The sequence below is a fragment of the Chenopodium album genome, chromosome 14 (genome assembly GCF_948465745.1).
Source record: "Chenopodium album chromosome 14, dcCheAlbu1.1, whole genome shotgun sequence".
In the NCBI taxonomy this organism is placed as follows: Eukaryota; Viridiplantae; Streptophyta; class Magnoliopsida; order Caryophyllales; family Amaranthaceae; genus Chenopodium; species Chenopodium album.
Genome location: NC_137847.1, coordinates 5196483 through 5338862, shown reverse-complemented (window position 1 = coordinate 5338862; position 142380 = coordinate 5196483). Strand labels below are relative to the sequence as shown.

Below are 142380 nucleotides of genomic sequence, written 5' to 3'. Positions count from 1 at the left end.
CGATCTAAGCCACAACCCACCAAACCCTCCGCAGCAACCCATTGAACCCACCGACCTCAGTAACCAACAAACCCCGACGATTTGGAACACCGACGATATGAAACATCAACATACCCACCTTGAGAATGGGGTTGGAGGAGGAGAGAGAAAAAAATTTGGGGATGAGAGTAATTTAATTAAGGTTGGGGTTTAATTTAATATAATCAAATTTGTAGTTTAATAAGGTTGATTAAAAAAAAAGTAAGGGTAAAATGGTAAATTTAACCCTAAAAACTTACCATAAAAGGAAAGAAAAACAAATGTTGCAAGTAATGTAAACCATCCAAAAATGGCAAAAGTTGCAAGTAACAAAAATCGGAGATAGTAAGTATTTGATAGTATTGATACGGAGTATCTTTTATAATTTAATGCAAGTATTGTATAAATTTAAGAATGTATGACAAAATCATACATATGTCGTTTCAAAAAAAAAAAAAAAATCATACATATGCATATATAATCTAGTTTTAGAATATAATATAAATGAATAAGAGTCTAGGAAAATCAATATTCAACATTTCAACTAACATCCTCAAATAAAGACCACTAATATTTAACCTACCTCTTATTACTGGTTTTAATATTGACTAAAAGCAATTCATTACTTAATTTTCTATATTCCTTGACAAGGGACAAACAACTAGCCTTATGTCATATTTTGGAATGAATTTTTAAAGTCCAATTAATAATTATGGATGTGTTGGGAGATGTACATGGCTTGAATAGAGTAACTATATTATTACGTTGTTTAAGGTGCTACTCACTTAACAAGCTTTTGGAGTTCGAATCTTGTCAAATGAAAATGTTTGAGATGGAAATTCTCTTAGTTTCTCCCTACCCTCAATGTTCTAACAAGTGTTTGACCAATAAATAATGGATTAAAAAACTGTGAAAATATTAAAACTAGATATGGTTATTTAAATACTCGAATAAAGAAAATAATTTTTTTAAAAAAGAATACAACTAAACAAATGAATAGTATAAAACTAAGGTAAAAGAATGAACGAACGAACGGTTGTTTCTAAATATTCAACTCACTTACAATAAACTCCTGAATTGAATTAAAATTTTCCTAATCATAGTATTATACCATATCTATAAAATTACTCAATTTCAATCCTAAATAATAAACTAAATTAAATCCCACACTAAGCCATGTACCTTAACGTACAACAATAATATACATGCACATGCATCATAGCTTAGCAACCAACATGTTATCAATAATATACTTGGTATTGTATACTAAGAACAATAATCAATAAAAATAAAGAATATATATAATAGAGAGGAAGAAAACTAACATCATCACGACGAACAAGACCAGAATTGCTGGGGCAATTTTGGATATATCAACAATGCTTTCACCTGTATGCCTTGAATTTATACACACGAATAAAATCCCCACTAATTTTTGATAAACATTAAGGCCATTTAATCCGTCAAAACCCCATTCCATAGCACAAAATAATATAAATTGCACGCATATAAATCCCAAAACTGACACAACTAAAAGTTTACAGTGCTTGCTAGGAAGCAAGTGATGGAATCCGATATCTTTTGAATTTCTCATCAAATACTTGGCCTCGTCTTTTTTACCAATCTTGCTTAAAACCCAAATCAAAAATCGAAGAAAAGATGGGAATAGAGTGTTTCCAAGGAGAACTTGAGGGATTAGTATCAATAAAAGACCGGTATTTTGGCTAAAAACTTGCATGTTTTCATTTGTAGGAATGAATCCACAACTTGCAAAAGTTGAGACTATAGTAAAAATTGAAAAGGTGAATTTTTTAAGACCTTTTTTCTCAAGAACATTTTTAGCACTTGAAATAACATTGACGTAAATAAGTACCATAGAAATTCCTAGGACATGAACTGTGAGTAAATAAGCCAAAACTATGAAACCTAGAACCCTAACTGACTTGGATTTTATGAGAAAATCTATTTCTGATTTTGTTTTCTCCATAGTTGAAGTTTCTTGAGGTAATGATGGTTGTACAATGACTCCTAACTCAAAACTTTCAGGTGGGAGTGGAAGGCTAGCCACGGAATTGACTCTACTTCTTACATGGGAGGGTGTATATTTGAGCTTGGAGGCCGAAAAATGGAGACCAACCATGGAGGTAAATACTTCACCTCCTATGAACATTAAAATCGTAATAACAATTAGTTGTGAATTCGTAAATACCTCCATTTCCATGGTAGACATACTAGAAACCGTTATGGCTGATACTGAGGTGAAGAACAAATCTAGATCTTCTGTCGTGATAGGGTTGGTTGTTTTGGAGGTAAGACTTTTTAAAATCAAGAACCCAAAACTTGATGCAATAATGAAGTAACTTACCTCTATCAAGAAATGGGTAACATGAGAAATAATAAAATCATAGATTCTTGAGGATATCCAACATATGGATGTAATTAGATAGACAAAACCTAGGTATAGAAAACTATGAAAATGTTTAAATTTTTCCACTATAAAGTTAAATCTCAACATCTTTTAGATATTGATCTAGTAAGAGGATTTTGGTTTTGGAAGAAAATGTATGGTGGTTTTGGAAATCTTGAACATTTAGTGGCCTTTTTATAAAGGACAACTTCCTAGGTACGAATATCTCATTATACAAGCATTATGCCATTATTGTTATTATTTTTTTCGATCATGATGCATGAAGTCCTATCCTTGATTTGTATATAAAAAATATACTTTATGAGTAATGCATGATATGTGCATTAGGGTGCACCCGGTTAATTAAAAAAAAAGGCGGAAAGAACATTCTCTTGTTTAGAAAAGAACATTCAGGTGTGTTTGAAAAAAAACATGTTTATGTTTGACAAAGAACATACATTACTAAAGAATTTCAAGACATTATTTAAAGAACGTGATAAAAACTTTATTAAAATTTCATGAAAAATTACACATAAACTAAAAAGTCTTTAACAAAGATAACATTTTCCCAAAAATAGTTTCTTTCTCTCCAAAAATTCAACTTTCCATAATAATTTTAATTCTCCCTCTAAAATTATTTTCAATTAAAAATAATTCAAGATTTTATTTTTTAAAAATTCAAAATTCAAAATAACATATGTTAAAAGAACATAAGTTATAATGTAAAGAACATATAATTCATATCCAAAGAATACACTATACACTGATCAATCTCAAAGAATATACGGTTATAAAAAATAATAATTAAATTTGATATATGATAAGAAAAAAAACAAATAGAATTTGTCGTGTGCGTCACTCATTACTTCAAAGAACATACGAGCCAAATTCAAACAACATACGTTGTATCATTGAAACCCAAAAAACATGTTTAATCAACATATGTTAAAGAGCATAAGAATAAAAGAACATATTATCAAACATTATATATATATATATATATATATATATATATATATATATATATATATATATATATATGTATATATATATATATATATATATATATATATATATATATATATATATATATATATGTTCTTTATCAAAAATAAGTATGCTATTTGTCAAACACGGTATGTTCTTTGTCAAACAACAATATGTTCGTTCTGCCTTTTGGGTGCACCATGCGCATGGTGCACCCTGGTGTAATATCCTATTATCAAATTATTATTCCACCATGTTGAGTTTTACGCTTTTCAACACATAAATTTAACCATTAATCATCAATCATCAATATATATAATACTAAAACAGACACCAAAATGACACGTGTCATTTCCTAGTGTTGTTTTTTCTCTCCAAAATCCCCTCCCCTATTTTTCCTTTTTTTTTCATTTTTTTTTTGTTAGCCAATGACATTAATTACCTACTATAAGTTATGAACAAAATATTCACCAAATCATATAATACATTTGTGATGATTCATATACTTTTCGTTCTATATTTAATATTTTCCATTCTATGTAGTTTTAGACTACAAATCTAATGTAATCAATAATAACCTTAATACTAAAACAGACACCGGGAGTGACACATGTCACATCCTGGTGCTATTTTTTCCCTCCAAAATTCCCCTTCCCTTTTTAACCTTTTTTTTTTTTTTTTTTTTGATTCTATAATAATATCATTCCAAATCTTTTATATTATCTTTATGACAACTATATATTCCTTTTTATTTGGTGTCATAATTATTCTATATATATACATTTATCTAAATAATTATTTCAACTTCTTTAAAAAAAAAAAAAAACCTCAACTCCTTTTTAACTATATTTTAAATGGAGTATTATTATATTTTGCCAAAAAAGTTATAATAAATTGATTCACATAATAGATGTTAAAGAAATTACTTTAAAACATCACTTAAATTTATTTTTTTTCAAATAGCTTTAGCTAATATTTTATTTCAATTTCAATTTAATATAACTATATATATTGAAATTAATTACAATTTTGTTTATGAAATTTTACTACTATACGTACATATTATCACAAACTGATATACTGCTATAAAATAAATGTTGTGTTTAACAAATGATTTTTTAGATAAAAAGATGATATATTATTTGTAATTTTGTGTATGTTTGCACTTTTGCTAATAATTTTAGTGGAGATCTTAGTTTGTTGTTCGATTGATTTTTGATGTTTATTAAAAATGCATTTATAAATAAGTATTCACTAATATGACCACTAGACCTGATCAAGCCCCGCTTGAAAATTTCTCGAGTTCGGGCAGACTAAAAAAATCCATTTTTTAGATAATTTGTTGCTTTGCTTATATATATATATATATATATATATATATATATATATATATATATATATATATATATATATATATATAATATATATATATATATATTATGACATTATAATTTCTATATATTTGATTTGTATCTTTTATCAAATTTTATTTGTTGGATATAATTAATTTTCTTAAAAAAAAATTAGACTTACCATACATGGCACAGGCCTTAAGCTAGTATATTAAATTTTCGGGATGCATAGCTTATAATAAGAAGTTGATAAATTTTTGTCAAAAAAAAAAAAAAAAAAGTTGATAAATTAAAAGTATAAATCGAGACAAACATGACAATATTCAATAATAAGCCTATTTTTTCCATTAAATAACAAACTTGCTTAGTGGGGAACTCACTTTGTAACTTGGAGATCTCAAATTCAAGCCATACATCTATATTTGCTTAGAAGGAGGATGATTCTCTTAATTCCCACTCTACTCTCAATTGTTGATCTGTGTCACTAAACTTGTTTTCTCTTTGACCGACCAGATTGAAACCTAATTTATCAAAAGGTAAAGAAAATTAAAAATGACCGGAATATTGACTCTTATATGAACAACATAACAAAAATTAATCTTTTTTTTTTTTTTTACACAAACATTAATTATTTAGTATTCCAAAAATAAAAATTATAAATTAGTCCCGAATTGGTTCTATGGGCAATGAGGCATTTCCGTAGATGTATTATTAAGTGGCTATATAATGACAGGAGATCTCTGAATAAGCAGCAAATATAGTTAAAGATTATTTATGAACATGGTGTAGATGTAGAGTATAGACTTGCACAACAACATCCAAGTTTCGATCAAAGAACTTTCGTAGGAAATTGGGCCATCGCGTAGATTACCAATTCATAATAAATTATACGAAGTACTTGATACTTAACATTAAAAAAAAAAAAAATGGTACTCGCACTCATAGCTTAATCTTCTTGGTATTTAGTTATGCTCCACAAACGACAAGTAATAAGAGTCTGTTCTGCTCATCTTATTTTCACTTGTTTCAAATCTAATTAATTTAATGTAGTAAAGTTAATAAATTCATATAAGACAAACACTTCTCACAAAGTTAAGCTAACCTAGCTACGTAGGTCAACGTCTGAGAGGCTGAGAGTAGGGGGGGATTAAGTGAATCCCCCTAACCCCAGTCAAATGTAATTCGTGAAGGTCGAATTTGGGTTATCAACAATTTGATTATATTAGATCGATTGAAATTTAAGTTGAATTTCTAGTTTCGATCATTTAATTAATAATGTGGATTGCTAAATACCGCCAACGTTTTTTATCAAACCGCCAACAAAATTAATTAATGGACAAAATTACCCTCACTCATCCTCACGTTGCTTTCTCTCTCCTAAGTGCAGCAAGCCTCATATCAACTGTCAATCACTACAAAATTAAAGCAACCACCATTGCCACCACCACTCATGCCACCACGGCCACGCCCACCGTCACCCACCATCACTGCCCACAACCACCCACCATCACTACCCACAACCACCAATTAAGAGGTAGCAGATTTTTTTTTTGTGTTGCCGAAATCTCGAAAGAACCAACAACATACAATCAACAACCATCGGAAAAACGACCCACCACCTTCCGGGAAGGTGGTGGTTTTCTTTTAAATCCGACGACTAGCACAACCGGCGCACAAAATCGGTCACTCGGGACAGTATTCGGTTTTCAGCGTCGGTTGACCATGGTAACCGGCGTCCAAAACCGGTTACCGTCCCGGATGACCGGTTTTTCACGCCGATTGTCCACGGTTGACCGGTGTCCAAAACCGGTTATCGTGATGTTCAATCGGTTTTCCGTTCCGGTGATTTATGCCGGAAATTATTGAAAAAAAAATCGAATCGAGGTGACGAACTGGTTTTCCCGACCATCGTGATGCCGGTTCATCACCTCCATTCCTCTTCGCCGCTGTACTCCGCCGCCAACTTACGACCGCCGCTTCTCTTTGCCTCCGGTTGGCTGCTGTGGTTGATGGTGGTTGGGAAGTGGTGGTTATGGCCCTTATGTGTGAAGAGAGAGAAAAAATTAAAAGAGAAAGAGGAAGATGTGGTGGGGGTAGGTATAGTAAGGGTATTGATGTCCCTTCATCTTAAATGTTGGCGATTTTGATAAAAATTGTTGGCGGTATTTAACACCCCCTTAATAATTCCTTATTCCATCTCTTCTAGAATTTTGTGGTTAATGATTATTTTAATGCTCAAATGATCACCTAGAGAATTTTAAATGTATATATGTTGCCCTAATTTTTGGGGAATTAGCCAATGATTTCTTTTCTAATTAATTTGTTAATTATTAGCCAAATTAAACAACCGAAAGGACAGAAAAAAAATGTAAAAGAAAAAAAGCGGCTAAATTAGTTCAAGGCAGGGCATATGCACATTCACATACCGTGTTCAATTCGTGTATATAGGTGGATAGGAACATGGGATTTGAAGTCAAGCAATTATTTATTAACTTATACTTCAATTATTTTCATTTTTATAAAATTTAGTATGGGATAATTTAACGTGATAGGTTGATATATTTTTTCAAATATAATTTGTGGATTGATTGAGCAATCATAAATTTTATTATATGCTTTGATTTTAAGGCTTAGTTGAAGATTCTCCGGACACGCAAGTACAATTCTATTTTTTAGGTGGACTAGCATTTAAACAAAAGGAGAGGTAGGGGGTATTTTTGTTATAGCTGTGTTAGTGTTTGAAAATTTTATGACTGTATTTAGTACCGTACTATGTTAGATCTCGTGTCATCTACGGTTTTTCACTCTTTATTATGGTGTATTAAAAAATTATATTTAAATATAATAAATAATTTGGTCCAAAATAAATTTCTTATTTTATAATCAAATAACTTAAAATACGGAGTATTATTTTTTTTATCCTTTATGACTGCCTATTGTATTTTATATTCAAGCTTTCTTATATTTGTACCCTAATGACATATTATTTTTTATTCTATGTGTGAAAATTTTTCATTTACTAATTATATTAGCTTGAAAGATATATATTCATGATATTTTACTATAAATAATCACTATACATTTAAAAGTAATTATTTATAAATGAATTTATATAAAGATATTGTTAGATATCTAAGTTGGTAAATATATTATTTTATGATTATTTTTTCTTAATTTTGGAAGTAAATATTTGCATATATTCTCTATCAGTTATTTCAAATTTTTTTTTTAAAAAAAATATTACAGACACACCAGAAGATGACACGTGTCATTGCTGGTGTGTCTTTTAGTATATAGTTTTTGAGTTATTGATGATTACTAGTTTTATGCTCCGTGCGATGCCCGGGTTGTTTATTGAATTTTAAGATAAATTTTAATCTATATATCAAATTTTAAAATAATATATCATTGATACAAAATTAGTTAGGAATTGATGTGTTTTTTATTACGATTTGCTATCTAGTAGGCATGTAATGACTAATAATAATGTTGGTAGAAATGTTCGATTTAATTTAATACAATTAAAAAAAATAAAAAATTAGCAAAAAATAAATTAAATAAAGGAAATTTTAGATTTTAACGCCTCACAAAAACCCGAAAATGGTTTTTAACACCCCCATAAAAAAAATTTATTTTAACACCAAACAAATTTCCAAAAAATGGGTATTACCACCACTTAACTGATTCCGTTTAGGAATCCGTTAAGTGGGCCCATAAAGCCCCGTGCCGCTTTATTATTGGCCAAAAACAGAAAAATTAAAAAAATAAAACATAAAAAACCTAAAACTACTCCAGCCACCCCAGCTCCACCACCGCCTTCCCCCCAACCCACCACTGTCTTCCCCGAAGCCACCACCGGCGACGCGTCTTCTCCCCCTCCCTCCCCCAACCCACATGAACCCCCTTTCCTTTTCCCGCAACCACAATCGGCCCCAAAAACAACCAAGCCCACACCCCTCAATGGCCACGAATCCCTCAAAACAGCCACGATTCCGGCTACAAATGGCCGAAATCGGCCGGTTAAGGCCACTCAGCCTCAAAACCGGCCGATTTCGGCCATTTGTGGCCGGATTCGTGGCCGTTTTGGGGAAGGAGGTTTTTGAGTTTGGTGGTTTTTGGGGGCGACACGGTTGCGGGAAAGGGAGGGGGGGTTCAGGTGTGTTGGGAATGTTGGTGCGCCGCCGGTGGTGAGTTCGGGGAGGGCAGTGGTGAGTTGGGGGGAGGGCGGTGGTGGAGCGGTGGTGGCGCTGTGGTGGTGGCTGGGGTGGTTTTAGGTTTTCTATTTTTTTTAAAAAAAATTTCTTTTTTTTTAATAAATAAAATGGTGACACGTGTCACCGTGGACCACACTTAACGGAATTCCTGAACAGAATCCGTTAAGAGGTGGTAATACCAATTTTTTTTATTTTTTTTTTATTTTTTTATTTTTTATTTTTATGGGGGTGTTAAAAACCATTTTCGGGTTTTTGTGAGGTGTTAAAATCTAAAATTTCCTTAAATAAAATAAATGTTCAAAGCCCGTTGGGTTGAACCGAACCCAAAACTTCGGCAAGGCTTGAACATTTCTTGACTCGTAACCTGAAGTGACCCAATCCGAGATGGACTCTTGACCGACCTTAATTGACATGTCTACATAGGATAAAATTCTATTAGATTGTGAAGTATATTATTTTAATCGATTAGTATATATTATAAATGTATGTTTAACGCTTTAAACTATTTCCTTCGCTCCAAAAAATATTATGATATGAAAAATAAATTTATATGATAATTTTTGAGAATTATAATCTTATAATTTTTTTGAATAAAATTATAATTCAATTTGTACATCTGAAATATTGTATTTTATCGAAAATAAAACTCTAAACTAACAATTTTATCCTAAAATTCTATCTAAATAGAATTTTAAACTAACTTTTTTTTATCTTATAAAGTCTATTTAAATCTATCCAACGTGGCACGACACTTGGCGAAAAGCTGGAATGCCAAGTGTCGCTGCCTCGTGACCTGGCTAAAAGTTTAGCTTTATATATTAGTTATATGATTGATTGATTGATTGAATCTAATAAATAAATGCACAACTTTTTTTATTAGAGAAAAAAATATGAATACTTCCTCGAGTAGATTAAAATATATCGCAAATTATGTTTATATTTTCTACTATATCATAAATGTTTGTGTGAAAGGATATATCAAATCTTTTTTATATAAGAAATTATTTTTGTAAAAGATTTTATACTATAATTAATTTTAAAAAAAAAACTAAGGACACACCAGGAGATGACATGTGTTATTGCTGGTGTGTCTTTTAGTATATAGTTATTGATTGATTGATTATTGTAATTCACATAATTTAGTGGGTTTTTTTTTTTTCATAAGAACGAGTCTTTATTAGTTGTTCGTGGTCGTTTTGTTTGTTGGTTATGATGTACTTGATACGTCTATTTTATATAGTATTTTACCGCCGTCCCTTGGTCATAATTAGTAGTGCTTTTGGCTCTTTAGAGCCGCTTTTATTACTAATATGTGTTTTCTAGTGTTTTCGTAGTTTTGGTTGAGTTTTATAGGGAATTGCACTCTTGGAGCATTTTCCCGGGATTTTATGAAGCAACTACGAGCATTGGAGAAGCACGACCATCTTTCGTAGCCCAAGATCGGTTAGAGTCATTGAGCCGGTGATTAAGGGCTCGACTTATGAGAAGATGAGGCATTGGACCGAATGATTAAAGCCCCAAGGAGGATATTTGGTTTGGGCCGAGTTACAAGCCTAAACAAGGAGTCCAAGTAGCCCGAAGTGTCATTCGCCTAGTGCAAGGGTCTCCGCCCGAAGGCGCGCTCAATCGGGCGGTGCCTCGCCCGATCGGTCGCGAGAAGAGAAGCTCACGAAGAAAAAAAGGTGGGCCCGATCGGGCAGTGCCTCGCCCGATCGGGCGCGTGTTTCTGAGGAGAAGTTTAAGCGTCGTTTAAGTTGTTTTAACTTAGGATTTTCGAGCTTAGTTTATATACGCTTTTGTTAAGCGAGTTTAGTATTCTTTTCTCCCTTCCCTTACTCTCTCTCTCTTTCTCTCTCTAACTTTTCTCTCTCTCTTTCCTCTTAAACTCTAGTATTATTTTCTCTCTCTACAACTCTTTATTTAATTCCATCTCTTGTTTCCTTCAACTTTGGTAACGATTTCTTCTCCTTTAATCTGAGTTATTTATTCTCTCTCTTTCATCATGACTTGTTTAATTTCTTTGTTTAGTTTATATTTAATTATGTGTGAGTAGTTTTCTTTCTAGGGTTGTGGGAATCCATAAATAATATAAAGGGGTAATTTATTATTGTTAATTGTCAATGCTTGATTAATTTCCTATTGATTGATTTAATGCTATGCGGTTAGATTTGGCCAGATTTAATTCGTATGAGTTTAACAATATTGATTCGAGATTCGAGAGATGAGAATTGATGTTTAGGCTTAGTTTCAATAGGCATACTAATTTATAAATGGTTAGGTCGAGATTCGAGAGATGAGATTTAATACCGGCAAATTAACTCTGTGATTGTAATACGTAGCGAAAGCCCTTTATGACCTGATTAATTGATGAATTGATGATTGATTGTTATGTTTTACTCTAGAATATTATTTATTGGTGAACCTATGCCCTAGGTCTTTTATTATTTGATTTCTCCCTACTCATATTCTTCGTAGTATAGTTCCTTTAAATAACAACTTTAGGTTACTTAATAATTTAGATTATAATAATTAATTAGGAATAGAAAGACTTGTTTCCCTGTGGATTCAACCCTACTTCCCTATCTATTATTAGTTAGTGGTTTTAGGAATTACTTTTGATTAGGTGATACGACTTTAGCCTGTCAGTACTCCGTATTTGACTAAAAATTAAGGATTGATTTATTTATCTAATAATTGAAGAAAAAGAGGTTAATGAAGTATTTGTCGAATTTATTGCCGAATTTTGGTGATTTAGCTAATGATCTATGATCTATTAGTTGTGCGTGCTTGTTGTAGGTTACAATGTACTTCGTATTTGTTTGACAAATTAAGAACTGATTTTTTTTAATCCAATATTAAAAGAAAAAAAGTATGATTAAGTTTTTTTTTTTTTGAAAGAAGTCCCAAACACACTAAATTTCATTGATTAAAGTCATACGACATCTACAATTGATGATTAACGACAAAGAAAGTAGATTTAACAAAATCAAACAAGAATTAACTGGGAAGGACTAAGTACTCAAATACATAGATATAACAATTCGGCACATTCTCGATTCGTTGTCTCATACAACTTTTTGAGTGGATCCGTCGTCACTTCGTAATTTTTGGAGGAAGAAAATTCTTGTGATAATTTTGTACATTGAATCAGAGTAACCAATATCAACCGTAGCTCCGCACAACCTGATACTATTCCAAGTGCAGAGAACACCTTGCCTTTCGAAAGAGTTCGAAAACCTTGTCTTTCGAATGAGATCGCAAAAACCTTATCTTTCGAAGAAGAAAAACCTTTTCTTTCGAGGGAGACAAGTTCCTCTCGAATGGAGGAACCATTATTATAAACTAAAGACAAACAAAAAGCAGAAAAAACTTAGATTGGGGCTTTCCACCGGCAAGATCCGATGGAAGCCCCACAAAAATTAACAATGGAGGCTAGGGTTGAAGAGAGAGGAGAGAGGTTAGAGGAATGAACCCCAAATTTAACCTAAATTAATGACCCAAAATTGTTGGAAATAAAGAAAGGGAATTCAAAGGTCAGATATGGGCGCTCGATCGGGCTGGCATCGCCCAAACGAGCGTGAGAAGAGTCGTAAAATTCTGGAGTTCCGTCGCCCGATCGGGGGCGAGTTTGTCCATTGGACTCCAACGGTTCCCTTGGATTCCTTTTCCAGGTTAATTTCTTGTAACCCCCCATTTAAGAGGTTGATTATGGTGTTTTAATCACCATCATTATTCTGATTTTATTTTCTTATTGATTAAAAAGATTCCTCCTTGATCTTCCATCTTTTTTAATCTTTATTATAAATTGGAGGTTAACTTTTCTGATTATACCCACCAAGAAATACATATAAAACACAAGCTAAACATAGACTCTATATTGAGCATAAGTTACTTGGCTCCAACCTTCCACCCAAAGTGCCTTTGAGTGGAAGTGGTGTGTTAACCTTGGGGAACATGCCGACGAATACAATTGAGCACCCCGGTTGCGTCGGAATTTCGTTTTCAAGTCAGTGAATTTGCTTCACGACACACCGCACTCTTCCTATTTTGTAGGATCATCTTTTCAATCTTACTTGTTACTTTTTATACTATTTGTTCTAGATTTCTCATTTATTTACAACAATTTGAAAACGAAATTATGTCTATTGCTAATAGTATTGTGAAGTCTCTTCCCGACCTCTCTAAGTTGGAACCTCTTGACGGAAACAAGTATAGGAGATGGTCACAAAAGTTACTAATCTTTTTTGAACAAGTGGAAATAAATAATGTTTTGAATGAAGATGTCATTGAGATATTGGAGAAGGTAGAAGAAGCTACCAAAACCGCAACGGATCCTATCCGGCGGCCATCACGGAAGCATTGAAGAAAAAGGAAAAGGATAATAAGCTTATTCGTGGTCATCTCCTCAACCATATGAACAATACTTTGTTTGATTTGTTTGTCAATTTTAGGTCAGAATTCAACATCTCTAGGGAACCAAAATATTCTAGAATCTTTTATAAGTAAGGTTATTTGGGACTCTTTGGAGAAAAAGTATGGAGCGGATGATGCCGGGAAAAAGAAGTACGTGGTGGGAAAGTGGATTAATTTCAAGATGGATGATGAGAAGCCTATCATGTCTCAAGTCCTTGAATATGAGAACATGGTGACCGAAATTCTTGGTGAAGGCATGAAGATGTGTGAGACACTTCAAGCCAATGTCCTCTTGGAGAAATTCTCTCCCTCTTGAAATGACTACCGAAATTCTTTGAAGCACAAGAAGAAATACATGACTCTCCAAGAGCTCATTAGTCACATGAGAACTGAAGAGGCTAATCACCTTAAGGATAAGTTTGAAAATTTATCTCTTAATTCTTCTAAAGCTAATCTTGTTGAGTCTTCTTTGAATGTGTCTAAAAACAGGAAAAATTCTAAGAAGAAGGGAAACAACAAGTCCAAAAGCAACTTCCCTCCAAATAACAAAATCCAAAAGCCAAAAGGTGCTTGTTATGTGTGTGGGATCATTGGACACAAAGCATACCAATGCAAACGAAGGCATGGAGCAAAGAAAGATGGCAACACTTCCCAAGCCAATGTTGTTGAAAAGGAAGAAATCATTACGGCGGTGGTAGTGGAAGCCAACTTGGTTGAGAACAAAGTGGAGTGGATTTTGGACACCGGAGCATCTAGGCACTTTTGTGCTAATAAGACCTTGATGACCGAGTTTGAAGATGTTACCGACGGTGATCATGTCTACATGGGCAATAGTAGCACTGCCGGAGTCCTTGGCAAAGGAAAGGTTCATCTCAAACTTACCTCCGGAAAAATTTTATTTTTAAATAATGTGTTGTATGTCCCTTCTCTTAGGAGAAATATTGTTTCGGGAGCCCTTCTCAACAAAGCCGGCCTAAAACTTGTCGTTGAGCCCGGCAAGATTGTAATGACTAAAAATGGAGACTTTGTTGGAAAAGGTTACCTTAATAATGACTTGTTTGTTTTGAATGTTATGAATGAGAATGGAAGTACTTATTTTTCTTATATTGTTGAGTCTTTGGATGTTTGGTACAACCGTTTGGGTCACTTGAATTCTTCTTATTTGAAAAAATTAGAGGACATGAATTTGATTAACTTTGCAATCACTAGTAGAAAAAATGCTATTTGTAACACCCTATTAATAACTGGGGTATGTTATGCTAGTTATGAAAGCATCAATAATAACCGACTAAGGTAATGCTAGTTACAAATTTCATGACATTAGTAACCTACGTAGTAAATGTCAGTTACTAATACGTGGTTTATCATTGTTGGAAGTTTATTAGTAACTTACTAAATAAATGCCAGTTATAAATATTAAGTCAAAGAAAATTTGACTAAATATTTTGTAACTAGCTTATCAACGCCAGTTACAAATATTAAGTCAAAGAAACTTTTACCAAAGCGTTTGTAACCAGCTTACAAACGCCAGTTACAAATATTAAGTCAAAGAAACTTTGACCAAAAATTTGTAACTAGCTTACAAACGTTAGTTACAAATATTAAGGAAATAATTTTTTTTTTAATTTTTTTAAAAGAAAGGAAACAATTTCTCGTTGAAATACAAACAAAAGACTTAAACTTTTTTTCTTCGTTACCCATAACGCATACTTCCTCTTACCTTCACTCTTAATTTTTTTTCACACGTAAAACCACTCCTTTCCTCCTCTTCTCGAGTTCTCGATCTCTCTCCCTTACTCTCTGAGCTTTCTTCTCCATTGAAACAGCTTCTCTGAGCTTTCTCCTCCAATTGAAGTAGCTCCTCCATAAAATCAGTTTATCAGGTAGTATTTCTTAAATTATCGAATATATCAATTTCAAAATCTAGGGTTTACCACTAGTTAATTTATTCGAATTTTTGTTGTTATTGGAATATAAACTGTTGTTAGGACTCGAAATTTGTTGCATATCATGCGAAATTTATGGAGTTAAGTTTTCGATTGTCGTGATTGCAGCGAGTTCTGAGATTTCTCCTCCATTGAAGTAGCCTCTGAGCTTTTTCCTCTATTGAAGCACCTTCTTAGGTAATGTGTTAAATTATCAAATTTCAATTTCACAATCTAGGATTTACTGCTAATTAATTGTCTCATTATATTTAATTTAGGGTTTGAAGCACAATTAGTTTGGTTCGCTGCTCAAATTCCTTAGTCGAGTCACTAAATTCTGGTATTATTTGAATAATTTGTTGTTTTTTTAATTAATTGTTTATTTTTTTCATTGTACATTTCTATAATCTAAGATTTGTTCAGCTGCATTATTTTTTTTTTATAATTGTGAATCTGCTTTTATACAACAAATTGGTTATGAATGACCAATTTTCTATCAGTTTGGTTGAGTTTAACAATTTAAATTTTAAGCAGCATATTTCTTGTTAATATTGGTCTTGGAATTTGAAAATTGATGTGTGTAAATTGCAATTTCTGGATTGGCTTATTGAGCCAGACCTGTCAAGCATTTGTGGAATATATTTCTCCTCTCTAAAATTTCCATGTGCATCATCAGGACTATGAAGAATTAATGAAGGAAGTTCAAGAGGCTAGACGCAACAAAATGCTCCATCAGCCTAGCAAAGTAAGCATTTTTGTTTCTATGTGTGCCTATAAATTTGCAGTTCTATATCCCGATCTATCTTATTATATATTTATGGGTAAATTCTATCAATTGTCGTCTTTCCAGGTGATGGACATGGAATACGTACTTCGAGCATTAAGGACTCAGCTCGTTGAGAAGTCTAAGCATTCCATTCTACTTCAGAAGGAGGTATTATAGTTTATTGATTTGAGAGGAGTAACATGTAATTTAGAATGCAGCTATTGATCTTAGGGTTTTGGGCTCTGTCTCTGGTATCTGTTTTGCTGTATAGAGATTATAGGCAATATTGCTTTCAAGTTGGCTTCTGTTATTTACTCCATTGCTATACATTGAGCTTCCGGCTGAATCCATACAAGATATGTTAGAGCTTTTGGCTTTCAATTATCTCTAGAGACTTTTTCATGAATAGCTATAAGCCTTTGATATTGTTCAGGATCTAAGTATATAGGGTCACTAGTGATGGTCCTGTTTATGCTCTCTACAAATTGGAATTTTATATTGTAGGTGATGGCAAGAATACCTCTGAATAAAATTTTCTAATTGGGATGAAAGGAAAGAAAATATATGAAAAAATAATGTCAGAGTGTAATTTAATTTTCTTAGTTGTATTACAATTGAATGTCCTGGAATTTGTTGTGTTTCTATTGGGTTGCTCCCTTTATTATTTCTATCATATTTGTACTTACTTGGACTTTGTGCCCTTTATCTAAACCTATTATTCTTAAAATGTATTTTAATAAGGTAGAAAAGAAGACCTTGACACACATTATATACTTTGTATTATACAATTATGAAATGCAGAGTTTGGTCTTTTTCATGCTGATGTACTACAAATGACCCACAAACTTACATGTTTGTTCTTAAATTTGTAGTCTTACCATTGTTCAATAGCCACTTATTTTGAGCTCTTATAGCTATCAAAGTATCAAGCCTTGCAGAATACTTTTTATTAAATAATATCAGTAAAATTTGTAAATACTACCATGACTCTTACATTATTACTTACATTTCTTAAAGGACAACATGTTATAGGCTTTCTTATGGGCACTATAATGTTATAGGCTTTCAGTAAAAATTCTCTTAGAAATATAACTCTTTAAAAAATCATCAAGGATTATCTTATCAATATTATAGTCACTGTCAATCTTTCAATTGGTTCATTACTATAATTTGTAAATTCTCATTTTCAGGATCTGAAATGTCAAATCGAGCTCAAGGGGCTAGTTGATCAAGCTGGTGCATGACTTCTAGTAAGTTTCCGATCAGCTCTGATTTTTCGCGTACTTGAAAATTCATACAGAGAGACAAGTCAAATTTGTGAAGTAGATGGAGACAAAATCGTCAAAATTGAAGGTTGACCATTGTATCATATAGCTAACTAGCTTTTTTTTTAGATATAGAGTATTATTTATTGTGAATTGTGAGATATGTTTGTAATTTACAAGTACATCAATTTAGTATTATTGTAGAGTTGATGATGTATATGTAGATGTCGCTTAAATTTGGCCTTATATTGGTTAGATTGATAATTATTGTATTTTATAAAAGTTTATTAATAATTTATGGTCTTAACTTTTAAAAAAAAATATAGTGTACGGGTGGTGGTAGTAGAGGAATTTGCTACTGCTTTCATTTTATTATTTTTTTTACAAAAAAAAAACACTATTTGTAACTGGTGTTAGGTTATGCTAGTTACAAATAATACTCTATTTGTAACCGGCGTAATTTAATGCCAGTTACGAATAATATGCTTTCTAACTAGGAAAATAGACTATTTGTAACTGGTGTTAAGTTAAGCCAGTTACGAATAGTATATTATTTGTAACTAACATTAGTCGGTTACAAATAATTTTCACTAGTTGTAACGGTGGAATTCGCAACCAACAATGCCAGTTACAAAAGGTCAATTTCGTCAGTTACAAATAGCATTTTTTTCTACTAGTGAATGGATGACAAACTTGACAAATGTCATATTTGTGTTGAGGCCAAACATACTCAGCCATTAGAAGTCCCAGTTTGGACTATAGACTCTGAAGCCATGGCTGCCTTCAAGGCAGCTTCTCCCTTCGTCCTAGCAAACCTAATTATTGATTGCTCCAAACCAATCAAAGAATGTTACCAATAATTTCCAGTAGCATAACTTAAGCAAGTGGTCTCAAGAAGTACAAAATTGCTTGAATTAATTCATTCGGATTTAGCAGACTTTAAAAAATGCAATAGTAGGGGTGGAAAAAACTATTATATTACTTTTTTTTGGTGATTTTTCTCGTTATACCAAGGTGTATTTACTAAAAACAAAAGATGAAGCCGAAAGCGCATTTTTAAAGTATAAAGCCGAAATTGAAAATCAATTGGACCTAAAGATCAAAGAGTTAGAACCGATAGAGGTGGTGAATATGATAAAGATTCTTTTAAAAAAATTTGTGAAGCCAATGGAATCATATATGAAACAAGTCCACCTTACACACCCCAATCTAATGGTATTGCCGAAAGGAAAAATAAATCTTTGAAAGAAACTATGAATGTCATGCTTCTTAGTTCCGGTTTATCCGATAACTTGTGGGGAGAGGCGGCTCTTTCCGCTTGTTATGTACTCAATAGAGTGTCCCATAAGAAATTAAATAAAACCCCCTATGAACTTTAGAAGGGTTATAGTCCAAATTTAAAAATTTTGAAAGTGTGGGGGTGTTTGGCTAAGGTGGCTCTTCTGGATTTTAAAAAATCCACTATCGGGTCTAAAACTTTTGATTGTGTGTTCATTGGATATGCTCATAATAGTGCAGCCTATAGGTTCATGTTATTAAGTGATAGAACGATTTGTGAAGTTAGAAATGCGGTATTTTTTAAACATATTTTTCCTTTGAACAAATCCGGTCTTCTAATGTTGATATGCATGCTAGTGAGTCAAGTGTGAATGTTCCCCCTTGTTGATTCTATGCCTAGTTCTAGTCTCCCCTCTTCTTCCACCAAAGTGGTAGAAGTTGAATTTAGGAGAAGTAAGAGATCTAGAGTAGAGTCTTCCTTTGGACAAGATTTCTTGACTTCTTTTTTTGTAGAAGACTTTGATGTGAATTCTTTGAATGAGCATGTTGTGTCTTTGTTTCTTTTAGAAGAAGACCCTAAAGACTTATGATGAGGCAATGAGGTCCATAGATATAGTTTTTGGAAAGAGGCCATTAAGAGTGAACTAGATTCTATCATGTCCAATCACACTTGGGATCTTTGTGACTTGCCTAAGGGTTTTAAACCTATAAGTTGTAAGTGGATTTTCAAGAAGAAACTTAGACCGGATGGGACCATAGAAAAGTTCAAAGCTAGACTTATCATTAGAGGTTTCACCCAAAAAGAAGGTATAGATTTCTTTGACACATATTCTCCCATGACTAAAATTTCCTCCATTAGAACCTTAGTAGCCCTTGAGGCGATTCATGACTTAGTGGTTCGCCAAATGAATGTTAAAACGGCCTTTCTTAATGGAGACCTTGATGAAAAAATTTATATGACTCAACCGGAGGGTTTTGTGGTGAAGAGACAAGAACACAAAGTGTGTAAGTTTAGAAATCTCTTTATGGTATTAAGCAAGATCCTAAGCAATGGTTTGAAAAGTTTGATAACACCCTTAGGAGTTGTGAAATTCTTCGTATTATTGTTTATACTCTAAGGAGTTTGAATCATCTTGTGTTATAATATGTTTATATGTTGATGATATGTTTATTGTTGGTACTAACCTTAATGTGGTGAATAATGCTAAGGCTATGCTTTCTACTAAGTTTGAAATGAAGGACATGGGAGAAGCCAATGTAATCCTTGGAATTCGTCTAAGGAAAACAAGTAGTGGTTTTTTCATGAGCCAATCTCACTATGTGGAAAAAAATCTCAAGAAATTTGATTCTTTTGATGTGGTGCCTTGCAATACCCCATATGATCCCAACATGAAGCTAGCTTGAGAAAAACAAGAGTCCTAGTGTATCTCAAGAGCTCTATGCAATGTAATGGTAATTGGTAGTGTGATGTTTTTAATGAATTGCTCACGACCCAACATTGCCTATGCGGTAAGTAGACTTAGTAGATATACTCACAATCCAAGTCAAAGCCATTGGGTTGCACTTTTCCGGTTACTAAGGTACCTTAAAGGTACTATGAATGAGTGTTTGCATTTTTATCGCTTTCCTAATGTTTTAGAAGGATATTGTGATGCAAATTGAGTAACCGATAATGATGAAATTTCCTCAACTAGTGGCTACGTTTTTATTTTGGGAGGAGGTGCTATATCATGGAAGTCCTCAAAACAACCATTTTTAGCTCGCTCCACCATAGAATCTGAACTTATTGCTCTTGAGTTGGCAGGTCATGAAACGGAATGGCTTAGGAACCTCCTAGCCGACATTCCATTATGGGGGAAGAGTTCATCACCGGTGTCTATACATTGTGACTCTCATAGTAACTACAATGGCAAGAAGAGTTATATTCGTATGAAACATAAGGTGTTGAGGCAATTTCTCAAAAATGGAATGATTGCTTTGGATTATGTGAGGTCCGAAAAGAACTTGACGGATCCTTTGACGAAAGGATTGGCAAGAAAAGAAGTTGGTGAATCATCGAGGGGAATAGGACTTAAGCTATTTGATACATTACATTTGTCCTAATTCCTATGGTGATAGTGTTTGTAATGTTTGATTTTGTTTGTGAGGTTGAGTTTTTTAACTCTTAATGGGTCCTTGTGCTATTGAGATGCACACTAAAAGACTCACCTATGTGGTTGTGAAGACTAGCCATCTTGTATGAAAACTTTGGCTGGTTTTCTAGAGCCTCCACTAGATATAAGGTGAATGTGCTTGGCTATAAATAAGTACATCTCTTCGCGAAGTTCAAGTATATTTTGGAGTGATGTATGTGATGTGGGGGTCTAGGATTAAATTTTAGAGTTTCAAGGTCCGTCCACTCTTTGATCAAGGTTTGTCCACCCTTATACTTGTAATTCATTGCCTCATCTCACTAAACACTAGATTTCAAGTTACTTATGTAATATCTAAGAGTTATGTATTGATCTCCTCTTATGCCTAATATGTTGCTTATCCTCATCTTTTGTTAGCTTTTTTTTTCCCCTTCCTTTAGTGGGGGATTGTTGGAAATAAAGAAAGGGAATTCAAAGGTCAGATATGGGCGCCCGATCGGGTGCGAGAAGAGTCGTAAAATTCTAGAGTTCCGTCGCCTGATCGGGCGCGAGTTTGTCCGTTGGACTCCAACGGTTCCCTTGGATTCCTTTTCTTGGTTAATTTCTTGTAACCCCCCATTTAAGAGGTTGATTATGGTGTTTTATCACCATGAATATTATGATTTTATTTTCTTATTGGTTAAAAAGATTTCTCCTTAATCTTCCATCTTCTTTAATCTTCATTATAAATTGGAGGTTAATTTTTCTGATTATACACACCAAGAAATACATATCAAACACAAGCTAAACATATACTCTATATTTTGGGCATAAGTTATTTAGCTCCAACCTTCCACCCAAAAGTGCCTTTGAGTGAAAGTAGTGTGTTAGCCTTAGAGAACGTGCTGACGAATACAATTGAGCACCCGGTTGTGTCGAAATTTCATTTTCAAGTCAGTGAATTTACTTCACGACACACCGTACTCTTCCTATTTTGTAGGATCATCTTTTCGATCTTACTTGTTACTTTTTATACTATTTGCTCTAGACTTCTCATTTATTTACAACAAAAATCATTGATCCAAGTATGATTAAGTTTGTTATGAAGATTCAAATTGTGAAAATAGTCAATAAAAACAAGAAATAATCAAACTCAAACAATCAATTTCCCTTTAGATTTATGATAAAGGAATTGTGTAGGAAAAAAAAAACTAATGTATTTATTTTTCTTAAAAATTTTAAACAGATCGATTTTGAAAAAAAGCATCCAAGATGTAGAGATATATAGACCTAGTAGCAAATCTTTCCAGACGTTCATATATGAAATGAATATTTCTTTTCATGGTATATAATAATATTGAAGTAGAATTAATAGTAGATTTTTTTTTTAAAAGGAATTAATAGTAGAATTAATAGACTTATTCAGTAATTCACTAATTCCTTCCAAAATTACTTGTCCAATGGTTTATTGACAAGCTTATTTGACAAGGGAAAATGACATTGAGGAAAAAATAGAAGTGATGATAAATGAAGTCATATAAAATGTCCATTTTATAAGCGAGTCATTACATCAGTGTGGACTCCGTATCAATTTAATAAAACACAGCCTTCTTTAATTCAATTTAGTTTTTTGTTTTGTTTTGTTTGTTTTGTTCTTTTCATTTGTGAGAGTCTGTCCCAATTTTCTTGGTTTTTCCCAATTTTCTGGGATTTTAATTCTCATTCATGGATGGGAATTTTATTTTTAGGGTTCTTATAATAATTGGGAAGGTGATTTGGATTCCTATGGGTGTGAGATTTGTCATCAACTGGTCGATCAAAACATTAGCGTGGATTGCGGAGGTCTCAACTTGGAAAGATGCAAAGACATTGAAAATCATTGCTCGCGTCACGGTTGAAGCAGTGGAGTATGAGCAGTGCCAAATATGCAAATTAGTTATGATTTTGATTATAAAAGTTATAACATTTTCTCTAAATTTGTGGTTTACAGATCTTTATTATTATAGATGCCGTATAACTTTTATTTAATGATATTATTACTTCCCGTTTAAAAAAAAAAAAATACACATCAGTGTGGTAATTTCCTTACCTATTTCCTAATCCCACGGGATTCAACTTACTAGGAAAGAATTGACCCGCGAAAATCATTTTACTCACCTTGCGTTAATAAAATACTACATAAATCAAGACAACCCTCCCTAAGGCCTAACCTCTTGCCAAATTTAAAATTTATCGACAGCATGTTACATCCAGCCACATAGCATAAAAATGAGCTACTTTCTCTTTATTTGTTATGTTTCTACGGTAGTTAATTAATCTTTTATTAAATGATTATAGTAATACACTATTATTTAAAAAATAAATAAATAAATAAATAAATAACTATATCATGTGGATATTGTTAAACTTTTATTGGAATGAATTTTCAAATATCTTTTTTGATTCAATTTCAAATTGAACAAATTTGTGCCAAAGATGTGTATTAGATACTGTAAAAGTCAAAATGTAAAGAGAGTATTTTATCAATCATAGTACTATAAGGTTTTTCCCAAGGAAAGGGAAGAAGATTGTGATTCGTTTTTAAAAAAATGATATCATTCAGCTACATATGAATAGATACAATAAACTAATAAATGAATTAAGCTGATTGAGTCAACAAGACTGTAAAGAATGAAGTAGTATGATCAAGTTAAGGGGCAGCAATTACACGAGCACCATCCGCCGATTCACAAATCAATACTGCAGCTTCTTGGTTGATCTTAGTGACCAGTTCGGGTTGAAGCTTGTTGTACTCCCTTTTCACGAACGAAGCAGCTTCCGATGCGAGATCTGCATTGACTAATGCAATGCAGCAGCCTCGGAAACCAGCACCACTGAACCTGGCTCCCAATACACCAGGAGCTCTCAGGAGGACTTCATAAAGGTCTATCAGAGGTTTACACCCTGAGATTATGGGAGAATCATGACAAGAGTGAGTCAGAAATTACTTCAATGCATTATGACGAAATAAACACAATAATTCATATGTATGACCGATGAAAATCTTAGAAAGTTATATTTGGATTATAAACTAAAACACAGCAATTGTTATGGATAGGATAACAGCTTAGAAATTATCATCAGTGACCTTGAAAGAGGAGGAAATAATGATACGATGCATACCACATTCATAATTCTGTATTGAACTTCGACCAGAGGCGGTAATTAATTTTCCAAAATCATCCATCCTACCTGAAGCCCATGCTTCAATTCCTGAATCAAATCATGGTAAACACAGGCTAAATATAATTCAATGCATGGAACAAAACTGGAAAGGAATGAAACAGATGATATAACATAAAGCAAGTTGCGAGTGGAGGATTACCTTTCCTCACACGCATGTTCTCTGAGAAATAATGCTCTGCTCTACGAGCAAGAAGAGGTTCTAGCTTGTCCTATAATCAATTAGAAAAAGATAGAATTAAATATTTTCTGTAATTCATGAAAGATTTGAAATTCTTGTGTTGTAATTTTATGCGCTAGGAATATTAGTGTAATGACTGTAATCCAGAATGTCAAACAACTTAACTCAGTAAATGTTGCAGTGATATGAAAAGTTAGTATATAAATATATAACTACATTATATTTTACCAGGACTAGATAAACAGTATCGTAGTAGATTGGTAGATAAGACTGACTACCTTGTGAGCTTCATAATCTTCCTGTTCAACTGCTCGAGCAAGAGAACCAAGCATTAGAATTACTGATAAGGTCAACAACAAATGTAGTAAAATACTTTAAATCAGCAATATGAACAGATCCTGACCATTGGATAGAACAGCCTCTACTTCATGCTTCCCAGCAGCACTGCAATGGTCAAACAAGTGACGGTTACTTTTGTATTTACAGGCATAACTAACAGTAAGCTTTGTATGGCAAAGTAAGCATCCAATGACATTATAAATTCATCTATTCTCTTATTTTAATAATAACCTGTAAAAAATATGGGTCGATTAATTAATGAAATCTCCAATAACTAGATAAAAAGCACAAACAAACGCTCGCTTTTAAGGAGTACTCATATAATAATGAAAAGGTAGTGAAATGCAAAACAATGAAGGGAAACAAAGAAGAATGACATCATATAAAATTAAATCCTCACTCTAGGAGAACCCTTGCTGCCTCTTGACATTCAGCAACTCGGCAATTATACCCAACACCACTAGTCAAAGCATGCTTCAAGCCAGAACATGCCAACAATATCTTGTATGATTTCTGCACTCCATCTATGTCATTCTCTTTCAAGTTTACAAGCTTGTATTCTTTGGTCTGCAAAAATGAGTATTGAACCCAGGAAAACAGTTTATGAGAAAGATTAATGCATTGATAACAATCCAAAGAAGGATAAGAATCTTTCAGACTTCAGTGACACAAGGAGAGCATGATAGTCCAGTTGCAACAATTATCCAAAATCATTGTTTTCTTTCTTCTCCAGGTAACAATTATGTTCTAATCATGGGCTACAGCTCTATTTTTTTTTTGGGCATCTTCTTTATAGAATACAGCACAAATCTCTGTTATTTTGGAGTTTTTCCAACACATCACCCGTTATCAATCATGTCACACAGTTGTATTTCTATTCAAATTCCCTTGAATGAGTATTGCAAACCTCACAGCAGTGTTTCTTTGGCAACTTGACTAACAACACAATTGAGTGTGTGAATTTGAAAGGGAAAAAAAAAAGGTATTTATATATTACTGCAGACCAAGGATACAAGAGAATATGAAAATTACATGTAAAATATTTTTAAATTGGTGGCTATATGCTAAACTCACACCAGAGAAAAGAGCAAAGTTGTCAAAAGGAAAAACCAGGGTTTAAGCTTGTTGCTCAAACTCAGTGTTTCAAGATCTTAGAAAGCCTAGATAGGATGCTCAACCCTATGACATGCATATAGTAGTAAAGAATATCTCATTTTGGAACTTTTTCCATATGATGGATGAGTCATTCAACATTTACTGACATAAGAATCAAAGTCTGAGTAACATCGGCTCGAAGCATGCAAGTGAACTGCAGCTTATATGTTCTAACATTAGAGAGCAAGCAAACGATGAGAGTACTGAATAATATGGAAGTACCTTGCAGTCCATGAAGGTTAGACAACCCTGTCTTGAAAGTAATATTGCAGATTGATCCAATATGCCATTGTTCAAGCCTAGATATTCATTTTCAATCAGCCTACAAGTGAAGGAATTTGATGTTCAAAGTTTGATTAGGACAAAATGCATAACAATCCACAATATTTTTTTATGAATCAAGAAAAGCCACTCCAGATCCACTTTCACCACCTTACCCCCTACTCAAAAAAAGCTTATAACATCCACTCTATATTAGAGAAACTTTTGTTTGTAAAATAATTCATGAAGCTCATTTTGCTCTCCTGTATTAGCAAAGAAATGCAGGAACAGAGTTTCAAAATTATATATTGTCCTGTAGGACCTACAAGCTACACTTGCTCCTAATCTATTCTGAGAAGCTCTTCTTAGCTTACTGCTACCCAGTAGTCCAAAATTTTGCACAAATTCTGATCCATCTTAATATTCACTACAATAAAGAGAGAATAACATCACTCAAAGGCTTACATCTCATATATACTTAACATAACACTAATCACCAGTAAAAAAGAATATCACTAGCCGCTACCAAAATTAGAATTTAGAATTTTCCAACACAAGAAACTTCCTAACCTAACCATGTAACAGCCGAAGAAGGGGTCAAAATAAATTTGAGTCCTCATGCAACAGTGTTTAACTCATATAAAAGAGTCAGTGACATGCCAAGGTATCACATGAGTATGATCAGAATTTCATACGGAAGTAAAAAGTTTCTTAATTTTTTACAACACAGCGCGTGCACATACACACACACACACACACACATCCTCCTATATAGAGGTGACAGAAAGATAGCACCTCTCCCATAATGACTTAGGCTCTGTTTGGTTCATCTGATTTTGTCTAAAATTATTTTATATGTATGAACTTATTTTATTTTATCTGAGATTTTTTTTTTTTTTTTTTTTTGTCTGAACTTATTTTCTTTGCATTTTCTAAATATTTTTTTGTCTGACTTACATTATCTGAACATAAACTAAACTTATTTTAAATGAAATTATCTGAACTAAGATAAAATAAGTTAAAATAAGATGAAATAAACAAAGCCTTAAGAAAGTGAATGATACAACACAAATTTGATATATAGACCCTTGACTGCATAGAGATTCTCTAGCTTGAGATGACCAATTTCAATTAAATTGATAGAAATAAGTAACAGAATCATATTTGCGACTAAATCTGGTAAAAAGTTATTTTCTCATAATTTTTAATACTATAATCGAATTTGCAACTTATACAAAAAAATTACTCCGTATTAGTCAGTGTCAACATCGACACTTGGAGACAATAAAAATCAATAATCATGATCCTAATTACAGTAGCATTTTTAGTATGTGAGCTTACCGATCGTACTCAATGTTTTCTGTTGGAGATACTGATATATTATTTGCATTTTCCAGAGCCAACAAGTAAGCAACTCCAACCTGAATTCAGCAAGTTGTAATCAATCAATGTAGTAAACAACCCAAAAGCTCGTCTCATTCAAAAAAATCTATACTATATATCAAAAGGTGTTCCTAAAGAAGTTTAGGTGCCACGTGGTGCTCTCCTCATTTAATCCGATTTCTTACAAGATTTGAACCCAGAACCTCAAGTTTAAACTCCAACGTGATAGCCACTAAACTATTACCATATTACATGTCATTCAATAAAAATTAAATATTTTTATCATGGAAATAATGCAGTAACTCGGGGCATCGCTCGGACCTAACACTAGTTAAATAATTAAAACAAGTATCACTAATCAGTGACTGCTGTGCAGATCAAAGAAATGACATTTTACAGCTAGATAAGTGTCTGCATATGCATGTCTGAGTACGCACGAGTCAAAAGAATCCTTCAACACTGTCATTACAACAGCATTTTATCAATTTCCTTCCCACAAGATAATTTTTAGGTAACACTAACTGATGCCAATAACTCCTACAATAACCAAAAAGATCCTTGCTCAAAAGGTCTTAATTTTTCGAGTTTTTTAACTATCTGTCTGCAGCCAAATATCATCAGCCAAACAATTTTTATTTATTTTTGATAAATAAAAAAGGAGCACGATTGTCAAAACGACAAGTTAACTGATATTACACCCATGGACATGGAAGAGAATTAACTGAAATGCCAAGGAATAACATAGACATTATGAGTTACTATAATTGAATCAGATATTTGCACAAGTTCACGAACAATAGGTTGAATAAAGTAACCCTCCTACTGTCCTACATCTCTAGGGATACTACCAGCAACAGGAAAACTAGTTATTGATTACAGAGTAAAAATTCCATAGTCAACCATTTTGTCAATAAGTTTAGCACATAGAACTCAGTAAGCTTTAAACTTACCGCAGCAGAAGAGCTGAGGCCAGAGCTGTCAAGGCCCGAAGAACCGCTGATCAACCCAATAATACCCTGAAACATACACAAACAACCTGGACTAGTCAGTAAGAATTGGTTTCTTGAAAGTATTGTTGATTGACATATATGGATATATGTTAAAGCCTTGAAGCATGGATGTGTTATGTGTGCATGACCAAAGTGAGAAAGAAATGTATATAAAATAATTTGATTGTGTAATACCCCAAAAAGTCACATAGAACAACAAGATGCAAAAAATGGAATTCAGAATTCAGACACATCATAGATTAAAGTGAATCAACGGAGAACATAGCCTCTCTTTCCTATCTCTTGATAGTATAGCGTATAGATATTCATAGTCTACATAGTACCAGGAGTTGATGCTCCAACTCCAGAGGGAAAAGAGTCAAATATATTGAAAAACAGAACTTGTTGGATTTATCACTTTCTTGCATATAGCTAAAAAAGTTATTGTCATAAAATGCATCGTTTTGCCTTGGGCTGGTTTCTGGTATAAACAACTTTATATAGTGCATATCCTTTGGAAATCCCGGATCCTCATTTCACACCTCACGAGTCATGACGGGCAGCACCTCAAGACCCAAACCAAGAAAGAAGACTTATTATGAGAGAGAAAGTAAATTACAGGAAATGGCTTAATGAAGATAGCAGCATACAGAACATGTCAACACATCCAAAAAATGGCTATAAAATTAGAGCAAACACTTGCTAAAGTTAGCTGCTGGCTGCTTTTTTAGATCAGCTTTAGAGAGATGGTCAAAATTTAAGATGATTATGGATATAAAGTGGTCTGAAAGACCAATTCACTTAAAGGTATAAAGTCAGCAATCAAGAAAGAACACCCTCAGGCAGGAGTTTAAAAAGCATGAGGCACATTGAGACCATCAGACATTCTAAAGCCAAGGCCCAGGGCAAGAGGCAAAGGGACACACATTGGTGCAACAAAGCACTTTAAAAAAATATATGTAGAGACTTACAGTCACTTATTATGAAATAAGTTATATTTTTCATAGTACAGCATCCTGTTCCCAGATTATTTCTTAAAAAGTACTCCGTAAAAAAGAATGCTGGTACTTGTGAATTGCATTATTGATTAACATTATGAAGACATTAATTCAATAGGCACATCTCTCATGCCAAGCATTGTTAGGCTATCATCTTCTGAACCTGAGCCTCAGTGCCTTAAGGCCCCTCAGGTGCCATATTTCATATACTGCTGGCACCAGCATTGGTTGATAATTCCAGAACAGGGAAATGTGACCTTTGACTGGAACAAAGCTATGAACATGAACTTTTAAGTTTGGTCCAAAGTTCAAGCATGAGGTGTAACTGAATTATAATCCACATACTCACAAAGTACATCATATGCCACACCTCTAGCCCCCCCTCCAATATAATTGAGTGGTTTTGAACGGTCTATGCATAACTCAAAAATCTTTACCATGAAGAAAGCTAAGTATATGTCCAAAGCTAATCAATCAGAAGCAAATCTTTGGCATTATACCAGCATAGTGAAATTCAGAAAATGAAGATAGTCACCATGACCACATTAACATATTCTCCAAGTATATATCTATATTAACTCATAGTGAAAAACGGTTAATGAATAATGTTATGAACAAGGGCAAAGCCAGGAACGAAGGTTAAAAGAAATTAATATAACTAAATGAGTAGTCAAAAAAACTTACATAAATAAGGGACAAAAATAAGGAAATCTTAACTTCAAAACAAAAATAAGACAAATAAAATCTAAAGGAGCACATGATAATTCAAATCAAAGATCTAAAACACATGAGACCTAAGCTTCATGCAAGGCATTAAAGAAGCATCTCTAACCTGACTGAGAACATTCCCTTTCCTATTTAATGCATAAACAGCCCCTTTTGCGTATCTTCCCCAACAACACTCTTCTTCCAATTTAGTTGAACCATTGGAATTGGTACTTTCATTTGCCTTTGCAGCCTTTTTAGGATGGCGACTTTCATCAACTCTGCAAGAAAATTAGATCTTGGTGAATACTCAAGATTACAAGACAAGTTATGGGAATTAATGGGAAGTAAAGAAAGAAGATAAGGTTTCCGAGAATTAATATTATATGATAGAAGCAAGGGAAAATGGAAAATAACCATGCAGATGATAAAATACAAGGGAATGGCATATGTACGCTTTCTGGGGTTCTTACCTGAACTTTACTTCTCCTCCAAACTGTGCAGAATGCAACACCATCTGCATGAAATGTATCCTCATCGATGAGACAGAGAGCAACATTGCCTATGTCTATACTAATTGATATCAAATGTAGTATTGAAGACTAGCTCACAAACCAATACGAGTCTTCTTAACATCTTCATTCATGCACACCCGGGGAAAATTCTTTGGAGGTCACCCATCTAATAACTATATAAGCATTTAAGTTTATGGGAAAGATGCAGCTTCTTGCTATAAGCCTATAACTAATACCATTAACTTCTAAGCATTCTTTAAGAAATAACAATCACATGGGTGTTATAAAGAGAACAGAGAAATACAGAATTACAGGGAAAACAAGCAAAATTCTCGTGCAACAGCAGAACCTAGAGCATAAAATAAACCACAAGGACAAAGGTTGACAGGTACTTAACATCTTTGAGGTCCAAAGTCTAATACACTGTTGAATGAAGTAAGCAACAGAAGTCAAGGGTGAGAATAATTCTGGTAATTATAGGGCGCACTAGATGCACGCCAGATCCAGCGCATTTTTACTATAAATCCTCAAAAGTACAACATTTTAGCCTCCCCATATAACACACTAGAGGAGAAAAGTGCAAGGCGAACAAAAATTATTCTAAACCTTTGCTTAACATTGTAAAAAACTCAAACACTCTAGGACTACGACCATTTATGATGCTGGCATGATAGGGCATTTACCATTCTCCCTCAGACTTACACTGGAGTAGTGGGGGACCATAGATACATAAATCCTCTTTAGATTCCAACTGTTTCTGGATTCCACCAAAAGTTCCACTGTTCTGAGCCCTTTCAATCATTCATGATACAAAATTGCAAACTACCCAACTGCATTTCTTCAGCTCTTTTCTCTATCCTATCAGCACGTTTTACAATCTCGGTAAATTCTAATCAGATCAATTAAGATCTCTCGGATCTACTTCTCCTCTCCCCTCTGCCCCCCCCCCCCCCCCTCCTTCCCCCAACCCAGTCAAACACAATAGAAGCTCAAATTGGCGAAAATGCTACACTCCAAAATTCCCTCACACAAAATCAAAGAAACGAGCAATATACCTCAGGGTTACCAGAAGGAACAAATGCAAGAACAACTCCCTTGTTTATTGTCATAGCCGAAACAGCTCCACCCTAATAACAATAGATCAGCAAACAGAAGCACTAAAATCATTACATCAAAATAGCAGCAACCACTAACTAATAGTCAGTCATATCAAAGCAACAAGAAACTACTCCAAATCATTTTGGGACTAAGGCTTTGTTGTTGTAGTTGTATCAAAGCAACAAGAAATTAGTAATTAGATCAATGAGTTCTTCCAATATCATACACTCAACTATAGTAATATACAATAGTGTAATGTGATTAGATAGAAGCATGTTACCTATTATTACTAAGAAAACGAAACTGAATTCATTACCTGATGATCAATGTGTGCTCCCAAAGGACAAATCCTGTATGGAGAGACAACCACCCTAACTTCCTCAGTAGTTCTTTTAGCCATCTCAGCTACTTCCTTCTTTAACTCATTCAACTACAGTAAAAACTTTTAAGCTTAATTTACAGATTTACAATAATAGTTTTTTTTTTTAGGGAAATTTACAATAATAGTATACATACACACAAAAATAAATATTATATAATCTATCATCATTTTTCAGCTACATTGAACATTACATGACATGAAAATAAATGTAAAAACAAAAACAAAATCCCAATTCCCAAAATGTAAACCTCAGTAATTGCATTATGAAAATTTAAAACAAGGACTAAATTATCAAAGTGAACACTTAACACCCACTTGAAATCAGATCGTTATAGCTTGGAAAATGAGCAGACATAATTATCAAATTAATGGTTAATGAATGAAATTGTATGTAAAATTAGCAAGAAAATGACAATCCAGTTTTAACATTAATAAAAAGACATAATTTTGGAAATATTAAAACATGGGATTCTTACCTCTGCTTCGGAAGGCCATGAATATCCAACCATTTCTAGAATGCAAAAGGAATAAAATTATAATTGAAAAGAACGAAAAAAACCCAATTTTGATGATTTGGGAGAGTGTATATCAGTTTGGTGAAGCTGGGAAATCAGTTCAGAGGTCAATTTTTCAGTAATCTGTGATCCAACTACTAATTTTGGAGGGCCATTTTTATTTTTATTTTTTTTGGAGGAGAGAAATTAAATGGATTACTAAGCGATTTTTGTTTTCAGTTTGCTCCCTTAATCTTAATCCTAGTTTTATAATGAAAAAAAAAAAAATTAAATCCTAGTTTTATTGATAATGAAATGAATCTAATAAGAACATGTTTAAGTCTAATTTATTACGGAGTACTTTATAAAATTAAAGTGTATGATTAGTGTTAAAAGTCTAAAGGCCGTTATATTTAAAAAAAAAATAATGATATTAGTATTAAGCATGTTTAATTAGGAGGAAGGATTTCCTTAAAAAGAAAAAAGAGAAAAAAAAAAAAAAAAAAAAAAAAAAAAAAAAAAAAGGAAGGAAGGATTGAGGCAAAAAAGAGGTTGATCACTCCAACATCTTAAATGGTAGCTTAGTGTTCTAGAGAAAATCAAAATAGAGATTTATTGGTGAAATGATGTTTAAATTCGTCAAATCTAATTCCTTCACTAAATAAAAAATATTTTGTTACCATAATACCGTACATTTAATCGTTAAACATATTTTATTTTATTTTTTAATCAGTAAGATACAGGGGATCCCCTCCTATAACAGGAGAGGAGGAGGAGTCAAACCCAGGTCTCACCTAGGGGAGATAGAGGGACTAACCATCCCTCCACTCCTCACTCCTCAAGTATTTTGTTACTATAATACCATACATTAATCCTCAAACATATTTTATTTTATCACAGAAGAGGATAATGAAGAGTCAAACCCTAGTCTCGCCTGATGGAGATGGAGGGAGTAACCATCCCTCCACTCCTCGCTCCTCATAATCGTCAGACATATGCCTTACAAGTGTTATAACCTTTTTATTTGCCCAATATTTCACTTAAGGCTTGTCCAATTATTTGTTTTTGGACTTGGTATCCACCATTAGTATGAGTTTTGGACATTTTTTAATCATTAAAACTATCCACTCGGCCTCATTTATTTTCTCACCGTAATAAATCACAATACCTCACCAGTATCCTTCATCAGTTCTCCTTAGGGTCTGTTCTGATTGACTGAACTGGGTTGAACTGAAATGAACTGAACTGAACTGAACTGAATATTTTATGAGAGAAAGAACTTAAGATAAGAACTGAATTGAACTAAACTGAACTTATTAAAGTTGAACTGAACTAAACTAAACTGAAAATAAGCTGAAGAGAACAGGCCCTTACACACATTTTCTGTCTTTTCCTTACCATGTGGCGTACTCCCACTACCACATTTTCTTTCTCCTTTTCCCCATGTCACCTGTTAGAACATATACTCGTATGAAGGGTAAGGAACAAGAGGGATCAGATATTTCTTCTTGGTACGTATCATAGTCGTTTTCCTAATAGTTTATTAATTATTGTCGACCCTTTACGAAGTGACAGGGCCAACAGCCTAACATGATATAACTATTGAGATACATAGAAGTGACAATTAATTTTGATTGTTTATCAAAATCAATCATGGAAGAAGTTTGTAAATTTGCGTTTGTGAAAAACAAAAGAAAATACTCTAGAATATTTCTCTAAAAGGAAGCAAGTTTAATTATTGTTATTATTAATCATCAATCATATGTGTCACATAAACTCCTATTTATAGAGTTTATATGAAGATCAGTTAATGTCCAATGGATATGTCCGTTCACCAAACCAATTTGTTCAACAACTACTGAAATACTGTCAGTTTTGAACTCTGCCCTGGTCAAAAGTGCAAAAAAAATTAGAAAAACTATATAAAATCTAACAACACCTTCACCCGATAGGACAAACAACATCTCACTAGAATCTGAGATAATCAACAAAATTTGACTCGTGCTCGCCCTATAGGATAATGAAATAAGGTGAATAAAACATAATCTAGCTTAGTTTAATTTTTTTTTTTTTTGGAAATTCTACATGGTGGCCTCCAGGCTTAAATTTTTTTACGTGGAAGACAAATTTTTTTCCAACTCTCTCAAGTGGCACTCTGGTTTGCAAAATTAAGTGTACTATCTTTTTTTTTTGGTTTTATGGCTAACTTTTATAATAAAATGGTTAACCTATGGTTTTTTAGTTTAAAAATGAATTAAATTATATTTTAGAATAATAAAATTAAAAAAAAAAGAGCCCCCAACCCACGACCACCCTCCCCGACCACCACCATCCACAACCCCAACCGGAACCCCCACACACCGCCGGCGCCCAGAAACCCTTTTCTCGCGCCGGCGACCCCATCCCCCTACACTTAACCCACCACGGACCACCTAAAAACCTCGTATCCCTAACCCGAAACCCCCAAATCCCCACCCAAACCCCTATAAAAACCCTCCCTCACCACTTTAAACCCCGAATCAGGCCCTCCCACACCCTTGAAACTCCGTCGCCTAGGGTTTCGAGGGTGGGAGAGGGCCGGGTTTGGGGTTTAACGAGGTGGGGGAGGGTTTATTGAGGTTTCGGGTTGGATATTTGGGGGTTTTGAGTGGTGGGTGGGTGGGGGGGGATGGGTCGTTTGGGCGCTGGCGGGATGGGTCATTTGGGCGCTGGCGGGGATGGGGGCGGGCTGGGCTTTTGGAATGGTGAAGGCTGTCGCCTTTCGGGATGGTGATGGTGGCTGGTGGAATTTTATTTTTTTAAAATTTTATTATTTTAAAATATAATTTAATTAATTTTTAAACTAAAAAACCTTAGCTTAACCATTTTAATTACAAAAGTTAGCTATAAAACAAAAAAAGGACACTACACTTAATTTAGCAAAATCATAAAGTCACTTGAGAGAGTTGGAAAAAAATTTATCTTCTACCTAGAAAAATTAAAACCAGAAGGTGGTCATGTAGATTTTTTTTTTTTAACTTGTGATAACACTTTTATAACCTCCATTTTAAAATACAAATTATAGGCCAAAATCCAAAATAAAATAAAATGAAAATTTTAAGGACATAAAAATGCAACTCATGTCTTATTCTTCTTTATATCTTCATTTATTCCCCACTTTTCCTCCTTTATTATTGCCCCCCTTATTTTTTAATAATTTATTTTCTTTTCTTTAATTTCTCACTTTTCCAGCTTTTGACCGTTGCTTTCCTTTTTCCTATCACAACGTCTCTCTCTATCTCTCTCTACTCACACTTTCTCTCTCCTCTCTGTTTTTTGTGTTCACCTCACACTTCACACTTCACACTTCACACTCCTCACCATTGCTGGTACTTCTTCTCTCTACTTAATTACACTTCATTTTTATGCTTTAATTATTATTATTTTTTCATTGTTATAAATTAGTGTGAATCAATATACAATTAGGGATTTTTTATTTATTTATTTTTTTTTTTATAATTTTTTTTGTGAATTTTCTACTGCAAATTTTAGCTTCTCTCGATCATAATTATTACAATATCTGAACTGGGTTTCTGCTGATTAATGTAATTCACATTTTTCTTTTGTTTAATTTATTTATTTTTAATTACTTTTTCTGTAATCTGAACTGGGTTTTCCCTGTACTTGAAACCCTGTACTGAATTTTACTGTTTGTCAATTCTAGAAATCTGAACTGGGTTTTCTCTAATTATCTCATTTTATATAATTAATCTAATTTTCTTGAATTTTTCCCAATTAATTGTATCAATTGAGCTTAAATTTAATTTTCCTTAATCACAATTATTTTTTTTTCAGTGGTTTATTATTGGAGTAATTGAGCTTCTTTTTTTTTCCCCTTTTTTCCAGAATATATTCTGTACACATTGTCACATTCTAAGCATTGAGCAATTATCTGCCTCAAAAAGAGAATAAATAAAGCAAAAAAAAAAAAAAAAAGAAGGGGAAATATTGCGAATGTGTGATTTATGATACTTTCTGGGTTTGAGTCTTTTGATAAATTCATGGTGAGAATGAATATACAGTTTTAGTTTATCCAAATGACTTGAGAAGAAAGAAAAGCATCCAAAAGTTTATGTTAATTTTTCGGTTTTTCAAGCTTTGATTATGGAATTGCTTCTTAATAAGGTGTAATTCTGTCTGTCATTCTAAGCTTTTACTTTACTTGCTCATTCAACAGCCTAGAGAACCTTATGAATTGGGGTAAAGGCATACAAGAATTGTGTTATTCTGGTACCCATTTGGAATCCAGGATCATTAGTCTCGTCGAAAAGATTAGTCGAAAAGGGAGGGATGGGATGTAATTCATCGAAATTGGATGATGAAGAGGCTGTTCAAATATGTAAAGATAGGAAGAAGTTCATCAAGCAAGCTCTTGAGCATAGAACTAAGTTTGCCTCGGGTCATGTTGCATACATTCAGTCCTTAAAACGAGTTTCTAGTGCTCTTCGTGAGTATATAGAAGGCGATGAGCCTCGTGAGTTCTTGTTAGATTCGTTTATTACACCTCCAGGGAAGAAATTGACCCCAAAGTTCATCACCATTTCTCCAAAGTGTTTCTCAGCACCAACTATTCAAGCTGGGGAGAACTCGAATGTGAGGATCAACTACTACAGACCAAGTGGGACTGCATCAGTTTCGGTTGAGGAGAGACCTCAGTCTCCTGATACTTATCGCGTTCAATCATATTCGCCAATGCACCAATATGGTGGGTTTGATGGTTTCTTTACAATGCAGTCTCCACAAAGGAATTCTTCTTACTATCCTCAATCAAACTCGCCGTATAATAGACCTGAGATACCTCCCTCCCCTCAAAATAATTCTCAGTGGGATTTCTTTTGGAACCCCTTTTCATCATTGGATTACTATGGTTATCCTGTGAGGAGTAGCCTCGAACAATCGATAGTTGATGATGATATAGCAGGATTAAGGCAAGTTCGGGAAGAAGAAGGGATACCAGACTTAGAAGAGGTAACCGAACATGAGGAAATCAATGAAGGAAGACATAGACGAGAAGAAATTTCTAAAGGACCGGCACATGTTGCAAGGGAGGAAGTAATTGTTGAAGATGTAGATGAGGATGAAGAAGATGATGATGACGACGACGATGATGAAACAGAAAATGAAGTTGAAAATCAACATGAAGCAAATGGATTACAGGAACAAACTAATGACAGCATACAGCCTTCACAGGTTCCGAATGCTGGACATGTTGAATTCAATCGTCATGAAACAAGGGTTACTGAAAGAGAAAAGAAGGAAGAAGAGGCACCAGGATTCACTGTTTATGTAAACAAAAGACCAACAAGCATGGATGAAGTTATCAAAGATCTAGAGTCTCAGTTCGTGATTGTTTGTGGTGCTGCAAATGAAGTTTCTGCTATGTTAGAAGCTAATCGCGCTCATTGCCTACCAGCATCAAGTGAAGTAACAGGTATGGTACAACTTTTATATTTTCTCTTTCCTCACATATGTATTCTGAGTATAAGACTACATTAGATTAATTTATCATGCATTTGATGTTATTAATCAAATTTGCATTTGAAAGTTTGACATAGATTGATTACAGTTTCAAATTACTCTTTCATTTGTGTTAGAAGTGTGAGATGTGTATTTTTATGTTGTTGATTTCTTATCAACTGTGGTTTCAAACATAGATGAATTGTTGCAAGTTTGACTGCATGTAGTAGTGCTTACTCGTCGTTTATATAAGTTTTAGGAGAAAGCCAAATGCTATGTGAAATAGGATTGTATTCATCTAAAATGCTATGGTGTTTGTTTGCAGCTATAAAAATGTTGAATCCAGCAGCATTGTTCCGATCAGCCTCATCACGCTCCTCATCATCAAGATGTTTGGTCAACTTTTCAGAAGGTTCAAGAGATGAAGGATCTGAAAGCAGCAGTAATGTATCAGATGAATCATCCATGTTTTCTGGCAGCCATCATTCAACACTTGACAGATTATATGCATGGGAGAAGAGATTGTACGAGGAAGTCAGGGTATGCTATAGCTTTATATGGTGGCTTTCACTGTTTCACATGACTTCACACATCATATGTCATTCTCAATATATGTAACTCTTGCTATTTTTTTCTGACAGTCTGGAGAACGAGTTCGATTGGCATACGAGAAGAAGTGTACACAATTGAAGAATCAAGCAGCGAAAGGAGATGAACCTTCAACGCTGGAAAAAACTAGGATAGCTCTTCGAGATTTGCATACCCAAATAAAGGTTTCAATACACTCAATTGAAGCTATTTCAAAGAGGATTGAAACTCTACGGGATGAGGAATTGCAGCCTCAGCTTTTAGAATTGGTACAGGGGTATGTTACATCACTTAATTTTCATATTTTCTTTTGGGATTCTAAACCAAATTTATTGGCTGTCCGAACATATGTTTTGATTTAAAACTGAAACAAAAAAGGAAACATTATTGTTTACAGCGGCATTCATATTGTACATGAACATTGAACAAGATTGCGAGTTGCTTGTGAGACTTGTGACTTTGTGAGTTATAGAATACTGATAGCTTTTACTAATATTGTTTGGTTGGTGTTCTAGAATTATCTTGAATCTCTAGACTAGTCATTACAAACTATGTTTGTGTCCATTTTAAGAACTTATTTTAATTTAGAAGTGATGCATTGCAGGTTAGCAAGAATGTGGAAAGCGATGGCAGAGTGTCACCAAATGCAAAAGCATACTTTGGATGAAGCCAAACTTCTGTTAGCCGGTACACCTTCAAAGCTTAACAGATCAAGACGACATAATCCTACACTTTCTGCAATAGACCCTCAACGACTAGCTCGTTGTGCCCACAGTCTAGAGTCTGAGTTAAGGAACTGGAGAGCTTGCTTTGCATCATGGATCTCTTCTCAGCGATCCTACATACATGCATTGTGTAGCTGGCTCTTAAGATGCATGAGGCGTGAGCCCAACACATCAAACACATCAGATTTACCTTTCTCCCCTCGTCGCTCTGCTGGGGTTCATCCAATCTTTGGAATATGCATCCAGTGGACAAGACTTCTCGATGCAATAGGTGAGACTGCAGTGCTTGATGGGCTGGATTTCTTTGCTGCAGGAATGGGATCAATCTATTCTCAAAGCCAGAGCCTGGCTCAAGGCCAAGCCCAAGCCCACAGTAGTGGTGGGTCGCGGAGATTTGAGGACTCCGGTGGAAGCATGGAAATGGTGGAAGTAGGGAAAGTCGAAGAAGTTATGACACCGGAGAAAATGGCAGAAGTTGCAGTTAGAGTCTTGTGTGCCGGAATGTCAGTTGCTATGAGCTCATTGGCAGAATTTGCTGTTAGTTCAGCTGAAGGATACGCTGAACTGGTAAAACAATGGGAAAATGTTAAGTGGCCACCTAATTCCAATGCTGAAGGAATGTAATCTCTTTTTTTCTTCATTTCTTCTTTGTTTAGGTAGGTTTTCAATATAAATTGGATGTCAATGTAATTACTAAATTATTACAGCTTGGTCATGTAAAGATCGAAGCCGGGCTTCTATTGTACTACTAGTTAGTTAGGAAGATCATTAGCAAGAATGGAATGTGGTAGCTCTCTTGCTGTCTGTTTTTCTGTTGCGTCACAAGAGAGGCTCAAAGGACACTCCCAAAAATGATGTTTGGATCTGGGAAAATTTTGGTATGATTAATATTTATTGTAAAAATTCTTTTCTAAAAGACAACTTAAAAACTTTTTATTATTACAATCTAGTAAAATGTTCTTGAGGCTCCCGTGTATAAAATGTTCGGAATTGAAAATATTTAGCACTGAATTGTACTCATAAAAGTATTCATAACTAAAATATTATGAAATGAACCTATAAGTATTGATTAAATTTTCGATATGTTTAACTATAAATTACGCGTCACCCAATAAAGACCCCAATCCAAACCTTTAAAAAAGACTGTTGATAAAGTAGCCAACAACTAATATAAATCATTGTGTAAGGTCTGTAAGCTTCCCGGACAGCCAGACCTCACATGTGAGTTATGTTGGTAAATCAGATTTATTGAACCTTTGTACAGTACTGATAGATACAGGAAGTTCTTAGAAAACTTCACACAACTTTCCAAATACGGAGTACCTCTTAACTTTCAGCTCATATCTTTGAAAAAAAAAATCAAATTTGATAACACAGGTCTGCTTAAACTCAGTGTACATATTCGTTCTGGACATGATTAGCCGAATAGCCTACTTGTAATTTTGTAAATAATGAATCAACTCTTTTCTTCCAAAAAAAACATTATGGGAACAAATCCCTTCAACTGTGAACCAAAACTCCTGTCTTTTCCATGCAGAAATGGTTGACAAGGGTTGGGGGGTTATTACGTCGACATCTTACAAAAATGATGGCAAAAAACTGGTCAGATGGATTGTGAGTAGCTGAGCCTCATAATCTACACTGAACTTAATTGAGATAATCTACACCGTCATCATCTCCGTCATATTCCACTTCACCAACATCAGAGCCACCGAGAAGTGACAAGAACACGAGGACCGATATTAGCTGAGCTCCTAGAAAGTATTTGGCCCTTAGTCTGAACTTCTTTTCTTCCTCTGACCTTTCCTTTTTAGGTTTAGTTTTTGGCTTTGAACCTATACATTTTCCCTCAACAAGTCAATACAGATAATAACAAAGAAAGAAACAGTGTGCCATTCAGGAAGAGAGTAAATGGACTACAAATTCTGAACGAGAAAAAGATGCAATAATCATCAAAAGGTTTACTGAGGTGGAAGACATGGCGCTCAAACAAAAGAGAAAACTAACAACACAAAATTTATAACAATCGCATACCAAATTTCTGAGCAAAATGTCGCCTTATCAACATGGCTTTATAGCAAATCATTACTGCCTCAATATCCTAATATTATCATAAAGCCTTCCTCTTTCTATCTTCTTTTTTCTCCTCTTTTTTGGGATCTTGACTTCTCTATTGCTCATTGTGTAGAGGCGAATAATAAAACCTCAAAACAGAACATAGAGTCCAGTGACATTAATTGTATAGATCTGCTGATACGCTTCATTCATAAATGGGATATTTTTATACATGGGTACCCTGTGATAAGCCCAAGTGTGTGTTGATAGTCATAATTACACCATTAACCTATGAATCTAACTTTGCTGATGTTAAAAACTAACATCCACAAAGAATCCCTGACTGCTTTAATGTATTAATTTATAATTTCAAACTTATTAAGTTTCACTGACACTGTAAATAACAAGTCTGTACCGAGCCTACAGCTCAATAATTAAATCCAACGGTTCGCCATTTTCAGGAATATCAAGAAGCTATCACCTTTTCACACACCTTCGTCTAAAATATGTTCTTCTGGGTATCACATGCCTACAGACCTTATAAAAGTGGAGAATAACAGATTTGTGGATCATTCGCTAGCTGTCTTGCCTCAACTCTCCAAGAACTCTCCAAGACAAGTTCAAATATCATGCAACCAATCAAAATGAACATGCCTACAACTTAATGAATGTAACAATACCAAAGAGCTAGAAAATGTCATTTTATTCATTAAATCATGAGACATCACATGAGATATAGTATCTTACTCCAGTTAGAAAAGCCTCCTGGCTTTTTTGTAGAAGATGACGGCTGTCCTTCAGATGATGAAACTTTTGACCAAGCTGGAACAGCTGATTCTGGTGAAGAGTCAATGAACTCAGCACTGAGCTTTTCAGTAAATTTCACAAGATTGCTGAAATTCAAAATCTTGCTCTTTAAAACCGATGTCTCCTACAAATTTTAAATTAAAATTTTAAAAAATAAGACCTTGGAAAATCTAACAAAAAGAAAACACAAAAGCTAGTACTGAAAGCTGAAAGAACTTAAAATAAACAGAAATGCATCAACTGTGAATACATAAATCATAGTAACACTTAATGATCACGAATTCACTATATATAACATAACTAAAAAGTTCACTAAACTGACACATACTTAATTGTCAATTCCGAGTGATTTTTCATCTATCATTGTTCTTTTGAGCCTATTGCCTCTATTTTTTCTTGAGATAACAGAGGTTGGCTACAACATTATAACAAATAATCTACTATGTCCTACGACTATTAAGATTGCAAGGTAAGGTTATATACAGTCAATACAGAGTACTATCCACCTTAATTGTTAACCGTTTGGTCACAAATAAATGACACTTTCATTTATGGAGGTTTGACCATACTCAAAATACTCCTTTGGACAATCAAGAAGCTTAAAACTATTCAAAATTCTTCTTTGGAGTTTGGACAATCAAGAAGCTCATTGAGGTCTACACTTTTCAGGACAATGAAGAAGCTAACACCTATTAGCCCACCTACATCTAGCTCAATAAATGAATCCAAAGGCCCCTACTTCATCTGATGGAACATGGCAAAAACCTACATTTGCACAATGTCATGAAAACCCAAATAGCAGAGAATCATTAACATCACTAGATTTCCTCTTTTCTTTTTCTTCTTTTTTATTTTTATTTTTTATTTTTTAAATTATTTTTATTTATTTTTTTGCCCTTTACTAGGCTAGCTTATGCCAAGAAGATAATTTAATAGATTGAAATAAGATAAACTTATGATTTTGCAAGGATATCAAACAGCTCCTCATGAGCATAAGCCAATTTAGGTTTTAAACAAGCAAAATACATAACAAGATACAGATCAACTTGAAACCACATATAAGTTAGTTTACATGCACAAAATACTTTTCATTCAAATAAAATAATAATAATTACTAAGTTTGTTACATTTGCCATATTAGATATGAGTTCTCAATAGAACAACAGTACTTGTCTGGTAACTTACAGGTAAAGCCTGAAGGGCAATCAGCGTGTGACCAAGGAATAAGGCATCCAAACTACTAGGCCTACAATAAAAAAAGGCAAAATCAATCCGGGCTGAATCAGTATTAACATTCATCTTGTTTTCACATACTAATGAAAAAAAAACTAATGTCAACAATTGCAGAGGAACCTGTCTCCATAGAGATAAGAGTCCTCCCCCAACTGAGTTGAAAGAGCTCCATATGCTATACTCGCCCTCCTATAGATCTGTAGAAAAAGAGGGTTACAGATTAGAAAAACACAAACTGAAGAAGCGGGAAAAATTTTAAGCTTCATGGAAGAGGTATAAGGGAATATTTAGACAGGCAAAGCTCACAACAGTGCTTGGTGATTGGAGGGAAAAATTATTCACACAAACTCCAAAAAACAGCATCTGTTGCCACAGAACTTGTAAAAAAGCAAGGAAAGAGATGCAATGACTGATCAAATCAGATCAAATGCTTGTCCATTCACAAATTAGAATAACAAATATCAGAATAAAGTTTGACCTCAGTTTCTATTCTCTCGGCATTTTCGTTGGTGATTCCAAGACGGCTCTTCACAGCATGAATTTGTTTGAAGTAGAGAATAGTTCCAATGGGCCATGCAAGATCAGAATAGTAGATCTTTTGTACAGACTTTTTGTCTGAAGCTATCCATAGCTCATATACAAGGGCATCCACAAGCCAGCTGCTAACCATCGCCTTCATTGATATCCATTCTGGGATAGTGTGATAATCAGAGTCCAAATCAACAATACCATCTTCTCTTAAGCAATTGATGACCCCGCCATTCTCATTATTGTAGGCCACGTAAGAATCAGACTCAACATATGGAATTTGATCTAATAAAAAAAAGAACATAAGCCCATGTCACATAAGTATAATAACTCAGGCATTTCAGGAAGGTTTTTGAAAAGCATATACAATAATTTCTGTAGGTACAAGCTACAACTCATTACTGATTACTGACTACTGTGATTATCTAGCACATTGTAAGGTTAGATGAACATGAAATGAAAAATCCAACAAGGGTAATTAAAGCACACCAATGTTTATTTCAGAGGGGTTGAGATAGACAAGGGGTGAGAGATTAGGAAAAGGGAAGCAGCTAGTTGGATGGAATGATTATGCATAAAATGATTCTATGTAGCTTCAAGTTACGCAGAGTATAAGTTCTGTGTAAATTTAAAATCTGGTCAACTCATGTATTAAAAGTCTTTATATTTCCGATCACTCTGATGTAAAGCTCAAACTGGTTTTAGCTTCTTTTTGCAATTATACTTGCAATATGGAAAGTAGTACATATGGAATTCATTTACATTAATTCACATTTAAATTGGGTTCGATGCCACTAACTAGCACCTGATGAGAACTTTTTTTCTTGATCATGCCAAACGACATTCAAGTATCTCAATATGGGGTGATGAATTTTGAACTGTTGACGAAACAGTGATGGCTAACTATGTGGCCAAGTCGGCTCTTATCATTACAACAGGGAACTTTTGTTACTATTCATTTCTAACTGTGTTTCAAACTTATAATTTATAGGCCTAAATGCACAAAGTCCATAATTGTTCCTTAGATTATCCCTGATGCCGATCTTGACATCTAAGAATAGGTGTAAGAACGTTGAGTAAATTTTTCAATAGATAACAGTTAAACCCGTTTCCTTTGTCGCAAAAATACAATGCAGCAACTTTAGCATTTCCACTGATAGTATACTTAGAAGTATGATAAATTACTGTTCCATTCACAAAAATCTAGTCCATAGTCCATACTTGCAGCAATTCAATGATCCTTCCTCTAAAGTGCCATTCATTAAATTTGGGCTATCGTCCTTGGAACTATGAAATGTAATCCCACAAGATCCTGAGCATAAATCAAGCACTATCTCAGCCAAAAATGCCTACCCAGAAATCATTCATGCCAAATAAGGGTATCTATAATCGCGAAGTCGCCCCCAAAAGATACAAATTAGCTCAAATTCAGCTACAATGAAATATAATTTCCAAACCAAAAACCCAATATAGCATTCTTCATGAATCAACCCAAATTTCCAACACCAAAATCTACCAGACTAACAAGACCCCAACACATTTCCCAAATATAATGCAAAGGGCAATGCACAAACAAAAAATAGCAACAAAAAGAAGGAAAGGAAAAAAAAAAAAAAACATAATTACAATAACAACAAAAACCCACTAAAATTATGTGAGAAATTAACCAAATTTCAGCAAACTAACAAGTACCCAGAAAAATAAAAGACAGAAAAAAAGTGGGAATTCAAAGTTGAAAACAGTACCTGAATCAGGAAAGGTAGAATGGAAGCACAAATCAAAAGGAAGACGAGCAAATTTGAGATAGAAGTAGACAGGCAAGCAATCGGGGCAAGCAGTGGGAAGGCCAAAACAGGGCTTAGTAGTAACAAGGGTCAATCTTGATTCTTCCATTAAATTGAGCTTGCTTCAAAAATAACAAGAAATGAAGATTATTATTATTGGGGTTTGAAGGAGGTGGAAATTTTGAAAGAGGCTTGGGTAAGGGTTTCTCGGTGGGTTTAGATTTTTTTTTTTTTTTTTTTTTCTTTTGCAGCTTTTTGCAATTTTTCAAAATTAAGCTATAATGCAAACTAATTTCTTATGCAAGTCAATATAAAAACTATTTCTCGTAAAACCGTGCATGTATAATCAATTCAAACGAATATTTGATTTTTGTCCGTACAAAACCGCTAGCAATATTAGCGTATTTATATATAGAACCACTAATACCATTAGAGGTTTTATGCATGGAACCACTAACCTCTAATACAATTAGCGGTTTGAAGTTGAAGCTGCCTCGTTTACATTAGCTTTCACTTTTGCCAAATTATACAGAACAACTTAATAGTATTACCAAATTATATAGAATCGCTAATGGTATTAGAGGTTTTATATATAGAATTGCTAATACCATTAGACGTTCTATGTTTGTTAGAACTATCAACAATGTTAGTGGTTTTATACTTGCAAATACTGAACCTTGAACCGAGTCTGTATGATCGGTATTGTGAGAAATAGTTTTTAAACCAATGTATATAGATGTTTCTCAAATGTTGCCGACTCACCCCTCTCTTCCTCCTACCTTTCTTCCTCCCTCCTTCCTTCTTACTTTCTCAATGCAACAATGATGGTTTCTTCACCAAAACCATAAACAATAACCAAACAACACTGCATATACCAACCCAGCCAACACTACATACATGGAGGTATTGCCGCTTCACGGCAGTAAGCCGGCCAACCGAACAAAGAATACATTAGTGGCAAAATATGTAAATTAGGTACATACTAACCCCTTAGGGAAAGATATTTGCTAACCGCCGAGTAGTTAAAGCAGTAAGGCAATGCTATATCATGGGCTTAGAGCAGCAGAGTAGTGGTGGCGTTCAGTGGGGAGTGTTGATGGTGGTGGTCTGGTGGAGTGTAACTAAAGGAGAGAGAAAGAGGGTAGAAGAGAAAAAAATCATAAAAGTACATTGTTATCTCTATTTTATTAGTTGAAAAGACAGCTTTAATCCCTTGAGAAACTTTAGCCTTATGCTATTACTCCCTCCATTTCGTGTTAATCGCAACAATTTTCTTTTACATCAGTTTTATACGGAGTATTAATTGCAACACTTTTATATTTGGAAAAAGACCCACCATTATTTTATACTACCTCCGTTTCATAAAATCTGCAACAAACTCTCTTTCACATTCCCCAAGACAAAATTTCTTAAGCAAAGATTAGTAAAAAAGGGCATGTGATTAATTAGACGAGATAGAAAATAAACACCACCACCACCCACCTTCTAACCCACCCTCCCACCACCACTAAGATGAGAAACCCCACAACCACCACCCAAAACCCACCCAATAAACCCCACCACTACCACCAATCAGCTTGAACCACCACCCAAAACCCCCACAACCAACTCGACCAGCTACCCATCAACTCTCACCACCCCCCAAATGAACCCACCCAACCAACCAACCCGACTAGAACCCACCCAACCAACCAACTCGACCAGCTGACCACCAACAAACCCAACGAACCGAAACAACCACCTTACCACCTCTAACAAACCAAAACCCCAACAAATCACCAATATTTTAGATCTAAAACCCCAACAAACCACCACTAATTTAAATCTCAAACCACAACTTACCACCATTCAATTTTGATTTTGAAAAGGGGTGAACTTTGAAAAGGGGAAAAGAGGCGGTCTCGGTGACTTTGAAAAAGGGGAAAAGAGGGGCGGTGACTTTGAAAAGGGGCAAAGAGGGGCGGCAACTTTGAAAAAGGGAAAAGAGGGGCGGCAGCAGCGGCGAACTTGCGAGGGTGTTAAAAATTGGTGATGTTGGTGGTGAATGTGGTTGTGAGGGAGGAAAGAGAATGTAGGTTAGAGTTTTAAGTGTGGATAAATTAATTTGGGTTAAAAAGTTAATATGTTGTTTATTGAAGTTAAGCAAATATAGTAAGGGTATAACAATAAATTTACACCAAAAAATTACTATATTAGGAAAGTTTTTTTTTGTTGCACATAATGTGTAGCTTGCGTTTTGGGTAATTGTTGCAGATTTTATGAAATGGAGGTAGTAATTTCTATCTCTCATTAACCCCACTTTCACAAATATTTTATTATTTCTCTTTCCTACCAATTCCACCTACACTACTTTTTTATTTTATTATTATTATTATTATTTTTCTCTCTTACCAACAATACTTAAGGCCTCTTCTGATTGACTGAACTGAGCTGAACTGAACTTATTGGAGCTGAACTGAACTAAATATTTTATGAGAGAAGGAAATTAAAAACTGAACTAAACTGAAAATAATCTGAAGAGAACAGACTCTTAATCCTCTTTAAAGCCCACTCTATAAATTTTCTTAAACTTTATCAACACCCTAGTGTTGCTATTGATACAAAATGGAGGGAGTACATTATTACGGGAAATCAATTTATATATATATATATACACACACACACATTTTTTATAGTTAGGTGCATCCAAATGATTTGATATAATGAGTAATGCATGTTGCACTTACATATTAACACATAATTCTATTGAGAAATTATGTTATTTTTATTTCGTGAACACTAATGTATTTTTTTTATCCATAAACTCTAGTGTGTTATTTTCTTAGAGATCATTATTATTGTCTCTCAATCTCCTATAACACTCTTACTTTTTATAAATCTCATATTATTTCTCTCTATAAGCTAGTTTTGCTAAATTGTATGCACATCGACACATTAGTACTCTTGTAAGAGTAAAATAAATTGTGCATTTCCTCTCAATATGAGTATTTCTTTTTATATTTTATTTATATAAATTTTGATGATATCATAAGACTATCCAAATGGTCACAAAATCCAAGATTTGACCTATAGCCCTCCTTGACCAAAACTCCCCAAAAACTATCCAAATCTAGGTACAAAAATAGGACATTTAGCCAATTGACCCTTTAGATTTTGGCACTAATCTAGTATAACAATTGCCAAATAATACAAACAAAATAAAAAAAAAAAAAAATTAAAAAAATAGAGGAAAAGCAGAGGAGTGTGAGAGGAAGTGTGAAAAAGGTACAAGTGTACGTGTCAAATGGAAATATTAATTTGCACTATCCTTTCAACGTTTGATGCCAATTTTCTACGTTAGTTGCCCTTTTACTTTGCCTTGTCTTTTTATGCCAACAACAGCAAAATTGTACCTAAATTTTTTAGATATATCCCTTCATATTTGGATTCCTTTGTCTAGAATTTTTCCCTATTTATGGGGGGACCCTTTATTAGTTTTAAGATAATATTATAAAATATTATTTTAATATAAATATATAAAGTTAATGAAGTTTAATTAATCCCATTTCAAAGACTTGGGTTTTGTCCAATTATTGATTATATTTTCTCTCTCACTCTTTCTCTCTCTTCAGTGGACTTCTTCTCATTTCATCAAACTACAGAGGAAGAGGGGGTCTAGGGTTTTGCTCGAAACTTTGGAAATTTGTGATTTTTTTTACTTGGTGAGTTTTTTCTTATCATTTTAGCTTATTGGTTTTTTTTTTCTTTTCATTATATTGATTGATAATTTGATTTCGTGTTTAGGGTTTTGCTTGCTTATTTTTTAACAGTAATATGCTCTGCTTATGTTGACCTTTGTTTGGGTAAAAGAATTTGTCTTTTTTGTAATATTTGCTTGAAATTGGTTATTGGGTGACTGAAATTTAGTGGGTATCTGGTTGAACTCTGTTTTTCGATTGTTATGCTTGTTGAATGAGCTTAGTGCTCTGTTTGGTTAGTTAGCAACCTGAAATTGTTGAAAAGTTTGTAACTTTAGCTTTAAGATTGAATTTTTTTTGAGCTTGAGGGGTGGAAATTGTACTAGTGTATCTGTTGATTCTGTTGTTTGTAGTTATGATACTCTAACTATTTGTCCGAAATCGCGTATCGAAATGATTCTGGTGATAGTGCCAAATATATGCATTTAGTCTCCTCTAACAATTTTTTTATTTGGTTTCAGTGGCCAAAGAGTTTAATCTTAAGTATATACTAAAACCCTAGTTTAAAAATCAAATCTTCCAAAATATGCGTCTCTACTTAAGTAGAAGCATGTAGTATAAGATAAGGGGAGAAATAGAAATTTCAGCTTGATAGTGGTGATTTTTGTGGTTTGAGGAAGTAATGAATTATGTTCTTATGTTGGGGAAGTGAGTAGTTGTTTGGGCCGCACATGGTTAAATTTTGGACTTGTGAATGGAGGGACTATGGAAAAGCTCTTAATGAATATGTTTTAAGAAATGGGAGTAAAGCCAGAGGATTAGTTGAGCTTACCTAATACTTTTGGGGTACTCGGGCCCTATTTTAGAGCGAAAGAAATGATGCAAAGAAAGTAGTTCATGCTCCATCTTCATCGAACATGTTGTCTGTTTTGCAGGAAGATGAATTTATTCAATAATTGGTGTTCTTGGAGAGAATAAATTATTTGTGTAGGGATGGCAACTGAGAGTCCTATTAGAATGCTTGAGGCACGTGGAAAATGGTCCCCTCACAAGGGTGGTGCAAATTTTTCTTCAACTAAGATGGCTGTGGATGAGGAAGCACTGTATGTTAAGGGTCAAAAGTACCATGGTGGTAGGGGTTCTGTTCCCAATCGAAGTGGCAGTGCACCCCCAAACATGGAAGGTTCTCTTGCAGCCATAGAAAGTCTCATGCAAAATTCAGGTCTTAGTGCTAATTTGGCAAGTCTAAATTATGATGGAGAATTCAGAGGGTCGAAAGGGATGTTAGTTTCTTATTCATCTCCTGGTTCGAATTACCCTTCCAATGTCAGTTTGAATCCCCAGTTTTTTCACTCTCCCAACTCAGGTTTTGATCAACATCTGGGATCCAGTCATGTCAGCAATAAAGTGGGATTGACCCCTTTTAGAGGCAGCAGTGATAACTTCTTGCGTTTATATTGTGGCATCCTCCCAACGCACAAGGAGGAATCTGAGGATGATAAGTCACCACAGAAGTCTTCTGATGAAGTCAGGCCCAGGGACCCTGCTGCGTTATCAGGACAGGGATCATCCTTATCAGTTGGCGAGGCTGGAAATATTGCAGACCTCGTAAAGGTGTATTTCTCTGTTTCTGATTCTTCAGCATTCACTATTTGAGATAAAATGACTTGTGGTCTTACCTTTAATTGAGGTCCTCCATCATGCAAATTTACTCATATCCTTAGCTTTTTAGGTGAAAGTAATTTGAATAGAAGAATTTGAAAGACTATTTGTTGCATGAGCCGCATCTGTGATGTTTGTGTATTCAGTATTCTGTTCATCAGTACTGCTCAATTATCTGATTTATTCTATGGCTTTTGAACTCTTCATTTCATCCCAAGTACTCATATTGGACCCTCGATGCTCTGACATGGCTGCAGATACTTAACACTTCATTTTGGACCAAAAATGTAGAACCTGATTTAGCTTAGTTTAACTCCTGGACACATACTTGTATCTGACACAACTCCCATAAGCGTCTGAGTCCGAGTAACATAGCCTGACTGTTTGTGTATAGATTCTCAGATTTTGAGACCACTTGCTTTTGCAAAAAATTCCTGTTGTATTATACTCATTTCTGTTTACATTTAAAACTAATCTTTTATTATGAATTCTGTACATTTTCAGGAGGAAATTACATGTATGTCGTCACCTGCAAATGGATCAGCAGGTGACGCAGCTGATCACAATAATGTTGATAAGGGCATCGCTGCAGATGATTCGGTAACCACAACCGCTGCATTGAGATCATTATCTTATGATTCTAGACAAGGCTCGTTGCCGTCCATTCAAAATGAAGATCCAAATAGTATAGGCGCACTTACAGAAAAAAAGACTTCAGTTAGTAATGATACAGAAATAACTAGTTTGCAAACAGGGATTAAGACTTTGAGAATATCCAGCTCCCCCAACTTAGAGAACCATGGAGGTCGAGGGGAAAAGAAAAACAACTTCCAAACTAATTTATTGCAACACCCGATGCACCAAGGTGGTAACTTCCAGTTTCAAGATTCTATGCCTCAAATAGTTTCACAAGGCACAAGTAACCCATATGCTGTTCCAAACCAGTTTTTCCATGGTGGAAAGTTTTCCTCAACAGAAGTTCAGCCTGTACTTCACTCAGCAGGTTTCACTCCTCCACTTTATGCTACTGCTGCAGCTACATATTTGCAATCAGCAAATCCATACTATGCTGGTGTCCAACCACCTGGAGTAATATATCCTTCACAGTATGGCATGGGTGGATATCCTTACAATGCAAGCGTTCTTCCTCCTATTATGGCTGGATACCCTTCACATGGTGCTGTCCCTTTAGCCTTCGATGGTGCTTCTGCTGGCTCCGATGTTAATACTCAAGTTTCTGGGTCATGGGGGAGCAGTTCACAAGGAGTCGATTTGCAGCAGTTAAACAAGTTCTATGGACAACTTGGATTTCCACAGCCTTTTGCGGATCCGCGTTTGCAATTTCACCAGTCATTCGGTGATTTATACAATGTTCCTGGTCAAGTTGATCCTTTGGGATTGAGAACGGGTCTGGTGGGGAATCAAGTGAGTGCTTATAATTCCCAGGTTGGGCCTGATTTTTCATCAATTTCACCTGATCATAGACCTCAACTCCAGGGATCTGGTGCGCAGGGTAATGTAAGTCAGAGAAGGGGGCAAATTATGGGTACAGATTATGCTGGAAGCTCACCTAATATGGGCTTCTTCATGCCTATACCAAACTCATCTCTTACCAGTCCTGTTTTGCCGGGATCTCCAATTGGTGGTAGCAGTCTTCCTGGAGGAAGAAGTGATGTGAGTTCACCAAATTCTGGCAGAAGTGGGAGTTTCTATACTGGTTGGCAAGGTCAAAGAGGATTTGATAACTTCAATTATCAGAAGCCTTACTCTTTCCTTGAAGAGCTAAAATCTGGTAAAGGTAGAAGGTTTGAGCTATCTGATATTGTTGGTCATGTGGTTGAATTCAGGCAAGTTCATGCAGTATGTCATCTTCAGTCCAGTATTATTTTAAATCCTTATTTTGAAGTATTAAAGGGATTTTGTACTTGATTTTCAGTGTTGATCAACATGGGAGCCGATTTATTCAGCAGAAACTAGAAAACTGTAGCAGTGAAGACAAGGCATCTGTATTTCAAGAAGTTCTCCCTCATGCTTCCAAATTGATGACTGATGTGTTTGGAAATTATGTTATTCAAAAGGTAGGAATTGCTGAACTATTACCTTGCAATTCCTCTTTGTAAGAAAGAAGTTTGCTTGATTGCATCAGTTATGCTTCATTTAATTCTTTACTTTCAATTTACTGCAGTTTTTTGAGTATGGAACCCCTGATCAGAGAAGGGATCTAGCCAAGGCACTAGGAGGTCAGATTTTGCCATTGAGCATGCAGATGTATGGCTGTCGTGTCATCCAAAAGGTATATATCAAATACTTTCACCACTGACCTGTGAATATTTGATATAATGACTTTACATTAAGATATCTCTGTTCTAAGTCTATTTGTTTTTGTTGCTATACATAAATATTGATTTCTTGTATTAGCATAACTTTCATGTGGGTGAATTGTGTGTGTCAAAGTGACTTGATCATGGCAGACTTGTTGAGCACCTGGTTGGATGTCCTCTTTTCTTCCTTCAGACATCTTATACAGTGATTTGTAGATACCTATTATGTCTTAATAGTAATTGACCAAACCCATATAGATCTCTCTATAGGTTTGTACTGAGTGCCTCTGCTGGAGCAGCTCGTATGTTTTAGCAAATTCTTTTCTCCTTTACCGTGGTAGATCTTTTGGGTCAATATTTGCTTGTGCTCCGGCAAAGGGTTATTTGAGGCTCTGCAATATTGTTATAGAAGTCTCTTTTCTAAAAGATTCATCTCTGATACACATACATTGTTTGTGATCCCATAGGTGGACGGCCGGAAGGGGGTGGGGGATTTACTGTAATTTGATTGGTTTATTATATCCTTATACATGATTGTGTTGAAGTTTCTCTATATTTTTGGTCAATTGTAAAGGGTATGCTAGATGGGCATGAAAAGGAAAACTGTGCAACTGTAGTGTACCTCTAAATTCAAAGGGAAATTCCTATTAGATCATTGGAATGTTTGGTTTTTGGAAGGATCATATATAAAAGATGGGTCTAGCAGAGACGTGTATGCCGAGATGGATTTGTAGGAATAGAGTGTCGTATGAAGATATTTTTCATATTTATTAGAGGGCTGGAGTTGCAAATATTGAGGATAAGACAAGGGAGAACTGCTTTTGTTGGTTTCAGCATGTGAGACGACCAAAAGATGCACCAGTAAGAAAAGGGGAGATTATGAGTATTTTAGAAGCAATGCGATGCCAAAGAATACTTGGATGGAAGGAGTCAAGCGTATGGTGAATTAGTGAAAGTAGGTTCGCATGAGCATATAGCAGTATAGCATTCACTAGAAGTGAATGGAGGAAGAAAATCTGTGTATGAAAAGATCCCCCCTCTCTCTCTCTCTCTGCACTCTTTACCTTTTGGGTCAATCCAACAATTGCTTGTGATCTGACTAAGGATATTGAGGCTCTGTGATATGGAAGTGTTTTATGTACATCAATAAAATCAGAGGGATTACAATTTATGCTCTGTGCGTCATTATGTGATGATTGTCCTTTTGTCATTCTTTATGCTGTAATTTTAATGATCCTAAACTTTTGACTACCTGATGATTGCAGTGAACATTTTATAGTTTATGTTTAGATTTTTGTCAAAGTTTTCCTCTTGGTGCTGTTTTGATTTTTCTTTACTTTGTGTTTGCTTACTCTAGACTATACTTCTTTTTTGTTGTGAGGTAGAATCACTCTGATAGTCTGATTTGCCTCCTTGCATTTGTTTTAATCATAAGGGTAAAGTAGCTCTAGGAGTTTACTAACGAGACAAGATCTAAAAAAGCCTGTTGGACAATTGCTGGTGGTACATGATGTGATACAGAAATATGCTTAGGCTAAATATTGTTTTAAATGTTGATCCAGGCACTTGATGTTATTGAGGTTGATCAGAAGATTGAACTTGTTCGTGAGCTGGATGGACATGTCATGAGATGTGTCCGTGATCAGAACGGAAACCATGTAATCCAAAAGTGTATCGAATGTGTTCCATCGGAAAGAATTAGTTTCATTATTTCTGCTTTCCGTGGTCAAGTTGCTAGCCTATCAATGCATCCTTATGGGTGTCGTGTTATACAGGTGATACATTGTTTCTGGGTAGTAGAGCCTATATAATATTCCTTATTTAATTTTGACATTGCTTATGTTGAATTTTTTCTGATAGAGAGTCCTGGAGCATTGTACAGATGAGTTGCAGAGTCAGTTTATTGTGGATGAGATATTGGAGTCTGTTTGCACTCTTGCTCAAGACCAGTATGGCAATTATGTTACCCAGGTTGGTTCTCCCTCTTTAACCTGCTAATCCCACTGCACCCCCATCCCAATATTTCATATGAATCGTATTTATAATTTATATGATATAGTTATGAGTAATGAGAATACATAGAATTAATTTTATTTGACCAGTGGCAGTATGGCATTACCTCACCTGTTCATATTATAGAGTGAAACAGTGAGCTATCGAGTGTTCATTGGTTAAAAGATCTAAAGCAATTAAAAAACCTTAGTATAGTGTACAAGGAGCTGATTGTCTCAGATCCTGGTTATACATGCTTATGGAGAACTACTTATACAATTAAACTAGGCCTAATCTAATTGCATAGCATTAAATCAATCAATAGGAAATTAATCAAGCATTGACAATTAACAATAATAAATTTCCCCTTCATATTATTTATGGATTCCCACAAACCCTAGATATAAAACTACTCACACATAGTAAAATCTAAACTAATCAAAACAATTAAACAAAACATGATGAATCAAAGCAATTAAATAACTGAAAATAAAAGGGGAAGAAATCGTTACCAAAATTAACGGAAATAATGAATTGTATAAAATCAAGAGTTGTAGAGAGAGAAACAAGAGAGAAGTCTAAGCTTAAAAACTAAGTATGAGAGAATTACAAACAATGTTAAGCAACTATTAATGTTGTAGGGGATGAGTTGTCTACGATAAGGACACTGTATTGGCAGCAATGCAGCATGTATTTCTTTTATATAGACAGGTTATGCTTATATTGTGCTATTTATGCTTTCAGATTGCATGTTATTGTAATCAGTCTCCTTCCTCTTCAGCTCTTCATTAATTTTGATTTTCAAATATATCTTTATCTGCTAGCATTTCTCTTGAGTTTAACTAGAAACTTGTTACCCTTGCTTATGATTTTTCTTCTTGCAGCATGTTCTAGAGAGGGGGAAAACACAAGAGAGGAGCCAAATCGTTAAGAATCTATCTGGGCAAGTTATAAAAATGAGCCAGCATAAGTTTGCATCGAATGTTGTTGAGAAGTGCTTGGAGTATGGTGACCCTGCTTCACGAGAACTCCTGATAGCTGAAGTCATCGGGCAAAATGAGGGAAATGATAACTTGTTGGTAAGCCTATTTAATATTTTCAACTCGCTCCGTGTTTAGTTGCTGCTGTTGCTGATAAGGCAAATTATATAATGACATTATGGTTCTCATTGAATTCAATAATAATGAAATTGGTAGTTATTTATGTCTTAAACAATCATTTTTTTCTTGTTGTAGTTGACTTTCAAAATTATGGTGAGCGGCTGAGCGCCCTAATAGATATGAATGGAAATATAATAAGATGAATAGATTCTCTTCGCAACAAAAAATAAAAAATTTATAGGAAAAAAAAGGAGAGAGAGATGAATATATGGCAGGTGAATACCGTATTCAATGAAAAGCCTTTGATTAGATGAAAGGAAATTCAAGTATATATCCGGTGTTATTATAGAGTATAATGTGATTACTATGGGATACAGGTAATGATGAAGGACCAATATGCTAATTATGTGGTCCAAAAGATTCTTGAGAAGTGTACCGATAATCAACGTGATCTGCTACTGGGTCGTATAAGAGTGCATCTCAATGCTTTGAAGAAATACACTTATGGAAAGCATATCGTGGCTCGTTTTGAGCAGATGTTTGGAGGTTTGTTTCCTTTCCTTGTCAAATATGTATAAGATCTCGTCATTTGCTGTTCATTGCTGAATGCCAAATGCTTAAATACTTTTCCTGTCATTGTCAAAATATGCATATTTGTGCGAGACACTCCTAACATTTGAAAATTATATACTTGTTGAACATTTTATACAGTTTTATTTTATGTTACCTGTCCTATCAGCCCCTTTGTCCTAGTCATGTGGCTGGTAACTTTCTGTAAGGTGTTTGCTGGTGTTGAGGTACACCTTTGAATTCCAACAATTTCCCAAAATCTACAGTAAATCATCAATCCAAAAGTGTTACCACTCACCATTCCAAAGTAGCACGTGTTTTGAAGCCTTGTAGAGTTATAGTGTTGCAATAATAATCCACGAAAGTTCATGTTATCTTTTCTTATTTGACTTTTCTGCTCCCTTCCTTTGGAAATAACAAGTAACATATGCTTGTAATGTGAGAATGGCTATTATCGAGCAGATATTGTTTTATTCATGTGATATCCTACATCATGGATGATTGGCATTTGTATAACCATGCATTGGGATACCGTGTGGGTTTTAAACTTTTTACTCACTTGAGTATCAATAAATTTAAATGTTTATATTGCTAATTTCTGCAAGTTACAGAAATTCAAGCACAAGGATCCTGAATGTTGACGGAACTGTGGAACTGACTAGGATTCAGCAGCTGCAGAACGAATTGACTTCAGAATGTAGATAAAAGATGTCATTTCTTGCATTTGGAGGAGTTGGTGGTCTGACAGCTGATGTTGTACTTCTATCATTCCCTCTGTTAGGGACTTAGATTCTACAGAGAACTTTAGGATTGATGCTGTAAAGTTTAGTAAATTTGTGTATACAACAGAATTTGTGTAGTTACAGCCTTACAGGAGCTGGAAATTATCTGGGCGCGTCATTACAGAAGATTTAATGTACTATTGAAAAGGATCATTTTCTTTGCTGTTTTGTTTTTATTTTTCACCGTTATCTCAGTTGGTCACTTTTGGAAAGTTGCTGTTAAAATCCTGAATGTGCTTTACACAATTGCATACCGGCTTAATTCTGAGAAGTCCGTTGGTAACACCGTAACAAAGTATTACTGTTACTATCCCTAAAGTAAAATCATTTGCTTCTAAAAGAACAATCTGTATTTTGTTTTCAATCTAACACACACACACACACACACACACGAAAAAAAAAAAAAAAATTACGAGTATGTCACAGAATGCATTGATCTTTAAGCGATAGGAATAACAAAATTACAACTATCATTCACTTAGTCCTCTAGATCCCATTGATCTTTCTACAATCTAATCTAATATATATATATAAAGAGGAGTTTTTCCCCGAGTTTTTAGAGAGCCAAATAGGATTTAATTTTTTCAGCGCGCTACGTAGGATAATAAATTTTAGTGGTAGCCAATTAATACGAGATTATTGATTTCTTTTAGAATTAAATAATTTAAATGACACGTAAGCAAAATTGGCGAATGAGATTTCTTAATTTAAATTAATTAAATATAAAATATTATCTTTTGATATTAGGAATTTTATCAAAATATATAACAAATTTTAGCACATATATATATAAAAAATTATTTTAAAAAATTCAAACCTGTGCATCGCACGGGCTTCATCTAGTTTCCTATATTATTGTGTAAAGTGTGATATACATAATACATGGACAAATAATCTTTTGATAGCCAGTTAGCTTAGACGAGTAATATAAATCGACATAAGAAAACTTACAATTGCACAGAAGAAAAGAAGAAAAAAGAGGGGGGTAAGGGATATAGCTCGCTCCCAAATTGTCTCTAATGGCATTTTTTCACAAAATCATGATACTGCACAATGCACTTAATCTGTAGTCTCATTGTATAAAAAATCAGGGAAGATGTGGGTATGCAATGAAAAGTAACAGTCCTTCATAACTGTTCTATTCTTCCACATTTCTTGAATTCTAACAAATATAAAAATACATTAAAAAAAATGCACTAGAAACCTCAATTTATGCTCAGACATGGAAAATAAAAGCTCAGAAACGAGACTTGCGTTTACGAGCAGTGTACTTTGTATCTGCAGGCACTGCAGCACCCTTTCTTCTCATCTGTTCTTTTTTTCGAATAACCCAATCCTTTCCTCTATTCTTCTTGTCCAGCTTCCTCTTTTTTCGAGGCCTATTCCTGTCCGAGACTGTAACCTGTATGTATAGCAACAGAAAACTAGCCATGAGACATTAAATGACAAGTGCTTACAGATCATGAGAAGAGCGCAAAGATCTAGTTTTCCAAACTAACCGTATGATTTTCTTCGTCTCCACTACTTTCATCATCAGAGCAACTCATACCATCTTCACCTTTAGCATTTGGAACAGCAGCACTTAAGGATGGTGGACCACAAGTGAGAACAAGGTATTCTTTTCTACTTTTAGTACTGTCATAAGGCCATAGGTCTTATATTAGCTTCAAATCAATATTTGAATTTGTAATATTTTAAAGTCCAACCTTATTGTTAAACAAACATTGTAAAAAAAACTAAATGCTAAAATGAGCAAAGCAATGTTTATTTTTTAATTTTTCAGAAATTTACTTAACCCAAAAGGAAACATTAAGTCATATAGACTAAATCCTAAAGCTTTGCCGGAAGAGAAGCCACCACAATGCCTTAATTATATAAAGACGAGGGTGAAGATAGTTGGACCAACATCGTTGGAAGGTGGAAGCTCTACTATTAGGCTCCCACTGGATACTCAACAAGGGTATATCACCTTGGAAAGCACAAATATCCAAATAACATTGTAAAGCATATATGAAGTTTATGTAGAGTGATACTGCAATCAGCCATTGATTCAGCATATGCATGGTCAGAGTATTCTCTGTCAAAATAAACTGTTTTCATACATTTCCAGGATTACCCATAATAACTACACACCTACTATAACAAACTGACAACGTTAACAATAAGTTCAATATAAGATAATAAGGGGTATTTAAGATCCATCAGCTGAATTTAAAAGACATATTTTACCTATGGGGATAGTCAACCACAACACCACCAGCAAATCCAGCACGCATTGCGGAACCTAAGATCAGCTCACGCTGAGCTACATTTTGGGGATACACCTGAAGAACGGCTCTAGCTCCTCTTGCTAAGGACCTATACAATGATCCAAAGAATGCCCTGCAACCCATAAATATTTTGGTTACCAAATGTACAACAATAGAGAGGCATGATATATGAAGAAAACTTATAGTCCCTTCCGAATTGGCCGGCCAATAGGTGGGCACACAGATACTATAAACAGAAAACAAAAGCAATGATGACAGTTAAGGAAGGAATAACCCGTACTTCAATCTCAAACGGGGATCATGAGAGGACTTGTCGGCATTGCATAACCACTGCTTGATCAAAACAAAATAACAAAATGATAAGTACTCAAGTGAGGACCTCATATGTTTATATGAGTTAGACAAGTGAAAACAGAAATTATAGTAAACAAAGCTTAAGTTCAAATTAATACTTTTAATTTGACAAAATAATTGTATCAGTCACTGTTTCATGAAACAGTAAAAATCAATTTGTACTTCTTAAATCTGAGCATTAAGACCTTGTTCTTTTTCACCTCAGAAAATAGATTTTAAAAAAGCGTTATTCAGATAAGGGTCAAAACGATTATAAAAGGGTTACCAAGTTCAATTTACAGCTAAAAATAAGTTAATAAGTCCAGTTATAGGCCAATATTTTCAGCAAGAATTTCCCAGGTAAAAAGCCAAACATGCAATCTAGGTGTGTTTCTTTTTTGGTTATCAGAACATCAAAAGGGGCGGCAAGCTGTTATCTGAATTATAAGAACATCATTAAAGGAAGATACTTCGTAGATGGGCATATAGACATGGGAATATGAGCATTATTTGGGTGGGCCACGTACCAAATTAGAAGATCCTGATTCTCTAGTCAACGTTTCTTTTAATTCCGAGTAGGAGGATAAGGTATTTGATCGTAAGGGATGGAGAAGGAAGATTTTTGTGGATGACTATACGGAATAATCACTTTTGGTTCATGTAGCCGATCCCACTTATGGGATAAAGGCTTTGATTGATTGATCGAGCAGGAGTTTTCATAACACCAAAAAATAAAAAATAAAAAAAGGCATGAACCTGGACAGCTGAGATACTAATTGCACCATCAATAACTCCAGGGCGAAATCCTAACCCCTGCAGCAAATTTATAGAAACGGGGTCAGATGGGAAGCACAATTAATAGGTGACATTTTCATCATTACCGCAAAATAGTAGAAGATCATATTTTTGCAACCCAAAATAGAAACAAATATTTGCAAACTTTACATATGCTTCTTTTTACAACTCCCATCAGTATGACTAGTCAATCCAACAATTCAATCTACACTCCTACAATTCCTAGCGCAAAAAACCACACATCACACCATGATTATGAGCACCATCCCAATAATCTGCACAAATGACTAAACTTTTAGTCAGCTTTCTAGAAAGTCATCTGTGAAAGAACAGATTGCTACCATAGATCACCAAATCAAATGATACAAAAGACACCCATTATTCATTCACAAAGTCAAAGATATGAGAGTAGAATTTGTCCAAGAAATGTATGCCTAAATGCCTAATACACATGTTATCAGCAAATCATCAGGCACCAGTTCTAAAGTTCATTACACTTAAACCCACTAATCCACCAAGAGAGGAGGAGGGGCAGGGGGATTCACTAAGGCAAGCTATTGATTTTATAAGTCTCATCTTATACACTCATTCTATCAGATAATACATGAGCAAAAGTAAAAGCCTTCTAAGAGAGAGCGAGAAAGCCGTCTAAGAAACTTCTTAGGCTAAACTTACCTAATAACAATAAACTTTGGAAAATTTTCTCACATTAACACGTTACCCTTCTTTTCACCCAAACAACAAAACAGTTTAAGAAGATACTGTATTAAGGCACACCAGTCCATAATGTTGAATAACCAAAAAAAAAAAAAAATCCTTCTTCCTCTATTGGAAGAAAATTGGCATTGAAATTAAGGATAGCACAAAGTTACCTGACCCATATCTGCATGAAGAAGATCACCATCAACCTCTCGCTCTACTGCTACATCTGGCATAAGCATAAATGCAAGTCAAAGTTAAAAATGGTTGAAGTGGCAATTAGAAGATTAAAATAAAGCAATAAGAAAATCAATTGAGATACCCAGCATTGCCTCTGAAATATCTAAACCAATCCACTGATGCCCACTCTCGGACAGAGTTTCTCCACTCAGCCCTGATCCACAGCCTACGTAGAGAAACAAGTATATGAATAAAACAATGCTAAAGCACTGAATTCAAGCACGTTTGCGTGACATACAAGACGAGAAACTTCATGGATCCGGTTGCCTTGAGATAAATATGGTAGGCGAGGAAAGAATTTGAGTGGAAACCATTATATACATACATCCACACATTGCAGATTGAAGTCTTTCAGTTGAATGTCATTACGTCACTACATACGAAGTAATACTCCCTCCGTTTCGCATTAGTTGCAACAATAGACTTGGCTCATAGTTTAAGAAAATTATAGACTAGGCTTATAGGGTTATAATATAAGGTATTGTTAGTAAGAGATAGAAATAATAAAAAAAGTAGTGTGGGTGGGGTTAGCCGGAAAGAGAAATAATAAAATATTTGTGAAAGTGAGGTTAGTGGGAGAGAGAAATTATAAAATAATGGTGGATCCTTTCCAAATATAATAGTGTTGCAACTAATATGAAACGGCCGAAAATAGAAAGTGTTGCAACTAATGCGAAACGGAGGGAGTATTTTAACACATACCAAATGCAACTATACAGTATATTCACATCTTATCAAGCTTGTTATAAATACAAGAAATGGTAATGCTCATCTGTTGACCTCGATTAGTTTTGGTGATGACAAGCAAACTCGATTTGATAAAAGTGTATTAAGTGTGCAGGTTATTTAGGCAAGTTCTTATAAAGAACAAAGTTCCAGGGTTGGAACAAAGAGAAGTCCTTAATCTATATATGGCATACACAACAATCTGAAGTGAAGAAAGCAAAGAAGGTTTTATGCTTGGATGTTCTATTTGGCAAGATAGAGTTATCAAAGGTCCAATTGGAATATCATAAAAAGCAACGAGTATTACATGAAGACTAAAAAGTATGATTTATTATTTTTAGGCTTTATGTAAGTGTTTGATATTTTATGATTGGTTGGCACACAAGGAATATGAGTGTTAATTGGAATTAAAATTGAAACGATCATTTTTATAAAATTGGTTTTTATCTTATTTTCGATTTTGGTTAAAATCATTAAAAGATATTTCTTTGATATTTTCTTTTTAACAAAATAAATATCTTCTGTAAAAGATTTTAACTGATTCCTTAAATTACTTTCCAAGGAAAAGATTTATTCAAACCTCATCCCACGTTCTATATTGAACGACCTTCCTCACTTCTTCATGTAGCTTGAGTTAGTTCCTATAGTTTAGGAACACTACCTCAAGTAGTGGAGAATGTGGGGAAGGTGGTTGGGTTGATGAAACAGTATAAAAAGGGAGTTGAGTTTCAGTTTTAAGGCATCCTGACAATCTTACAACATTTAAGTGAAAAAATATATTTGTGTCAGTGAGAGTATTCCTTTATTCCAACTATTGTAAGATATCTAAACACATAGAGTTCAAATTACTGAGTTATAATTTGGAAAGGGTTGAGTGATCCTTGTAAAGGCTTAGAGTTAAGTCTTGAGTGTAGGCTTCGGAGTAGAAGCTAGAGTGAGCATTTGGGGTTGGCTTAGGTTCTAATTGGAACTTAAGTTTTGGCGAGTTTCTTATAGGTTGTAATAGAGTAGTTGCCCTATTTAATGAAGTCGTGTTCGAAAATCCCAAGTGGTTGTGGTTTTCTCCTTGTTAGGCGCAAGGAGTTTCCACGTAAAAATCTTTTTGCATCTCTTTATTTCGTTCTACGTTTTTAATTTCCGCAAAATTTGGAAACACAAGTTCCTACACAATTCACCCCTCCTCTTGTGTGTCCATCTAAGGTAACAAGTGGTATCAGAGCGGGTTATTCAAAGAAAGCAGGCAACCCTGTTGAGTTGTGTGATCCAAACAAAATGAACACACACGAGAAACTTGAAGAAGGTTACTCTACTCAAAGTACTCCAATGTTCAACGGCAAATTCTTTTCTTATTGGAAGAAGAACCGCATGGAAATCTTCATCAAAGCAGAAAATTATCAAGTGTGGCGAGTTATTGAAGTGGGCGACTTTGAGGTAACAACTACCAATGACAAAAACGAGGTAATCCCTAAACCAATGTCCGAGTATGACAAAGATGATTTTAATAAAATGGAGGTTAATGCTAGAGCTGTAAAATTGCTCCACTGTGGTCTTGGACCTCATGAACATAATAGAGTCATGGGGTGCAAGAACGCAAAGCAGATTTGGGATTTGTTACAAGCCACACACGACGAAACAAACGAAGTTAAGCGTTCCAAAATAGATCTTTTGATGTCTAAATATGAACGATTTGAAATGAATCCAAAAGAATCTGTTCAAGAAATGTTTACTCGTTTTACTAACATAACTAATGAGTTAGTCTCTCTTGGAAGAACTATACCAATTGATGAACAGGTACGAAAGATCCTTAGGAGCCTTTCACAAGATGAGAGATGGAGAGCCAAGGTTACTGCATTGCAAGAAACAAAGGATTTCACAAAATTCAATATTGAGCAACTGCCCGGATCTCTCATGACTCATGAGCTGCACCTTGGAGCAAGTAACACAGAGAGTTCTAAAAACCGTGGACTTGCACTTAGGGTTGAGGAACAAGAAGATTCAACCTAATAAAGAAGTTGCCATGATGGTTAGAAAGTTTAGGAGATTCTATAAAAATCTTAAAACTGGAAACCAAAAGGGTAAAAATCCAAGCAAGAAAATATCCAATTCTAAACCTGATTCTGGATGCTTGAAGTGTGGAAGTTCAGAACACCTCATTCGTGAGTGTCCTCTTTGGGAAACTGATCAAGGAAAAGCCAAAGGAAAGGAGCAGACAAAAGAAAGATACAAACCAACCTTTGGAAAACCTGACTATCGCAAGGCAATGAGAAGATGATGAGGAGCCACAAAATGAAGAGATTGCCAATCTATGTCTAATGGCCAAAATCAAAGAAAAGAAAGATGTTCCGTCAAATGAGGTATGTTCCAAAACCCTTCGTGTTTTATCTAAAGAAGAATTAATTGAATTGCTGATAGAAACATTGGATGACTTTAAAAAGCTGAGCATAGTAAAGGAACAAAGTGATAAAGCTCTCAAGATTAGTAAGGACCACATCACGTATCTGAATAGTACTAGTACTAGATCAGACGTTCAAAGTAGGTTCTTTGATCTTTTGGATCAGAACACTGTGCTAAAAGAGTCTTTTGAACGTACTAAGCATGAGAATATTACTCTTAAGGTAGAACTTGCTCAATATAAATTGTTTAATGCTAGTCTAGATTCTGCTAGTTCTACTGAGACACATATGCGTATTTTCAATGCTAATTTTGAGAAACTGAATAATGATCTTGTTACTGTTAAGGAACAAAAGGAAAAAATTGAAAAGAAACTTGCTTTAGCTAATGCTAGCAAAAAGGAAGTTCCTAAGATTACTCCTAAATATATCCTTGATGCCCAAGTTCGAAAAAGAGAAGGATTAGGTTTTTCCAAGCAGAGCCCTAAGAAGAATAAATATATAGATTTACGTAGTAACAAGCTCTGCTCCTTTTGTGGTAATAGAGGTCATTTGAAAGAAGCTTGTTCCAAAAGGAATAAGAAAATGCTCAAAAATGAAAATACTGTTAAATTGATGTGGGTTAAGAAAACTAGTGGTGATGAAAAGGAACTCGAGGAAACCCGAGTTCCTGAAACTAACAATTAGTTTTCTTACAGGTCGCAGTAAGGGGGAACAACACTTGGTACCTCGACAGTGGATGTTCCAAACACATGACAGGAGACAAATAAATTTCTCTCACTGGAGACCTATGATGGAGGAATAGTAACTTTTGGAGACAACAAGAAAGGCGAGATAATCGCAATTGGAAAAGTAGGAAAGTTAAGTTCCCATGCAATTGACAATGTATTTTTAGTCGAGGGCCTCAAGCACAACTAATTAAGCATCTCACAATTCTGTGATAAGGCAACTCTGTAAGTTTTACTTCTAACTCCTGTAGAATTTTTAACAATGACAGTGAGGAGGTTATCTCGGAAGGAATTCATAAAGGGAACACATACATTGTGGATCTCAACCAGTTCCTAGGAACAACCTAACTTGCCTCAGTGTCATTGAAGATGACTCACTTCTATGGCATAGACGCCTTGGACATGCTAGTATTCCTCTCATCGACAAGCTTAGGACACAAGAGCTTGTTGCGGGGCTTCCCTCAATAAAGTTTCTAAGTGGAAAAGTTTGCAATGCATGTGTGAGAGGAAATCAAGTAAGATCCTCATTTAAAAGTAAGAAAATGGTAAGTTCCACTAAACCTTTGGAACTCATTCACATGGACTTATGTGGTCCAATGAGGGTACAGAGTAGAAGTGGTAAAAGATATGTTCCGGTAATAGTTGAGGACTTTTCTCGTTTTACATGGGTAATATTTCTTTCTAGCAAAGATGAGACTTTTGATTAATTTACTAATTTTGCTAAAAGAATTCAAAAGACAAGTGGTTATCAACTAATAAGTATGCGCGACCATGGCACTGAGTTTGAAAACTCAAGATTTGATGAGTTTTGCAGGGAACACGGAATGGATCATAATTTCCCGGCTCCAAGAACTCCACAGCAAAATGAAGTCGTAGAAAGGAAAAATAGAAATTTGGAAGATATGGCTAGAATCATGCTTATTGCTAGCAATCTTTCTAGAAACTTTTGGGCCGAGGCAGTAAATACTGCATGTTATATCATCAATAGAGTCATGATCCGACCAATAACTAACAGGACACCCTATGAGTTATTCAAAGGTAGAAAACCAAATATATCTCATTTAAGATCTTTTGGTTGCAAGTGTTTCACGCACAACAATGGTAAAAGAAACATAGGGAAATTCAATGAAAGGAGTGATGAAGCTGTATTCCTTGGCTATGCAAGGAATAACAAAGCTTACAGAGTCTATAATAAAAAGACAATGTGTGTTGAGGAGTCTGTACATATTATTTTTTATGAAACTGACTATTTATCTAGTGTACAAGAACATGAGCTTGAACAGGAACAAAGAGACTTCGAAATTGGTCTGATCCGTTCCACTGACTAGGATGAAGAAGAAGTCCCTTCACCAACAAAGCAGCAAGTCAAAATTGTAGCAGAACCGCAACATAAGCAAGAAAAAACACCTGTTCCAGAAGACAATGGAACACATGATGAAGATTTGGAACAGGTTGTGGATGAAGTAGCAACGGAAGCTACAGAAACAAATGTTGAAGGATCAAATCAAGTAACTTTGCAAAATTTCCCGCCTAAACCTTGGAAACACCAAAGATCACATCCAATTGATAAAATTATAAGTGACCTTGGCAAAGGAACCCAAACAAGATCCCAACTCCGAAATTTTTGTGCCTTTTATGCCTACTTATCCACTATAGAATTAAGAAATCATACTGAAGCCTTAGGTGATGCAGATTGGATCAACGCCATGCAAGAAGAGCTAAATGAATTTGAAAGGAACAAGGTATGGCACCTTGAACCTAAACCAAAGAACCATAAGGTCATTGGACTAAAGTGGGTATTTCGAAACAAATTAGATGAGCATGGAAACATTACAAGAAATAAGGCTCGATTGGTTGTCCAAAGCTACAACCAATAAGAAGGTATTGATTTTGAGGAGACTTTTGCTCCCGTTGCTAGATTAGAAGCTATTCGAATTTTAGTTGCTTTTGCTGCTTTCATGAGTTTTAAATTATATCAAATGGACGTTAATGTGCTTTTCTAAATGGCTATCTTCAAGAAAAAGTCTATGTGGAACAACCCCCGGGTTTTGAAAATCCCAAGTGGTTGTGGTTTTCTCCTTGTTGGCACAAGGAGTTTCCACGTAAAAATCTCTTTGTATCTCTTTATTTCGTTCTACGTTTTTAATTTCCGCAAAATTTGGGAACACTAGTTCCTACACAATTCACCCCACCTCTTGTGTGTTCCATCTAAGTTAACAAACTTTCCTAATCATGTCTTTAAGCTTGACAAAGCTCTTTCCGGGTTAAAGCAAGCACCTAGGGCATGGTACGAAAGACTTTCAAAGTTCCTTTTACAAAATGATTTTAAAAGAGGAAATGTTGATAAAACTTTATTTTTGAAATCAAAAGGAACTCATCTTTTAGTTATACAAATTTATGTAGATGACATTATATTTTGTGCAACTAACCAGTCTTTGTGTAAATATTTTGCTTAGCGGTGAATTTGAAATGAGCATAATGGGGGAACTCAATTTTTTCCTCGGACTACAAATCAAAGAAACTGACATAGGAATAATGATTCACCAATAAAAGTACATCAAGGAGTTATTAAAGAAGTATGAGCTCAACAATTCAAAGACAAATCACACTCCAATGGGAACGGCTACACGTCTAGATGAAGATCCCAAAGGAAAAAGTGTGAATCAAACCAAGTACCGTGGGATGATTGGCTCATTATTATATCACCCCTCCTCTTGTGTGCTCCATCTAAGGTAACATCATCCAATATACTCAAATAACCCTTTGTAATGAAGCAACTTCTTTTGTAGATGTGAAGAATTCCAAGTGAACAAAGAAATAGAAATTGAAATTTAAAGATTTAAGTGAAAAAACATATTTAACGTATCCATGCTCATTTCATTTTACAGAAAGGAAATTACTTCTCCAGAAAATAGATATAAGTTGCACTAGAAAATGATACCAATGTCAAGAAGCAATCTGGGGATTCCATCATCAGGCAACGCGAGTAATTCTAATGCTCTTTCAGACAGCTTTGCCTACAGAAGAGTGTCCAAAACAAAAGGTTATGTGTGAAACAGTGAATCCACATACATAGTTAGTCAAACATCAAATGATATTAAGCCTAAATAAAAACAAAAGTCTCAACTTTCATCTGACATTTTCTTGGTTCCCCCATTGCTGTGGCAACAATCATAATGGTTGAGCTAAATTATCAAATAATCAGGTCCTCTCACAAATGAAGAAGGTCTAAATTCTAAAAATCAGAAAATGCAGGCAAGTCAACAATTGAATTTTCAATTAAAAGGTACAAGATGACAACTGAAACTACAGCTCATCTTCACTTTTGCCTTTTTCTTCCCGATTGATGGTAATCATAAAATTCTTTTCATTCTATATACACGAACAAAGGTTTAGATTTATGAGTAGATGAAGATTCAATAATAATGGGCAGCTAGAATTGAAAATAAAATTTTATAAAAAAAATAAACACACAAAAATGATTTTAATGATTCCATTAATATCAACACCCATATTTAAATGATCCAAACCAACACTAAGCTCGCAATATTCAGAAATATAACTATAGAGGTAAATTTTGCTAGCCTACAATACTACTCCACTCCTAACTAATTACTTTTCTGGATTACACCCTTTCTTTTATATGTAAATGCAGAATATTATATGTGAAGTTTGCTAGCCTACTAAGTTACTACACCCCTCTAGAATTGTTTTTCCATAATAACACCTCACTTACGCTAAATGGGGTCTTTTTATAAACACCCAATTTTTTCCTAAGGATTTGGGTGAAGTTTGCTAGATTACTAAACTACTTCTCCTTCACTAGAGTCTGTAGGAGTTCGATACTTCGATTCGCCAACACCCAGTTTTCCTTAATCAACATAAAGGATCATCACATAGTCAATTAAAGCTTATATTTTGCACCACCAAATACAAAGGATTCACAACAATCTGGCAACTCAAACAACCAACTTAAAAGTACAGTAATCAAATTTCACATAGCATCTAGAATTAACATAAATTGAATCAAAATAAAATCTTAATAAACACATAAATTCAACATTTTATATCAGGGTAATTAATTGAATTACACTAATCAAACCTCAAAATCTTGCAAAAAGATCAAATGGGTATTCAAAAAATGGGAAAAGAATTACTGGGTACAATTCTAAATCTAATTTTGCACCAGAAATTAAGAATATAAATTAAGAAGACATTGAGATTGAAAAGGGGGAAAGGGAGGGTGGAGGAGAGAGAAAAGGGAACCTGAATATCGATAATTCGAGAAGAAGAAGTGTATTTGCGAGCTTCTGATTGGTCGTAGAAAATCTCCGGCGGTGCTAATAGCTCAGGCCTCGCCGCCATGGTTGTGTAGGAGCTGAGGAGAGAGAATGTTGAATGCTGCTGCTGCTTAATGCTTATGCACTTGAATGAAAAGAGGGGTTTTGGGTTTTAGCCTTCTTTTACCAAACGAGTCGTTTTACAACCCTTCTCTCCTTTTATTTTTTATTTTTATTAAAAGGTAAAGGAAGCCGACTAGGCCACTAGGGAACTCCTAATATTAGTAATGTATCATGAAAAAAAAAAAAAAAAAAAAAACCTCTGTCATGTATATGAGCTATAGTTATTATTACTATACTAGTTGAAACAAAGGAGTTAGTAAGGCTCGTAGTTTGTAATACTATTATTTTTATTTAAACCGTTGTTTTTAAAAAAAAAAAAAAAGTTATTAGGAGGGAGTACTACTTAGATTGGATCATTAAAATTAGTATTTGTAATATATGAAACGGAGTATTACTTAGATTGGATCATAATGTTATTTTTATTTAAACCGTTGTTTTTTTAAAAAAAAAGTTATTACAAACACTAATTTTACCAAACTACTATACTCCCTCCGTTTCATAATGTTAGTCTCATATATTATTTTAGGCGTTTCAAAAAAATATACTCATATTGAATATATTCCATTTTTAACTTAGTTTTGATTTCCTATTTTATACATATTAAATTCTAATTGGTTAAACTAATTGATTGTTGATTGATGACATGGCTCTATGGGCCGTACCTGAACCAGTGGCTCACTTTTTCTAAGTAATGGGGAAGAGGACCGAAACATGCCACTGAGAGACTCTACTAAGACAAAACAAAGATGGGTTGTCAAGAACGTAGAGGAGGTAGGATGGGCAGTTGGTCAGATCTAGTATGGATCGTACATGGACAGTAGTTGGAGTCGGCGGCTCTCCTAGGGTTCCCTAATCTTGGATCCTGGGGAAGAGGATCAAGTTGGCCCTTGCGAACAACTTGATGCACTATCTCCCTTCAACCTGTTCACATTTACTTAATTTCACTTCAGTTCAGTTCAGTTCAGCTCCAATCAATTCAGTTCAGTTCACTTCAGTTCCAATCAGTTCAGTTCAGTTCAGCTCCTAATTTCCCTCTCTCATAAAATATTCATTTCAGCTCAGTTCAGTTTAGTTCACCTCCAATCAGTTCAGTTCAGTTCAATTCAATTCAGCTGCAATCAGTTCAGTCCAGCTCGGTTCAATAAATGTGAATAGGCCCTAAGTAAGGAAATCCCACCCATGAATTATGCAATTGTGGCTAATACTTTCCAAAAAAAAATCAAAAAATTTTAAATAAGGCAAAACTAATTATGAGCAGTTTTTGTATTCTAATGTTAGATTCCAAATATTATTCTTTTCTTATTTTATGTGATTGATTCCATATGGAACTGTCATATTGAAACAGAGGGAGTAATAATTTCAATTCTAATATTTAGGGGGTTTTAGCATTTGGTGCATTAATAGAGGTGTAAATGAACCAAGCTGATCAATAAACTACTCGGGTTCAAGCTCGGTTGAAGCTCGTTCATGTTCGTTCATTTGATAAATGAGCCTAGCTTGAAGAAATTTGAAACTCGTTTAATAAATGAGCTTGAACACGAACATAAATATGCTCGTTCAGATAAGTTCATGAACAACTCATTTATTTATGTCTGCGAACTACTCGTTTATTTATATTCATGAATTATTGATTTATTCATAATTGTTAATTTAATTTTTAAGTTTTTTAATAATTAAGATTTAATTGTTAAGGTTTATAATTAGGATTTATTTATTTTGCTATTTTTTAAAATTTTCAAATGTCAAAGTACAAAGCTTATTTATTACTAAACTCATTCATGAAACGCTCGTTTATAAACTCGTTTAATAAACGAGCCGTTCACAAACCGTTCGCGAACATATAGTGTACTAAATGAGCCGAGCTTGAACAGATTTTTGAACTTGTTTGAAAGCTCGATATCGTACTCGGACTCACCTAAATAAAATAAACTTGGACATGAACAAGGTAGTACTCGACTTATTTACACCCCTAGGTGCATAGGAGAGAGTAATTAAATTTAACACTTTGGTATATTTACAGCCTTTATACATAGATTACTTGTTTCTCCTTATTTGATGCAAATTTTTACATCTAGTCATGTGGTGGATAACATTTGATGAGAGTAAATGCCGTAATTTTATTTATTTATTTTTAATCATTTTTATCTTTAACCAAACTAGTTTGAACCTTTAAGTTTTCAAGTGATGCCAATTGTGACCAAAAGCATCCATGCATTCTCATAAATAGTGGAAAGGCATTGTAACAAACTAGCCCTTTATAATCAAGTTGACGAACACTTAACCATTTTTCAGGGAGGTTGAGTTTTTTTTTTTTAAGGTCATCTTCATGACTATTTGACAAATTAGAGAGGATATAGAATAGAATGCCTTAGCTTCTCATTAATCGTAGCACAAAATATATACTAGTTACAATCTTCCTTAACCTAAAATCGAAAGATATCCTAGAATATTAGGAAGTTAACTAGAATACAAACGATTATATTAGGAGATAAATATCTTCCCAAAATATAATATACGATATATCTTATTACTATTTCTTGTAGGTAACACATGCATTACATTTTCAAATTCCGTATCTAGTTACTTGCAAATCACTAGCTGGTGAATAGTCACCATCTATTGTTTGATTTCATATAACTCAATTATTCTCACTACTAGCTTATATTTGAAGTAATAATTCAATAATCAAAATATACAAATTCATATTGTTTCACATTATTATTTTTGCACATACTAATCATATGCCTTACTTTGATCCATTAAAATTGTACATACACTTGCAATCATAAAAGTCAATATTAAATTAAACAACTCGTATATACCCCAAATGCAAGTTAAATTGCGGAATAATATCATTAATTAGGAGTTCAATTCGTACCTAGCATCTGAATTAATCTTCATTTTATTGTCAAAACGAAATACAATTTAATTGCCTACACAATTAATCCAAATCCAAAATAAAAATTTTCAAGGCTTCTTAAGAACTCTGCCAGCAAGTAAAGCAGCTTCCATTACGATTTTAATGACTTCAATAACATCGTTAGCATTGCATGTACTGCCTTTGAAAGTACGTCCTCCTGCTGCCTTAAATCTGTCCATGCAATCTATGAATTTTTTGCTGCATTCTTCACTTAGATAATCATCTGCATTTTTCATCATTTTCAATTCATCTATCAACATTTTTTTTCATGAATTTATTGAACTAACAAAACAAATTTGATGCCACCACATAATATATTATGATATATATACTATGTACGTTACACGACTGTGTGTTGTGTCCAGGGGTGGATCTGGGTATGTGCAGGGTAGTTGATCGCACAAAGCCCTAAGTGAAACTATTATAAAGGGGCCCAATATATGAAATTTATTTATACAAAAGTAAAGAGAAAATTTGTTAATCAATAATCTATTCTTCTATTTTATCATAAAATTTATAATTTAGTAAATATTTTTCCTTAAAGAAATAATTTTAGGGCTCAATTTAACAAAATTACTCCGGGCTATTTTCAGTGTTAGCATTTGTAGTTTCACCTCTGACTGTCATATATATAGACATATAGTGCATGTACGGATGTACCTGACTTAAAATTTTGTTATTCCCTTCTATTGTTTCGAAGTAATCTCTTTTCTTACACTAATTTAATTTTATACTGTCTTCCCTTCAATGTTGAGGATAATATTAACACCTAGAATCGAGTTGTTTGAGCTTATTATTATTTTTAAAAAAAAACTAATTAAAAAATGCACCTTGATCATTATTAATTATTGGAATTGAAGTAATAGTTGCTTAAGACGTTTGATTACATCATGTATGTCAAACTTAACTTGTGTAGGCTAAACATTGACTTATACTCCTTATAAAAAGGTGAGGTCAAACTTAGGGCCTGTTCATATTTACTGAACTGAGTTGAACTGAACTGAACTGATTGGAGTTGAACTGAACTGAACTGATTGGAACTGAACTGAACTGAACTAAGCTGGAATGAATATTTTATGTGAGAGGGAAATTAAGAGCTGAACTGAACTGAACTGAACTGATTGGAACTAAACTGAACTGAACTGATTGGAGCTGAACTGAACTGAACTGAAATTAAGTAAATATGAACAGGCCCTTAATTTGTTGCATGATTTGGGGTTTTAATAATTAAATTAATTAATTCATGGTGATTCACACAAAAGCTAGCTAATTAGCAAAAGAGATTGATTATGAGAAATACAATATGGCGTAGCAAATTTTTGTATGGTAAGGTTTTACCAAGATATTGATTATGATGTGATAAGGGTGACCAAAAGTTGTACTAATTATTAATTACAATATCTAAGGGCCTATTCTGATTGACTGAACTGAGCTGAACTGAACTGAACTTAACTTATTGAAGCTGAACTGAATTAAACTTATTGGAGCTGAACTAAACTGAACTGAATTGAATATTTTATGAGAGAAAGAAATTAAGATAAGAACTGAACTGAATGGAACTTATTTGAGCTGAATTGAATTAAACTGAAAATAAGCCGAAGAGAACAGACCCCAAGTGTTACAACTCTTACAAGAAAGGAATTGAAGAACGTAGGCTAGAAAGATTTTGGAACAAAATCTGTCAAAAAAAATACCCTAAATTAGAATGTAAATTGCACTCTGTAGTTTAATCATTCAAATTAATTATTACTCCGTATTATTTATTTTTTTTATAATTGTGTTGACATGATAATAATTTTTGCAAGTACTGACAAAGTGACAATGTAGATGTGAAAATGCAACAACTAACTACTACTGTAAAAACTAATATACTACTTAATTGTTTAATTAAAGGAGGCCTAGATGTTTACCATACAATCATTTGCACCTTGTAAGGTCCAACTAAGGTTATCATTTCGTCTATTTACTCAATAGGTTTAAGTATATAAATAACGAAATAGTCTTAATTCCGATTGTTCATAGAATGATTTTCTTTTATAATTCGTATAATAAGAAACAAACAAAAAATGAAAAACAGAATTGACTTACTGCCTTTAGCTTGGACACAAATGTCATGGCTCATACAACAACCATCCAACCCATCACATGGCTTCTCTCCTGGACATCCACTGTATAGAAGTCCACAATATTTGCCATACCTCAAAAATGGAGGCACTGTATGTATAATATAATTCAAATTGAATCATTAATTTCTCATCTTACAGATTTAATGCTCACTTTGATACATACAAGGCGTAAATCCCAATTAGCATGTATCAACGTGACAACTAATTCTGAATAGAGTAGAATTCTATATCATAAAATGAAATATAGTAATTGAAATTTAATAAATTTACCTGAACAAAATTCAGATTCACATTTCCTACTGCATTCTTTACTCTGTAGAAACAAAATTAACCAATAAACACATAATATTATTAGCATGTAACTAATTTCTTAAATATATGAAGAAAAAAAAAAAAAACAGAATAAAAAGAGAGATTTATTACCAATTGAAGAGAAGATTGAACACCAATATTAAGAGCATGGACTTGTAAATTAAGAGAAAAAAGGAAAAAATATGGGAGTGCTAAATAAGCTAATTTCAAGGAAATCATTGTAAAAAGCTTTTTGCAGAGGAAAGATTAAGGGAGAAAATAATGAAGGAGTTTAAGAAAAAAAGCTCTAAAATTGAACCAACTGAAAACAGCTTATTTTGAATGGCTCTGATTTATGAGTACTGTGTTAAGTCAGAAAGAGAGAGTTTTGTCTCTGTGTTACTCGTGACATCTTTTTGGGAGTATGTACTAGAATAATAATGAAATTTGTATCATATATTAATATTATAATTATAATGATATAGTAGAGTATAATATAATCTTTTGTAGTTATATAATAGTAATGTGTTTAAGAATAGTTTAATTAGGAGTTTGTATTATTTAAATTAGTGTTAGTTGGACGGTCTTGATTGATTGATTAAGGGTAGCTTCTAAATTAAAACATCTTTGATTGATTGATGGATGATTAAGGTATAATTTCAACAAAAATCGTTCTATATCTTTCTTTTTAAAGATTTTTTTTCTATGTTTATCACATTGATTTGCATGGACATCTAAACTTGATGGATTATATATTGGACTTGTTATACCAAACGTTACAAGCTGGTGGATTTCCAAGACTAGTTCAAACTACAAATCCAGTAGTAGGTAAAGAAATTGAAATAATTAAGATTTGATAGCTAGTTTCTAGTACTGTAATCAATTGATGCTGGTTCACTTGGTTTGTTTGATTTGGTGGTTAGTTACTTCATATAGCATATGCAACCAATTGTTGGTTCACTTGGCCGGTTTATTTGTTTGGTTAGTCATTGATAATAATCGAGATTAGCATAAATTAACAGTTAAACGCTTTTTGTCAATCAATGATAGTATTTTTTTCATAAAATATTTACGTTTCATAATGATGTTAGCAAATTAATATTTTGACACTAATCACAATAATCTTCATTTAGATCAGGCCACTATTTCATTGTTTGTGACTTATAAGTTACGAAGTATATGTAAGGAAAGATAGAGCAGTATGGCGTCTTATAAATTTGTGTTAGTTGAAGGACCATCTCCACCAAAAGTTTAAATTGATGGTTGAATTATATAAAGATCAGTTTACATACTCTATCACGTCCCTTTACATGAGAGTTGAGTCTTTTAGGCTTAAAATGTGGATGCAGCATAGACCCTCCTCATATCCAGCGTGAAATATTCCATTTGAAAGTAGAGAGTGTGTGAGATTTGAATCCGTGACGACCTTTGTATCACGTAGGCTCTGATACCATATTAGAAATAAAACCTCAAAAATCAACATATACAGACTGAGCTTGATAAAAGGGGGGCAATGGGTCGCGTTGTCGGATAACAGTACCGACACCCCGATACGCTGTTGTGAGACCCCGAAACAAGCTGAGTTACAAGGCGATTGTTTGATAACAGAGCACCAACATTTTTCAATTGATCATCTATTTGAGGCACTGACAGTATGCCGAGGCATTCGAAAAATTCTCCATTTAGGTAGTGGAGAAATCAGCCTCAAGAGGTACCACACGGGAATTCTTGTTGTCTTGAAAAATATCGTGTAGCCTATTCCAAGCTTCTATGGCCATAACGTCGGGTTCAATGACGGTGTGCAAAAGATCATCAGAGATGGTAGCATAAATGCAAGAGAGAATTGTAGCATCAAGAGTCGACCATAATTCCTTTTCATCCTCAGTTGAAGGAACCTTTTCTTTGCCCTTGGCAGGAGGAATAATATGGTATAAGATACCTTGTTGAAAAACCATCTCAACCAAAAGCTTAAGATGATGGTTGAAGCTTAGGATCGGTTTATATACTCTATCAATTTGTTATAAGGTTGTCTTAATCTATATTTTCGTAATATCAAATTTTTTTTAATGTTTACAAATAGACCATTAGATATATAATTTTTTTTGGTGTTTATATATATGGTTTTTTGACTTTTACCACCAAAAAAAATCAAAAAATTGTTTTTTACCACCAAAACTTCTAAAACTTTTATATTTACCACCAAATAAAAAATTTAAAATTGTTTTTTACCACTTATCGTCAAAAACCTAACGGAATTTTTTGAATTCTTCAATTTTCGTGTCAAACACATGCTCTTTAAGGTTTTTGGGGGGCATTTTGGCCCTATGGAACCAATTTGAGGTCAGAATTGACAAAAAACTATGAAAAATGCCTCGTTTAGCGTGTTTAAAAATACCTCGATTTGCACAAATCACGCAAAACGAGGCATTTTCGATCATTTTTGTCAAGTCTGAACTCAAATTGGGCCCATAGGGCCAAAATGTCCCCCTAAACCTATGAAGAATGTGTTTTGCGCACGAAATTCGAAGAAATTTTTTTTTAACCGTTAGATTTAACGGTTTTCTTGACGTTAGGTGGTAAAAAATAGTTTTTAGAATTTTTTTTTTGTGGTAAAATAAAAGTTTTAGAAGTCTTGGTGGTAAAAAATAATTTTTTGATTTTTTTTTATGGTAGTAAAATTCAAAATTTTCTTATATATATTAGAGAGCCACAAGAGCGGGTGATGAGCATCGATTGCAAGATTTCCTAAAATCGGGAGGGAATCTCTAACTACTTGAGCTATCCTTCACTCTCACTATTAGATATATAATGATAAAAGGAATTCCAAAAAAAAAAAAGAAAAAAAAGAAAAGAAAAACATGATGTTATATATTCTAATTCAATTCATAATTAAAATAAAATTAAAAAAAATGATAGCATTAGTGTTTAGTGGTTAATATAGGAGGAAAGAAGGAAAAATGAAAGAGCTACCACCAATTATGTAGTAATTTTTTTCTCTATAAGAAAATTGTGTTGTTAGTCAATTTAGTAAAAAAAATTAAGTTTTTATGAAAATGTGTAATTAATTTAGCTTTTCCAAACATTAGCTTTATCTTGAAAGGAAAAAAAAAAAAAAAACTTAAAAAGGATGATGTCACTTATAGTTTTGACGGGAATTATTTTAATAAAAAGCTGACACATAGACAGCGGTGAGATCAGCGGTTTCTACTTTAGTTATAGTTATAAATTGTATATAGGTTTTTTTATAAATTAATAAAGATCCACTATCGTAGAGGCGGTGTAAGTGGAACACCCCCTACACTGGATGTTAGAGGGTGATTTAGGGGTGATTTGGCGAGGTCGTTTCAACACAACGATCGATGGTGGATTAGTGCAGGCAACTTGGCTAGGGGAAGTATCGAACAATAATAGAACATATACGATTATTTGCATGGAAGAATAATATTCATAATATTTTAATAATCATTCCGGAGAAGCCAAACTTGTCTATATGTTTTTCCACTTTTCTAATTTCAATCGGAAGAAGGAATATATACGTACTTTTCAATAAACATGAGAAGAATATACATATTTGAATTAAATAGAAGGACATTTACATGACCGCATTAAATATTTTGATGTGATACTAGATAAGTAGCTAGCAAAAGAAACGTTATATAATCAAAGCTATGTACAAATAATGAAAAAAACCAAAATATTGTTTAAGTATTAAGAAACAGTAGGAATATAATACAACACAAAGTTTTTCACTTTCAATAACAAAACCAATTACTAGTTTACTACCTTGCTACACAATATTCATGATTAGTAGCTTAAATGTTGCTAAGCACGTATCTCAAATTTGTTTTTTTTTATTTTTATTTTTTTTTTATTTTTTTTATTTTTTTTTTTATCTTAACATCAATCCAAAATATGTGTCAATAATTATACACGAACTTATAGATCAGAGTCGTAGAGACAATCTAAAATTTAGTTGATTAAAGACGATGAATTTCGCTAAAGTAGCTAGCTTAGCTTAGGGCTAAAGTTTTAAGGTCTGTCAAGAGCTTTCCCAGCAGCTAAAGCAGGTTTCATGACAACTTTGATGACTTTGATTACCTTCCTTGCATCACATTTGCTACCATTGAAACCACGCCCTTGTGATTTCGCAAATCTATCCATGCAATTTATCAAATTTCTGCTACACTCTTGGCTTAGGTAGTCATCTGCATACATTATATATAGGTCACGATCTTGAGAAAAAACGTTTCTAATTTAATAATACCTAATTAAAAAAAAAGGACAATATCATATGAAGAAAACATTAGATGAAAAATTAAATAATATAGGTAAGCAGATTAATGATACTAAAATAATAAAGTCAAATTATTAAATTATGATAAAGTTGGAAAAATTGACTTACTATTTTTCCTTGAGATACAATTGTCATGTTCCATACAACAAGTATCAAGCCCATCACATGGCTTCTCTCCAGGACACCCACTATACAGAAGTCCGCAGTATTTGCCATACCTCAATAAGGGAGGTGCTGTAAATTTAATGTTTGAATCATGGAGTGATATTATACGTTAGAAATCCACTTTTAAATTTTAATAATACAAGTAATTAGTTAATTAAGAAAATAGCAATATTATTAGTTTTAATTATATAAATCAAGTACTTAATATCACTACAATAAATAGTCAATAATTAAGTTTTGTTCAGTAAAAATAATTAATCTTTATATGTAAAAATCGGTAGCTCCACATCCGAACCACTTAAAAGCTAAGAAACATGGAAAAGGTATAGTAATCACAGTTTTAAAACATAATTTGATTACGTTTAGGTTTGTTTAAATAATAAAGTTTTATTTGATACAATTTGTTATATATTTGTTACATCGATTCATATTTTTTTTTTTATATTTACATTAATAAACTTTATAAAAAAAATAAAATGAAATGGTACAAAATTGATGGAATGATGGAACTATTATATATACGTAGAATTTTAATTATAAAATGAGTTAACAATATATGTCTATGACTATTACTTCCACACCAAAGAAATAATCAAAACAAAATATGAGTAATTACCTTCACAAAATTCAGATTCACACTTTCTACTGCATTTTGTACTCTGCAATCAATGACAAATTATCCATTAAACAGATATAGTAAGATCTCATAATTCATCATCATCATAACACTTTGCAATATAATTTCCTTTTTAAGCCTCTAATTTTCTCAACACGCAACTTTTTATGGATAATGATGTACAGTAGATAAATACGTAGTCTTAATTCTTAAGGGTTAAGAACAACTAGTACAAGCTAACACCGAAAATTAACATTAATAACACTGATCGACAACCCAGTATTTAAATTTGTACATAACTATATATATATTATGCAAAGAAGAGATTGAAGATAGAGAATTACCACAAAAGGGAGATGAATCAGATGACTTGTATGATAAAAATGCTCAACACCAATATTAAGGGCATTCACTGAGATCTCATCAAAGTTGAGAGACAATAAAATGAGAAAATATGAGAGTGATAAAAGATGAACTATTTTCAAGTTTAAACCCATAATTTTTATTTCCTTTGTGTTCAAAAGTTGAAAAAAAAAAAGGAAAAAATCAAGAAACTTGTTGAAGTTGAAGGTTTTTTTTAAAAAAAGAAGAAGAAGCTTTAACTTTTATTTCATTCAACCAACTGAAAACAGCTAGCTTATTAAATAATTGTACTTGAGCATTATTAATAAAGATGAAAAGGACTATATTATTTGAATTATGTTTATTTATTTATTTTTTTCTTTGAAACTGATGAAGGAGACAATACGTGTGTTCTCCATCAATAAGATTGCTGTGTTTATAAGCACATATAGATACCATGATGCGTCCGATTAGGCGGTTAAGAAGGAACCATATCATGTTAATGTTCTCTCTAAATTAATGAAATACCAACCTTATCTTTGCATGAATGTACCCAATAGTTGCCCACCTTAGCCTAATTAATATATCCCGTATTGAATTGGCCGAATTAGGGTGTATTTTATAAACCTGATTGATATTGACTAATTACAATGTCATTGAACTTATTTGAATTGGGCTTGATTATTAAACTTTCTTAGATCTTAGTTTAGTTGTAAAGTAGTTTAGGTTCCGTACAATGCATGGTATTTATTTTTTTTAAAGATTTAAAAAAAGTCTTCTCAATGGGTTAAACCAGGTCAATTATAACAGATTTGAGACTATGTTGAGAAGACTTTCCCAAAGTTTGGCCCATTATAGAATAATAAAAAGGTGGGACGGCTATAATGAAACCGTTTAAAGTTGGGACCATTAAAATCGAAGAAATTTTGTATTTTATCACCTTTAAAAAGCACACTTTTTGATTCATACCACTTACAAAAACGCAAAAATAATACAGTAGAGTTCACCATCACTTACAGTTTATGTTAAGAAAACTGTTAAATTCCATTTTAAATAATCATTCGTGCTGAAAACTTGCTCTATTAAGATTTTAGGTCTTATTGGTTCTTTAAGGTTCGATTTGAGGTTGAAATCGTATAACTGACCTATTTTACATGCTAAGTGATATCTCAATTTGCGTGAATCTACCCCTTTCTCATTTCTGCCCTTTCCTCATTGACCTCTTTCTAAAGTTAGTTTAGGTTCGCTGCATTCGAATTCATAAGTCAAATATTTTGGATCGGTCATTGTAAAGCACTTAATTTTGACAAGTTAATTAACAATTCACATTGAACATTTTGTCAAATACTAAAACTTTAACCTCATTTTTGCCAAATACCAAATTAAAAAAGTAGTAACAAAATTAATTAAGCATAAAATTATAAAAACTTGATATTATCATAATACATGATCGAGTCAAACAAAATTTCGAATGAATTTTTTTGCTTTTTATAAATCTATTAAGAGAGTATTAAATTCCATTATCTCGTACGGGAGTAAGAATTTATAGAGATACAAGCATACAATCAATCATATACTTATATCATCAATTAGCAATGGAGGGAGTATATGCGTTCTAAATATGTGGTGCTTAAAGTTGTGTCATTAGATAATGTAATCTAAATCATAAATTAAAAAGGCTTGCTTACTTTTAGCTTCCTAAATCCTAATCATAAAGCAAAAGTGATTAATTAAAACTGTACCTACACTAGTTTTGCCCAAAATATCAAGAAAATATCTACTAGTTACCATCACGTAAATTTAATTAAGGTATTAATAGCTCTTTAGAAGCTCATGAAACAGGACAATGGTATCACAGTCAATATAACAATGACATCTTTACAAGTTTAAAGTAAAATTTTAATGGATTTCTTCCAACATTGGCTTTATTTATTATTAGATGAAAAATTCTGCGTCCAATATTAATTTGGACGACTAGTATTGCCTTTATTGGTTAATTGGATCTTACATGGACATATATATGACTACGTACCAAGACTATCAAGTCTCAATGTCATATTGTAATCCACTAATCTTCATAAATTAAGGGATAAAATGACATGTGTGATTAAGGAGTGTTAGCCTGGTAGGTGGGAAAAGTGAGGGTATTTTGGTAAACAAAGTGAGCCTCGAGCCTCAGCTAAAAAATATACTACCTCCCTTTTATATTATTTACAATGATTAGACATTTTTCCTTTCTACTTTATGTCAAATCGTTGCAAATAATATGAAACATAGGTAGTAATTTCTTTGGATGTGGTGTTGATGTCATAGTGGTCTACATGATAAAATTATCCGAAATTGAAAATAAAATTTAGTAAAAGTCGGTTTTGATGAATAAAGAAAAGTTTCACTCAATAAAAATTAGTTTAAATCCTTACAGTTTATTTTCCTACACATCGAACGAAGTATATTTTTAATTCAACTATATCTAAACGGAAAATTGAAGTACAAAGTATATTGATAGACAATTGCAATGAAAGACAACGAAACAAATATAATTAATTGAGGGGTATGCGTAGAGCTGGCAATCCTGATCCGACCTGAATGATCCGGCTCGTAATCCGGAATTGACCTAAAAACGTAGACCCGAAGTTGACCCGAACTCAAAGCTGACCTGACCCGACCCATACCCGACCCGAAGTAGAGTTGACCTGACCCGAATTTATCCGACCCGAAGTTGACCTGATACCCGAATTGACCCGACCCGAAATTGACCCGATATTCGAAGTGACCCAACCCGATTTTGACCCGAATTGATTTACCCGAACGGACCCGAAACCCGAAGCGACCTGAATTATACCCAAAATGACCCGATCCAAAATTAACAAATACTTAAAATGACCAAACTGATTTAGGGCTTAATAACTTTACCCAAATAAACACTTATCGAAATTAACCTAAATTGAACAATATATATAGTGTTGTGTGTATAATACTATTGAAATGTGTGTGTGTAATTTAGTGCTCGTAAAAGTCGTACTTCATAAGAGTTCCATTTGATTAAGAACACTAGTTATTGTTATTATTACTATTACTCTTAGCTTCTTCTTTTAAGTGTTACGTTGATTTTTTTTCCACTATTCACTTTATCTAATTTGAATTTTGACCAATTCAATGATAATGATCATACATATGAAACAATACAGTCTTGTGTATATAGTACTGTTGGAATTGTCTAATTAATATATTATTAATATTCAATTGTTATACTTTATACTTATTGATAATTATAACATATTATTGGTCGAATTTCTACATTGACATAGACGAAGATTGACCTAACCCGAACTCAACCCGACCCGAATTTGACCCGACACGAACTTGATCCGATAATTGAACCCGAAGACTAACTCGACCTGAAATGACCCGACCCGAAGTTAACCCAAAGTATTGACCCGATACTCGACCCGAATTACCATTGACCCAAAATCCGAATTGACCCGACCCGAACCAGACCCGAATATTGATTGACCCGAAATTGATCTGACCTGAACTGATCCGACCCGTACCCAACCCGAACGACCCGTTTGCCAGGTCTAGGTGTGTGTGAGACCTTGGTTTTATAGTAAGAGGAAGATAAAATAATAAAATAATAATAAAATAAGAAGAATATGAATGAAATGAAGTAAAAATTCAACTTCAGAGTAATTAAATTAAATGGTGTAAGAGAGAACATCCGAAAAAGAAAAAAAAAAGGAATATAAGATGAAACTCAAATTTTGATAGTAAATAAAAAACAATGTTGATAATACTTTACATCAAAAATAAAGTAATACTCCGTATAATTTATTACTTGGAGAAAAATGTCAATTATAAAGTATAAACTACATAATCATTAAAATATTATGATTGTGATAGTTTAAATGACGACCACTATAAAATTTTCAATCAACTTAATTTGTTTTTATTCCAAGTTTAATTAATATGTGAACCAAATGCTAAAATTACAAACCTTCAAAAGAGAAGTGGATTTAGCTCACAGCATACACTTAGTATTAAAATAAAGAACTATATTAATTCTTGAATTGAACCAATTCAAATTAATCATCAACTTATCCAATACCTCACACCTCAATATAGTCTCATTAGATCGTTAATTACTCCATCTGTTTTTATTTAAGTGTTCTCACTTTGACTGAGCATGTATGTCAATTTTCAATAATCGAAAGTTGATGATGTGAATAATGCAAAAAGGTTAGTAAATATTCGAAAATTATACATTGATATGACTCCAATATATGCTCAAATGATTAAATTTTTTCTTACTCGTATAAATTTAGATACATCAGTCAAAGTTGATGATGTGAATAATGCAAAAAGGTTAGTACGAGACATTTAAATATAAATGGACAAACATTCATTACTCATATACTTAGGGGCTGTTTGGTTTGCACAGGGTAATCGGAATGGAATGTACAAAGGGAATGAAAGAGAATGGAATGAAACCCTTTCCTGGACATATAGTATGTTGTTTGGTTTATAAAAACAAAGAGAATCACCACCACCATACATCCCATCTTTCCTTCTTCTCCAGCCAACTCCACCGCCTAGCCACGACCTCACCAATACTCGTTGCCTGTCGTCAAAACTCCCCCACCCCTCGCCGCCCGTCCTTGCACCTCCCCCACCCCTCGCCGCCCGGTAAAACCTTCCCCCCCCCCCCCCACGTAAAAACCCTAGTAAATGATTCTCCTGCCCTTAAAATCGTTGGCCGTCCCTTCCCCTAGCTGATAGGGTTTTAAGAAAACTCAACCTTATCATACAGATCTTGAGGTTTGGCTTTCTAGGTTTAGTCGAAGCAAATCTCAATGCGAATCAGGGTGGAGGAGAGAGAAAGTGGGCCTAAGCGAAAAAGTGCCGCCGTGAAAAGAAGGAGAGAGATTGATATTCCGATGGTGAAAACCAGTAATAAAGTATAAAATTAGTAATTTATTAGTTAATTCACAAAGTTTAGATTTTTTAATTAATTGGTTCATTCAATTCAAATTTTATTTATTTGATTTCTTTTTTAATCTTATATATACAGGTTTAAGTTTTTATTTTGTTCATTTGTTTTTCTTGCCTTGATTTGATCAATAGGAGAAGTCATTAAATGTCAAATTGGTGTTTCATGAATACATGATGTACTATATATATAGTAACAAACACGCCACTTAATCAAATATCTTTGCATTGTTTCAAATGTGCAATGGTAGTATTCGAATACTTAGGTTGTGAAAAGCACACCTAGTGTGTCTTAATTTACGAACATTGTAGATTTGGAGTACCTCTATGGTATATTGCGCAAAAACGCTACCTTTTTGTATTTTGGATTTCATTTGAATGTATGACATTTTTTAAATTTTTTATTTGATAAATAGAGGGGTTTATTTGGTAGTATGTGTCTAGCAAGTTTTAAAGTAAAAAGTAGTTATTTATCAATTATTTCATTATTTTTAGGGAAATAAAATTCATTTCACTCAGGTCTTTAATTTGCTTGCGGATTTTTTTTTTAAAAAAATTATACCAGTCTATTTCTAATATTTTCAATTACTTTGAAAAATTTATTATACGCTTTATCAAGAATCCAGATGAGTCTTGTGTTTACAAGAAGGTCAGTGGGAGTGACATCGTCTTCCTAGTCTTATATGTCGATGATATATTGCTCATTGGAAATAGCATTCCAATGTTGGAGTCTGTAAAGGCCTGGTTTGGAAAATGTTTTTGAATGAAAGAATTGAGAGAGAGGCTCAGTACATATTGGGGATCAAGATCTACAGGGATAGATTAAGAGGATGATTGGATTGAGCCAGAGTACTTACATTGATAGAGTACTGGCTCGATTCAACATGGAGGAGGCCAAGAGCGGTCACCTACCCATATCACATGGCATAACCCTAAGCAAGAAGTAGTGTCCAAAGACACCTGATGAGTGAGAAATGATCAATCAGATTCCATATGCTTCGCTTATCGGATCGATCATGTTAGGCCAGATGTATCGTATACCTTAAGTGCTATGAGTCGGTACCAATCAGACCCAAGAGAGGCGCATTAGACTGCGGCCAAGAATATCCTAAAGTACCTGAAAAGGAACAAGGATAAATTCTTGTTATATGGTGGCTCAGATGAATTAGTTGTTGAAGGTTACACTGACGCAAGCTTCCAAACAGACAGAGACGATTAAAATCGCAGTCTGGATATGTGTTTTGTCTAAATGGAGGAGCGTTTAGGTGGAAGAGTGCCAAGCAGAGTACAACTGCAGATTCTACAGCTGAAGCCGAATACTTGGCAGCTGCTGAAGCGGATAAGGAGGCAGTTTGGATTCGTAAGTTCGTTGGTGAACTTGATGTTGTACCCTCCATCAAGGGTCTAATCATAGCCCTCTATTGTGATAACAATGGAGCTATTGCTCAGGCCAGAGAGCCAAGGGAACAACAGAAGGTCAAACATGTCAAGCGGCAATTTCACATGATAAGGGAATGGAAGTTAGAGGGTGAAATCAGAATTTGCCAAGTAGGAACGGACGACAATGTAGCCGATCCATTTACTAAACCTCTGCCTTAAGTGAAGCACAACAAGCACATTGGGGCAATGGAAATCAAGCACATTGGTGATTGGCTGTGATTTCCTTGTTTAGAGTTTTAATTAATTTTGAACATTTTAATGTAAGACACTACGATGAACCATTCAAGTTTGGAGTAATTTAATTTCATGCAATTTTATCACTCTATTTCTATTTAATTGTGGTTTAGGTTTAAATATTGAGTCCATTCGATTATGAGAATATTCAAAATAGGGTATCAAGACCAGTCTTGGATAAAGAAACACCTATTAAGTGAACATTGAATATTATAATAAAAAATTATCCCTAATCGAGGTCATTTAAATGATGGACGATTAATGACTACTTGAGATTAGTGTGTAGTTTGATTTATAGCACCGTTTCTTGTGCTACAAGGACATGATTGTCATAAATCATTTATCGTTATCGCTATTACACGTATACCTCACTGTAAAGTCATCACGACGATTCAACTATTAAGTCGATAATCCTTGCTTTTCGAAAACATGTCTAAACCTTTTCTTTATTCTTCTATGGGAAAGTTGGATTCCCCTTCTTTTTTTAATGCAAATCCATCTTTTTTGTTCATTTCTTTTTTAGGGGGGCATGTCGAGATGATCCCTCTCATTGGCAAACTAAAATTCCAAAAGTGGGTTCTAGTGAGGAGAGATGGAGATACAACGAGATTCGGCGAGGAGTAGGGAAGGTGGGACGAGTTCCCGTGAGGAGTGGGGAAAGTGCGGCGAATTCCAGCGAGGTGGCTAGGTGGTGGGGGTAACTCAGTAAGGTAGTGGCTGGGGTGGATATGGTGGTGTAGTGGCTTAGGAAAAGGGAATGCAAAAGCCGGGGGGGGGGGGGAAATTAATATAGAAGGATTTTGGGTAAACTCAAGAATAAAAAAGGGTAAAGGGAATAAAAAAGTGACAATCAAAAACAAGAAAAGAATGAGGCATATTCATTTCTTTTCTTTTTGATTATTAAGTCCAACCAAACGGCCCCTTAATACTTCATATGAATTATAAAAGTTATTTTTTTTTTAATTTTTTTTTAATAAGGTAAGAAAAGTAAATACCAAGAAACCCTTCTCACAAAGGGAATTTCTAATGTATTAGAAAAAAAGAATAGTACAATAGTAAACTAATTAGAGGCCGTTTGATTAGGGGTATTCATCAAAGGGAATGGGAATCAACTGCCCTCATTCCCTTTGTTGTTGTTTGTTAGACTTTTTTTTCCCATTCCCCTTTACATTCTCCATTCCCCCAAATCCTTCCAAATTGATTCCCCACCCCCTAGGTATTTTCATTCCCATTCCTTAGCCACCACCACACCACCATACCACCACCCTCTTACCTATCCAAACCGCCGGAAACACAGCCATCGCACTGTCGCTGCTTCCAGCACCCTTCGCCGGCACTACCCCGTTCCTCGCCGGCCTCTGTACAACTCTTCCCTCCAAGGGTGGGGGAAGGGCGGCCGACGGGTTTTACGGCGAGTGAGAATGAATTCTAGGGTTTTTCGGGGCCGAGGGAGGTTTTTCGGGGGAGGGGAGAGCTCTACGGGGGGGCAAGGGAGGGCGGCGAATGGTGAGGGAGGTGCGACGAGTGGTTTGATGGCTGGAAAAGGTGGAAAGTGAAGGTTTCAGGTGGTTGTGTGGTGGTGGTGGGACTGGTGGGCCTCATTCCCTTTATTTTTAAAACATGCAGCATAGAAAATTTTAGGTATTTTTATCTTGTTCCTTGTCTTTCCCTTTGTTCATTCCATTCCGATTAACCCGTGCGAACCAAACGGCCCCTTAGAGTTATTACAAATTCTATATGATTAGAGTACTATTACATTAACAATTCAATTTGCCATGTGATTTGACGGTACATGTGTTGCGTTAGATACTTCAATTGCGAAACTGAGAAAGGAGAGAACGATGTATAAATAGTGTACGTAAGGCTCTCTAACATTGCATATATAGGGAACTAAACAAAATTCCACCAACTCCATATTCTCATTTTCAACAAAAAATCTCTCCACACACTCCAAGATCATCATACTCTGCACTCCGCTGTTTTCTTCCTCACTCTCAGAACTTGCGCTCTAATGGAGCTTGCTTACCGCACTCCATTTTCTCTCTCTTCCCCTCCCAAATTCTTCAATCCCCAGAAACTTCGTTCCTTAAATCTCACTCGCATTTCCCCTCATTTCATCTCAATTTCATCTGGGTTTCTTCCAAATTCAAGAACTGAGCGATTAATGATGAATGCTAGTGAAACCAGCGCAGAGATTGAGAATGTAGTTGCCGAAAACACTCATGAAACGACGCGTTTTGAAATCTCTGAAGGACTTCCGACGCCGTTTGGGGCAAATGTTCGTGATGGGGGTGTTAATTTTGCTATATTTTCTGGGAATTCTGTTTCTGCTACTCTTTGTTTGATCACTCTCTCTGACTTGCAGCAGGTATAATTTTCTGGGTTGCTCAAATTATTTTCTGGGTTTTCTTTATTTTTCTTGAATTGTTGTTTTTGGTGTTTCTTTTTATGGGTTTTGGTTGTTTAATTTAGCGCCATTTTTATAGATATTATTTGATTGAATTGCTGCAAATGGGTGTTTCTATGGTCTTTCTTGGCTGAAATTTTGTATGAATTAAAAGATAAATTAGTGTATGAATTCAGAAGATTGAAAGAAATTAGACTAATCATTTGAGAAAGTGTGAAAAATTGGCATGGAATCTTGTATTTGGGTGTTGGTAAATCTTTCAGGTTCTTGATTGGTTTTTCTAAAATTTACTGTGTTTTGAAATCAATCCACATTGTTGAGATTATCGTTCATTTAATGGGAAATTTTGAGTTTCAATGACAATCTTTGAGGGAATGAGTAAAGTGGCACTAGCATGTTGAAGAATAAAAGTAGATGGGTCATCCTAAATTGGGAAGAGTAATTTTTCCCCTTTAAAGCTTAGTCATATCTTGAACCTGTTCGCGGTCTGTCAACCGTGGAAATCCTTTATTTCCTTAAGTAGTAAAAGAAAGAATTGAGGCATTCAATCAATTCTTTGGCTTATGTAGCCTCATTGAGTTTTCTTTTCAATAAATTGATTTATTGACTAATCATCTCTTCATGATCCTGTGAACTGTACCCTAAGCAGTTTGATCAAGCTGGATAGAAATATTTGGCACATTTTATTGATTAGAGCTGACATAGAAGCTTTGAGCTATGTAAACCGGAATAGTGTCCAATCTTTCCATCTTCGAGATTACCTTGATCATAGTCCGGTGGACTATTATTTTATTTCATCTGTTTCTGTACTTGGAATATTCTATCATATACCACACAAAAGTGAAATGTTAAGGAATTGAGATGTAATAGTATTAGAATATCAAAGAGACTCATGATGTGATGCAAACATGTGAACCAGTGAAACCTGTGACTTGTCTCAGCGTAGTCTTTTCTTTTGTTAGTCTATATTTGCATATTTGTGCTCACTGGAAAGTGCAATGTTAGATGCTGATTGAATTCTCTATTTGTCATTGGTTTGGATATTCTTTTTTAGCACATTCTGTATCTGATCTAGCTGTTTTTTTTTGTGATGCAGAATAAAATAACTGAGCAAATCTCACTTGATCCACTAGTTAACAGGACTGGAGGTGTATGGCATGTGTTTTTGAAGGGAAACTTTGATGATATGCTATATGGTTACAAATTCGACGGCCCATACTTACCAGAAGAAGGACACTATTATGATTCTTCTCGCATAATATTGGACCCTTATGCAAAAGTTAGTGACTATAGAGTACATCATTATGGCAGTCTTTTGATGCATGAAATTGTATTTTGTTAGGATGGCCTACTATTTCCTCTCATCACGAAAAGCGCTGGGGACTATTTATCTGATGATAATATATTGATATTTTCCTTCAGCTTTCTTACACTATCAACTAACTTTCTCCATTTATTCATCTAGGCTGTTATCAGCAGGGGGGTCTATGGTGAGCTTGCACCTGACCGTAATTGTTGGCCTCAAATGGCTGGCATGATTCCATCTCAGAATGACGAGGTAGCAGCTTTTCTGACATATATGTAATTGATGTTTGATTTGTATTGACATCGTTTCTCATTTCGAATTTTGCACTAAAATGTTGTAGATTAATTCGAGCTGAAATCTTGCAGCCATTTTGATATTATTTTTATTGGACATAAAATACCTTTCTCATACTTGGTTCACCCTTGAGCATGCAGAAAACTACTGAATGCACCTTTTTTTTTCTTTTGGATGTTCATGAATTTTGGCTTGTGCTTTTGATAGTTTCAGTTTGATTGGGAAGGAGATCTACCTCTTAATCACCCACAGAGAGAGCTTATAATATATGAAATGCATGTCCGTGGTTTTACAATGCACGAATCAAGCAGGACCAACTCTCCGGGCACTTATCTTGGCATGATAGAAAAACTTGACCACTTAAAGGTATCTCCTTCGAATATTAGTTAGTTGTCTAAGCTTGATTCTATATTGTCTTTTCAAGATTTGTGCATTGTGTGGATCAGCTTCATAGTTCAATGCAGCTTCTTAATGGTCTTTTCCTTTGCCTCTTTCCACTCTGTGCATCTTTGAAATCGTAATTGAGTTTAAGGATCTCATATTGTACCTTCGTACTAGATGTTTCACTGAAAGCCACTGTTTAGCATGACATCTTGATTATGAGGTCAATATGAAATAAAGGACTTTTGTTCCTACTTAATCTTTCTGTTTCTTCTGTAATATCTTCAACGTTGTAGAAAGGGCTATAAATTGAGAAATGGGCCAATAGTTGGAGCACCAGCTTTTTTGTGAGGTTGCAGGCTTGCTAAGTTGTATCATGCTGCTGTTTTGTGCAGGAACTTGGGATTAATTGCTTAGAGTTAATGCCATGTCATGAGTTCAATGAGCTAGAGTATTACAGCTACAATCCTGCTATGGATGATTACAAGTATAAATCCTCTTCGCTCTCATAGAAAATATTTTCTGTTACAAAATGAGCAATGATGGTTTCATGGATGATATGATAATATAATATTGAATTGCCTATATTCACTGCAATCTAAAATTGTGGCTACTTGATTTTCACAAAAATCCTCAAGTCGTCTTATTCTTGTTTAAGTGTAACTGACTGATTCATGCATGCTCAGTTTTTAAATTTAAATACTGAGAACTTGTGTCATATATGCATCTAGAACTGGGAATATTTATTTTAGTTCAGTTGTTTACCTGCTATATGCCTGCTTGTCCCTGCTGATTTTATCTCCACTTTTTGCTAGTTATTTCCTTGAAGTCTAATTGTCCTATATACCTTATGTATTCCCCTTCATGGAAGTTCTTCATCTGTTTGTATAAAATTTAAATTACCTTGCTTTCCGTGCAGTTCTTTTTTAAGGGTAAATTAGATTACATGGTTAGGACTTAGGACTGATGCTATTTTGGATTGACAAAATTCAATGATATATACAGGATGAACTTTTGGGGTTATTCTACTATCAATTTTTTTTCACCCATGATAAGATATGCATCTTCTGGAATACGCAATTGTGGCCGTGATGCCATAAATGAGTTCAAACTTCTTGTTAGAGAAGCGCATAAAAGGGATATTGAGGTGCAATCTCTAGCCGAGAATCTTGTTTGTTTTTGTTAGATTTTGGCCAGGGTACTTATTCTTTCTACTTTTACAGGTTATCATGGATGTAGTCTTTAATCACACAGCCGAAGGAAATCAGAAAGGTCCAATTTTGTCTTTCAGAGGCATTGACAACTGTGTTTTTTATATGCTTGCACCCAAGGTATGTCTCTGAGCCAGTTACTTAATTTTGGTGCAAAACTAGATGTTAACTTAATTGTACGATGAAGGGAGTATTTTTGTAGGGAAATCAAGGCAATAATTTTTAGTGTGTCCATAGAAAGGAATAAGTATATTTATGTGCCTTTGCATGCAAGTGTGAATTTTATAATTATTTTCTGTACTTGGAAAGACATGCTGTTTTACTGTTGTATCCAACAATGGCGATACTTGTATTATCCATGCACACTCTGAAGTGCAAGATCTGATGAAAGTGAGGCTATGTAATATTCTTCTCATATTTGAGCATAATATTTGGTGATCGTACTTTACCGGTTGATGTTTAAATCTTGATTGCATAAAGCATAATGTGGACTGATCTTGTGTGCAATTTTTGTCATGTAATAATTCACGATACAATGTAGAAAAGTAGAAAACAATTGGTTTGTGAGGAAGTGCTAGTCATATTTTCCTTCCGAACTTGTTTCCCGCATGAAGTTACCTTAAAACATATTTGACATTCTACAGATGTGAGGATGCTCAATATTTGGATCAGTTTCATAAATGCAATATCCATGCTGGTGAATAGTCCTTTATATCTATATGTGTTTGGCAGGGAGAGCTTTTTCCTGTCAGATGCTCCTAACTTTTTCACTTGATTTCATTATATCTTCCCATATACTACTGTATTTCACAGTACATGCACCATTTATTACACTTGCCAATAAAACAATTTTGACTGTAAAACCAGTGGAAAGTATTTCTGGGGTCTTGGTCTCATCTAAAAATTTCTGCTGTATGTAGCTGTCATGCTCTTAAAATTTTCAGTGTATACATTGCAGGGTGACTTTTACAACTATTCAGGTTGTGGAAATACTTTCAATTGCAATCATCCTGTTGTACGTCACTTCATTGTGGACTGCTTAAGGTTATATTTCAATAACTTGCTCTTATTAGTCTTTATTGGATGCAAATTCTTTGCTGGGAAGGACATGAAAGGGAGAATACTTTATATATTGACGATAATTTAAGGGTCTTTGTGTAATAGGTGAAATTACCTTACAATATTCTTATGTTATTGCTCCTTTGATGATTGTTATTTAATCAAATATAGATGACTTATGGGGGAAGCAAAGTTTTGCTCTCCTTTAGTTTAACCTAAAGCAACTGATACCTTTGTGTACCTTAGGCATCTACGGCTTTCATGTTTCCCTTTTCAACCTCCTATTTGTAACTATTAAATGCTCTTTTGACGCTACAGATACTGGGTCACAGAAATGCATGTGGATGGCTTTCGCTTTGATTTGGCTTCTATATTGACTAGGGGTAGCAGGTTGCTTTTTTCTTACATTGACTGCAATTCATGTAATCCTAAAAGTTTCATCTGAATTCCTTTCTCACTTCTGGTTGTCTTTTCTGTTCAAGTCTCTGGGATTCTGCTAATGTTTATGGGAATACAACAGAAGGTGATTTTCTTACAACTGGCACACCATTGAGTAGTCCCCCACTGCTTGATATGATCAGTAATGATCCTGTGCTATGCAGAGTTAAGGTGAATACTGTCCTTATCTTTTTTTTTTATTTCATTTATATTTTCTTGTGCCCATTGTCACACTATCATAAACATGTGATCCTTTTATTTAGTGCTTTCTTTGGTGCAAAAGGATTTGTTTTTTTAGATCCACCTGCAACTAGTACACGATTTACTCTGTTGGGAAGCAAAATCACTGGACTAAAATGCATCCTTTCTCCATACTGGCATGTATATGTTAGGTAATCTAGGAGAATTTAGTTTTAATGCAACAAAATGAGACAGGGATGAGAAAAATGTAATTGTATAGTATATATACGAGTCAACTGTAACAGTTACAAGAAAAAGATAGATTTGAACTTTGAATTATCATTTCCTTGGAAAACTCCAGTCATTGTAAAGTACACACATTGATTCTATATACGCGGGAGTAGTGTTTGCTAATGCTAGTGATTTTGTAACTGCTAGGGGTGTTTACATGAGGAGTTTTCTCTCTTTTTATATATTTATTTTTTGTTTAGTGGGACATACATGGATTAGTTAATTCTAAAGGCAAAAGGCATGTCTTGACTCTCGAGCCCTGTCTGCAGTGTCATTTTTTGTTTACATCATCTTTTGTGGGTGTTATTAAAAGTATCAAGGAATTGTGAAAGCTTAGCTGCATTATTATTGCAGATGAGCCAGTAATGCTCTGCTCTTCACTTACTGTATTCAGGTTGCATCTTTTTGTAATCCAAGGTAGGAGGCCAAATAGTAGTCTTTACCTAGTAATTTTCTCTTTAATTGTGCTGCTCTAATGCCTGTAGCATCTCCCTCGCTTGCAATTTTTCCCGGGAGGTGTGCAAAATTGGGGTCTTTAGGCTTGCACTATTTAGAAGGCTGGTCATGAGATTGATGAACTTTTTAGCTCATTTATGCTTTTTGTTTCTTGCCATCTTGGTTTCCTTAACCTTCATTACATAGACTTTTTTTTTTTTTCCCTGTAGTAGAATCCATGTTCTCCCTCCGTTCTTGAAAGTTTGACTTGCTTATTGTAGACTATTGTTTCTAGGAATGCATGGAAAAAGTGGGTGGGTGTAAGAAAAAAGTGAATAAAGAAAGAGAGATAGGTAAAAAGGTGGGTGGGTGACCCGGGCGTAAGATAAAGCGGGTTAAAGTAGAAGAGTGAGTGTAAAAAGGTGTATGTATTGTGGGGGTAGGAGGGGTAAGATAGTAGGCTAGAAGGGGGTTATTCAAAAACAGAAATGAAGTAAAAGTGAGTCCAACTTTTTGAAACAGATTAAAATGGAAGTGAATTGAACTTCAGGAATGGAGTGAGTATTTAACAACCTTCATCTTCCCCCCAAATATGTTCAATTATTTATTTTGTCTGAATATACTTATATAGATTAGATTTTTTTTTTACTTATATCCAAATTGTCCTGAAACTGATTACCTTTTTGACGGTGCCTTGTTTCAGCTCATTGCGGAAGCATGGGACTGTGGAGGGCTTTACCAAGTTGGTGGTTTTCCTCACTGGGGCATTTGGTCAGAATGGAATGGAAAGGTTAGTTTTTGTCATAATTCTACTAGATTTATTCTGTAAATGATGATTGGGTACTAGTATTATTTATTCTTCTTTCCACTCTCACTTGTTTAAGCTTGTGAACCTAGTTTGTGAACTGCTTTGACCCCTATAATTTTCAGAGTTTCACTACTAGCAAACTTTTAAATACACAACTTCAGTAGGATATGATTTCCCTGTAATCCAGAATGGGGGGCAACTGGTCCAACATTATGGTGACACAGGGGTGGGGTGTAGTTAAATTCTAATTAAATGAACTTGCATTTGATTCAGTATCGTGACATGGTGCGGCTCTTTATCAAAGGAACAGATGGATTTTCTGGTGCTTTTGCTGAATGCCTTTGTGGTAGCCCGAATCTATATAAGGTATTCCTTGTCCTTAAAATACTAGGTGAACATCAAATGCTATATCTGATTCATCTTATCACATCCCTGTCTTCTGCCTATTCTAATATTTTCCATGTCAACTCCCTTTGTCAATAATAATAATCATCTTTTACTTTTCTGTAACTCTGTTTTGGTATGTTTTGAAATCTGAACTCTATTTTGCTTAATACTTAGTATGTAATCTGCTAAGTTTTTTTAGTATATCTATGTGATATGCTACTTCAGAAGATGATTGTCTTGTTAATTGCCTTTTGCTTGCTTTTCAGGAGGGAGGAAGGAGACCATGGCATAGTATCAACTTTGTCTGTGCACATGATGGTTTTACCTTGGCTGACTTAGTGACATACAATGATAAACATAATTTGGCAAATGGGGAAAACAATATGGATGGGGAGAATCACAATAACAGCTGGAACTGTGGGCAGGTATGCTATTATGTGCACAATATTAACATACTATACATTTTCGTGAGCTATGAACCCATTCATTATATTATTTAATTCTAATAGATAGTGAATTAGCTTTTATGAATATTCAGCAAGGGGCTTACTGTGTGGCCACTGGGTCAGTTTGATCACACTTGATAGTTGATATAGGATCCATATTTAGTTTTTCTAGTTGTTCCATTGCCTAGCAGAAATATATTGGGGAAAGTTGCATTGGTTGACAATTTGACAGAAAATAAAGTCTTCAAGGGGCTGGTAGAGGTGCATATGAATCAATAGGGCATCAATAGTAGTTGTTGGTCAGTCAGTATATGGAGGCATTAACTTTGTTTTACACCATGCTGTTTTTCAGGAAGGTGAAATTGCCAGTACTACTGTGAAGAAATTGAGGAAGCGACAGATGCGGAATTTTTTCCTTTGCCTCATGGTTTCACAGGTATATTTGACTATTTAAATCTCTCTATTGTGATAAAAACTTGATGAATGACTTCAATTATCATAGGTATTTTATTTCATAGTTGACCTTGCTAGCTATGCATAGGTAGTGGTGGGATTTTTAGGGCTTGCTTATCATTGTAAAACCAGAGAAAAGAATGGACGAGTGGTATAAACTGTGATATTATATTCAGATTTGAGTTAGTAGATCCTGTTTCTTCAGCAGAGTGAAATTTGTTCTCTTAACTCTACAATTAAGAATTTATGATCGCTGCTCTGTTTAATTTAGTGTATAAATGGAGGTTAATGTAATGTGTAGGTGGTAATGATGAATTGATGACTAAAAATACTTAACCACTGATATTGTTTTTGATGCTTTTGTTAAGAGGAACTTTATAGTTGACTGAGCTTCTTGGGGCATTACCATATGTATTCGTATTATGTGCAATATACATCCAATTATTGGAGCTTCTCAGTATTGATGCCTCAAGATTTATTCCACATGCTTTTTCAATTTTCCTTTGTTTTGGCAGGGTGTTCCTATGATGTACATGGGTGATGAATATGGCCACACAAAAGGTGGAAATAACAACTCATACTGCCATGATAACTATGTAATAGCTGCTCCCTTTTGAATCTAACATGAAGTACACTTGTGAACTCTTTGACTAATATTTTCTAAGATGCAGATCAACTATTTTCGGTGGGATAAGAAGGAGGAGGCTACTAATGATTTCTTCAGATTCTGCCGTCTAATGACCAAATTTCGAAGGTGAGTTGGTATCACAACTTATTGTGAATGCTATTTTCCCACCAGCCACTAATAGATTTTTTTGCATGCTTACTCTATAAGTGAATGCGAGTCACTTGGTTTGAATGAATTTCCAACATCTGAAAGACTGCAATGGCATGGCCACATCCCTGGGCATCCAGATTGGTCCGAGACAAGTCGTTTTGTGGCATTCACTTTGGTGAGTTTATTTTCTCAGTGCTTTTTTCTTTCAATATTTGTAAAAAAAGGTTATGTTTTTGTACTCCACCAAAATTTAAATCATTATTTCGATAGATAAATCACAGATCAACTGAATGCTTGGCTAAAGAATAACTTAAAAGTGCAGTTCTATGGTTCTCAAAGCTGAATATGTGATACATTTTAATAGGCATGAGCTTGTTTCCTGTTGCCATATTAATAAAAATCCACACAAATATCCAATTTGATTTGATGCATGCTCGCAGTCCAAATGAACCCTTAAAGGGCCTTAACTGTCATTACTGAAGCAATCAGCATATCCTTCAGAATATCATCGCCTCTTGGCAGACAGCAAAATGTCTATGCTGTTTCCCTCCTAATAACCCAACTAAGGAACCATTTGTTATTTGATACGTTACCCTCCATTTAGAAATAGTTGTCACATGCCAGTTATAGACTTGTTGTCATTTTTTTTGATACATATTCCTCTCTCAAGTAATTTATAATTGGTGGGTGCAGAAAGACTTGATAAAGGGAGAAATATATGTTGCTTTCAACACCAGTCATAAACCAGTCACCGTGACTTTGCCTGATCGCCCTGGTTACCGATGGGAGCCACTGGTAGACACCAGCAAGCCAACACCATTTGACTTTCTGTCTGATAATGTGTCGGAAAGAGATATAGCAGTTCAGCAGTTTCAGCATTTCCTAGAAGGCAATTTGTACCCAATGCTGAGTTATTCTTCCATCATTCTTTTGCTGAAGCCTAATGTTGATACAAGTTCATAGGTCACACACCCTATTACCAATTTACAATACATAATATGTACATTTTATAGCATGTATAAATAGGTTAGAGCAGTAAATAATGCAATGGATACAAGAGGAGATGATTGATGGATATTTGTTAATGTAGATTTGCTGTGGTTTTAGGCTTAGAAATGATATCTCATGTACAGATATTCAGACCTTATCTCTTTCAATAATAGATCAATAAAAGCTTGATTATGATTTTCCCGAGTTACTTTGAATTATCCTCTTCTGTTTGCAGTTCTCTCCTTTGTATCTTAGATCATCATTTGGCACAGAGCAATTTAGGCAGGCTTTTTTCAGGTGAAAAGTAATTGAATACTCTGTATTACTGAATGTTGGATTTTGGTGACATTTTATTAATGAGATGAGATGATGACACTATCTTGTGAAAGAGACATTATGTTGTCCTTCAAAGAAAAAAAAAAAAAAGACATAATGTTGTTCATGTCCACTTGACTGAGCAGTTCGCAAAAGGTCCACTTGACAGTCTGCCTACAGATACACAGGTTTGTAACCAAGATCAACAGATTCCCTGATTGCATCTAAAACCATCTGAGTTCTTCTGCTAATCTCAGGCCACGTTTTATCAGAGCACTTCTCACAACTCTTGATTCCCTTTACAAGGCGAGCAAATTCCTGGACCATGAGAGCTTCTTGAGGAAGCTGAGACTCCACGACGACTTCCTTTGGTTTGACATTCCATCCAATCTGAAGATTCACACACTTTGCACCTGACGTGAGAAGAAAAGAGGCTGCTTTTTCTTGATAAGGGATCGCTAGATCATTTACGTGAACAGACTCTATCGAACCACACACGGTCAAGTCCATGGACACATGAGAAAGAAATGAGCAATAAAATGTTGCAATTGTCTTGGGTTCTTCCTCCCAGTGAAAGGAGGCAGTACAAGCCAATATGATGCCCTTTGAATTAAGGGTAACTTCAGGTAAAGCCGTTACAAAGTTTGGTAGTTTATAATTAACTGACCATAAGATCAGTCCAATGCAATACCAGCCTAAGTCACCAAGTGCTCCAAGAGCATCACATTCTGGATCTACCCTTATGTTGCTGTTCAGAAAATCTGATCCTGCTCGGAAAGACGATGTACAACTTATCTGAAAGATTCAAGGGAGCAAAATTAAGACATCCTTGTGGCAAAAAATCAAGTACGAAAATTTGACAGTTTAGGATCGTCACTAGACAGGACATACAACAATGGTGGTGCTCATATATTACCTTACGAATATGTCCGAAATTAGCTGAATTAGAGACAATCTGCTTCATTTTAGCTGTCCTAGGGTGATGATACCACATAGTTCCATCCATAAACTGTACCCCATTAACTTGACAAGCTTGTAATATTTGGTCAAGTTGAGCTAAGTTTAAGGCAGTAGGCTTTTCAAGTAACAAATGTTTCTTCTTAGAAGCAGCCAAAACAGCCCATTCAACGTGTAAACTTGTGGGCAAAGGCATATAAATTGCATCCACTTCTTGATCATCTAGCAACTCAATGTAGCTTCCATATGTCTTGATCAACTTCCCTTGCTCGTCTAATAGCTCGTTTTGTGTTGCAAATGCCTCGGCTTTTTCGAGTGTACGGCTAGCAATAGCGTGGAGGGTGGAGTTTGGGGCTAGCTTGATGGCTCTACTTATTTTTCTAGCTATCCTTGCACATCCCATTATGCCAAAACGTACTAGTGTTTGATTTTCTTCCATTTTTTGGTTGGTTTGGTATGTTTGGGAGTTGTTTGTGTAATTGTGTGTGTGTGTTTTCCTTTTAATGATGTGACATGGTGATAAGTGTATGGTTATGAATGAGGATAAGAAAACGTTGTTTAGCTAGTATCCAAACAATTTTGATGGTGCGAGGAGCTCCTAGTTGATGTCTTAGGAAGAGGGGTGTAACGTCCACTTATATATTTATACAGAGTGCCGTGCAGTGGTACGAGGGATAGGGATATATCAATTTCAATAATATATCAATAAAAGTCAAATTATTCATATTTGGGTACTCATATCCGACACGGATACGTGTCCAAGTGTCCGATTCGGCTATTTTATGAAAAGTTTCATTCTATGCTTTTAAACTAAAATGAAGTGTCCAAGTGTCATACTCATGTTTGAGTGTAGATTGTCAAAGATCCGACACGGGTACTTGAGGTAAAACGAAAAGTCCGAGTTACATAGAACAAAAGCTTGATTACGATTTTCTTGAGTTACTTAGAATTATTGTCTTCTGTTTGCAGTTCTTTTTTTGTATCTTAGATCATCATTTGGCATAGAGCAATTAAGGCAGGCCTTTTTTTTTTTCTTTCTTTCTTATTCATCTTTAATTTATAGTAGTTTTACAGAACATAAGTTCAATATGGAAAAGTAAGTTCAAATTAACTTGGGGAAGGATTTTTCAGGTGTATTAAAAAAAAAAAAAAAAGGGGATTTTAATATTTTCAAGTATTTACTGAATACTCTGTATTACTGAATGTTGGATTTTGTTGAATATTTTTTCGCAGAAAGGACCATTATACAATTATTACATTAAGGAGAATATATCTACCTTCAAAAGGCTAAAGTTTGTAATACAGACCCAAAAAAAACTACTCCCTCTATCCCTTTTTGTTTGCACCATATGACTCATAAAGCTCTCACATAAATTGGGCCAGTGGTACAAATAAAAGGGGACAGAGGGAGTATTAGCATAATAAAAGGCAGAAAGCAAAATTTAAAATTAATCAAAAAGCTAAGAAGTTAGCAACAATTATCAAATTAGCAGCAGCATCATGAAGAAGAGCAGCAGCAAAAGATGTTGCACAGTCATCATTTATTATTAGGAATCATCATTTTGCTGGTGCATTTGTAACTACAGATACACAGGTTTGTAACCAAGATCAATAGATTTCCTAACTGCATCTACAACCATCTGAGTTTTTCTGCTTATCTCAGCCCACGTTTTATCACAACTCTAGATTCCCTTCACAAGGAGAGCAAATTCTTGTACCATGAGAGCTTCTTGCGGAAGCTGAGTCTCCACGACAACTTCCTCTGCTTCGACATTCGATCCACTCTGGAGATTCACACACTTTGCCCCGGATGTGAGAAACAAAGAGGCTGCCTTTTCTTGCCATGGGATCGTTAGATCAGTCGCGTGAACATACTCAATCGAGCCACACACGGTCACGTCCATGGACGCATTAGAAAGAAAAGAGCAATGAAATGTTGCAGTTGTCTTGGGTTCTCCCACCCAGTCTAAGGAGGCAGTACAAGCCAAAATGATGCCCTTTGAATTAAGGGTAGCTTCAGGTAAAGCTGTTACAAAGGTTGGCAATTTATAATTAACTGCACATAAGATCTGTCCAATGTTATACCAGCCTAAGTCACCAAGTGCTCCAAGTGCATCAAATTCCGGATCTACCCTTATGTCGCTCTCTAGAAAATCTGAGCCTACTGGGTAACACGATGTACAACTTATCTGAAAATTTGACAATGTAGGATCGTCACTAGACATGATATACAACAAAAGATAACAATCGATCATTTAACGTTCCAAGAAACATATGCAACAATCAGAGATGAATATATCTAAATCCAAGTACATTCTAGTAGAGAAAAAAGTAAAAGTGAGAATAAATTACCTTATTAATGTGTCCGAAATTAGCCGAATTAGAGATAATTTGCTTCATTATAGCTGTCCTAGGGTGATGATACCACATAGTTGCATCCATAAATTGCACCCCATTAACTTGACAAACTTCTAATATTTGGTCAAGTTGAGCTAAGTTCAAGGCAGTAGGCTTTTCAAGTAACAAATGCTTCTTCTTAGAAGCAGCAAACACTGCCCATTCAACGTGCAAACTTGTGGGCAAAGGCATGTAAATTGCATCCACTTCTTGATCGTCTAGTAACTCAATGTAGCTTCCATATGTCTTGATCAACTTCCCTTGCTCGTCTAATAACTCGTTTTGTGTTGCGAATGCCTTGGCTTTTTCGAGTGAACGGCTAGCAATGGCGTGCAGGCTGGAGTTTGGGGCTACCTTGATGGCTCTACTCATTTTTCTAGCTATCGTTGCACATCCCATTATGCCAAAACGTACTAGTGTTGTTTGATTTTCTTCCATTATTTGGATTGGTTCGGTATGTTTTGGAGTTGTTAGTATGTATGTTTTTTTACCTAAGGTGCACTGGGGGGTAATATGGCAATCTCACACTCAAGTACTCCTCGCTTTCCCATCTCCAGCAGCACTAGCTACCAACACCACCACCACCAATGGTGACAACTTCCTCTCGACAATCTCAAAACAAACTTCCTCAGCTACATGACAAATCTGCATAAAGAAGGAGATTGAAGATCAAAGGAAAGAAGAAGAGAAGGAGAGATTTTTCATTTTGCTCACAATAACAAGTTAACCAATAACACCATTATCTAATTTTGAGTTGAATAGATATATCAAATCAATACTATTTTTTTATAAAATGGAATGACTCATTGAAAGCATTATTTTCTATTTGGCATTGGATATCAACAAAAATACACCCCACAACCCACAACCCCCACCCCCACCTACAAATGTTCATTCCAACAAACTAAATATACAAATGAAACTCTGAATATTTTCAGCAGCACCTCATTGATGTGATTCACAAAACTAGAGAAAAAACAAAAGTCCTTTCCACGTACTACCTCCGTTTCATATTATTTGCAACGATTTGACATAAAGCGTGAGCAAAAAAATATCTAATCATTACAAATAATACTACGTAACAAATGTAGTAGTGTAGTACTATATATATGCATAACTACAAACACTAGGAACACAAACAAAACTTTATCCAAAAAAAAACCCAGTAAATCCAAAAACTTACCACAAATCCACAATGCAATAATAGAAGCACACAAACTGACAACAACATGCATGCAGCCAAATTGCATCTTTAATTAACAAAAAAAAAAAAAAAAAAAAAAAAAAAAAAAAAAAAAAAAACCAAAATTATGAAGAACTTAAACAGAAAAATCAAACAACAAAGTAAAATTGCAAAACCCAACAACAGAAATAATACCCAAATTCTAAAAAGCTAGGATTTTGATAAACAACACAACATGTAAGTTCCCATATCTCGTAATTCGACCAAACCTACACATACAATCAATTCATAATCTGAACAGAAATTGAACAAATAAAACAGAACAAAAACAACTTACGAAATTTTTTTTTTTTTTTTTGAAAGGGAACAACTTACGAAATTTGCTAGTGGTGGAGGTGAGAAGAAATCGGCACGTTGTTGTTCTTGAAGGTGGGCGAATTTCACTAATGGAGGACGGTTTTTCGTTGGGAAATTGGCAAATTTGAGAGGGAAGAAATGGTAAATGGTGGAGTAGAGTACTAGAATTTACTATTGAGGGGTTTACTTTTTTTTTTTTTTTTTGAGGGAACACGACGAACAAAATTTATTAATCAAGGATTGAGGGGTTTACTTTAAGGCAAATTTGTCAGTTAAAAAAAAAAAAAAAAAAAAAAAAAAAAAAAACTTTTAAATGCCACATTATGTGAAAAAAAAACCTTTTAAAAGGTTTATGTTAAAAGAAAACCCAAAGTTAAATTTTTTTTTGTTCAAGACAACCTGTGCCTCTAATTCACTAAATTAACTCTAATTTCTTCTAATTATCCTCTAACTCTCACTTAACCATATCATAATTAAATTAATTTATAAAAAAAAAAAAGCAAAAACCACCGCCTCCACCACCAGCCAGCCACCATCGCCCTTTCCCCCTCCCCTGGCTGCAGCCCCCCTCCATCGACTGAGCCGTGCCGCCTTAAATCCCCCCCAACCCCAGCGATTCACCTCTTCCGCCGGCCGAGACGTCCATCAAATGGCGTTTAATTAGCTTCCGTCAACATTTTCTCTCACCTCATTCTTGAGCTCAATGTCATTTCCGACGAAACCATTAACACCGTCGCTAAAATCCTCTCAAACTCCGGCTTCAATTCCATGTCATTCACCCTCCCTTTCATCTCTCAACCCCTCATCTCCGTCGTCACTTCCATCACCCTCTTCACTCCATCCGACTCCTCCTTCTCACCCTCTAATTCCGGCCAAGCAACCCCCTCTCTCCTCCAATTCCATTTTTTACCTTTAATCCCTCTTATGGCGCCCAACTTCGATCCCTGCGCTCCCCTCTCTTACAATTCTCTCTCCATTACTTCTTCCGATTTCCGATGACAATGTCGCCATTAATGGCGTCAAACTCCACAGCTCCCCTGTTTTCGATGATGGGAAAGGGATGAAGGTTGGTCAACAGTGGAGGTGCGTCGCCGGAGTGAGGGTACAAAAGCGGAAGATTAGATGGGGAGGGGGGCTGCTGCCAAGGGATGGGGAAAGGGAAGAGGTGGCTAACGGGTGAAAGGGGTGGTGGTTTTTGGTTTTTTTGATTTTATTTATAAATTAATTTAATTATTAAGGGTTAAGTGAGAGTTAGGAGTTAATTATAAGAAATTAGAGGTTAATTAAGCTAATTAGTGGTATTTGGTTGTTTAAACAAAAAAATTTCACGATAGGGTTTTCTTTTGCCAAAATGATTAAAATCGGGTTTTCTTTTAGCAAAAAGCTTTTAAAAAGTTTTTTTTCGCAAAATGGTGCATTTAAAAGGTTTTTTTTGACAAATTTACCTTACTTTAACGAAATTTTGGATTTTAACATTAGTAAAAAAAACCCCAAAAAAATTGAAAATTTTACGGTAGTCTTTTAAAAAGTGATTATCATAAGCCTTATTATGTGACATAATTTAATTGGATGTACATTGTCACGTGGTTTTGACTTTTCAAAGCATATTTTAATTAAAATTCATTTTTGTAATTTCTGTTTTTTTTTTTTTTTCAAAAATTATACTTCGTATTTTATAATTTCTGAAATTCGTTTTTTAATTTCTTAATTTCATAAAATCAAATTTAAATCAAAAATCAAAAAAAATCAAAAAAAAAAAAAAATCTTCCTTCAGATGAAGTTCTTGACCTCTCAAAACCCAAGCAGAAGAAAAATACCTCCATGGATGAAACCCAGAAAGCTAATATAGGTAACTTACTGAGAAAATTAGTGGAAGCAAAGGTAAGAAGGTGGTTAAGAAAATTGTTTACAAGATTGAGAGGCTTCAACCTGGCAATGATTTGGTTGATACCCAGAAAAATAGGGATAATTCCCAGAGAATTTTGGATGATACCCGCCACCACCATAAAAACCCATATCGCCATCTCCCTCAACGCCGCGAAGAATGAAGAAATCGAAGCTTGTAAACGTGAGGCTGAGAAGGAGCGTGCTCGCCGCGATCGGCTTTACCGTAAAAACCATCTTATTGGTGGAGGACAACATCAACGCCGAAAGCCGCCGTGTTCAAATCATCAATGGAAATCAGAACAATGAATACCAGTTTTTTTAATTTTAATTGTTTTATTATGAATTTTTAATTTTGATTTCTGAAATAATTAAGAAATTAAAAATAAATTTTAATTAAAATATGTTTTGAAAAGTCAAAGATTATATGACAATTTACATCCAATCAAATCATGCCACATAATAAGGATTGTGGTAGTCACATTTCAAAATATTACTGTAAAATCATCAAAAATAGTTTTTAACACCCCTTATAATAAAAAAAAAATTATTGTAATACCAGATAAATTTTACAAAAATGGTTTCTACCACCACTTAACGGTTTCCGTCCAAAAATTCTGTTAAGTGGGGTCCACGGTGACACGTGTCACCATTTTACTTGTTTTTAAAAAATAAAAATAATAATTCCTAAATCTACCCAGCCCCACCATCTCCCCACCCAGCCACCTTCACCCAACGTAGCCGCCGGCCAAACATCGACACATCCCCTCCCCCTCCGTTACCTGATGCACCTAAACCCTCCCCCTCCCTAATCCGCCCCAAAACCACCTAACCACTAATGGCTGAAACCCTAAGTCGCAACCCTCTTTCCCCTAAACGGCCACAAATTCGGCCATTAATGGCTGAAATCGGCCCGGTTTTGGGGCTGAGTGGCCTTAACCGGTCGATTTCATCCATCAATGGCTGAATTCATGGCCGTTCTTGGGGCTGAGTGGCCTTAACCGGTCGATTTCGGCCATCAATGGCCGAATTCATGGCCGTTCTTGGGGAACGACAACTGTAGTTAGATGTTTTTGTGGTGGTTTAGGGCTGCGGGAAAAGGGTGGGGACGGGTTCATGTCAGTCGGTGAGGGAGGGGGAGGTGGTGCGCCGGTGGCTGTGGGTCAAGGTGGAGAAGAAGGTGGCAGTAGTGGGGCTGGGGTGGCTGGGTAGTTTTAGGTTTTTTTTTCTTTTTTTTTGGCCAATAATAAAGTGACACGTGGCTTCATGGCCCCACTTAACGGATTTCTAAACGGGAATCAGTTAAGTGGTGGTAAAATCCATTTTTTAAAAATTTACCTGATGTTAAAATTTATTTATTTTTTTTTATGGGGGTGTTAAAAACCATTTTCGGGTTTTTGTCTAGTATTAAAATCTAAAATTTCTTTACTTAATCCATTTATCCTTTTCTTCTTTTAAAACTTTTATTTTATTTTATTTTGTTCCAGCCGATTCATTTGAGCTTAGCTCCGACTAAATGTGAATCCGACCTGGGTTTCACACCTGGCTTATGTGGGTGAGTCTTCCAACAAGAGCTTTTTGCATTTGGTGAGACTCGAATTTGAGACCTCCCTTAGGCGACATCAAGTTACTTACCACTTGAGCCAACTCTTGTTGGTAAAAAAAACATTTTTTCTTCTTTTAAACCATTTTATACTTTATTAATGTTTGAGTAATGAGGTAAGAATGTAAGATTAGAGACCAGTTTGATTGTTTTGTCTGATTTAGGTCTCTACCGAAGAGATCAATTTTTTTTTAATAAAAGGTCTCTTTTATCTCTTCCTATCGAAATATATTGTGGGACAATAGAATGTTGGAGACCCATTATTTTTATTTTGACGAGTTTCTTAAAAGGGGTCCCTTTGCCACTTTTTGTAATAGTGAGAGAATGCCTCATAAAGGTGGGACCGTGGGATTATTAACTGCGAATCGGCTAAAGGTGAGATTATTATATTATTTTTCTTCCTTTTTTCACAAATTTATATATAGCAGCAATACACGGGGTTACTTCGTTAATATAAGGGATTTTCGATCAATGTTAAAGGGATTATTTCGACAATGTTAGGGTTATAGGGGTTAGTGTTATAAGAGTTACTCAATTAGTATAATAGGAGTTTACTTGTCAGTGTTATAGGGGCTGTTACTATTAGAACTAGGTTGCATGCCTAGATTTTTTATTTTTTTTTATTTTTTTATTTTTTTTAATATGAATTGGACCTAGCCCTTCCATCCGTTTTAAGCTCACTTGAGCCCATATTAGGCTTGTGGGCTAGCAAGTCAAGCTCAGTCCATGGCCCAAAGCCCAAAAAAGCACCACCCTGCCCTTGCCTTTTGTACTTTATATATTCCCTTTTTGTAAACATTCTACTATTTTTTAATTATACATGTTTTCCCATTTGGTCACTAACTCACTAGTGTATATTCATTTTCTTTTTTCTCTGGTCATTCTTTATGTTTCTAAGCTATGTCATTTTTTATTTTGGTTTATTTTGTGTTTTACCTGTAAAATTATTGGTGACAACTAATATGAATGTGTTTTTGGGCTGATAGATTAGCTTAGTAAATAACAAAAAAAAAAAAAAAAAAAAAAAGCCCGCAGGCCAATCCATGGACCAGCCTAACCCTCGAGACCCATGGGCCTGGGTTGTGCTTGGGCATTACTTTCAATAAGTCTTGGCTGCACTCTAGTGCAGCTAGGATAGCTGCAACGGGTCATGTAATATGAACATTTAGTAAGAAAATATAAACACGTAAAAAAATGAACATTTAGTAATAAAATAATGAACACGTAAAATAAAAACGAACATTTAGCATTAAAAAGTGAACATGTTAGATTATTTAGTATATTAAAAGTAAACATGATTATCATATAATCATAAAATTGATGGGTCATGGCCTTAAAGATGAACTAAAAAAAAAAAAATTGAACATATAAAATTAAATGATCATTTAGTAATAAAAAAATAAGCACGTAGAAAAATGAATATTTAGTAATAAAAAATAAACATGTCAAAAAAAATATGAACATTTAGTATAGTAAAAATGAACATTTATCATACAATCATAGAATAGCTGAATCATACCTAATAAAATGATCATTTCATAAAAATATATGCATACATTATATAAAATGAACATTTAATACAAAAAAAAAAAAAACACATAAACAAATGAACACGTTTAAAAAAATTATGAATATTTAGTATATTAAAAATGAACATGATTTTCGTATATTCATATGGGTTTTAAATCATTGTATATAATAATTAACAAAAAATAAAGATAAAATATATCATTAAATTATGCTCATTTTTTATATACTAATGTACATTTTTAGTTTACTAAATATTCATTATTGTACAAAATGTTCAATTTTTAAGTATTGTATGTTCATATATTTTTTTTTTATTTACAAAACACAAATTCGATTGTAATTATTTTAACTCTAAAATTTTGAATATCCACCTTAAATCTAATATTAGTTTATCATAGAGACAATAATTATCGATCTATAACCTAATAGATTAGGAAACACACATGCAAAATTGATAAAAATCAACAATTTTACAACATTCAAAACATTTATAATTAAAAAAAAAAAAACTCAAAATTACCTCAAACTTCACGATCGTGACGAAGATGATGATGATGATGATGATGATGATGAGATTGCTACAATGATGATGAATTGGAGAATATCTAAATTAGAAGGACAAACAAGTATAAAGATCGAAAGAAAGTGAGGTAAAAAAAAAAAATTAACTTTTAAAAAATAGGGGAAAAAAAAGAGGAGAGAGAAAATTTCAGATTGAGTAGAAAATAGAGGAGAGAGAAAATTAATAGAGGTAAGAAAGTAGAAGAGAGAGTTAAGATATAAAGAGGGGAAAAAAACGTATGTTCATTTTTAGATTAATATATGCTCATATATAGATGCAGTGGTGCAGCTACCTTAGCTACACAAGTGTGTAGCTAAGAATTTGCGCATTACTTTCAAAATCTGAGTTCGTTCCAACCCAATCAATGGATGATGGGTTGATCCATGGGTTAGACCTATGCAATCGTAAAGTCATGGGCTTGGATCACACCCCAGCCCAACACAGCCTAAAACCAACTTTTTCCCTATCCTTCTTGCTAAACTCGTTAGGATTATAAACTAGTTTCTTAAACTGATTTAGAATAATTTTCAGATTTTTTTGGAGCTATAGAAAGACATAAAAATATTACACCAAATTAATTAATCAATCCAACTTTGTCAACCCATTAAACAATCTAATCTATAGTTAAAGAACGATTAGGTTAATCAATCATTAGATTATTATGGTGGAACAAAGTCCAAATCATGTTTTTCTTATTCTACTTCACTAAACACTTACTCTTATAAAAGAGAGAAGATAAAATGGCTCTAAAATCAAAATAATTCGATTACAAATCCTTCCTAACTTGAAAATCTATTGACATTGCCTAAAATTCTAAAAGTTTTGCCGCCCAACTTTCCCTTTCAATATTTCAACTTCCCTTTTCTATTCAGCGAAATTTGCTAACTTTCTACAATACCACTATTGACGTACGAAGGGCATGTTCACATTTACTTAATTTCAGTTCAGTTCAGTTCCAATCAGTTCAGTTCAGTTCAGCTCCAATCAGTTCAGTTCAATTCAGTTCAGTTCAATTTCTAATTTCCCTCTCTCATAAAATATTCATTTCAGCTCAGTTCAGTTCAGCTCCAATCAGTTCAGTTCAATTCAGTTCAGCTCAATTCAGTAAATGTGAACAGGCCCGAAGTACTAATTTCTTTTGTACACTAAATATACATATAGACTTTTGTCCTTTTCCCATCATGCTATGGTGTGTACAATCTCACCTCATTTCCCCACCTTACCCCATTTGAAAAAAAAAAAAAAAAAAAAAAGCATTCTGACTGATGTGAAAAAAAAAAAGGTGTAATATGAGAATTTCCCGGTATTTTCAAGTCTGGAAAAATCTAGACTTCAACCGAAACCTCTTTCTACATTATTTACTACGGAGTACGTAATTAACTTTCTCAAAACTCCCATTTTCCACTTACTTCTACTATTCTTCATTTTTCTCTCCAATTTTAATCATCATCTTTAATTATTGAAATTCTCCAACAAATTAGGGTTTTTGATTCCTTTGATTTTTTCTTCTGTTTCTTGAAATTTGAGGGTCAATTAATGGAGGATTACAATGGATTTAAGCTCAAGAGGAAGGATTTGGAGGAAGTTAATGATGATTTCTCCGATTTTTCTCTCTCTTCTCCTGCTCGTAAAATCCGTCGTTTGGTAATTTTCTCTCTCTTCTTTTAGTAAATTGAAGTGAATTTGATGTTACTTTCATTTTCTCTCTCCTAGGGCTCTGATTTTAGCTTGATTTTGCATCTTTGATTCTGGAAAATCGGACAATTGCTGGTTTTTTAGGCTCTAAATTTCTAATTGATCTTAATTTTTTTGGTTAATTGTGCATTTTTATAATCTTTAGGCTTGAGCTGTATAGCAGAGATGTTAATTTGCTCTAATCTTGTTCTTCTCTTACAGTAGCAGTTCAATTCCCTAATTTAGCTTGTTAAATTGTTGTTCAGTTATTTTTGCAGGAATTGTGTGAAATTGAGTGGACTTTATATTTATAGAGTTTGGTCTTGGCAATTATTCATTTAGATGTCTAATTCACTGATGATCAGAAATAGGTTAAGAATTAAGTTGGTAGTTTCTAAATTAAGTTTCGAAATTAGAGGCGTAATTAGGATGATTTAACGAATTAAGTCATGGTTTGATGATTGTGGTTAAGAAGATGGTGTTTAGTTGAGTAATTATGTCATTTACTTACTCAGAATGAACTATTTATTCATTGGTTAAGACATAGTTGTTTTTAATGTTGGAATTTGGGATTGAGTAGGATGCTGATTTGCCGCCAATAATTGAAGATGAGGAACTCGATTTTCAGCCGGTTTACGAGCAATCGTTGCCTCAGAACAACATCTCTAGTGGTTTGGGAGATCAAGTGAATCCACTGGACATTGAGGAGCTGCCGTCTATTCCTGAGAATGAAGAGAAAGCTATTGTTCTATTCAAACCTATGAAGGATCATAGTGTTTTCTCTCAAGGGAATTTTTCCGTTGATCCGAATTTGGTATCCTTTTTTAAAAGTGAGTTATCTGTATAACTTAACTTACCCAGTTTCTGTTGTTTGTGTTCAACATTTAGTAATCTTATTTTATAAATTTTTTATTTATCATATGTTGACCATTTAGTGTTGATGACTACTATAATACTGATGCTGGTTCTGTCTTGTGGTAGTTTGTTCTGATAATAAAGTTGCCGGGACAGGATTAGAATGCCTTGCTTAGAGCGGGATTCATACTTGGAGTTTGGGATGGTTGCTTCCGTTCTTGTTTTTATATGAAGTAGGACAAACTAATAATTTGATCTAGTTGGAGAATGATAATACTAAGACATCAATGGTTCAATGTCATATGTGTTTGTGATGGTGAAGTATGGGCTTATCGCTTAGATAAGGTTTTGATAGGATGCCTGCTAATTGGTGCAATTTTAAGCTCGTGTTATTATTTAGTTTAGTGGCAATTGTCTTATACAATGCGTCCTTGATGCTTGATTTCCTCAGTATTTAGAGAATGATTGCTGTTAGTTTGCTGGATATTTAAACAATGTTGAGTTCTGTGTTTTTTTGCTAGTCTCAATACCTTTTCTTTTTCTGTTTTCTATTTTCTTTCATGCGAAGCACTGAAACATCTTACATATGATCTCTACTAGTAATTTATTGAGTGAATGTATACAACACAAATGACTGAGTTGTTAACTTGAATCTTTTAACAGATCAAACTTTTTGGAACAGCCTAAAGTCTGGTGGAATTAACGACGAGGATGAAGCGAATGAAAATGACCTTGAGGAGAATGGATGCAGGGCGGTCATCCCTTGGGTGCCATCTCAGACTGTCAACCCAGTATCACAAACTCTTGCTTCTCAAACAGAGGTGTCAGAATCAATGGATGCTGAAGAGATGGAAACAGCAATGATGGAAGTTGAAGATCAAGATGCTGCAAATGTTGGAATAGCAAGTGAGTACAGTAACCTTCCTAATTTTAACGAAGGCTTGCAACATCAATGGCTTCAACAGCAACATTGCATGGTTCCTCAACCTCCTCAGTATACCTCAACTCCAATTGTGTGGTACAGGTGAATAAGTGACAGATACCGTCAATTATCAATGTACGTAGTAGGTCGAAAATGTAGGTTGAATTTTGAGGTGAAAGAAGATTTGAGCAGTTATGGTCATGAATTGAAGGGAACTTTCACTGCTACAAGTGTTCCCAAGTGTTCCCTAGGTTGATGGGAACTGTTTTTGATGTAGAAGCAGAATTTTTTTTATGATCTGTCGTTTCTATCTAGTGGTGAGGAGGATCTTGGAGGGTAAGTGGGGTTGTTTAGGTTGCTAGAAAAGCATGATTTTGCAACCAGTTTGTATGTTCATGTCCTGATCGATTGTAAATTTTAATGGATTTCTTCAGGATTTACACAAAGTACCAGTATATGATTTGGCTCAAATCCAGAATATTGTCGTAATTGCTTGATCTTTAAGTATCTTGGTTTATGGGTGTGTATGCTAAGGCCTAAGGTCCTATAACCTTTACCATTTCATATAATGCTTCTTTGATTCTTTCTCCCTCTGCTAATTTTTTCAGTCATGGGGGGTCAATGAATTTGTGCATAAATACCTTCGTATCCATATGCAGCAGCTGAGGCAAAGAATAATAGCCGACTTCCAAATGGGAAAGTACAGCTATGGTAGAAAACTAGAGACCGTGATCGATCAAAGGTGCAAAACCTGTCATTTTTTTTTTTTTTTTTTTTTTTTTGTTGTTCTATCCGATTCACCCTTTAGGCTAATCCGGATTCGGGGATTAGTTTTGGGTGGTTAGGTTCCAGTCCCCTTCCAATTGTTGTTGCGAGGGATCGAACACGGGTCCTCTCTATCAAGTGTAGTGACTGTAGTCCCAATCACCTTTAAACCAACAACCAATTGGTGCAAAACATGTCATTGATTATAGTAAGTTAAAGGACAAGGAAAGATGATCTGGCGTGTTCCCTAAAACCATCAAATAATAAGTTGCAGTGATTTCTCTAAAAATTGATATCATTAATTCATAAGGTCCTATGTCAAACCATTTTAGAATCTCAAGGTTGATTCGAATTTCTTTATAAAAAATTGAGTGCAACCCAAAGTTTTCAAGCAAGGAAATCAAGGACTAGGTGTAAAACTGCAAAATGCATCATACTATCATGTAGTTCAGTGAGCCTGAGAAATGGTTAATTTGTTATCTGTTCAGCATAAACACATTAGCTTATGGTTCAGCTGTATTTGAATGAGTCAATAAATTTTACTACGTAACAAAAACGCAGTAGCTTTATCAACTTGAGCATATTACTCCATCCAACAAAAGAGAGTTAAAAGAATGAGTCTTCATGGTAGATAAATAATACAAATACAAGACTAAATAGGGCCTGAAAGGGTGTAAAATCCCCACAAAACAAAGGGAAGAAAAGAAGTAAAAAGAAAAGAAAAATAAATTAAAAAAATAAAAATAAAAAATTCCCTAAACTCAGTAGAGATACACAACAAAACTTCCTCCTTGCAGAGTGAGTGAACTTTCACGATTATAATATAAATATAAATACGAGCTGCATATTCTGCTAATAGATAATTGAGGATGTACAGCATTACCACTGACGACTTAGCAATGAGAGAGAGGCGGAGAGAGGACGACCAGGTTGTTAGGCAACTCAAGGTAGCCTAGGTTCAATCAATGACTTGGCTTGCTATCTTCTTTCTCGAGCTATTTGCTTTGAGCCTATCCACGAGTATCTATCTGCAAACTATACAAGCATTTCTAAGCCTGTTCTGGGGAGGCTTGCATCGATGGAGGTATGTCTAATGACATTTAGGGAGTCTCAGTCTCCCGACACATATGTCTTCTGTTCATAGTATTTCTTCTCACTTTGCACCTTCTTAAGGTTTCGTTTCTGCACAGATGGAAATATGATGGGATGATTTGAATCTCTGAAAGAAAGAATGAAAGAGTTTTGATTATATTATGATGTATGAATGTACCTTGTAGATTTCATGATTGGTGATAATTCTTTGAGCCACAGAAGACGTAGTTATGTTTTGGGGGCTTTCCATCATCCTGAAAATACCCATACTCTTGGGCACTGCATAGGGATCAACATCTCCCTGAAATACACAGGATTGAAATAGTTCAGGCTCAGGTTCGTGTTTTTATTTCAAATGTAGCTTTTGATTAATTATGAGCAGTACATCAAGAAGAGCTTACATTAATTAAAGGATTAGCCTCCGATATTGTTCCATGTACAACTAAACAAATGTTGAAGGTTGTTACCTGCTTCCCATTGCACCGAAAAGACTTGGTGTTAGAATAATGTCTCACAAAATAGAAATGGATCAACAAATCTAAGAAATAGTAAACTGGTTGCTTCGATGAAGTCATTATATTGTTGAATTCATTTACTTGTTGCCAACATAGATAACACAAATAATCCCATCAAACAACTAGTAGGAATGATACTGTGTTTACTCAGCTGTTACAATCTTACTTTCTCTACTGCTAAAGAAGCATAGGAGTTAACCAGGAAATTCAATTATGTGTAAAAAAAACAAACCCAACACTTCCTAGCTTCTTTAATACTTCAGAATTTCTTGGAAATAACTGGGTATTTACAGTTTCACATTAATGTTAGCTTGTACCTATAAAGCAAACTTACAATTTCCTTGAGATCTCAGTGACTATGAATTAGTGATTTCTAATTACAAAAATTACAGGCAAAGAATAGGGCTGTTGGAAAATTCAATAAAATGGAGCAAATTTTCCAATTATTGAGATCTAACTAAAGTTTTCTCAAAAGTTAAAATAATTAAACTAAAACGAATGAAATAACTGAGATGAAAGAGAACAAACCATGTCCGAAGTGACCTCCCACGGTGAACCCATGATGATTTCATCAACATAACGACAACCCAATACACTGAGACTGCGCTCATGTAAATTCATCAATGGATATCCTGGCCCCCGAATTTCACTGCAAGGAACAAGGACCATTTATTTTCTGAAGATCAGCCAAGGGAAAAGGAGTATTCAACATTTTGATGTTTCTAAATCTTTATGTTTTCTCGTTATAAAAGACAAGGAATCTCTTTTCAAGGACTCTCATCTTAAATAACATAAAATAACTACTGCGGAACATCATTAAGAAACCATGTAGTCAATGTATTAGACACTATTACAAAATAAAATACTACCTCCGTTTCATATTATATGCAACAATTAGACATTTTTCCTCTCTACTTTATGTCAAATCGTTGCAAATAATATGAAACGGAGGTAGTAGAAGTTTTGACTCTAGCAGTCCTATAATATCTGACATCAGCTTACCAGGTAGATGAAACCAAAGTGTATCTTAATCTAATTACAATGAAAGAATAGATAGGATAAGAAACAAGATACCTGACAGTTTGGTCTGTGTAAATGCCAACAAGTAAGAAATCTCCAAGCTGTCGAGCAGCTCTAAGTATCTGTATGCATAGGAAGAAACACTAAGCGCTTGCAATCATAAGACACAACGGAGAAAGTCCAGCAGTGAAAACATGAAAAGACAAAAGTAAATATGTTTTCATGAAGATAAACCATCAAATAACAAAGGAAAAACAACAATAGAACATGCAGCTGTCTCCCAATTATTGATCAAAGCAATACCCATAAATTAGATAAATTCTCTGCAAACTCAAACTAAATAAACTCTATGAAATCACTGTTTTTTCTGATTTGTTATATGTCCAATGTTTGCAGAGAATACTCGGTTATTAAAAAGGCCCTTAATCAAGCTTCCAAACTAATTTCTCAAGAAAGCTACTTTGTTTAAGTCTTTGAGCATCATATAATCATATATCCAGCACAAATAATTAAAGCAGTAAAACAAAGCATTATTTTCACATTTTAAAAAGCATAAGCATGGAAAAATAAGTAAATGCAGTAATCTTCGAAGAATCATGAACATCAGAAATTGCAGAATAAGGGAATATATGATTCACCTCGACATGTCCAGCATGGAAAAGATCAAATGCTCCATCAATATACACAACACGAGCATTTGGTCCCGGCCCCTGCAATCATAATTCAGATGAAAATGCAATATTATAATTAAGACCAAGCGTTTTCATTTTTTTTATAGGGGGCAAGAATTGGAAAAGGCAGTAAGAATTGGCGCAAGGACTAAGAGGAAGTTGAAAAAATCATTCCCAAAACACTAATCACTTAAAATGATGCCTAAAGAACAGATCAAATTATTTGGCAATTTATACATGCTAGCTTACTACAGTTAAGAAAGGGTATAGATATATATTATTGTATACATAGGGGTTCAGAAAGGTCAACAAGAACCTATTATTAATAAAGGATATGGTCAGCATTATATTTATATATAGCTTGCATAAAGCCACGAAGACATTATCATTCTTTTCTTAATCAAGGTAGCTCAATACATTTTCTGGTAGAACGCCCCTTTAGCCTGCTAGGTATTTCTACTGGTATATGCTTGTAGAGTTTAGCAGTAAAGATCACAATACACCAGAAGAGTACCCACAGCTTAGAAGGTAGACAAAACTAAAGACATTAAGAGATACCCCTGCATTTCTTCACACTTTTGTACTATTCAAAGCGTAGGTTTTAGCCAGATTCTTCATCATGCAAGGTCCTTAAAATGGTAAGCCTTTCCAGTTTCCACTTATACATTCTTTTTCCAATTTCTTCAGGATTTTGTAACGAAAGTAATAAATCCTATTTGATTCAGAAAGCAATATAAATGGGAATAAAAAAATCACCACTATAATAACTTTAGATACCTTCCCATTTGAGAACTGCACAATGCGCCTGGAGGTGGGAAGAAAATGAGATAAATGACCAACTGTAGGCTGCTTTATCTTAGCGACTTGCTTAACGCCACAAGATTCCTGATGTGAAGTCAGACCATCACTATCTTTTTGAGCACTGTGATCTCGACCAGTAAGAAGTATCCTTCCTACATATACGTGAAACATCATGCATTAAAATCAACTACAATTCAAAGGCATCAGGTCTCTCTTTCTCTCTCACAGCAAGCAGATCAGTTCCATCCTGCCCCCTTGGTCTATTGTTCACAATGGATAGTTTGGAGCACATCAGATACATGGCTAGAGATGCACAGGAGTAGAAGCTAATCCACTCCGTACAACATATTGTAGAAATCATAAAGAAACCAGATAAACCAACCCATATGTGTAGTAATCTATACCAACTGCCGACTGCTAGAGTCTCTCTTTTTAGCTGAAAATTACACTTTTAATCTGTCATTTGGAGGGAAATAAAAGAAATAATACCTACAATGTCTGTGCTTGAAACTCCTTCTGTACGTTTGATTTGTTTGTAGCGGCCAGCTTTCTTCGCCAATGCATAAGCATCAGTGCCATCAGGTAGTAAGCAAGGATCATCACCATGTATGATATAGTCAATTTTGTACTCTTTAAAGAGAGTTTTCATAAACAGCTCAGTAATTTCATAGGGAGCATTAGGAATGACTTCGTCGACCCATTTTAACCCACCAACCAGTGCCAACCTGAAAGTTGACTTGATTTAGAGCACTGAGGCAGCAGCAATGAGTAGCATTAAAGACCCAAAAATAACCAAGACAAATGATTCGTAACACTGAATTCCTAGCATCCAACTACTGGTACACGAATTTTCATGAAATATGTAATTTTACTTAAGTCTTCTGAAACGTCTTTTTATCCTAACAAATCAGGTAACAGTTTGCAGGAAAATGGATTTATAGGAAGCCACTAAATCCCGACATTGAATCTGTACACTTAAGAGTAATAAATGAAAGTGAGTCATGACACAAACTTTATATGGTAAATTAATTCACGGAGAGATGATCAGTATATAATCACTGGACCTCTTAACTTACGACAATTGGTTACAAACACATAACTTCTTTCTTCTAAATAAAATCAATGATGACGAGTACATGACTATGATATAGCCATATCGGCCATTAGCAATTAACAAATGACATATAATCATTAACAACGATTTTATGTCGATTACCTTTCTTCCATAGACAACACTGGAGGCCCTTTGTTAGCCAAAATTTCTTCATCGCTAACAACTCCTACAACTAATTCATCTCCTAGAGCCTTTGCTTGCCTCAGTGCATTTGCATGACCATAATGCATCAAATCAAAGCATCCATCCATGTACACTCTGACACGTTTCTTCTCATGTGCACACTTTTTCAAAATACCAAAACCAGGACACATATAAGGCAGATAATGAACTCCAATCCCGCCAAAGTAGCTGGTCGATAAACCGAGTAGAGCTGCTGTGATCATTATTCCTCCAAATACATGCGGGTAGTAGCAAACTCCATCCCAAATCCAACTATGATTTTCGTATTCCATTGTAAAAATACCCAGATGGCCCCGGGACCCTGGGTCTACTAGATGATAATGAACAAAACTGCAACAACAATATTCAGTTTTTTTTGTCAGAATACTAGAAACTGAATAAAAAAACTTATATGCTTATACATCATGATTCATGAAATATCATAATCAGCTAGCATTTTAATGTTATTGCTTTACAAGTAATTGAACATAGTTACAAAAGGAAATATCAACAAGTCGATATACTACTATATTTAAAGAGAATTAAGATTCGAAACACGTGGAATATATACTAGCAATCAGCATTACATATTCTTCCAAAACTGTTGGTGCAATATCCCATATAAGTAGAGTGGTTAATATTTCAGAGATTCATATAGTTAAAGTTATATATATGTCATAACTAATACTCCATAAAATGAAAAATGTGCAAGGTGACTGAACATTGATTTAGCAGTGAATCAGAATCAACAAGTAGTAAAATTTTCTGCATTCACATCACAACAAACATCAATTCAGCAGAAGAATTCACAAAAGACAGTTGCAATTTGAACGATTCATCACATTACAGCATAAGTGCATAACCTGAAATCGAATTTAGAGAAAAAAAAAATCCTCAAATTAACATAATTTCCACTGAAATTAAGAGCTCAGCTGCCAAATTTTGATGACAAAACCTAAAATTCAAACTAAAAACGGCTAAAAATGTCCATCAAATCAGAAAAACAAATCAGAAAATTCTACTCCTAAAATTTATCAATAAACAAAATTAAACCATCACATTCTCAATCCAACAAAACTCACCATGCAAAAATGTAAGATCAATAATTCAACAAAAAAAAAATTACAATACACAAACAAATCAACAAGTACCTGGACAAGATCAGATCGAAAACACCCAACAATGAAAAACACAAATCTTACACAAATACAACAACCCCACAAAAATTTACGATCTGGGTATTATAGAATCACACAAAAAATATAAAGATTGAGCCTTTTTTCCAGTAAAAAAAAAAAAAAAAAAAAAAAAAAAAAAAAAAAAAAAAAAAAAAAAAAAAAAGGCAAAAAAGGTGGAAACTTTAATGAAAATCGAACAAATTCTTTACCTCTTTTCCCTTTTCCCGCTTTGCCGAAATTATTTCTGACCACTTTAATGTTGTGCGCCTAGAAATTAAGCAAAAGAAATCCTCTTCAAAAAGGTTGATTTTTGATTGATAGTTTTGATACCGTCAGATTTGGGAGAAATGAATAAATGGGAAGCCAATAAATAAATATATACGTCTTCTTCAACTTGGTCAATTAAAAACAAATTACTTGGTCTAATACTTGAAATATATGCAAATACTATATAGTGATATAATATATGGTATTAAATTAAAAAATATAAATGTGTATAATATATGGTTTAATTTCCTGAAGTATTGGCAAAGTGGAAGTTGTAAATGAGAAATTTGTTAGAGTTGTTCTGTTGTATGAAAACGAAAAGTATTGAGGTGCCGGTGAGATTCTGCAGATGAAATAATTTTTTTTAGTTGATACATTGGACCACGCTGGATGCGTCAACTTGAGTATTCAATGCTCAAGAATCTTTTTTTTTTTTTTTTTCTTTTTCTCAAAACTGGACTTTGGTTCGATGACGGGTTGTAGCTAATTTAGGACCTGTTTCGATTTACTGAAAACAATTGAAGTGAACTGATTACGGCTGAATTGAACTGAATAGAGCTGAAATCAATTGTTTATGAGAGAAGGAAATTGGAAACTAAACTGATTGGAGTTGAATTGAAATTAAGCTAAATAGAACAGGTCCTTAATCAGTAAAAGTCTTGATCTTCTGGGATATTGGGATGATATTTTATATGGAGTATATGTGTCATCGAATTTCATCTCTTTAACGATACCTAGTGTTTCAGTTAGGCATCATTTTATCTACTTAAGTGCGTTTTATCTATTTGATTCACTTAATTATGAGTACTTGATTAAGCTTATGAGAAAGTATATGAACTAATACTTAGAATTTCAATTGTAAAATGAATCTGAGTAGCCTTTATTCATGTGATGAATTTACTTATCTCCTACCGATTATAAACCAATCATGGATTCAACTATCAACTTAAACTTTTGGTTAAGATGATCTTTTAATATCTATTATAAACTTTATTTGAGCTTATTAACCTTATCAAAAGTAGTATTGTGTACAAAGACGAAACTAGTAACCATTAATTACTGGTGCCGGAACTAAGAATCATAAGTTAAGATTCAACATTTTTTTTAATCGGTAAAGTACACGGGGAAGTAACCCTTACCCTATCATAGAAATGGAGGGATGAGGAGTCGAACCGCCAATCACTTATCTCTCCATCTCCTACTCTCTCGGTTAGGATTCAATATAATCCACTACACACACGTATACCTAATCTGCAACGAAATTTTTGAGCTACATGGGGGTTGGGGCCCGTGCCAGATTACCCTGACTTCGCCCCTAATTGTGTCCGAGACAAATTTAAAAGGACATGCTAATAGAAAAGAGAGGGAAAAAAAAAATCGGAACAAAAATTAAGAAACAGAGATAGTAATGGAGGTATAGTATGAGCTGGCAAAGTTTGTAAATAAAATATCTAGTCCGTAACGTATAAGGATTCTATGGTAAAATGGTAAGCAGTTACGCAGCAGGAGACAACGTCATGTATTTGTGGGAAATATCTGCATGGACGTTACCTGATCAGAAGCTTGACGATTGAAGTCGACGTTGTCTCAACTACCCTTTCCACGTCATTCATTACTTGTTTATCAATCACACAATTTTTGTGATTATACAGGATTTTTTTTCCTGCTTTTAAATTTTTTGAGGTGATTTTCAAAATGATAATCTTGAATCCAACCAAATGGTTCGGGTTCGTGTTCTGATTCTAAATTTCCCTCATCTCACTGTAAGATGCTGTTGCGCGACTTATTCTAGTCAGGGTTGGGAACCCCTCCTGGCCTCCTCCCAACCTCGACGAGATAGTATTTTCCCGAGCCAGTATGATACAAAAATAAAAATCAAACAATTGTTAACATATCAAGTTCAAGAATTGAAAACAAAGTTGTATACAAGTACTGTATTATCCAATCCAACACCAAAAGTTTACACCAGTTTAGTATGTACACATTGCAGGAGATGTACCTTTCTGTTTTATAATTCAAAGCCCTGCCGACTTCCCAAAGTAGCAATCATATTTTTACATCACTTTCAAATCATCTATAAATGGATAATGATCATTAATTAGACAGCATTACTTGTCCTGGATATTCTGCGATTAGTATGGCAAGAGATTTCTGTTCACGGATTTTTCTCATCGGTCCTCCTGGTTCTCAGGACAATTGCACTGCCTGTTACGAAGTATGTATTTACTTGTATGAATAAGGATTTCAGTGGCTGTTAAAATTCCTGCAAGAAAAAAATCAAAAACAAAACTAATGAGCTTCAAGCCAAACACAGTTTTACTTCATACTCCAGTTGTTATTCGAATTTCTGTATTTTTGTAAACAATAAGCCATATGTAGATGTAGTTAAGAGATAAGATAGGATTTACCAATTTAATTAGGCACGCACAGTTCATATTATGATCTGGGGTGAGGTTTCATCTTTTTTCCTCTTCTTTGATTGAAGAGGAGATGTTTCATCACTTCAGGATGGAATTGACGAACAAAATTAACATTGTGAACCATAACCTGCCACATTTAAATAGACATAGGGCAAAAGAAAAATTAATTACTCGTGAAAATTTAGAATGACAAATTATCACAAAAAGGTAATTTGGAAATATAACCTAGCGAACACAAAATCCACCCCCCTTTCCCCCCTTTAATATTAGGTGAGTGGTTGAACGAGGATGAAAAGGGCAGTACTTTTAAATGATTATAGTAAATCCTTTAGTTCTTTATATATGAAGGGTTGTACCAATGTGATAATTATTTTTGGGTACAGGGACAAATTATATAAACTAATGAAGGCAAATTACACATGAGAATTGCCTAATGCCCTAAGCTAAAGGCTCTTATTTTTTGTTGCTGAGCAAGTTCATTTGCATGCTCCAATTGATCACAAAACCTAAAGCTAACTCCTCTGCTTCTTAAAGGAAGACCACCATCTAGAAACTTAAAAAAGTGGAACAATAAATTCAGGACTCTAAAAAATGGCACGGGCTTTCACACCTCAAACCTTATCCTAACGCAGTAACGCTCATACACCCACCACCCTCCCATCCACACCCAAAACCTAACCCTTGAACCTTAGCGCAACATAAATCAGTGTGAGAGAAAGAGAGAGGAAAATGAAAAGGCAGGAAAACATACTCCCTCCTTCCCACTCCTTAAGTGATGAGATAGCTTTAAAGCTTGTCATTTCCCCACAAAAGAGCAAATAAGATTTTGAAAAATGAAGTTTTCTATTCAGCCATTGGAATCATGCATACTAAGATCTACTCCCTTTGTTCTGATATACAGGTCATTTTAACAAGTTTTACACGTGTTTGGAATCTAGCTGAAGTTGCATTGGCATTGTAAAGCGACATTTAAAATCTGTATGAATATTATTATGTAACCTATAAAGTATAATACAATATTAATATTATAAAGTGGTATTTAATATTGCATTAGTAATGTAGTATGACTTACATTTTGGATCAAAGGAAATTAGTTAAAACGAATATAATTTGAATCAGAGGAAATATATGAGAGACAAATAACATTTTGGCAGAAGAATTAGTTACAGAGCTAGTTTTTCTAAACTAGGAAGGAACTAGTATACTTACATTATACTTCGTATATATTATAATTACATAGATTAGCTCCCAGACTGTTGGCTAGGTGAAAGGCTGATAGCTCGGGATGGTCAACTGACCAGTATGCATAGTTGAGAAGCACATTGTTGGAAAAAGACATAGCATGTAGTTATACCATGGTGGATATTTCTATGCACATGGGAAAGCTTAACCTGAAACACTAAGTTTGTACATTTGGTGAGTCTAATAATGCTCCGGTGACCCTCAGTGATTCTTGTTGCGGCATTTCCACATTGATTATATTGTTCCATACTTCCATAGTATTGTGGTGTCAATAGAAAACAGCATCACAGCCTTTACAGGTTTCTAACAATAAGACCTGGTTTCAGGATTATAATTTAGTGATGGAATTGTATACTAGACAACTTAAGATATTAGTTAATCACATTACAACTTAACATGTTAGCACTTGATATGTTAAATACGTATAGTCTTGACTTTTGAGTCACAACAGAAAAAAAAAAAATAAACGAAAAAAAATACACCGTAAATTTTTTTTTTTTTTTTGGTTTCCTTCGCATTTAACTAAATCAGCCCATGAGCTTTCAAACCAATGGCCTGCCATCAGAACAGAAAGGGACCACAAGGAACATGTTGCAATTCTCATCAAATGCTAAATGCAAGTCTGAACCTCATTACTCATTAGTGACATTACATGCTTCCCATATAAAGTTAAGCATGTTATAGGTAAAGCCTATGCTCAGCACCAATTAGTTCAATTATAGCATTTGATTTGACCAAGAAAGAAATAATGTAGTCAAAAAGAGAGAAGCACAACATTACCTGGACTTTGGATTGGTAATCAGTCAAATTGATTGGCAAACGAGCTGAACTCAAGTGTCCGGCAATGTGTACATTATCATTTTCCCTCAGATGGGTAGCAGCAGTGATGGCCAAGTCACCTTCAAATATTATAGGAATCCTAGTTAAAGGGATATTAGGAAGAAAAAATTAGCCCAAAATGCACTTACATTACAATTAAGAATATATATACAAATATATCTGACAGGCACCCATTAGCTTCATAATACACACAGTAGCATAAACCTAGGAAGCACAGAAATTACAAGGAAAGCTATTTGAAACCCAGCCCATTTTCATGCTAATGAAACCTAGGAATCGCTCCAACTTGAGGTTTTCCTGTTTCCAACAATAAAAAAAGTTCCTAAAACCTGAGTCGTTTCCATGCTACATAGGCATAACCCGAACTATACATGCATATCATGTACTCATACTATGTTCTCACACCAATGCCCTTGAATATTAGAAAATGAACTGTGCCACACATTGTGTGTGTGTGTGTGTGTGTGTGTGTGTGTTTGCTATGAATTGTAATAATGTATCACAAAGAAGCCTAAGCACTTGAGGTTTAAGTCCAATACAATACAATGTCATCCAGTAAACTAAAGTGTTCTATAACCATACATCTCCATAACTATAAATTTATTCGAATTGATGATGGTGAAGTAATTGTGTGTGTGATTGTGTGGGCACACGTGTACTCATATCTAAAAGAGAGAAAGAGGGAGAATAAATCCTTATCAACCACCCTCTTTCATCACTTGAATTCCCAGTCACCACTACATCACCTTATTTCAATAATACACTAACCGGAGTATCACAATCACCAGGGATCACGGTGTATATTAACATCAAAATCTCCATCACTTCAAGCAGGAAAGTATACAGCTCAAAAGCACAGAGTAAATCAGATTAGCAATCAAACAAGCATCAAAGCATTTACGCATGTAGCCGGAGAAAGGAACATAAATAGACACAGAGGAGGTATAGGCAATGAACAACCCCACTTAAACCACTTGAACTTACACCATCCCAGCTAGAGTAGAAAGAGTGTAAACAGGTATTTCCAACCACTTGAACATACACCATTCCATCCATTTGCTAGTCTAAGGAGCCTTATTATATGACTCTCTGATGAGATTAGGAATTTCAACAAGATACCAAACCTATATTAACAGACTGTTTTTCTAACATAAACTGACACAAGCAGCAAAAACCCAATAAACCACTTAAAATTGAGACTGCAGTATAGCAACTAGTCTAACTCTCCAATCATCAAAAGCATCATACTATCTACTATCAGTTGTCCTTTCAAACTAGTCTATCGTATTCAAAACCACACTTCGCAAAGTTGCCCCTCGATTTGGTCCTGTCTAATGAGCTTTGCTTACTCATTACTCATTAGCCCCAAGTTTTAAGACTTGGATGTGACATCATTTTTGGTGGTCCCCATTAAAAATGATGTCATCAAATTCTTATTAAGACTCATTAAGACTTGCATAAATTTATCACTTTAGCCCTAAGAGTCAAATATATGACATATTATATGTAGAAAAGTGTAAAAAAAATAATAATAATAAAAATAAAAATGAGGTGGGTTCCAATCTCAAGTCTTAAGTCGAGTCTTGGAATTTCAAGATTCAACTTGAAACTTACTAGAGATTTAAGAAGAAAAATGGAAAGAGCCTTAAACATAAGTCTTAAGACACAAGATTATGATGTCGACTTGGGGCTAAACTTGACAATTGCAAAACTTGATGGTGTTTCGACTAAAGAGAACAGATTTTAGTCAGGTTACATGTTCTACAAAAAACACTCGCACATCTAGAATACAAAGTCAAAGAATTAGTCCCAAAAACATCAGAAAACCAAAGAACATACCCGAAAATCATCCTACAACAAACTCATTTATAATTGACAAAAAATCACACAATTGCTTAAAGTAAACTACATAGCTCAATCAAACACCAAAATCACACAATTTTCAATCAAAAACCAAAATACCCAATTAAAACCCATATCAAACATCAACCCAATTCAATTAAACACCATAAAAATCAACCCACAAAATCAAAAACACAAAAAGAAACAAAATTGAACATGGGATTCTGAAATTGATGAAATACCAGAGAGAATTGGAAGTAAACAAGGGTTGCCGCAGGTGAGAAATAACAGTACTAGCCCATGATTTGCCATCAGCAGAAGTGCAAATTTTTACAGGCATAGTTACAGTACCAACAAAATTGACTCTATTTACAACCTTTGGTTGGAATGGAATTTCACTTGGTCTTGCCAAGTTCTTCTCCCTGTTATCATCAATTGGGAGTTTGGTTGAGTAGGAGGAGGAGAGAGAAAATGGGTGTTGACGAATTGGGGGGATTGAAGGGAAGAAGATGGTTGATTTGGAGGTTTTGGTGAGGGTTCTGTGTAACAAGTTCATGGTGTTTGTTTTCTCAAGTTACAGAATCTCAGTTCTCATTATGCAGTTTTTTGACTTTTTTCTTTTGGGGGGGTTCGTAAATTTTCTTTAGGCTCTAAGATAGTGGGTCGTGCTGCCTTGCCGTGCCCGTTTTGTGTGGCGGGCTGAGCTTGCAACACGACATGTTTATTAAAGTGTTTGGTCACGAGTTCTTACATAATTCGAGTGTATGTAAGGTTGGAAATTTTTTCCAAATTAGATCGGGTTAGGCCGAGCCGGATTAGAAGTTAGGCTACATGTACAAGATTAATTTATACCAAACAAAATTCAGAGCTTTTACTGTGCTGCTGGCCACATCGTGTGACTAGCTAACATTCGAGTAGCCTCTCAACTAACCCCTTAAGTAACCCCTGACCGAGTAACCCCTACAAGTAACCCCTGACCGAGTAACCCTACAAGTAATCCCTGACTGAGAAATCGGGTAACCTCGAAAATACGGTGTGTCCAGCCATATATAAAAATTTGTAAACAAAATTATGTAGCTTAATGCCCACAACAACAAGGGCTTATTCTATTCACCAATTTCACTCTATTAGAAAAACAATTTTAACTTATGAAGTTATACAACGACTCAATAGCATTTGATCACTTTATGGATTCTTCTTCTACAAGATATTTCCTCAATATTTCATACTAGTAGTTACAACTTACAAGCCATTAAAATAATTTAAGTTCCTTAAGTAATCAAATTTTAACTAAATTCCATATGTTTGTTTATCCCTCTTTGTCCCACATTAGCAAAAGCACCATTATGTCTCATTGTCTCCATATACTCCCTCTATCCCTAATTGTTTGCTCCACTTTCCTTTTTAAGGTATCCCCAAAAGATTGCCCCGTATTACTTTTGACATGTTTTCCCACTTGCACTCTCTCTATCTCTCTCCTCATTGATATTTGTGTCAACCCATGTGCGCCATTTTTTGCCCAAAGCCTTAATAAAGTGGATTTATGGTTTGGGGCAAACAATTGGGGACAGAGGGAGTAATTTAAATACGAAGTACTGTATTTCATTTCAACCTTTAAGAAACAATTGGGCCTAAAGTGCAATGCTCAACGCATTAATCCAACACGCCCCATTAATTAGGACCCATTTGTTTATCCAAATCAGTCTTTTGAGTCTTGGATCAAGATGGATTTGTGTCTAGAAGTCTAGAACTAAATGTCCAATTGGTCTTATATGCATCCTTATACACCTAGGATAGGTGTAACACTAGCCCAATAAAGAAGCCCAGTTGCAAAACTTGTCCAAACGAAAACACGACCCACTTACCAACCGCCATATTTTGGATTTCAATTTATTTTTTATTTTTTTAAAAAAAAAACCATTCTACTTCTCTCTAATTAATTTTTCAAAAATTTCTGTAATCAATTTCTCTAATTTTCTATCTCCAAACTTCATTCTCTCTCATTTACATGATTTTACTTCACTAACAACTGAAAAATTAATAATGGATATACGAGAAGAGATGCAAAATCAACAGGATTATACCAAGAAAAGGTAATTTTTCACTGATTTTTGTCTGAATTTATGTGAATTTTTATTTGATTTTTCGAAATTTAGTTCTTCGAAATTTTCTGTTAATTAGCGAAGTTTTTTGTTCATATTCTTTATGCATTCACTATGGAATACAATTAATATGTTCATATTTTGAATGAGTATGTTCACTTTTTGAAATGCATGTATTCATAGATTTTATGCCTATGTTCACTTTCTAAAAAGCATGCCTATGTTCATATTTCTATTCTGAAATGCATGTATTCATATATTTTATGCCTATGTTCACTTTCTGAAAAGCTTATGTTCACTTTTAGGGAACCTAAGCATATGTTCATATTTTGCTTGATTATGTCCACTTTCTGAAATACATATGTTCATATTTTTTATGCACACGTTCACTTTCTTAAATGCTTATGTTCATATTTTGAATGCTTATGTAAACTTTCTAAAATGCTTTTGTAAACTTTTCTGAAATGTATATGTTCACTTTCTAAAATCCATATGTTCATATTTTTTATGTATATGTTCACCTTCTGAAATGCTTATGTTCATACGCATTCAAAAAATGAACCAATGCAAATGTTCATATTTTGAATGCGTATGTTCATTTTCTAAAATGCACGTATTCATATTTTTAATGCATATTCATATTTTTTATGCATGTTCATATTTTTAATCGAAATTCATACACAGATCAAATTGATCGAAGCTAACAAAATGCAATTCATATGAATTCAAAAAATCAGATAAAACCTAATCAATCGAAATTAAGCACAAAATCACCACACGATAAATCGAAATTCATACATAAAAATTATGAACAAAAAAAACACGAAGAATGAAATTTACACAAAATTCATACATAATAAATCGAAATTGATCGAAGTTAACCAAAAAAAAAACAATTGAAACTAACATAAAAAAAAACCTAATTACAAATCAACAAACAAAACACTAATCTGCATTGACGATCTCTTTGGGTATAACAATTAATTCCATGTTGTAAGAAACAAATTCAATCAAAAAAGTGAAATAAAAGTGAAAAATAATAATAATAAAAAAAAGAGGAGAGAGAAAATGAAAAGGAGAAAAATAGAGGAAAAGAAAATTATACTGAAGAGTTTGATGATAATTTGGATCAAAATTATTATAAGAAAGAAAACATATCACAAGAGAGAGAATTTAGAAGAAGGAAACAAAAAATTTAAAAAAGGAAACAAAGAGCTGTGTTGATTGATTTGAGTTTGGCCTGGTGTTGCACCTATTCTACATGCATGAGGATGCATATAAGAATATGCCCTATATGTCCATGGATCGAGTGTAGGACCCTGGTCTAACAATTTTAGACCTAGATCCGACTCATGAATCCAATCAATCTTTTATTTCTTAACTAGATTAATCTCGTACGATGCACGATTTGATCAAATAAAATATTCTAAATTTATTTATTTTTTCATATCAAAATTAAAAACAAAAATATTTACAAAACAAATAAGGAAGACAATTTTTAGAATTTGATACTAATAATAATGTAAATGACCAGAATTTTAATAAAATAAAATAAATATTACAAAACGATGACATCATTTATAGTTTTGGAGGGAAAATTTTTAATGATAACATGACATAAGTCTAGTTTTAAAATAGAATGATATCAGCGGTTGTTATTTTAGTATATGTTATTATATATATATATATTTGACGAATGTTATTATATATTGAAATTATTAATTATAAAACTACGATTATATACTCTTGAGTCTTGAGTAGGACAGTTTTAAATAGCCACAATAAAATTGTGGCTATTGTATTAAATCAAATTGCAACCGTTCATTTTTATTGACTAATGTGAACCGTTGATATATTTTTAAAAAAAATTAAAAAAAAAAAAACCAAGTTCAATTCTTATTAGTTTGACAGTTTCTGTTTCTTCTTTATTTACTCAGCATTTTCCCCCTTTACTTATCTTCAATCTTTGTTCATGATCCATGCATACTGATTGTCGTCTTCACATTATTTTTTTTCTTGAATCCACCCTTTGCTTTACTCCATTATGTTTTTAGCTTTTTATGGCTTTATTATTTCAAGCTAAATAGTTGGGAGTCTGGAAATTGATTTCAAAGAATAACACTATAACAGTTAATTAGATATTGGCATTTGCAAGTTCCATTTTTACAATGGGATAACGAAATCGTCACAATGCTATTGTGGATCCACTATTTCTATTTGCCTTTTGCGCTTAGTGATACGACATTAGATCAGAAATTCATATAGAGTTGCTTGAATTATTTGCAATATGCATCCATTCCAAAACAAAGGAAACAAAAGGAAACGATTGAAGAGAAGTAAAGGAAAAAAACTTAATAAACAAAGAAGGAACTAAAACAAAAAACTGATAAGAATGTGATAACTTTTTAATTATTTTTGTTCATTTTTTTTAAAAAAATAAAACACAAAATAAACCATATCAACAGTTTACGTTAGTTAATAGAAATGAAGGGCTATGATTTAATTTAATACAATGACAACAATTTTATTGTGGCCACTCAAAAGTCATCCCTCTTGAGTATGTGTTACATGTTCATAGCTATTTGAAAGTTGGGATAGAAATCTTTGTTATTTCTTACTCGTATGATTTTGTGTTTTCCATGTTTAAAATTTGGTCATTTATATACGCTTCATTATTCATTAACTAGTTCTACTCATGCGTTATTTTTGTTATATTCATATTGCACATAAAATCATACTAGTACAAAGAATGGAAAACTATATGGATCTAACAAGGTAGTATTTCATTAAATCAAAGTCACTTTGAATCATAAATCATATCATGTATGCTTTATTGGCTTATAATTGCCACTAATTAATATGTACTATATATCACCTTCGATAAGCACCACTAATTCCCTTACTAATTTCAACATTTAAGTCATTTTCTTTTCATGAATAATAATGGAAGCATAGTTAGGACACCAACATACTTATCATAGGGTCACTAGCTAATATGCGGCGAAAAAGCCAATTGAAATTTGAAATAGTCTTCTTATCAAGCATTAGGTAGGTACCTCCCTTTATATGAGCACGCAAAAGGTTTTAAGACGGTCGACCATAGGAGAAAGATGCTATTTGCTGCTATTCTATCTATTTGGGCATCAAGTTCGAAGAAGATCTCAGTCTACTTTCCTCTTTGCGACCTCATCACTTCAATTCAAGCGCAAACCTATTTCTTAGTCATCAGATGCCTAAACCCCACAAGGATGGTACCAATTGTTTCAAGTTTGAATAGATAGAGGACTAGCTGTTTAACTAATTTGTTTCCACATTTATCCAGCTAGCCACATTCTCAACTAGTGTTCGTTTATTGTAACTTCCACTACCTTATCTAGCTAGCCTATAAGCATAGTTGAAGTTGTGACGTTGTTTACTTAGTTTATTTAAATACTTCGTATATGACTAGCCGAGAATCTATTATATATACTTCATTGAATTTATCGTCAAATTAACTATTCTTATATGAACTCATACAAAGTATATACACAAGACATAATTAAATATACGTGATCTCGTTAATTCTTGTTTTGGTCCAATTTACTTTAATTGGGTCAGTTCATAAATGATTCAACAATAAAGCCCAAGGTCAAGCTTCAACCCTCCGATCCATGCCAAGTCAGTCAAAGGTCCAGTCAACGTGGTCAGTCTACTTGACTCAAGGCCCATTCTCCCCCTTACATCAAAGTATAAAAACAATCAATCTCCTCTTTCTACATTCATTCACTTAGAGTCTCAAGCAATTAATTCTCTTGCATAGCTTTCTCTCTCTAAACACTGTATTGACTTCGGCATCGGAGAGGCCTTCCTTGGCACAACCCCCAAGACCAGTTTACGTGTGTTTGCTGTGCAGGAAATCCTCGGCCCAGCCATCACTTGGACCGAGTTTAGTCTTCAGCCCATCAAAAAGGACCTATTCGAAGGTCCCGTTGTTTTCACCCGAAAAAATTCTTAGTAGAACTTGTATTGGCCATCATCAAAACTTTTCGTCGAAAACTAAACTAGGATCACATAGTCACATATGGAGTACATACTACATAGTAATTATATAGGTCTAAGGTGTAATTATGATAATGCATCAATAACTATTGGGAGAACTTTTCTGCCAATTAGGGCCTAACTTGTCTCAAATTTAGATTAGTCAAAGTCTAGTAGACTTTGAACTGTAAACTTGTTGTATGGGGAGATACCGATATCATATGCTTTGCCGATATCAACTAAATTACAGAATGAACGGGTCCGAGTTAAGAGACATAATGGTCATATCGGTAAATATACATAACGGCAAAGATATCGGTTTGTTGCAAATCAACACGTGGCATCGATTAATCAACACTTGGCACAAATGGGGCTTGCATGGCATGCAGCCACCTGACAGTTGAAATCACTATAAATAAACAGGTTTATCTCATATTAAAAGGTAGAATTTATTTCTCTCTCTTTCTCTCGTTCTCTCTCTTCATATCATCTTTTCTTTCTATTAAACACTTTCTGACTTTATTATCGGAGTGGTTATCCCCGAATTCACCCCGAGGTTAATTAGCTAATCCTAATTTCCTGTGTAGGTGATTAGCTGAACGATAGGGTCTTTACGGATCTCGAATACAGGTTGTCGGATCTGAGCTGGAACACTTGTATTAAAAAGTAATAATGTAGCACTTTATAAAAGCAATAATCAAGTACCAATAATTTGTAAAAAGCAAAACTATATTAAGCCAAATGACCTTTGGTGAACGCAACGCAATAACTACTGTTTGGTTCACCACTTTCTTTTTAAGGTGATTAGGACCTTTTAGTTTTGGGTGCAATCCAATACTATTTGCACTTCACTTTTTTTTATATAGAATTTTTCGAAAATCAAATTGCCATCAATTGATATACTTTTGGTCTCACAGGATCTCAATTTGTTTGGGCTTAACATTCATGATGTTATATCATTACTGGAATATTCTAGTATATTCCGTTAGGATCAATAATTGGAAAGAACTTGACTATTGAGTATTTAATTAGTGGGATCTTCTTTTGTCTTTTAGCTTTTGATAAATTTGTAGATAAGTCGGGTGTATAATATATAGTGTATTAAGTTAAAGTTATCTTAAAACGATTAATGGTTATCCTAATACTCCATAGTTCATAAAATTGTTCTCTTTACAAGATATTTAACCCCGTAAAAACCAATATAATCATTGTCACAATGTACAATGGTAACCACATCACTCTATATATTTGCTATTATTTTCTATGCATTGTACTAATTGTACTAGCTTGAGATTTGATCATGTATTAAAGTATTAGACTCTTAGGAAGTACTCTTGGTGTAGTTTTGAAATGTAAACCTAACCAAAAATTATAAACATAAGTATTGGCATGAAAATTTGATTAGTAAACCACCAAATATAGTTTTAAATGCATGGCAGATTGATATATATTTTTAAATATTCGCTGGAGTTTTCTAGTACTTTATTATAACCAAATTATTTCGAGGTGTTTTGAGGTACCCATTTCATAAATCGACCACTACTTGACTAAAGTAGACCCCTCTTTTCTCATCTTTGATTAAATCAAATGTTGTACACATAGAGTGCTAGGCTTTAGTCAAGAAGAACCATTATTGCACCAAAAGATATGAAGTTAATGATTTCTTTCTCGTTTTTTCAGCATCTATTTATTGTCTTAAGTGGAAAATTTGTTTATATTCACTTGACTTGTTTGCAACAATGTCAAACATATTCTCATAAGCTAGCTTTTGTAATGGAGTAAGACTAGCTACAAATGTAAATGTTGCGATTACGTTTTCCACTTGCAAGTTTCAACCAACGACAATGATGATACAAAATTGATGTCCAAGGATTCTACGGATCGGATGATGGTGATAACAAAGCAAATTTTAAACATAATAAAAAAAAAATGACTATAGATACAATGATTCCATTTTCTTAATATACCTCACTATAATACCCCGTATTTTTAATGTATTTTATAAATTATTTATTTATTTGTAAAATATAATTTTGGGCCAAATTATTTTTATTAAGGGATTTAAATAATGCAAGGTTTAATTTTTGGATTAATAAGTATTCAATCCGCAATTGGTCTTGGCTGCACTCTAATGCAGCTATCTTGGCTACAACAACACGCGGCCCAATTCGTGCGGCCCAAACCAAATTTCTTCAACAGCCCGCCTAGACAACATGACTCCCTATAAAATATGAACATTTAGTAAAAAAAATGAACATTTAGTAAAATAAAATAAGAACACCTAAAAAACAACGAACATTTAATAAAAAAAATATGAACACGTAAATAAAAACGAACATTCAGTAGTAATAACATGAACATTTAGTACTATGTACTGAAAATTGAACATGTTAAAAAATGTTTATCATTTAGTGTATTAAAAATGAACTTGATTATTATATAATTATAAAATTGATGGACAAGTCCTTAAAAATGAACATTTAGTAAAAAAAAATTATGAACATGTAAAAAAAAGAACAATTAGTAATTAAAAAATGAGCACGTTAAAAAAATATTTAATAACAAAAAGTAAGAACGTCAAAAAAAAAAATGAATATGTAGTATATTAAATATGACCATTTATCATACAATAATTGAATAGTCGAACCATTCCATATAAAATGAACATTTCATAAAAATATATGAACAATAAATAAATGATTTTGAACATTCAGTATATTAAAAATGAACATGATTTCCATATATTCCATATACGTTCATATTCATTGATAAAAAAATTGTTAAAATATGTTCATTTTTATGTATTAAATGTTCATTTTAGTGTACTAAATATTCATTTGGTACTAAATGTTCAATTTTACAATACTACAGATTCATTTTTTTCCCAAAAAACAAATAACAATAACTCAAAAAATAAAATAAAAACATGATAACAAAGAAATTCATAATAAATGCAGCAACTCAATAATTCATCACGAAAATCAAATTCATCGCTATTATCAGTAACTCATCAATTAAATCAATATTTATAACAAATTCAAAAATTCAATTGAGGATAGTCTAATTCATCAATTTATCAAAAAAAAATCAATTGAAATCTATCCAGTAAAAAATCACAAAATCAATTTCAATTTTAACCAAAATATAAACTAATTAAACTAATTAATTAGAAATCAACAACATAAAAACTAACCTCCATTGATGGTCTCTTCAAGAATAATAATCAAACCCAAAATAATGTAACAAACAGAGGAAGAGAAAGTGTCAAATGGAGAAAAAAGAGGAAAGAGAAAATGAAAGAGGAGAGAGGAAATGAAAGAGAAGAATGTATCATAAAAAAAAAAGGAAAGAAGAAAATTGCAGGAAGAACATAAAGAAAGAAAGAAGATGAAGGTACGTAGCATGCGTTTTATTAATAACAAAATGCGTTTTGTGGGTGTTGCAGCTATCTTGGCTGCATTAGAATGCAACGAATAATTTGTATTCAATCCGAATATAGTCCATCTTCATAATAAACCCAATCATTCTATTTTTACATTTGGGCTACCTATTTCTATTATTTAAGTCCACAATTTTTATAAAGCCCAAACCTACCTTAAACAACCCTACACTATAAATACTCATTCAATCTCCAAAATTTTCTCACACAAAAGGTTAGTCTTATTTTCTTTCTCCTTTATTTATTCCTTTTATTTTTCTTTTCCTTTTCCTTTTCTTTTCCTTTCTTTCCCCTTCCTCCATACGTGAGCATTGCTCACTGTTGTTGCTGCCACCACGAGCTGCCTAGCCTGACGCCACCGCCGCCCGGTCATCGGCGACCACCAGTCCGCCGGTGACCCACCTCAAGTAGCGGCCCACTGTGGCTGCTCTTCTCTCTCTTCCCTTTTTTTTTATTTTTTATTTTGCTTAAAGTTATTAATTTTGTTTATGTTTTGATTTTATAGTATGAATATTATATTTTTAGTATCAAATTCATGATTTTGATGGTTTAAACTTATAATTTCAGATTACAATTGTGTTTTAAATTTTCAGATTTTGTAATTTATAAACCTAGGGTTTTAATTTATGAAAGATGGGATTTTTAAGGGTTCTTATATAATTGATTTGGGGCTTTTATATATATAGTGATTCTATGGATTAATTAAGCATAAAAGTGATGTTTTAGTGAAGTTTTGAAGGTTTTTAATAAATCTAAAATGCTGGAATTTTGCCTAAAGTATTATTTTTGGTGTTTTATAAAAAGGGTATAATTACCCGTTAAAGAAGAGTTTACTTAAGGGTTTTAAGATAATTTTCAGATTATTATAAGTTGTTTAAAGTGAATTTAAGTTGCTGAAAATTGTGTATACAAGGTTAATTAATATAGTATTATTGTCCCTTTATGTAGGAGACTTGGTTCGGGAATTGTTGTAATGTTCTCGGCTACTTTAAGGGCTTATTTGAGGTACGTACGCGTACTCGGATATTTATTAAGCGTGTAGAAACATGCTAGGATTTATTTAAGTGATTCCAAGTTAGTGTCATGCTAGGAATTGGTTGGAATGGTTGAATTGAAATGAGATTGGTGATATGAATTGGATTGATTGAATTGAGAATGGTTTTGGTGAATTATTTGTGAAGCATGATTGGTTGAAGTAAAATTATTTATTGGATTAGTGATTGGAAATAATTAATTTGGTATGATGTATATGAACCACACTTTTATTATTGGCATGATAATGAGCATGTTTAATTAAACTAAATGTTTAATTTGGTTTGGAATATTGATTGGAAAGGAATTTTATTATGGTTCATATAATTTTCATTGATGCTATAAGCATGAGAAAGGAGCTATTTAAGTGTCTTTGTACACGAGGATTAAATTATATTTTTGGTGCCTTCGTGCACTTAAGGTGTTTCTAACACCGAGGGATAGGATTGTGGCGCATTATGCGTTTAAGGTTTCTTTGACATTGAGGTAGAATAAAAAGGGTTCAAAATTTAAAGACTATGTGGTCACTGATTATTCAAGAATTAAATTGGTATGTTTGATTGTTTGAATAATTATTATGATTGATTGTATTATGGTTTGAGAGTCATTACCAAATCTAATAATATGTAAATAACGTAAAGTGAAAGAGATTACGCACCAAAACTCTTGGAACGTATATACCCTGAGTATGAACATATGGGGGAGTTATGGGGTTTTATATTTAACCATAACTTTTACTGGGGGTATAGGACGCTGTACTTTCCATTTTATTATGCACAGGAATTCCGCCACTTACGAGTGGTTCTTTTATATTGGCACGGTTAGCTCCCGTGTTAGTACCCCTTTATTGGGGCAGGTTAGGGGGAAACCCGTTCGATGCGTAATCAAGCTAAGTAATAAATTAGTTATGTATTAGTTGGTCATTGAGTATGTTGTATGCTTGTAAACAGGTGCAACAAGGTAAGTCGTGTGATGATAGGGTGAAAGCATGTTAGTGTGTTTTATTTACGCTTATGTACTCAGCATTGCTGATTGTGTGTTTGTGTGTTTGTTTGGCCTTGTCTTTATCTTGGCCCTACAACGACTCATTTTTAATGGCGAGTAGTGGGGACAAGTAAAGAGAAGTTTTTCAAGTGGTGAAACATATTCATGAAGGGCATGAGTGAAGAGCGAATCATGCTTAGTTTCTATAAGATTATGATGTGTTTTATTGCTTTGAATATTGTATATTTATTTATACTTGTGAGACTAACGTAAAGGTTTTGGTATTGTTCGGTTTTGATAAGGGCCTACAATGGTTCCAAGTTGTAGATTGACTTCGTTTTACTTTGTTTTGACTTTACTTTCGTTTGGTTGACTTTTTAAGTTGACTTGTTTTGAATGTTTTTAAAGATAGTCTTCCGCTGTGTGTCTTTGATAATTGCCTTAGCCGTTTTCACGGTAGCGGTAATATCTTAGATTTTCCTATTTTGAGTTTTAAAAAGAGCAAAACAGGTATTTTGAAGGAAAGGAATTTCTAGGGTGTTACACTCACTCACTAATCCATATCCTATTAAAATCCAACACATTTGGATTAAAGCCGACAACAAACTCTTTCTTTTATCGAAACCAGATTCTTTCACCTTTTGTTTTAACATTTTTATCACTTGAATCGAATACCTCTTATTAGTTTGGAACAACTCGCTTACCAGTTTATCAGGGGATTAAGGTCAATGTTTTTGAGGTAGTATTTCAGTGAACATCGACCAACAATCAAGAATAATGATCCCATTGTTGTATAACACATGAAGGTTCACTACCTAAGAGCAATAATTGGATGGTGGAGAAGTATGCATGAAACCAAAGAACAAAGACTAAAAGACAAAAACATAAAATCCAGTGAACATAACAAGATAACATCATCTTATATAGTTATAGCTCTTATGTTTTTCTAGGTTTATGTTCACTCGAGCAAGTCTTTATATTCTTTAGTTTTAGCCTTAATGTTTAACAGATGCACAATTTGCGCACCTAAGAGAACAACATATACAATGTCTTTCACCTAAGCTCAAAGTAATTCTTAGAATGAACTTTTCTTACATTGAATAACTAAAAGGTATTGTGAGATAATTTCGATCAATTCGAATATGAGACTATGCATGCATTCAACTTCATGTGCACGAATGTATAATAAGTGACAACATTATGAGCTAACTTAGTACAACATTCAATTAGGCTAGACAAGATGAAAACATTGAAGTAGGGTTTGTTAGACAAGATGAAAAGCTTATGGCTGATGTGGATTCAATTTGCTACCACTTTTAGCTTTGCCAAATCTTTTTTTACCCAAAGTGAAAAGATTTCCTAAAATGCAAAGTTTTCATTATTAGGGATTTATTATATGGTACGGTCCAACGGTAAATTAATCAACATAAACTTATCTTTGCGTATCATATACACATGATAATTACCTTTCCAAAATAACATAATAAAGAGTTGTTGAATTGATTTCATAGCTAGTGGAGACCTAAAGAATAAATCAATTTTTTTCCAACTCGTTGAAAGCAATAGATAATATTTGATGTGTCGCTGCATTTTTGCACTTTTTCCATAAAAATAGTTTACTATTACATTAGAAACTGGATCTCATGGTGGAAATTAGAACATACACCTGATTACTTGTGGAAATTAGAACATACACCTGATTACAGTTATTCCTGCATGTAATCAGGTATTGTTGATGATACACAAAGGACTTGTTTAATTCCCCTTATTTTTGCTTATATGAACTTATCTGATCTGGTTGATCTGTTTTAATTGTCAGATTTGACTTTGACCTTAAGTGTACGATAAAAAAATATATCAAGTAGGGTCTTATTAGATTCGTAATAATGTGTATTTTATTAATGTCATTTTCATAATTTTTTTCATTGCGAAATTAAAGATATTTAGCGATAAAAAACTGCACTAAACTTATTTTTTCTGAAATATGTAAAAATAAGTTGAACTAAATAAGTCCGAAGTATGTTCTTGCAATAAAAGCAAATGCTTATTACAAAAGCGCATAACATTATTTATAGATAATAAATAAAACTACTCCAATAAAAGTATATGTTGACAACAAGTAAGAATGAATAATAACATAAGAAGCATAACATGATTTTAAAAGCATATAATATTTCTAAAAAATACACATACATAACATAGTAAAAGCACATAATAATAACATAGTCTGTGTATGTGTTGTCCCAATTTTATTCGTGTGTTGCATAAGAAGAAATCGAATCAATTCCGGATAAATATATAATGCATGTATGTGCTTTTAGTTATCTTCCACGCTAGAGTATCACGAAACAAATCGTATCATTAAAGTGGAAGTATATATTCAAGTATATCCTAGTAAAAAACAAATAAAGATACGCAAGGGCACAAATAATTTGAAGCATTGTGAAAATCAAACACAAAATAAATTCATTTTCACATAGTGCAATTCCTACTAAGGAATCAACAACGAGTAATTAAATTGTTGAAATTTGATTATATAACGGTCCAAATTATAATGATAGCTTGTAAATTTTTTTTTTTTTTTGAGGAATAGCAAATAATTAATTTGAGACTAGCTACATGCTTATTTCAAATCGAAACTGTTGAGCTGCCCGAAATTAAACCAACCGACTCAATTGGCAACCGATCTGATTTAAAACCCGAAAATCGACCCGCACCATATTTTAGTAAACCCGAAACCGAACCGATCCGAATAAAGTTAAACCTTATAAGAATCGAACTAGTTCTAAACCAAACCGGAAAAGAACCGAAGCGTTTCTAACCCGAAACCGTTTGAACCGGGGTAAAAATTAAACCGTTAACAAACCGCAACCCGTTTGCACCGAACCATGTACAAATCGAACCGTTTATAAACCAAACCTTTTACAAACTGAACCGTTTATAAACCAAACCGTTCATGAACCGAATTGCTTATAAATCAAACCATTTGCAAACCGCT

General features: G+C 34.1%; 14 protein-coding genes and 1 long non-coding RNA gene across 24 annotated transcripts in view; 5 read left to right on the top strand and 10 right to left on the bottom strand.

Annotated features, from left to right (window-relative positions):
* The window catches only part of LOC145578686 (sodium transporter HKT1-like), a 6786-nt gene extending 4253 nt beyond the window's left edge, over window positions 1–2533 (bottom strand). Inside the window, exon 1 of the mRNA XM_081635981.1 lies at window positions 1344–2533. Coding sequence (XP_081492107.1) covers window positions 1344–2533 — 1190 coding nt within the window. The remainder of the gene's footprint in view (window positions 1–1343) is intronic.
* A 12567-nt stretch (window positions 2534–15100) lies between these two features.
* On the top strand, window positions 15101–17657 carry LOC145578685 (uncharacterized). 4 transcript variants are annotated; one of them, XR_014098898.1, is made up of 6 exons: window positions 15101–15274; window positions 15446–15514; window positions 15595–15656; window positions 15993–16061; window positions 16167–16250; window positions 17273–17657. It is a non-coding gene; the product is annotated as an uncharacterized LOC145578685 (long non-coding RNA). The 4 variants fall into 4 exon arrangements; XR_014098900.1 differs by having other exon boundaries at window positions 15380–15514; XR_014098899.1 differs by lacking the exon at window positions 15595–15656 and having other exon boundaries at window positions 16014–16061.
* A 5575-nt stretch (window positions 17658–23232) lies between these two features.
* On the bottom strand, window positions 23233–32714 carry LOC145578683 (galacturonokinase-like). Its single transcript, XM_081635980.1, has 14 exons — window positions 32441–32714; window positions 31899–32012; window positions 31540–31611; window positions 30443–30486; window positions 30097–30250; window positions 28228–28293; window positions 27236–27315; window positions 25856–25955; window positions 24879–25045; window positions 24543–24583; window positions 24418–24446; window positions 24101–24170; window positions 23899–23988; window positions 23233–23679 (listed from the first exon to the last, which is right to left on the bottom strand). The coding sequence occupies exons 1-14, from the start codon at window positions 32471–32473 to the stop codon at window positions 23426–23428; spliced, it is 1314 nt and encodes a 437-aa protein (XP_081492106.1). The 5' UTR covers window positions 32474–32714; the 3' UTR covers window positions 23233–23425.
* A 2849-nt stretch (window positions 32715–35563) lies between these two features.
* Window positions 35564–40130, top strand: LOC145578682 (uncharacterized). Of its 2 annotated transcripts, XM_081635978.1 has the most exons (5): window positions 35564–35826; window positions 36675–37928; window positions 38280–38494; window positions 38596–38819; window positions 39147–40130. In XM_081635978.1, the coding sequence occupies exons 2-5, from the start codon at window positions 36788–36790 to the stop codon at window positions 39889–39891; spliced, it is 2325 nt and encodes a 774-aa protein (XP_081492104.1). In that variant the 5' UTR covers window positions 35564–35826; window positions 36675–36787; the 3' UTR covers window positions 39892–40130. The 2 variants fall into 2 exon arrangements, with proteins under 2 accessions (XP_081492104.1, XP_081492105.1); XM_081635979.1 differs by lacking the exon at window positions 35564–35826 and having other exon boundaries at window positions 36424–37928.
* A 441-nt stretch (window positions 40131–40571) lies between these two features.
* LOC145578681 (mitochondrial outer membrane import complex protein METAXIN-like) lies at window positions 40572–45922 on the bottom strand. Its single transcript, XM_081635977.1, has 6 exons — window positions 45636–45922; window positions 43841–44175; window positions 43483–43559; window positions 43315–43375; window positions 42070–42253; window positions 40572–41102 (listed from the first exon to the last, which is right to left on the bottom strand). Exons 1-6 carry the CDS (start codon window positions 45781–45783, stop codon window positions 40915–40917), a joined length of 993 nt encoding a protein of 330 aa, XP_081492103.1. The 5' UTR covers window positions 45784–45922; the 3' UTR covers window positions 40572–40914.
* Window positions 45923–49208: 3286 nt separating this feature from the next.
* Window positions 49209–57941, top strand: LOC145579928 (pumilio homolog 6, chloroplastic-like). 2 transcript variants are annotated; one of them, XM_081637236.1, is made up of 10 exons: window positions 49209–49375; window positions 50287–50965; window positions 51518–52860; window positions 52950–53091; window positions 53199–53306; window positions 54897–55109; window positions 55195–55305; window positions 56211–56405; window positions 56804–56972; window positions 57608–57941. In XM_081637236.1, exons 2-10 carry the CDS (start codon window positions 50345–50347, stop codon window positions 57628–57630), a joined length of 2925 nt encoding a protein of 974 aa, XP_081493362.1. In that variant the 5' UTR covers window positions 49209–49375; window positions 50287–50344; the 3' UTR covers window positions 57631–57941. The 2 variants fall into 2 exon arrangements, with proteins under 2 accessions (XP_081493362.1, XP_081493363.1); XM_081637237.1 differs by lacking the exon at window positions 50287–50965.
* An 831-nt stretch (window positions 57942–58772) lies between these two features.
* Window positions 58773–70389, bottom strand: LOC145578680 (18S rRNA (guanine-N(7))-methyltransferase RID2-like). The gene is made up of 9 exons (XM_081635976.1): window positions 70226–70389; window positions 68901–68976; window positions 62198–62281; window positions 62049–62104; window positions 61138–61194; window positions 60329–60378; window positions 60008–60160; window positions 59278–59413; window positions 58773–59180 (listed from the first exon to the last, which is right to left on the bottom strand). Exons 1-9 carry the CDS (start codon window positions 70322–70324, stop codon window positions 59016–59018), a joined length of 876 nt encoding a protein of 291 aa, XP_081492102.1. The 5' UTR covers window positions 70325–70389; the 3' UTR covers window positions 58773–59015.
* A 2803-nt stretch (window positions 70390–73192) lies between these two features.
* LOC145578679 (phospholipase A2-alpha-like) lies at window positions 73193–76111 on the bottom strand. Its single transcript, XM_081635975.1, has 4 exons — window positions 75832–76111; window positions 75679–75721; window positions 75371–75496; window positions 73193–73505 (listed from the first exon to the last, which is right to left on the bottom strand). Exons 1-4 carry the CDS (start codon window positions 75937–75939, stop codon window positions 73330–73332), a joined length of 453 nt encoding a protein of 150 aa, XP_081492101.1. The 5' UTR covers window positions 75940–76111; the 3' UTR covers window positions 73193–73329.
* Window positions 76112–79381: 3270 nt separating this feature from the next.
* On the bottom strand, window positions 79382–81392 carry LOC145578678 (phospholipase A2-alpha-like). The gene is made up of 4 exons (XM_081635974.1): window positions 81119–81392; window positions 80775–80817; window positions 80102–80227; window positions 79382–79904 (listed from the first exon to the last, which is right to left on the bottom strand). Exons 1-4 carry the CDS (start codon window positions 81269–81271, stop codon window positions 79729–79731), a joined length of 498 nt encoding a protein of 165 aa, XP_081492100.1. The 5' UTR covers window positions 81272–81392; the 3' UTR covers window positions 79382–79728.
* An 8320-nt stretch (window positions 81393–89712) lies between these two features.
* Window positions 89713–99855, top strand: LOC145579924 (isoamylase 1, chloroplastic-like). Of its 3 annotated transcripts, none has more exons than XM_081637233.1 (18): window positions 89713–90144; window positions 91280–91462; window positions 91649–91741; window positions 91997–92149; window positions 92560–92651; window positions 93170–93311; window positions 93388–93495; window positions 94334–94419; window positions 94753–94824; window positions 94917–95043; window positions 96482–96568; window positions 96860–96952; window positions 97240–97398; window positions 97772–97855; window positions 98388–98468; window positions 98544–98626; window positions 98708–98825; window positions 99344–99855. In XM_081637233.1, the coding sequence occupies exons 1-18, from the start codon at window positions 89788–89790 to the stop codon at window positions 99611–99613; spliced, it is 2388 nt and encodes a 795-aa protein (XP_081493359.1). In that variant the 5' UTR covers window positions 89713–89787; the 3' UTR covers window positions 99614–99855. The 3 variants fall into 3 exon arrangements, 2 of the variants coding, with proteins under 2 accessions (XP_081493359.1, XP_081493358.1); XM_081637232.1 differs by having other exon boundaries at window positions 91991–92149; XR_014099245.1 differs by lacking the exon at window positions 99344–99855 and having other exon boundaries at window positions 91991–92149; window positions 98388–98433.
* A 111-nt stretch (window positions 99856–99966) lies between these two features.
* LOC145579926 (putative oxidoreductase At4g09670) lies at window positions 99967–101493 on the bottom strand. Its single transcript, XM_081637234.1, has 2 exons — window positions 100872–101493; window positions 99967–100750 (listed from the first exon to the last, which is right to left on the bottom strand). The coding sequence occupies exons 1-2, from the start codon at window positions 101349–101351 to the stop codon at window positions 100130–100132; spliced, it is 1101 nt and encodes a 366-aa protein (XP_081493360.1). The 5' UTR covers window positions 101352–101493; the 3' UTR covers window positions 99967–100129.
* Window positions 101494–101996: 503 nt separating this feature from the next.
* LOC145579927 (putative oxidoreductase At4g09670) lies at window positions 101997–107023 on the bottom strand. Its single transcript, XM_081637235.1, has 3 exons — window positions 104868–107023; window positions 103265–103954; window positions 101997–103101 (listed from the first exon to the last, which is right to left on the bottom strand). The coding sequence occupies exons 2-3, from the start codon at window positions 103745–103747 to the stop codon at window positions 102595–102597; spliced, it is 990 nt and encodes a 329-aa protein (XP_081493361.1). The 5' UTR covers window positions 103748–103954; window positions 104868–107023; the 3' UTR covers window positions 101997–102594.
* A 4764-nt stretch (window positions 107024–111787) lies between these two features.
* Window positions 111788–114331, top strand: LOC145578677 (uncharacterized). Its single transcript, XM_081635972.1, has 3 exons — window positions 111788–112072; window positions 112683–112932; window positions 113621–114331. The coding sequence occupies exons 1-3, from the start codon at window positions 111965–111967 to the stop codon at window positions 113983–113985; spliced, it is 723 nt and encodes a 240-aa protein (XP_081492098.1). The 5' UTR covers window positions 111788–111964; the 3' UTR covers window positions 113986–114331.
* Window positions 114332–115246: 915 nt separating this feature from the next.
* On the bottom strand, window positions 115247–121608 carry LOC145578676 (ethanolamine-phosphate cytidylyltransferase-like). 2 transcript variants are annotated; one of them, XM_081635970.1, is made up of 10 exons: window positions 121407–121608; window positions 119960–120370; window positions 119233–119468; window positions 118720–118895; window positions 117910–117981; window positions 117326–117393; window positions 116780–116900; window positions 116138–116203; window positions 115915–116037; window positions 115247–115826 (listed from the first exon to the last, which is right to left on the bottom strand). In XM_081635970.1, exons 2-10 carry the CDS (start codon window positions 120310–120312, stop codon window positions 115755–115757), a joined length of 1287 nt encoding a protein of 428 aa, XP_081492096.1. In that variant the 5' UTR covers window positions 120313–120370; window positions 121407–121608; the 3' UTR covers window positions 115247–115754. The 2 variants fall into 2 exon arrangements, with proteins under 2 accessions (XP_081492096.1, XP_081492097.1); XM_081635971.1 differs by lacking the exon at window positions 121407–121608 and adding an exon at window positions 121171–121317.
* Window positions 121609–123371: 1763 nt separating this feature from the next.
* Window positions 123372–128445, bottom strand: LOC145578674 (protein OSB3, chloroplastic/mitochondrial-like). 2 transcript variants are annotated; one of them, XM_081635968.1, is made up of 4 exons: window positions 128051–128445; window positions 125907–126045; window positions 123873–124011; window positions 123372–123727 (listed from the first exon to the last, which is right to left on the bottom strand). In XM_081635968.1, exons 1-3 carry the CDS (start codon window positions 128362–128364, stop codon window positions 123901–123903), a joined length of 564 nt encoding a protein of 187 aa, XP_081492094.1. In that variant the 5' UTR covers window positions 128365–128445; the 3' UTR covers window positions 123372–123727; window positions 123873–123900. The 2 variants fall into 2 exon arrangements, with proteins under 2 accessions (XP_081492094.1, XP_081492095.1); XM_081635969.1 differs by lacking the exons at window positions 123372–123727; window positions 123873–124011 and adding an exon at window positions 124904–125442.
* Window positions 128446–142380: the final 13935 nt, after the last annotated feature.

Bases quoted from the DNA above. Each gene is read 5' to 3' on its own strand.
- LOC145578679 (XM_081635975.1), bottom strand. From the start codon at position 75,939: ATGATTTCCTTGAAATTAGCTTATTTAGCACTCCCATATTTTTTCCTT. The intron at 75,722-75,831 runs GTAATAAATCTC...TTGTTTCTACAG, and splicing joins TTCAATCTTCTCTTCAATTG to AGTAAAGAATGCAGTAGGAA. The intron at 73,506-75,370 runs GTAAGTCAATTC...TGAAAAATGCAG, and splicing joins TTGTGTCCAAGCTAAAGGCA to ATGATTATCTAAGTGAAGAA.
- LOC145578674 (XM_081635968.1), bottom strand. From the start codon at position 128,364: ATGAACTTGTTACACAGAACCCTCACCAAAACCTCCAAATCAACCATC. The intron at 126,046-128,050 runs GTATTTCATCAA...CCCTTTAACTAG, and splicing joins TTTACTTCCAATTCTCTCTG to GATTCCTATAATATTTGAAG. The intron at 124,012-125,906 runs GTAATGTTGTGC...TAAATGTGGCAG, and splicing joins ATTACCAATCCAAAGTCCAG to GTTATGGTTCACAATGTTAA.
- LOC145579927 (XM_081637235.1), bottom strand. From the start codon at position 103,747: ATGGAAGAAAATCAAACAACACTAGTACGTTTTGGCATAATGGGATGT. The intron at 103,102-103,264 runs GTAATTTATTCT...TCAAATTTTCAG, and splicing joins ATTTCGGACACATTAATAAG to ATAAGTTGTACATCGTGTTA.
- LOC145578678 (XM_081635974.1), bottom strand. From the start codon at position 81,271: ATGGGTTTAAACTTGAAAATAGTTCATCTTTTATCACTCTCATATTTT. The intron at 80,818-81,118 runs GTAATTCTCTAT...CATTGATTGCAG, and splicing joins TGATTCATCTCCCTTTTGTG to AGTACAAAATGCAGTAGAAA. The intron at 79,905-80,101 runs GTAAGTCAATTT...TAATGTATGCAG, and splicing joins TTGTATCTCAAGGAAAAATA to ATGACTACCTAAGCCAAGAG.
- LOC145578677 (XM_081635972.1), top strand. From the start codon at position 111,965: ATGGAGGATTACAATGGATTTAAGCTCAAGAGGAAGGATTTGGAGGAA. The intron at 112,073-112,682 runs GTAATTTTCTCT...GGGATTGAGTAG, and splicing joins CTCGTAAAATCCGTCGTTTG to GATGCTGATTTGCCGCCAAT. The intron at 112,933-113,620 runs GTGAGTTATCTG...ATCTTTTAACAG, and splicing joins TTTGGTATCCTTTTTTAAAA to ATCAAACTTTTTGGAACAGC.
- LOC145578682 (XM_081635978.1), top strand. From the start codon at position 36,788: ATGGGATGTAATTCATCGAAATTGGATGATGAAGAGGCTGTTCAAATA. The intron at 37,929-38,279 runs GTATGGTACAAC...GTTTGTTTGCAG, and splicing joins AGCATCAAGTGAAGTAACAG to CTATAAAAATGTTGAATCCA. The intron at 38,820-39,146 runs GTATGTTACATC...GATGCATTGCAG, and splicing joins CTTTTAGAATTGGTACAGGG to GTTAGCAAGAATGTGGAAAG.
- LOC145578676 (XM_081635970.1), bottom strand. From the start codon at position 120,312: ATGGAATACGAAAATCATAGTTGGATTTGGGATGGAGTTTGCTACTAC. The intron at 118,896-119,232 runs GTATTATTTCTT...ACGTATATGTAG, and splicing joins TTCAAGCACAGACATTGTAG to GAAGGATACTTCTTACTGGT. The intron at 115,827-115,914 runs GTACATTCATAC...CCATCTGTGCAG, and splicing joins CCAATCATGAAATCTACAAG to AAACGAAACCTTAAGAAGGT.
- LOC145579924 (XM_081637232.1), top strand. From the start codon at position 89,788: ATGGAGCTTGCTTACCGCACTCCATTTTCTCTCTCTTCCCCTCCCAAA. The intron at 91,742-91,990 runs GTAGCAGCTTTT...TGCTTTTGATAG, and splicing joins TTCCATCTCAGAATGACGAG to TTTCAGTTTGATTGGGAAGG. The intron at 97,856-98,387 runs GTATATTTGACT...TTGTTTTGGCAG, and splicing joins TTTGCCTCATGGTTTCACAG to GGTGTTCCTATGATGTACAT.
- LOC145578680 (XM_081635976.1), bottom strand. From the start codon at position 70,324: ATGGCGGCGAGGCCTGAGCTATTAGCACCGCCGGAGATTTTCTACGAC. The intron at 62,105-62,197 runs GTATCTCAATTG...TGCTTATGCCAG, and splicing joins TATTTCAGAGGCAATGCTGG to ATGTAGCAGTAGAGCGAGAG. The intron at 61,195-62,048 runs GTAACTTTGTGC...AATTTGCTGCAG, and splicing joins TTCATGCAGATATGGGTCAG to GGGTTAGGATTTCGCCCTGG.
- LOC145579928 (XM_081637236.1), top strand. From the start codon at position 50,345: ATGGCAACTGAGAGTCCTATTAGAATGCTTGAGGCACGTGGAAAATGG. The intron at 53,307-54,896 runs GTATATATCAAA...ATGTTGATCCAG, and splicing joins GCTGTCGTGTCATCCAAAAG to GCACTTGATGTTATTGAGGT. The intron at 55,110-55,194 runs GTGATACATTGT...TTTTTCTGATAG, and splicing joins ATGGGTGTCGTGTTATACAG to AGAGTCCTGGAGCATTGTAC.
- LOC145579926 (XM_081637234.1), bottom strand. From the start codon at position 101,351: ATGGAAGAAAATCAAACACTAGTACGTTTTGGCATAATGGGATGTGCA. The intron at 100,751-100,871 runs GTAATATATGAG...TGAATCTTTCAG, and splicing joins ATTTCGGACATATTCGTAAG to ATAAGTTGTACATCGTCTTT.
- LOC145578683 (XM_081635980.1), bottom strand. From the start codon at position 32,473: ATGGTTGGATATTCATGGCCTTCCGAAGCAGAG. The intron at 27,316-28,227 runs GTAAGTTTAAAG...TGCTGAATTCAG, and splicing joins GCCTCAGCTCTTCTGCTGCG to GTTGGAGTTGCTTACTTGTT. The intron at 25,956-27,235 runs GTAAGCTCACAT...CTTCACTTGTAG, and splicing joins GAAAACATTGAGTACGATCG to GCTGATTGAAAATGAATATC.
- LOC145578681 (XM_081635977.1), bottom strand. From the start codon at position 45,783: ATGGAAGAATCAAGATTGACCCTTGTTACTACTAAGCCCTGTTTTGGC. The intron at 44,176-45,635 runs GTACTGTTTTCA...TTTTTTTATTAG, and splicing joins TTCTACCTTTCCTGATTCAG to ATCAAATTCCATATGTTGAG. The intron at 42,254-43,314 runs GTAAGTTACCAG...TAAAATTTGTAG, and splicing joins TTGCCCTTCAGGCTTTACCT to GAGACATCGGTTTTAAAGAG.